Raw genomic sequence first — 101764 nt, 5'->3', positions numbered from 1 at the left:
TAAATGGCCTCGTGTCAGCTCTCTAATCCCATCATAAAGCGTTCCTCCTATCTCAACCAAACACGCCCACTAGTTTTGTTACACGGTATTCAATTCAGCCCGTTGACAGTCAAGAAAATATGATTATCTCCCCTGACTCCGTCAGAATCTTGTTATCAATATACAAAATCCAGTTTCTGCCTCTTTGGGTCCGTTTAAGATTCTTAATGTAAGTAGTCTGCTACTTATTTCGCATACAAGGAGTTTTGTATATCAGCGCCATGTAAAGGGAGACCAACACAACCAGAAGCAATTACCTGGTATTTTTACCTGGGTGTTGACTTTCGCCGCACAGACACTACACAACACGTTTCTCCAGTTCCTCCGTGGCGTTCTTGAAGGGCATTAGAACGTTTCTATCACAAAAGCATAGGTTCAATTTCCCAAACAATCCTGCGACGTAGGTTTTTTTTCTCTTTTCTCGTATCATATACCTAAATAACTTTTAGTTATGTCTTTGAAAGGCATTAAGAAGTGATACACACAAGGAAAGGAATTTATGGATGTCAACTTCTTTATTATGAGGAACACAACGTTTCGGAGTATATACTTACACAATTTCATTCTAGTTTATACCCTATCAGTGCTAATTACCCGTTTGTCCATTATTGGTGATCTGTTGCCTATCAGTGCTAATTACCCGTTTGTCCATTGTTGGTGATTTGTTACCTATCAGTGCTAATTACCTGTTTGTCCATTGTTAGTGATCTGTTGCCTATCAGTGCTAATTACCCGTTTGTCCATATTTAGTGATCTGTTGCCTATCAGTGCTAATTACCCGTTTGCCCATTGTTGGTGATATGCTACCTATCAGTGCTAATTACCTGTTTGTCCATTGTTAGTGATCTGTTGCCTATCAGTGCTAATTACCCGTTTGTCCATTGTTGGTGATCTGTTACCTATCAGTGCTAATTACCCGTTTGTCCATTGTTAGTGATTTGTTACCTATCAGTGCTAATTACCTGTTTGTCCATTGTTAGTGATCTGTTGCCTATCAGTGCTAATTACCCGTTTGTCCATTGTTAGTGATCTGTAGCCTATCAGTGCTAATTACCCGTTTGCCCATTGTTGGTGATATGCTACCTATCAGTGCGAATGACCTGTTTGTCCATATTTAGTGATCTGTTGCCTATCAGTGCTAATTACCCGTTTGCCCATTGTTGGTGATATGCTACCTATCAGTGCTAATTACCTGTTTGTCCATTGTTAGTGATCTGTTGCCTATCAGTAATAATTACCCGTTTGTCCATTGTTGGTGATCTGTTACCTATCAGTGCTAATTACCTGTTTGTCCATTGTTAGTGATCTGTTGCCTATCAGTGCTAATTACCCGTTTGTCCATTGTTGGTGATATGCTACCTATCAGTGCTAATTACCCGTTTGTCAATTGTTGGTGATCTGTTACCTATCAGTGCTAATTACCTGTCTGTCCATTGTTAGGGATCTGTTGCCTATCAGTGCTAATTACCCGTTTGTCCATTGTCTGTGATCTGTTGCCTATCAGTGCTAATTACCCGTTTGCCCATTGTTGGTGATATGCTACCTATCAGTGCTAATTACCCGTTTGTCCATTGTTGGTGATATGCTACCTATCAGTGCTAATTACCCGTTTGTCCATTGTTTGTGATCTGTTGCCTATCAGTGCTAATTACCCGTTTGTCCATTGTTAGTGATCTGTTGCCTATCAGTGCTAATTACCCGTTTGTCCATTGTTGGTGATATGCTACCTATCAGTGATAATTACCCGTTTGTCCATTGTTGGTGATCTGTTGCCTATCAGTGCTAATTACCCGTTTGTCCATTGTTAGTGATCTGTTGCCTATCAGTGCTAATTACCCGTTTGTCCATTGTTGGTGATATGCTACCTATCAGTGCTAATTACCCGTTTGTCCATTGTTGGTGATCTGTTACCTGTCAGTGATAATTCATGCCCTGTCTTCCAAAGTTGTCCATCGCTGTCATCGATCAGCGCTAATTTACTGCTAAGTGTTGGCTGCCATTGTCCATTGCTAATCACCTATCAGCGCCAATTATCTGTAGGCGTCCATTGTCTATTAATAATCATCTATCAGCGCCAATTAACTGTTGGCTTCCCTTGTTAAGTTTCTACATTGTACTTTTGTTGCTCTTGAAGGTACGTATATATGTACGTATATATGTTGAAGGAGTGAGTATATACTCCGAAACGTGTTCCCCATAATAAAGAAGTTGACATCCATAACTTATATAGTTTTTAGTACCTCGTACAGTGAGGTATATATTTCACACTTTACGTGACAAGTTCGCTGTTCGCTATCAATCACGGACAAGCAAACAACTGTCTATCAATCACGGTCAAGCAAACAGCTTTCTATCAATTACAGGTGAAGTACACATCTGTCTATCAATTACGGTGAAGCAAACAGCTTTCTATCAATCACGGATGAAGTACACAGCTGTCTATCAATCACGGGTAAAGCACACAGCTGTCTATCAATCACGGGTAAAGCACACAGCTGTCTCACAATCACGGGTAAAGCACACAGCTGTCTATCAATCACGGGTAAAGCACACAGCTGTCTCACAATCACGGGTAAAGCACACAGCTATCTATCAATCACGGGTAAAGCACACAGCTGTCTCACAATCACGGGTAAAGCACACAGCTGTCTATCAGTCACGGGTAAAGCACACAGCTGTCTCACAATCACGGGTAAAGCACACAGCTGTCTATCAATCACGGGTAAAGCACACAGCTGTCTATCAATCACGGGTAAGGCACACAGCTGTCTATCAGTCTCGGATGAAGTACACATCTGTCCAACATTCAAGGTGAACTACACAGCTGTCTATCAAGGTACAGGTGAAGCACCCAGCTGTCTATCAATCGCGGGTAAAGTTTGCAGCTGTCTACCAATCAAATGTGAAGCAAAACCTGTCTATCAATCACGGTGAAGCACACAGCTGTCTATCAATCACGGGTGAAGCACACAGATGTCTAACAATCACGGTGAAGCAAACAGCTATCAATCACGGTTAAATAAACAGCTTTCAAACACGGTGAAGCAAACACATGTCTATCAATCACGGTGAAGCAAACAGCTGTCTATCAATCACGGGTGAAGCACACAGATGTCTATCAATCACGGTGAAGCAAACAGCTATCAAATACGGTGAACTACACATATGTCTATCAATCACGGTGAAGCAAACAGCTGTCTATCACGGTGAAGCAAAGAGCTGTCTATCAATCATTGTGAAGCAAACAGCTATCAATTACGGTGAACTACACATATGTCTATCAATCAAGATGACGCAAACAGATGTGTATCAATCATGGTGAAGCAAACAGCTATCAATCAGGGTCAAACAAAGAGCTGTCTATCAATCACGGTAAAGCAAAGAGCTGTCTATCAATCACGGTAAAGCAGAGAGCTGTCTATCAATCACGGTGAAGCACAAACCTGTCTATCAATCACGGTGAAGCACACACCTGTCTATCAATCACGGTGAAGCAAAGAGCTGTCTATCAATCACGGTGAAGCACACACCTGTCTCTCAATCACGGTGAAGCAAACAGCTGTCTGTCAATGACGGTGAAGCAAACAGCTGTCTATCAATCACGGTAAAGCAAAGAGCTGTCTATCAATCACGGTGAAGCAAACAGCTGTCTATCAATCACGGCGAGGCAAGGAGCTGTCTATCAATCACGGTAAAGCAAAGAGTGGTCTATCAATCACGGTAAAGCAAAGAGTGGTCTATCAATCACGGTGAAGCAAACAGCTGTCTGTCAAGCACGGTCAAGCAAAGAGCTTTCTATCAATTACAGGTGAAGTACACACCTGTCTATCAATCACGGTCAAACAAACAACTATCAATCACGGTCAAGCAAACAGCTATCAATCACGGTCAAGCAAACAGCTATCAATCACGGTCAAGCAAACAGCTTTCTATCCATCACACTGAAGGACACAGCTGTCTATCAATCACTGTCAAGCAAACAGCTGTCTCTCAATCACGGTGAAGCAAACAGCTGTCTGTCAAGCACGGTAGACAAAGAGCTGTCTATCAATCACGGTAAAGCAAAGAGCTGTCTATCAATCACGGTAAAGCAAAGAGCTGTCTATCAAACACGGTCAAGCAAACAGCTATCAATCACGGTCAAGCAAACAGCTATCAATCACGGTCAAGCAAACAAATGTCTCTCAATCACGGTCAAGCAAACAGCTGTCTGTCAAGCACGGTAGACAAAGAGCTGTCTATCAATCACGGTGAAGCAAAGAGCTGTCTATCAATCACGGTAAAGCAAAGAGCTGTCTATCAATCACGGTAAAGCAAGCAGCTATCAATCACGGTCAAGCAAACAGCTATCAATCACGGTCAAGCAAACAAATGTCTATCAATCACGGTCAAGCAAACAGCTGTCTATCAACCACGGTCAAGCAAACAGCTGTCTATCAACCACGGTCAAGCAAACAGCTATCAATCACGGTAAAGCAAACAGCTGTCTATCAATCACGGTGAAGCACACAGCTGTCTATCAATCACGGTATTTATTTATTGATTTATTGATTTATTGATTTATTGATTGATTTTGCTATTTTGCTATTTTGCTGGCTGATAAGCCTTGTGGTTAAAGTGTTCGCTCGTCCATGTTCGATTCAATATGTGAAGCCTATTTCTGGTGTCCCCCGCCTTGATATTGCGGGAATATTTCTAAAAGCGGCGTAAAACCATACTCATCCACTAAAGTCAAGGGTCTGTCTTGGTCTAAGGGAGGCTACACTTATTTGAAACACAACGGTCAGGGTCGTTCCCTGTGTGACCAGAATGGTGTCTTCCGTTGCGTGGTATGTCAGCGACTCGGCGATACTCCGAAGATCAGATGAACTACCCCGACACTAGCAGTGGCGCAGTTTCACAGCCTCTCAGCTGTGTTTTGGTGGGACTCCATGAAGCTAAACACGGGAGTCAAACTTAGCTGGAACTTTGACCTTTTTTCGGTTACTGTTCGGCACGGCACACGTTCGGACCACGAGAAATTTTCAGGTTGTGTTGTACGGAGGTCAGCTATTGTTTCAACTACATTTGCAACAAAAAAAATTTTTTACCTTAATATATTTGTCAAAAAACCCAGCTTGCAACAATGTATTTAGGGTGGTTGACAATTTCTTTCATTTTAAACAGTCAGAAGCGCAAGCATTTTTTTCAAGCAATATCGGGCACAATTTATTTTGTGGTCGGATCTCCGGGTCACATGTGTCATTGTGAGATCTGGCGAACGTAGGAATTTTAGGGCGCTTCTCAACCTGCCCCCACAACCTCCTTCCCAAACTGTCCCCAAAACCCCCTTCCCAACCTGCCCCTACAACCCCCCTCCCAACCTGCCCCCACAACCCCCTTCCCAACCTGCCCCAACAACCCCCCTCCCAACCTGCCCCCACAACCCCCCTCCCAACCTGCCCCCACAACCCCCTTCCCAACCTGACCCCACAACCCCCCTCCCAACCTGCCCCCACAACCCCCTTCCCAACCTGCCCCCACAACCCCCTTCCCAACCTGACCCCACAACTCCCCCTCCCAACCTGCCCCCACAACCCCCCTCCCAACCTGCCCCCACAACTCTCCCTCCCAACCTGCCCCACAACCCCCTTCCCAACCTGACCCCACAACCCCCCTCCCAACCTGCCCCAACAACCCCCTTCCAAACCTGCCCCCACAACTCTCCCTCCCAACCTGCCCCCACAACCCCCCTCCCAACCTGCCCCCACAACCCCCCTCCCAACCTGACCCCACAACCCCCCTCCCAACCTGCCCCCACAACCCCCTTCCCAACCTGCCCCCACAACTCCCCCTCCCAACCTGCCCCACAACCCCCTTCCCAACCTGACCCCACAACCCCCCTCCCAACCTGACCCCACAACCCCCTTCCCAACCTGCCCCCACAACTCTCCCTCCCAACCTGCCCCCACAACCCCCCTCCCAACCTGCCCCCACAACCCCCTTCCCAACCTGCCCCCACAACTCTCCCTCCCAACCTGCCCCACAACCCCCTTCCCAACCTGCCCCCAAAACCCCCTTCCCAATAGGGGCGGCTGGGTAGCCTTGTGGTTAAATCGTTCGCTCGTCACTCCGAAGACCCGGGTTCGATCCCCGACATGGGTACAATGTGTGAAGCCCATTTCTGGTGTCCCCCGCTGTGATATTGCTGGAATATTGCTAATAGCGGCGTAAAACCATACTCACTCACTCACCCCTTCCCAACCTCCCCCATAACCCCCTTCCCAACCTCCCACCACAACCCCCACCCAAACCTCCCCAACAAGCCCCTTCCCAACCTCCCCCAACAACCCCCTTCCCAACCTCCCCCAACAACCCCCTTCCCAACCTCCCCCAGCAACCCCCTTCCTAACCTTCCCCAACAACAACCTTCCCAACCTATGCGATGAAGTGTGCAGCTGTCACCGTCATCGATTATAGTTTGTTTGTTTGTTTGTTGTTTAATGCCGCACCAAGCAAAATTCCAGCTATTTGACGGCGGTTTGTAAATTATTGAGAACGGGCCAGATAATCCAGTGATTGACATCATGAGCATCGATCTACGCAATTGGGACACGATGACATGTATTAACCAAGTCAGCGAGTCTGACCACCCGATCCTGTTAGTCGCCTCCTACAAGCATGGGTTGCTGGAGACCTGTTATTTACGGGGCTTATCCAATTCACTTTCTCTTCATCTTCACCTTCCACAACGACCCCCGCGTGAGACAGGTGGACATGTCTTCCCCTGTCACATCTGATCAGTACCTAGTCCCCAGATAACCCACTAGCCATGACAACATTTAGATTACCGTAATATTTTATTTTTTTTTAACTTTAAAGATTTTAAAACGAACGTTGAGGTGGGACTGCGGGGTGATTTTGTTAGAATTATATCAAGCGATTGTCATTCGAACTTCTTTTTCCCCCTTATTAAAACATTACCAATCGTTTTGTTCACTTACAACTATTTTCATATAATTGTATATAAATGGAAACACGACTTTGGTGCGACTGTTTTGTTTTCATGACTTTCTTCGAATATTCATGAATTACTAGATTCCCTTTTAAACATCTTCTTGTGTGATTTGAAGGAAGGGAAATAATAATATTTTATAATTAAAATGCCTAAATTTTCACATTTTGTTTCCATACAATTTCTTTCTTTCTGTAATAAGTTCCTTCACGAGACGGACTATGTATATTTAGGGTGAACTGTGTTTGAATGCAGATGTTTCTGACTTGCTTGTGGGCAGACTACAGTCTAAACTGCATCTTATCCGTGTTGTAATCGAGAAGGATGATGCGCGCTGTTACTAGGTTATACCCTGAGTAAACAGGCTGAGTAAATCATCAGCTGCAGATGTCGTATTCATACGCCCCTGTTAATTCAACGCTGAAGTCCGATAATACTTCACGTTTACGTTAGTAGTAAATACATTTCTCCACTGCGTCCCATGATGTAGTTCCATTTCACCTCGGCGCTAAGGTTATGATAATTCCCATACTTTAACGTTGACTTACGACTGTCCTTGCGCTACAATCGCCTGGTGGAAGAGGACACTGGTTTCAATATTGATTATTTATCATACAACGGTAGCCTCGATTATCCAGTATGAAATAACCTCGATTATCCAGTGAAATAGCCTTGATTATCCAGTATGAAATAACCTCGATTATCCAGTGAAATAGCCTCGATTATCCAGTATGAAATAGCCTCGATTATCCAGTGAAATAGTCGTTCTTTTGAGTAGTGAGGGAAAATCTGCGTGACACATTGGAGATAGGAACACGGAGAAGGCGTGACGTCACGTCCAAGACGTAGCTACGGGGGTGCATTAGACATGTGATGATTATTACAATACAATATATATTCCTACTATGATATATATACTGTATACGACAAAACACTCGGATTGTAATCTTACAGCCTACACACTCGTGAACTAAATTATACCAACATTGATTTTCGTGATAAGCGGGACTCACACGGGTCGACACGTCAAATAACGACCTGCCGATTTCCATACATTGTACAACACGTTCGGTGGTTGGAATGAATATCGACTGATCGATTTGCTACCACTCAACACGATTCGATCTGCCGATTGAATGTCGATCTCATAATATCTTGCGGTAATTTGTTTCCATGGTATCGACATGTCAGAAGCAAGGTGGCAGCAGTCATCTGGTGCGCGTTATGGTGTGGAGAAGACGACAACGCCAAAGCCAAGAAAAAGAGAAGCTGTTGGACGAAAGACATTCGTCACCACTCGCCCCTTTCCGTAACCTGCAAGAAGACTCGTCCCCCTATCGATGAATGTTATGTGCGAAAATACGACAAACCAATCAGAATGCGCGTATAATTTCGAGTTCTTTGTCAAAAAATCCCTCAGAAATAATTTTTGATTTTACATATGTCTTGCACCTAAAATATACCCAAGACACAGTTAAATGTGTTCAAGCATACTGTATAATTCCGCACGTCTCGATGTGCTTTAAATTGCATCTGAAATATATATAATATATGGGGAAATATATATGAACCATTACGCAACGAATTGACAATTGTTTTAGGTATGCCCGTTTGCGCTAAGACGGAAACCAGTCGCAAAAATGGCCATGAGAGGTTCACGAGTCGCTATTCGGCTTGTCCCGGAATACCACGAGTTGGTCACGAATGAGGTTCACGAGTCGCTATTCGGCTTGTCCCGGAATAACACGAGTTGGTCACGAATGGGATGAAAGACTGGATTCTCCGCCGCGACATGCTTGGAGCATACAACAATCTAATTGAAGAATTAGAAATTGAGGATGAACAGTCTCATTACAACCTTTTCTCCGTAAATGCAGCATTCCTCTTATGTCTTTTGGAATAATCCCTGCTTGAGACAGTCCACAGTGTTTCGGGACTCAGATAGTGAGCCTCAAAACGCTCGGTATCCTCTCTTGAAAAGTCGATGCGTGGTTTCTTCGCAGCAGACGAAGCCATGTTTCCCGCTTGTGTGTAAACACATATCACGTGACTCCAAAACGCAGTTTGATTGGCCGCGCTACATCCAACTTGCCGATTAGCTAGAACAGAATCTACACAGTCGCGACACAATGGATGCGGGTTCGAGCAGCCGATTTGTCCCTTTTGTCGATTTCGATTAATCACTCAGATGATACGACTCGGTCGAATTCGGCATATCGATTCAACGGGCCGACCCGACCCATATTAGGCCGTAGTTTGTTTGCTTACAGTTTACTTCTATGTTTAGCATTAATAGAGGCGATTTGTTTACCCTTAACAAAACCTCGGACAATAGACTTTTGACGTGTTGACCGTGACGTCATGATTCCCACGATGACGTCAAAATACGCTACCGTGACGTCATGTATCCCACAATGACGTCAAAATACACGACCATGACGTCATAACTTGAAAAGACGTCATACATTCATATTTCGAATTTTCTCCATGGAAAAGATTGGGTCGATTTAGTCAAAACTTCGATAGTTATCCAGAGTATGATGAGCGACAGTGAAACCAGTGACGTGGACGACAGTGACAGCAAGAGTACGGGAAGCAGCAGTGCGTCGTCTCGACCCACAGCGGCACTGAATGAGATAATATACAGTGCAGATTCAGACGTCGACGAAGAGAGACCTTTGATATCCACATCCTCATTTTCGTCAAGCAGAAAAAAAGGTAGGGTTTCGGTGCGATTATAGAATATGTTCGGTACCCAATGTTATTAAAAACTAGATAATTATATCTGGAGTATCGCAAAATACATATTTACGTGTTCCTTTTCGATCCATAAGGTTATTTGCGTTAGGGTTAGTTTAGGTTACCCCCAACTCGACTCCTTCGCCCTCGGATCATTGAATTTAATACATGTAGTGGCGAACATATTCTACAGCTGCTCTAGTTTTACAAAACAACATCCATCAGGGGCGTTATAGTTTCCGTCAGTATTACAAGTTGGCGACTATGTTGTTACACCATAATCAATATAGTAATAATCGATATATAATTCCTAGTTTATAGCTATGCATATTCCCTATACCCTCTTGGTGCCACGGGGCCATATATGGTCCCTCACTTTTCACACACCCAGTGCCCCGGGGCCATATATGGTCCTTCACTTTTCACACACCCAGTGCCACGGAGCCATATATGGTCCCTCACTTTTCACACACCCAGTGCCACGGAGCCATATATGGTCCCTCACTTTTCACACACCCCAGTGCCACGGGGCCATATATGGTCCCTCACTTTACACACACCCCAGTGCCACGGAGCCATATATGGTCCCTCACTTTTCACACACCCGGTGCCACGGGGCCATATATGGTCCTTCACTTTTCACAAACCCAGTGCCACGGAGCCATATATGGTCCCTCACTTTTCACACACCCCAGTGCCACGGGGCCATATATGGTCCCTCACTTTTGACACACCCCAGTGCCACGGAGCCATATATGGTCCCTCACTTTTTCACACACCCAGTGCCTCGGAGCCATATATGGTCCCTCACTTTTCACACACCCAGTGCCTCGGAGCCATATATGGTCTTCACTTTTCACACACCCCAGTGCCACGGAGCCATATATGGTCCCTCACTTTTCACACACCCCAGTGCCACGGAGCCATATATGGTCTTCACTTTTCACACACCCCAGTGCCACGGAGCCATATATGGTCCTTCACTTTTCACACACCCCAGTGCCGCGGGGTCATATATTGTATCGTGAAAATGTCCCTTTACAGCTGTGAATTAAAATGTCAAACACTTAGTACGCACAATCTATATTATCTCAGTTTTAACTCTGTGTAACTCATATTTGGGAGCGCCTATAGAATACAGTACCACAACTTCTCGTGAGGACGCTTTCTGCTGTAGGACACCTGTTTCAAAGACAAGCAACCAGTTTTTGTGAGAATCCGTCCGGCGCGAACTCGCGACCCTCGGATTGTTAGCCCGACAGCTCAACGACTGATCATGCCTACGCCGTTACGGAACTGAGCGAAAAGGGTCGAACGGCTGACGGACAAACCTAGAAACATAATCGGGGCGAACCGGGATTAGAACCAACAATCATAGGTTTCTGGCGTGCCTAAGGGACGCAACTCTGCATACCGAATCGCCGTCACCCGTTTCACCGACACAAGAGTTAGGGAGTGAGTGAGTTGGGTTTAATGCCACTTTTAACAGTATTAGTTATTCCGCAGCGTGCCAGCTTAATTTGGTAGGAAAGCCCTGCGGGTATCGGACGTTTACCACTCGAAACCCACGAGCACGGGTTTGGTGTTGACAACCCTAGACATAATCGGGGATGAACCGGGTTTCGAACCCACAATCATAGGTTTCTGGCGTGCCCAGGGGACGCAATTCTGCATAGCGATTCGGGCGCCTTAGGCTACTGGTCCACCCGTTCCCCCGACACAAGGGTGAGTTCGCTTTTGAAATTAGTACTGTATAAATGTAGCGTGTGAAAGCGGTTTGTGGGAATGTTCCAGGACAGTTTCCAATAGTCAAAATATTCGACACGAACCCATTTCATAATAGTTTGTTTGTTTGTTTGTTTGTTTGTTGTTTACCGCCGCACTCAGCCATATTCCAGCTATATGACGGCGGTCTGTTAATAATTAAGTCTGGATCAGACAATCAAGTGATTGATATCATGAGCATCGATCCGCGCAATTGGGACCGATGACATGCATCAACCAAGCCAGCGAGCCTGACCACCCGATCCCGTTAGTAGCCTTTTACGACAAGCATAGTCGCCTTTTACGGCAAGCATGGGTTGCTGAAGACCTATTCTATCCCGGATCTTAAGGAATCTATAATAGCCGATTAGCGGTACCTAACCCTATAGTGTTCGTAAAGCTAGGATTGTTAGATCGAAAAGGGGATCCAAGGGCTAAGGATAGAGTTCGGGTGACCTACCCTAACACCGGCGACATTTGTATGTGTTCAGCGCCAATATAATATACCTAATGAACTGCATTCCTGTGCTTAAAAATGGAAATTAATGAATCGAAAAAATAATATATGTATATTAGTTCCCATCTATAACCATATCCATTGTAGCCACTTGAATTCCGAAAAAAATTAGAACTAAATGATATATTGAAAATAAAAGTGCTCTCATAAATTAGCGCTTGCTACATAATGCGCCGCCGCAGGCTATATTTAGTAAACAAATATTCAAAACTCTCTACATCGCTTGGCGTATTCAGTGACATTGAGTGTAGAGATGATAGATCACTGGGAGGAGTTATGCACACTCGATGACCCCTGACGTCACAGGGCATTGTTTCACCGGTGTGACTGGCAACAAAATACGACAATTTGCGTAATTGGGTATTGTCACGTGTTTGAAAAGTGTGTGGTACTATATTCCAAAGGTTGGCCTTACAGTGCTACGGATTGCGAAATATGGCGAGATAAGTAACCTGCCATGTTTGTATTTCAAGCGAATGACGGTGAATTTTAACTAGAACGGAGAGGTCACGATCGTCAAGATTTCCACGGCGACCGGCCTTTAAATGAGACCGTATATAGCTTGACACCGTTAAAATTTGGCGCAGTTTTCTTTTAAAATTTTGGCATGTTGACGTATGCTTTTCATATCTGGTTGAAGGCGTGATGTTCCAAGACACTAATGTTCATATCTGGTTGAAGGCCTGATGTTCCAAGACACTAATGTACATATCTGGTTGAAGGCGTGATGTTCCAAGACACTAATGTACATATCTGGTTGAAGGCGTGATGTTCCAAGACACTAATGTACATATCTGGTTGAAGGCCTGATGTTTCAAGACACTAATGTACATATCTGGTTGAAGGCGTGATGTTCCAAGACACTAATGTACATATCTGGTTGAAGGCGTGATGTTCCAAGACACTAATGTACATATCTGGTTGAAGGCGTCATGTTCCAAGACACTAGTGTACATATCTGGTTGAAGGCGTGATGTTCCAAGACACTAATGTACATATCTGGTAGAAGGCGTGATGTTCCAAGACACTAATGTACATATCTGGTTGAAGGCGTGATGTTCCAAGACACTAATGTACATATCTGGTAGAAGGCGTGATGTTCCAAGACACTAATGTACATATCTGGTTGAAGGCGTGATGTTCCAAGACACTAATGTACATATCTGGTTGAAGGCGTGATGTTCCAAGACACTAATGTACATATCTAGTTGAAGGCGTGATGTTCCAAGACACTAATGTACATATCTGGTTGAAGGCGTGATGTTCCAAGACACTAATGTACATATCTGGTTGAAGGCGTGATGTTTCAAGACACTAATGTACATATCTGGTTGAAGGCGTGATGTTCCAAGACACTAATGTACATATCTGGCTGAAGGCGTGATGTTCCAAGACACTAATGTACATATCTGGTTGAAGGCGTGATGTTCCAAGACACTAATGTACATATCTAGTTGAAGGCGTGATGTTCCAAGACACTAATGTACATATCTGGTTGAAGGCGTGATGTTCCAAGACACTAATGTACATATCTGGTTGAAGGCGTGATGTTCCAAGACACTAATGTACATATCTGGTTGAAGGCCTGATGTTCCAAGACACTAATGTACATATCTGGTTGAAGGCGTGATGTTCCAAGACACTAATGTACATATCTGGTTGAAGGCGTGATGTTCCGAGACACTAATGTACATATCTGGTTGAAGGCGTGATGTTCCAAGACACTAATGTACATATCTGGTTGAAGGCGTGATGTTCCAAGACACTAATGTACATATCTGGTTGAAGGCGTGATGTTCCAAGACACTAATGTACATATCTGGTTGAAGGCGTGATGTTCCAAGACACTAATGTACATATCTGGTTGAAGGCGTCATGTTCCAAGACACTAATGTACATATCTGGTTGAAGGCCTGATGTTCCAAGACACTAATGTACATATCTGGTTGAAGGCGTGATGTTCCAAGACACTAATGTACATATCTGGCTGAAGGCGTGATGTTCCAAGACACTAATGTACATATCTGGTTGAAGGCGTGATGTTCCAAGACACTAATGTACATATAGTTGAGAAAGGGAATGGAATGCACTAAGAAAGTTGCCAAACTGTGTTCAAGATTAAACAGCCGTTATAATATTTTAGCCACACATATTAATCTCGATTGATTCAATAAATGACATAGAATTATATAGTAACTACACACAATACCACTAATTGATTTCTGAATGTCAAAATGCTTTCATTGTAAAAGTGCTTTCGTTTTGATGTATTAAACAGTATTCATTATTTGTTTTTGTACCCTGCATTATGTAAATTATCATTCCACAAATGCCGTGTGATTCACATACGTACTTAGTCTTATTTAATAGTATTGGAAATATATAAAAAATCACGGTGAATGCATGTTTTTTGTGTGTTTACTTACATGTTTTATTTCGCAATCTGAGTGAGTGAGTGAGTATGGTTTTACGCCTTTTTTAGCAATATTCCAGCAATATCACGGCGGGGGACACCAGAAATGGGCTTCACACATTGTACCCATGTCGGGAATCGAACCCGGGTCTTCGACGTGACGAGCGAACGCTTTAACCACTAGGCTACCCGACCGCCCCCTTTCGCTATCTTAAGCATATATGTTCCCTCCATGCTCTTGTGTACCGAGGTCAACTATAGTTTAAAAGTATGAAAAAGCATGACATAATTACTGAAAACCATTTTTATCATCTATTTTGCTAGTTTTATCACGTATGTCTTGAAACGCACCTGTACATACAAAGGTGTAAATACGTCTTCAATGTCGGCTTTATGAAACTAATTTCATATTGTAATATATGAATGTTTCTCCGTTAAAATATATTTTGCATTTGGGCATAATGTAATGAAATATAAAATAAAACAAACAATTGTTTTTCCCGAGTATAGATCGAACACGCCACCTTCGTACCTGAAGCCAAGTGCGAGTACTCGTGGGCTACAGACGCGACGATAAATCCCGATGCTTTTAAGAACGTCTTTGTCAAGAACTGTACACAAGTTACAGATATTTTACGTCTGTTTCCTGAGGTTCATGGAAAGTATGTTGGGAAAAACATGCACACGTACAGTAATTGTTGGTAAAACACAGGATCCCGGATACTCTTGACCCATTCTGACCACCGGGTACCCATATATGGATACGGGGCCACCAGCAGATATTCTGAGGGAAGACGGGACTGGCATTACGGAAACACTAGAGCCTACCTTTACGTGGGCTGAATTGTAGTTGAGAATTTGGCATTTTTATTCATATTTACTGCATAATTTTGTACAATCCACTTTGCAGAGCTGATCCATCCGTCCGGTTGCTATTTAGTCAGAGCATTAGTTAGTTAGATCATTCTTTAAAATTAGTTATGTCATTAGTTAGTTAGATCATTAGTTAATATTAGTTATGTCATAAGCTAGTTAAATCATTAGTTAATATTAGTTATGTCAGTAGTTAGTTAGATTATTAGTTATATTAGTTATGCCATTAGTTAGTTAGATTATTAGTTAATGTTAGTTATGTCATTAGTTAGTTAGATCATAAGGGGGCACGGGTGGCCCAGTCGTCTAAGGCGCCGCGATTCGCTGTGCAGAGTTGGGTCCCTTGGACACGCCAGAAACCTATGATTGCTGGTTCGATTCCCGGTTCGCCCCAAATATGTTTCTAGGTTTGTCAGCACCATACCCGTGCTCGTGGGTTTCACCGAAGTGGTAAACGTCTTAGACCTGCATCACTTCGGGCTTTCCTCCCACATTAAGCTGACACGCCGCGATATAACTGGAATACTGTTAAAAGCGGCATTAAACCAAACTCACTCACTCACTCACAAGTAAGATCATTAGTTAATGTTAGTTATGTCCTTAGTTAGTTATGTCATTATTTAGTTAGATCAGTAGTTAATATTAGTAAAGTCATAAGTTAGTTATGTCGTTAGTTAGTTATGCCATAAGTTAGTTAGATTATAAGTTAATGTTAGTGATGTCTTTAGTTGTCATTAGTTGCTTATTTCATTATTTAGTAGATCAGTAGTTAATATTAGTTGTGCCATAAGTTAGTATTGTAGCTAGTTAATGTTATTAGTTTAATACCTATGCTATCAGTACCTTTTATTTTAGTTATGTCATATATATATATATCTGTGTATGTGTGAAAGACGTATGCTTGTATGAGTGAGTGAGTGAGTGAGTGAGTGAGTGAGAGGATGTGTGAGAGAGTTAGTGAGTGAGTGAGTGAGTGAGTGAGCTGGTGAGTGGGCTGTAGAGTGAGTGAGTGCGCTGGTGAGTGATTGGGTGATTGATTGAGTGAGTGAGTGAGTGAGTGAGTTAGTGAGTGAGTGAGTGAGAGGATGAGTGAGAGAGTGAGTGAGTGAGTGAGTGAGTGAGTGTGTGAGTGAGTGAGCTGGTGAGTGGGCTGGTGAGTGAGTGAGTGAGTGAGTGAGTGAGTGAGTGAGTGAGCTGGTGAGTGAATGAGTGAGTGAGTGAGTGAGCTGGTGAGTGAGTGAGTGAGTGAGTGAGTGAGTGAGTGAGTGAGTGAGTAAGTGAGTGAGTGAGTGAGTGAGTGAGTGAGTGAGTGAGTGCGTGCGTGCGTGAGTGAGTGAGTGTGTGAGTGAGTGAGTGGACGTGTAGGGGCTGCCGGTCAGTCGTAGAATCTGGACGAGATAAACAACAGGCTGATGCAGCTTCCGTGTACGTCAGTGTCCAGAGTCTCGTCGATATCCGTAGGTGTCGAGGAAACTACGTCTAAAGCATAAACCTAACTGCGCATGTGCATGTTCCTACCAGTGCACTCAGAACGATGCGGATGCTGCAGAAAGCTGTGTGAACGTCTCCAGGAATTGTTACGGTCGCCGCCTGACCAGCACAGGACACTGAAAACTGTCATCGCCTTTCCCATCGGCGTTGTCGTGGCTTTTGGTAAGTAATGATTCTCCTTGTAGGTAATGACCCTAACCCTCACCCTGACTGACTCAACAGGTAGGAGTCATGTCTCGCCTGTTAAATAATGACTCACTGTCAATAAGTAATGTATCGCCTGTTAAATAATGATTCACTGTCAATAAGTAATGTCCCGCCTGGTGAATAATGACTCACTGTCAATAAGTAATGTCTCGCCTGTTAAATAATGATTCACTGTCAATTAGTAATGTCTCGCATGTTAAATAATGACTCACTGTCAATAAGTAATGTCCCGCCTGGTGAATAATGATTCACTGTCAATTAGTAATGTCTCGCCTGGTACATAATGACTCGCTGAAATGCTCTCGTGGTAAATACAAAGATGAAATGACCAGTGGTTTGTCGGCATCCATCTAGGCACCCCCGTGGTACCCTCCTCAATGTGACTTGTCAAACATACGAGCTGAAGAGATGAATGAGTAAAGATTATAAAAAATTATATTTGGCCTAAATAACATTAGCTGAGGATCGAGCTCGATGAGTGCAAGCTTGTGTTATTCTCGCCGACCGTTTGAACTTACCATAACGGCATTACGTTCACCCGCTTATCTGAAATGTCTTCATCGCTATTGCGAGCGAACCGTTTCACTGTCATTTTGACAGCAAGCGGACGACGTGAACACGTTCAGAGTTATCGTATTTGCATTACAATTAGCAATCCTCGGTAATGTTCGCTAAACTCCGTTTGATAGGGCTCAGTTTCAAGATAACACTATAGAGGCTCGGCAATTCTCGGCGGAGTAACGGCACAATGTACTTTCCCTGTCATTCGGCAACATGCCTTCGGTTCCAAATTCAAAGTTAGCGCGGTAATATCTCCAGATAACCTAGCTCCACAATACAAATACACAATGTTTATCTCCTCCCTACCGTTACTAAATGTGTTGAGTGGGTTGTCGATCAGAATTTACGGAATCACCGACAACAGCCTGTAAACAAAACATGGCGCTCTTTATCCACAAGCAGTTTGTTTACACTGTAATACTTCACACGAACATATGACAGGCACTAAGCATGTAGGTGGGCATCACTACATAAAACGAGACAAGCCTTGCAAAGCCTTACAAAGCGCATCACTTTTATGATGTCATATATTTTCCAAGTTCTCTGTTGTCCTCAAAACTTGAAATATATTCTCTTTCCCGATTTCTTTCGTGTTTTCTGCACGAAATGAATTGCCACACATTATTTGAATGTTGTACTAACGGCAACTTTGCATTTTGTAGCCTATAATTGTACATTAAAATATTTAAATATGCCTACCGACAATGACTGTTAAAGATGTACTATTCTAAAAATATTAGCGGCCGTCAAATCGGCTTTTTCAATCACAGGAGGCTTATTATGATCTTGATACCTCTGATTTTCCAAATTCATGGTAGTATGAAATTTATCATCCAAAACTGGCTCCCACAGGGGGTATCGCTTGGATGAGATCAAGCGATATCTACATCTTATTACTTGCCCGTGAAGAGATCACCTGTTTAATCAACATACAGCTGTATTACACATTGTGTAATACCAAAGCGCGTGCTCATGTACTGCGGGAACCTGTTCCACTAAAAAACATTGAAAGCTCTCAACATCTCTTGGCTTATTCAACGATATGCGTGAGGAGATGATAGACCACTGAGAGGAGCTTATGCACACTCAATGACCCCAGCAACAAACATAGATATCGCTGCAATGAAATTGCATCACATGTACAATGCTTTGCAGACCATTGTGATGTCATTGGTTACTATGACGTCACAATCAAATGACATCACTAATGGCTCTGCTACTGAAGCTGTTTGCAGTACTTTTTACACTGACACTGCTTATTACTGTCTAAAAACTGAAAAAGTTGGAAGAATGTTGGATGGTAAATATAATCTCACCCTTGTGTCTTTTAATATCAAATACATCTACACTCGTTGATAAAAGTGGAAAATCCTCGGCAAGCCTCGGTGTTTTCCACTTTTATCAACTTGTGTTTAAATGTTTGATATCAAAAGACACTCGGGTGAGATTCTCTATATAATAACCACAGGTGTATAAAAAACAGTTTATAATAAGCGTATGTGCACTCGGGCAAATATCACTTCAAGCGCACCAGTGTATTGTTTTCGTCATCCGCACGGCATTGCTGACGCCATTTGAGTTTTATTGTGACGAAAGGTCAGAATGACGTCACTATAGAAACGACGTCATAGCTCATTCGGCAATTGTGGTTTCCTAAGACGGCGATCGTGATTCGTGGATTTTCTAAAGGGGAGCTCAAAGGGATTAAGAAACAATGGGTAATAAAGAGATTATAACACTCTCATGTGTGTCTTATCGATTTTACAAAACTCGTGTAAGAATTCATGTATACTCTTCAAAAATTGAAACGCAAAGGCGTTAGGTAGGAGAATATATTTATGCGAGGAACCGTACAAGGTCCTGAGCCTAAATGTTGTGAAGAGAACACTTGGTGTTTGTCGTCATCTCAGTTATCGGTACATAAGAAAAGTCAAAGGCGAAGGTCAGCTACCATCAATAACGCGTATGTCCCCCGTTGGAATCGACAGCGGTCTGACATCTTCTACCCATGGAAGAGACGAGCATGCGAATCACGTCCTGGGGAATGGTAGCCCACTCGGCAAAAGCCAACTGCTGCCACGTCTGGGGTTGTGGTTGACGTCGGCGTAGCCGTCTGTTCAATTCATCTCGCAGGTGCTCTATCGGGTTCAAATCCGGGTATCTGGCGGGGCAGGGGAACACGTCAACGTTGTTGTTTTGTAGACAGGCTCTTGTGATCCCTGCTGTATGCAGTCGAGCGTTGTCCTGCTGGAATACACCGTTGCCGTTGGGTGCAATTTGGAGGACGTGTCGTCGCTGAACCAGACATCTCTCCATCGCAGTTGAGGCCATACCCTGTTGTTGACAATGTTGTCAACTCAATATTCGGCGTCGAACAGGACGTCTTGCTCGTAGACCTGCTGCTCTTAAACGTCAGATATTCTTTGCAGTACAGGCATTTGGGATGAGGTGGCTGCGGTCGTCCTTTCACGTAGGTGGCGCAGTTGAATGTAACGATCTTGGGCGGCCGTGGTTACTATTGGTCGTCCCGACCTTGGCCGATCATGTGTTGAAACCGATCCCATAGCCTTGGTGCTGGGCGCTACATTGAAAACCCCGGCTACAGCTGATCGGGATTCCCCTATCTGCAAGCGGCATATGACGTTGTTTCTTTGCACGTCTGTAAATCTTGGCATGTTATTGAACTGTCACTATTCGATTGACGCAGATGCCAGGCAATCAAAAACCCTGTACTTTAATGCCGTTCAAAGTTCTGCTGCACGTGCAGTACGTTCAGCTCCATGGCTCTTTTGTTAATGCACTGGGTGCGTTTTGTCGAATCGTCCGTGTTTCCCGACTAATGGTTGGCATCCTTTTGATGTGGGAATGTTTTCACTGATACTATGATACATTAAACCTCTTCATTTTGCATCTCTTGGTCTGCTAATCTTGTTTTTATGACCCAAAATATCCGTACTGCGTTTCCTTGAAGAGTATACACGGAATAACCCTCGCACTCCGTTTGGTAAAATCAGCATAAATGTTATGTGTCTGGTCTTTTGAGTTTGATCTTTTATAGACAAGGAGGACATTAACATCTAGAGGAAAACACGTAGTTAGTCGGTGAGAGGAGTAATCTCTCTCTCTCTCCCTCTCTCTCTCTCTCCCTCTCCCTCTCTCTCTATCTCTCTCTCCCTCTCTCTCTCTCCTCTCTCTCTCCCTCTCTCCCTCTCTCTCTCCCTCTCCCTCTATCTCTCTCTCTCTAACTCTCCCTCTCCCTCTCTCCCTCTCCCTCTCTCTCCTCTCTCTCTCCCTCTCCCTCTCTCTTTCTCTCTCCTCTCTTTCTCCCTCTCCTTCTCTTACTCTCTCTCTCCTCTCTCTCCTCTCTCTCCCCCTCTCTCTCTATCTCTCCCTCTCTCACTCTCCCTCCCTCTCACTCTCTCTCTCACTCTGTCTCTCCTCTCTCTCTCCCTCTCTCCCTCTCTCTCTCCCCCTCTCTCTCTATCTCTCCCTCTCTCTCTCCCTCCCTCTCTCTCTTTCTCATTCTCTTTCTCCCTCTCTCTCTCCTCCTCTCTCTCTCCCTCTCTCTCTCTCTCTCTCCCTCCCTCTCTCTATCTCTCCCTCTCTCTCTCTCTCCCTCTCTCTCTCTCACCATTGTACCATTGTACCTTTCAGCCCTCCACTATACTGTAATTGATTCCATCAAGTTGCCCCTGGCAACGTGCCAGGTTGTAGGCGGGGTTCTTGGCGTGGCCGTTGCCCTGGGGTTTGGCCTCAGTACATCCGTGCGGTGCATCGTGCTACTCGTGGTGCCCACCTTCTTCGGCAAGAGCGGCCGCTCCCACATCGCTACGTTTGCCGTTGTGTATCTGATTGCAGGTGAGACCATTCAGGACATCCTCGGCCCTGCAGGGTACTCTATATACAATCTATGATGATCTATCGTTCCTGTCTCTAACAGTACAGGATTTCTCGCTCGTTAGAGTAATTTGTTTGATCGCAGACTAGGTCCCAAGTCCTTTTCCCAGTGTGTCACATTCGCCAACGGAAATGAGGATCAGATGAACACAATGGTTGGCCTGCCTGATTGTGTGTAATGACGTCACGGGTTTTGTTAAAAAGCGCCCACGTATAGCTGAAGTATTAATGGATGGTTTATGACAAGTTAATGTATCATTAAGGCTTTATACAACCGGGATCTGGAATGTCACGTTCTGCAGCAAAATCCAGAGGTGCCCAACCTCACAAACAGATGTGAAACCGCACCCTGCCTTACCCTCGCCAGTAGATGGGGAACGGCACCCCTCCCCAACCCTTGCTAGGAGATCCCCCAACCCCCTCCACCACCCCTTCTAAAGTAGCAAGCAGTTCATCACACATTCAAAGACAGGATCCGCAAAGCTTAGAATTTGCCGAAGATCTTTTGCCTATATGCTGTGCAGATACAGATTCGTATTTATATACTTGGTTGTAAACACGTTTTTGTTGATGTGCTGATGTTTGATGGGCGTCGACGACATTGTGTTTCAGGGCCTGTCCACAACATTCTGAGCAACGCCGGTGAGATGACCAACTCCTTGACCTGCGTCACTGAACTACTGGCCAACCACACCGCTCAGAAATGGTTGTTCCGGATGAAACCAGTACAAGACGCCATGGCGCAGATACAGGTGAGAACAGGACGCCACGGTTCAGATACAGGTGAGTACAGGACGCCATGGCGCAGATACAGGTAAGTGCAGGACGCCATGGTTCAGATACAGGTGAGAACAGGACGCTATGGTTCAGATACAGGTGAGAACAGGACGCTATGGTTCAGATACAGGTTAGAACAGGACGCTATGGTTCAGATACAGGTGAGAACAGGACGCCATGGTTCAGATACATGTGAGTACAGGACGCTATTGTTCAGATACAGGTTAGAACAGGACGCCATGGTTCAGAAATAGGTGAGAACAGGACGCCATGGTTCAGTTACACGTGGGAACAGGATGCCGTGGTTCAGATACAGGTGAGTACAGGACGCCATGGTTCAGATACAGGTGAGTACAGGACGCTATGGTTCAGATTCAGGTTAGAACAGGACGCTATGGTTCAGATACGGGTGAGAACAGGACGCCATGGTTCAGATACATGTGAGTACAGGACGCTATGGTTCAGATACAGGTTAGAACAGGACGCTATGGTTCAGATACGGGTGAGTACAGGACGCCATGGTTCAGATACAGGTGAGAACTCCTATGATAGACTCAGTTTAGAGAGGTACAGCCACTTGCCTGGGGCAGACAACACAGGTTAGACTTTCTTGATGAACCAAGTACAACAGTCTTGACATGTGGTTCATTAGTTCATCACCATCACATCTACTGATTCTATTGACAAAATTTCAATACTTATCATTTATGATATTAAAAATATATATGAATACTCATCACTGTTTCTAATACTAGCACTGAATACTTATCATTGACTTTGTTATTTCGTGTCAAGAAAGAGGGGTTCCTGATAAAGAAGATCGGAAAGGTTGTGAACAAGGCGTTTGAACCAATCAGGAGAGAGGTAATGCTTGGCATCACTAGCTTCACTCGAGGAGTAGAGGTCGAGGAGGCCTCAATCCAAATTCTATTTCTCAGAAACCTCAGAAGCATAAGCTCTGAATGGGTGATCTCGGGAAGACTGTGGAAGAACCGGGAAGACCCGGGTGGAATAGGTCTTCAGCAACCCATGCTTGCCGTAAGAGGCGACTATGCTTGTCGTAAGAGGCGACTAACGGCATCGGGTGGTCAGTTCGCTGATTTGGATGATGCATGTCATCGTATCCCAATTGCGAGGATCGATGCTCATGATATCAATCACTGGATTGTCTGGTCCAGACTCGATTATTTACAGACCGCCGTCATATAGCTGGAATATTGCTGAGTGCGGCGTTAAACAACAAGCAACCAACCATTGTGGCCATAAGCTTTCTCTTTGTTTCCGCTTGTCCGATAAAACATAAGTAGTGTGACATTGGTCCATTTAGATGTAGTGAGTGAGTGAGTATGGTTTTACGCCGCTTTTAGCAATATTCCAGCAATATCACGGCGGGGGACACCATAAATGGGCTTCACGCATTGTACCCATGTCGGGAATTGAACCCGGGTCTTCGGCGTGACGAGCGAACGCTTTAACCACTAGGCTACCCGACCGCCCCCCATTCAGATGTAACCTGAATGATACGAGTGGTCTCGGATGCTATGAAACCCCATGCTCATAACAGCGTGTCGCTCAGAGGTCTCTCGACGCTCGTCTTGTAATGTCAGCGTCTCTCCCGTAGATGGAAAACAGTGGGTTTGTGGAGAAGATGAAGAAACGCGCCCGTGACATCGACAGAAAGAGAGGTCATAAGGACAGGGCATCCGCCATAGAGCAGCGGCACAAACTGAAGCCGGGCGCGGGGAAGGACAAGGCTGTGGAAAACACCTGGGAGAAGAAGCTGGACTACCGCTGTGAGGGTGAGCCCAGGCATGCTGTCCTTACCAATCTTAGTAGGTTCTTTCCCTAGACTAATTTGAATGATTATGAAACAACAATTATGATACCTGAAATAGTATTTGTATAATCATTATTATCATCATCGTCAACCCGTGAAGATCCGGCTTATAATCATCTTCCCGAGGCAAGAGAGTGAACTGACTTTAAAAGTCCAGTTTCCACCCTTGCCGAACTAGGCTGGAATTACTGGGCTCGATCGTAGCGCCACCAGTGTCTATTACCAGTTATGTCCCTTCTAAGCCTCTCCTATGGACCAATCAGATTCCACCTCTCGTATCACTTGCGTTTGCTTCACACAAAATGGTGGCGCCGAGTCAGGATGATCTGATCGATAATCAAGATCTATAGTGTGATAAAACGGGTCTTACACCGCGAAATGCACCAAATCACGTGAGCACCTTGATTAAAAACATGAAAGGATTTGGAAAATATCTGCTGACAACGAGTTGGCTGTGCACATGCTTTCAAATTCTGCAATCGACCGAAATCTGCACGACAGTTTACGAACCGGATTTCTATTTCGGTGCGCGATTTTGATTGTACTATGCATAGACTCGTTAGTCCAGCTAAAATTTAACTCCACAATACCAACCTTGTTCGGCAAGGGGGGAAACTGGACTTTTATAGTCAGTTAACTCTCTTACCTCGGGAAGATGGCTTATAATAGGTCTCCAGCAACCCATGCTTGCCGTAAAAGGCGACTATGCTTGTCAGGTTCGCTGACTTGGTTGATGCATGTCATCGTATCCCAAATGCGTGGATCGATGCTCGTGATCAGAATCACTGGATTGTCTGGTCCAGACTCGATAGTTTACAGACCGCCGTCATATAGCTGGAATGTTGCTTTACGGCATTAAATAACAAACAAACAAAAACAAAATCATCAAATTCATTAAAGTCTATTGTCACACAGATGTCTTCACACAAGGCGTGGAGAACTGCCGCAACTGGTTCCGGGACTTGGAGAAGCGCTGTATGAAGGCCCTATGGCTGTTAGGCTACATCATGTGCCTTCCGCTCAAACTGACTGTCATCTGTGAAATCGTGAGAGGTGAGGCAGCTGATATACTGTGATTTAACACCATTCCATTGGCAGTTGGTCTCGTTCCTTAAAGTGATCTCACTACTACAACTGTCGTGAGAATATGTTGGGGACCGATCAATTAATATTATGGGAATGTATCGGGGGTGGGTGGAGATGTGTATATGCAGAGGAGTAGGGGATATCCATTTGGTGGGGGATACCATGCCGCAGTTTAACATGGATACCCCCTACACACACAGTAAACAGACTTAGAGGTGACCAGTCCTTGTTTTGTCCTCTTTGTGCCGAACGCCAGGCAGGGTAGCAACAAGTACCATCTAATATATATATATGTAGAAAAAGTACAGTTAAGTTCTCTGGCACATTATAATTTAGTCATAATTAAATTATAAGTGGAGAACGATTAAACACAGTTTTAATTGGCCACTCTTACTCCTCTTAGTTAATTATGACAAAATATATATATATATACTGAACTGCAAAAGAAACGTCACTATGGATAGATATATGAGAAACCGTATTTGTCCAAACACTGTAAACATACCTATGGACATATTACAAAAATGAAACTTGGCAAAATTGATCATCAAGGTTGAAATTAAAGTGTCAAATGTTCTTAAAGTGAAACACAACACTAGTCTCTAGGAAAGCCTGACGTCATTCAGCCGTCTTTGAATCTCGTCACACAGGTGCTCAATGGGATTTAAATCAGGACTGAGGGCAGGTCACTGCATGGCTCTGATGCCTTTCTGCTGGAGGAAGTCTCTTGTTGCTCTCGCAGTGTGGGCACGTGCGTTATTGGCACGGGCGACGTGCCAAATGAGGTATGTCGTGTGGTCTCAAGACTTGATCAATGTACTTGCCTCTCCCTGGACCGATGTTCTGGAAGATCACATGGCCTGCCCTCTATGCAAGACCAAATCCACCACACACCATGATGCTCGGATCACCCCACGAGTCTCTCTAAAGAAACACATGCATCCGAATAATGTTCCCCACGGCGGCTCTCTCTCTGCCATCTGTTGTTGAGATACAGTAACGGCTCTCGTCTGAGAAGAGGACTCTTCTCCACTGCTGGTGGCGCCAATGCTGGTGCTGTGTTGCCCACTGAAGACGGTCCCGGCGATGACGTGGTATCAGAATTGGTCCTCGGTGTGGCCTGTGACAGTGGAGGTGTCTGCTCGTCAATCGTCGACGCACAGTGTCCGCACTAATGTGTCGCTGGTGTGTCCCCATGGTCTGTTGAGCAGTTTCCGCAATAGTAACAACGCGATCTTGAAGATCTGACGATCCTGACGATCCTGACGTCGGGTAGTGACCCTTGGTCTTCCACTACGTGGTCGGTCATCTGTAGTGTTGGTGGTCTGGCACCGTTGCGTTGTAAATGGTCCTTGCGTGGACTTGAAATGCACTGGCTACTTGCCGGGCGGTTTGTCCAGCTCGCAATCGTCCAAGGGCTTGGTGTCGCTGATTTCTTATCAATCCTGGCATGTGGTAGCAATTCAATAACGAATGAATGTTATCCCATCTGGGTGGATTTTTAAAGGGCAAAAAATGGGGGAACGCATGTGCATTTCAATTTGCACCGAACTCACGTGCATCGGTTTACCATGGCCGTTGCTGTGATGTGTTTGGGCGATCGGTTTTATTGTCATCTGCTTTGTTCTTTTATCATCAAATTTATTTTTTTCCGGACGAGGTAATGTTAAATTTTAGAAACTTTGACAAAAATTACCCATATATTTAAATGACAACTTTTTATGCAATGTTACTTAGGGTGACGTTTCCTTTGCGGTTCAGTATATATATATACCGGGCCCTCTGATCTAAACGTCTCTCATCACTGACCATGCAATGACCCTCTGGTCTAAACGTCTCTCATCAGTGACCATGCAATGTCCCTCTGATCGCAACGTCTCGCATCAGTGACCATGCAATGTCCCTCTGATCTTAGCGTCTCTCATCAGTGACCATGCAATGACCCTCTGGTCTAAACGTCTCGCATCAGTGACCATGCAATGTTCCTCAGATCTCAACGTCTCTCATCAGTGACCATGCAATGTTCCTCAGATCTCAACGTCTCTCATCACTGACCATGCAATGTCCCTCTGATCTCAACGTCTCGCATCAGTGACCATGCAATGTTCCTCAGATCTCAACGTCTCTCATCAGTGACCATGCAATGTTCCTCAGATCTCAACGTCTCTCATCACTGACCATGCAATGTCCCTCTGATCTCAACGTCTCGCATCAGTGACCATGCAATGTTCCTCAGATCTCAACGTCTCTAATCAGTGACCATGCAATGACCCTCTGGTCTAAACGTCTCTCATCAGTGACCATGCAATGACCCTCTGGTCTAAACGTCTCTCATCAGTGACCACGCAATGACCCTCTGGTCTAAACGTCTCTAATCAGTGACCATGCAATGGCCCTCTGGTCTAAACGTCTCTCATCAGTGACCATGCAATGTCCCTCTGATCTAAACGTCTCTCATCAGTGACCATGCAATGTTCCTCAGATCTCAACGTCTCTCATCAATGACCATGCAATGTCCCTCTGATCTCAACGTCTCGCATCAGTGACCATGCAATGTTCCTCAGATCTCAACGTCTCTCATCAGTGACCATGCGATGTCTCTCTGGTCTAAACGTCTCTCATCAGTGACCATGCAATGTTCCTCAGATCTCAACATCTCGCATCACTGACCATGCAATGTTCCTCAGATCTCAACGTCTCGCATCACTGACTATGCAATGTCCCTCTGATCTCAGCGTCTCGCATCACTGACCATGCAATGTCCCTCTGGTCTCAACGTCTCGCATCACTGACCATGCAATGTCCCTCTGGTCTCAACGTCTCGCATCACTGACCATGCAATGTCCCTCTGGTCTCAACGTCTCGCATCACTGACCATGCAATGTCCTTCTGATCTAAACGTATCTCATCATTGACCGTGCATACATGTTGTGTCGCGTATGCGAACCTATGATCGTGGGTTCGAAACTTATTATGTTTCTAGGTTTCTCGGCAGCACCATGCCCTTGCTCGTGGGTTTCACCAAAGTGGTAAACGTCTAAGACCTGCGTCACTCCGGGCTTTCCTTCAACGAGTGACATTTAACCAAACTCACTCACTCACTCACAAACCCAAATACACATCCGCTCATTAACTCACTCATTTTCCACGCAGTGATGCCAGGAGCCATCGGCCTCGACTGCAACTCCATGGAGGTCGTCAATCCGGGGGTTGGCGAAACGTACACAGCGTCACGTGACATGATCGACAACATGGACGAGGGATTCAGCGTCAACATGCAATATAAGGTTGGAATGGCGATAAAAACCGACGATCGGGCCCAGAATTTCCAAATTCAAAATTCGGAATAGGGATAATCACTTTTGATTTAACTGGATTGTTTGACCTTTAGTTTCATTCAAGGTGGGCACAGTTGCCTCTAAAACCCTTTTGGGGTCAGTGTTCCGAATGTAAGGGCCCACTATTCCTGACAGATATATTCAGATAATTATGTGTTCATATGAATAATAAGTATAATTGTTGCAGCACGTGCATGTTGTGAACTCAACGGACACATGGAAGTCAGATTGAAACTCATTTCATTTAGTAAGATCTTCATGGTGGTTCGGGTTTTAAGAAACTCCTAACAGCTTTTCTCCTCTCCTAGGTGGTGGCCGACACCGAGGCTCTAGACTACACAAGGGCGGAGGAGGCGCGTAAAGCGACAATGTACGAGTTTTCGAAGAGACGTGATGCTATGGAGTTTGTGATGACACTGTTTCAGCGTGTCCTCGCTTTCATGTTTCTCTTCATATTCTTCAGGTATGTGACGTCACACTATATCTGTTCCGTCAGCGACTTATTTCGTTTGTGGGTTTGTTGTTTAACGCCGCAATCAACAATATTTCAGCTATATGACGGCGGTCTTTAAAAATCGTGTCTGGACCAGACAATTCAGTGATTCACATCATGAGCATCGATCCACGCAATTGGGATACGATGACATACATGTCAGCTACCCTGACCACCCGATTCCGTTAGTCGCCTCTTACGACAAGCATAGTCGCATCAACCAAGCATGGGTTGCTGAAGACCTTTTCTCTACCCGGGTCCTCGCGAGGCCTAGCGAGTAATAGTCTGACACCAGCGATACCGTAACTATATTTGTCTGACCTGTGATGCCAGTAGCAGGGACAGAATGCGGTGTGTTTGTTAACTCCGCAGCAATATCACAGCTATATAGCGGATGCCTGTAAATAATCGAGCCTGGGCCAGACAATCTAGAGATTGAAGTAATGATCCACGTTGAACGATGACAATTACTGAAGCCACAGCCTGCTCCATGTTCCCGCCGTTTACTGCACACAAGGTTTGTGGGGACCAGAGTGGCAGGGGATCCCCAGGGGTTTGCTACAGATTACAACTCTTTGTAGATTGTATATGCACATAAGACAAACAACGGCCGAGAATACCTAACACATTGAATGGGGCAGTATTTATTCACATGTCAAATTCAATCTTGTGGTGTAGATATTTGGCCATTATATGGAAGCTATGATCAGTCACTACACATACCTACATCGCGAACTGCTGGGTTAAGCTGAGAATCAAACGTGATGCTGTATTAATCCTGTGCCACGACAGAGTGAGTGAGTGAGTATGGTTTTACGCCGCTTTTAGCAATATTCCAGCAATATCACGGCGGGGGACAACAGAATGGGCTTCACACATTGTACCGATTTTGGGAATCGAACCCGGGCCTTCGGCGTGACGAGCGAACGCTTTATCCACTAGGCTACCCAACCGCCCTGTACCACGACATACGTTGACAAAGGGTAAAGAATAAGACACTGAGAAACGTAGCGATGAAAAATGTAAATACACCTAGCTGTGGTCAGATCAAACATATTCAAAATTAATATGTAAATACACCCAGCTGTGGTAAGATAAAACGTATTTCAAATTAAAATTTAAATACACCCAGCTCTGGTCAGATAAACGTATTTCAAATTAAAATATAAATACACCTGGCTGTGGTCAGATAAACGTATTATAAATTAAATTTAAAAACACACCCAGCGGTGGTCAAATCAAACGTATTTCAAATTAGAATTTAAATACACCTAGCTGTGGTCAGTTCAAACGTATTCAAAATTAAAACCAAAGTACAACTACCTGTGGTCAGATCAAACGTATTTCAAATTAAAATTTAAATACACCTATCTGTGGTCAGATAAAACGTATTAAAAATTACAATTCAAATACACCTATCCTTGGTCAGATCAAACGTATTTCAAATTACAATCTAAAACACCTAGATGAGGTCAAATCAAACGTATTTCAAATTACAATTTAATACACCTAGATGTGGTCAGATCAAACGTATTTCAAATTAAATTCTACCATGAACTTGGAATTTACTCAATTCTGATTGGTCAATCAGAGTCTATTAAATCACAATAAACCCCCTCTGATTGAAACAGTTGGTTTGACGGCCGCATCACCGCGGAAGCTAACATTCATAGAATAGTACTATTTTCAGTCATTGTCGGTAGGCATATTTAAATAATTATATCTACAATTACAGGTTACAAAATGCACAGATGCAGTAACTACAATATTCAAAGGATGTGTGGCAATACATTTCGCGCAGAGAAAACGATAGAAATCTACAAAGGGAATGTATTTACGTTTTGGAGACAACAGCGAGCTTGGAATTTTTGCGTTTTCTATATACGACTGTGACATATCTTTTGAGTCACAATGAGCGATATGACGTCATAATGGTGACGTGCGATGTAGAGCGAAAGCCTTGCAAAGCTTGCTTTGTTTTCTTTAGGGATGCTCACCTCATGTTAGCTTACAAAGTTGCTGTGCTCACATGCTTTCAATGCCTGTCATATGTTCGAGTCAAGTATTACGGTGTAAACAAACTGCTTGAGTATATATAGCACCATATTTTGTTCGGTGATTCCGTAATTTAGATCGATAACCCACTCAAAACACTGAACTCAACCCATACCGCTTCACTCAAAATATTTGCTAACACCAAAGAGTTCGCGTTTTATTTAGTCATGGTAGAATGGAGATAAACATACTGTGTTTTCAATGTAGAGCCAGGATACCTGTAGATTTAACCGCGCTAAATTTAACATTTCGGTTCCAAATTCAATTAAGCGGGGTTAAATCTACAGGTAACCTAGCTCTACATTGAAAACACAGTATGTTTATCTCCTAAATGTAAAAACACCTAGCTGTGGTCAGATCAAACGTATTTCAAATTAAAATGTAAATACACCTAGCTGTGGTCAAATGAACAAATAAGATGTGAGCAAGATAAGTGCCCTCAATACACACATCGTGACACATCGTCACACTTCGTCACACATTGTGACACATCGCGACACATCGTCACACATCGCGACACATCGTAACACATCGTAACACATCGTCACACTTCGTCACACATCGTCTCTTGCGACTTGCAATCGATGATCCCTAAATATGTCAATAAGTATGAGAGATGAAAGCGATAAAGTGGAGACGGGTTGTAACAACCCATTTGTACTTCACAGATCTTACCGGTACGAGAAGAACTATCTAACAGACTTCAAGTACGACAATATATACATAACGAAGTACTTCCGACATATCGACTTCCGCCGAAAACAGCAGGTACGTGATCAGAATTAAGTAAGAACTAATTGGGTTAGAGTTAGGGTTAGGGTTAGCGACAGCTGGTATATTCTCAGTGATTGGCAACTTGTAATTCGACATGGGTTTGGGTTAGTGTTAGGGTTAGAGACAGCTAGTTAGAGTTATATGTGCTTTAAATGTAGTCCTAGTTATATGTGCTATAAATATAGTCCTAGTCATGTGTGCTCTGAATGTGGTCCTAATTATATGTGCTATAAATGTAGTCCTAGTTATATGTGCTATAAATGAAGTCCTAGTCATATGTGCTGTAAATGTAGTCCTAGTTATATGTGCTCTAAATGTAGTCCCAGTTATATGTGCTATAAATGTAGTCCTAGTTATATGTGCTGTAAATGTAGTCCTAGTTATATGTGCTATAAATGTAGTCCTAGTTATGTGTGCTTTAAATGTAGTCCTAGTTATATGTGCTGTAAATGTAGTCCTAGTTATATGAGCTCTAAATGTAGTCCTAGTTATATGTGCTATAAATGAGATCCCAGTTATATGTGCTATAAATGTAGTCCTAGTTATATGTACTAAAAACGTAGTCCTAGTTATATGTGCTATAAATGAGATCCCAGTTATATGTGCTATAAATGTAGTCCTAGTTATTTGTGCTATAAACTGTAGTCATGGTTATATGTGCTATAAATGTAGTCTCAGTTATATGTACTAAAAACGTAGTCCTAGTTATATGTGCTATAAATGTAGTCCTAGTCATATGTGCTATAAATGAAGTCCCAGTTATATGTGCTATAAATGTAGTCCTAGTTATATGTGCTATGAATGTAGTCATGGTTATATGTGCTACAAATGTAGTCTCAGTTATATATACTTAAAACGTAGTCCTAGTTATATGTGGTATAAATTAAGTCTCGGTTATATGTGCTATAAATTAAGTCTCAGTTATAGGTGCTATAAATGTAGTCCCAGTTATATGTGCTATAAATGTAGTCCTAGTTATATGTGCTTTAAATGTTATCTTAGTTATATGTACTATAAATGTAGTCTCAGTTATGTGTGCTATAAATGTAGTCCTAGTCATATGTGCTATAAATGTATTCCTAGTCATATGTGCTATAAATGTACCCTGTCATATGTGCTATAAATGTAGTCTCAGTTATATGTGCTATAAATGTAGTCATAGTTATATGTGCTATAAACGTAGTCCTAGTTATATGTGCTCTGAATGTGGTCCTAATTATATGTGCTATAAATGTATTCCTAGTCATATGTGCTCTAAATGAACTCCTAGTTATATGTGCTATAAATGAGATCCCAGTTATATGTGCAATAAATGTAGTTCTAGTTATATGTACTAAAAACGTAGTCCTAGTTATATGTGCTATAAATGAGATCCCAGTTATGTGTGCTATAAATGTAGTCCTAGTTATATGTGCTATAAATGTATTCCTAGTCATATGTGCTATAAATGTACCCCTTGTCATATGTGCTATAAATGTAGTCTCAGTTATATGTGCTATAAATGTAGTCCTATTTATATGTCCTATAAACGTAGTCCTAGTTATATGTGCTCTGAATGTAGTCCTAATTATATGTGCTATAAATGTAGTCCTAGTTATATGTGCTATAAATGTAGTCCTAGTTATATGTGCTACAAATGTAGTCCTAGTTATTTGTGCTATAAATGTGGTCTCAGTTATATGTACTAAAAACGTAGTCCTAGTTATATGTGCTATAAATGAAGTCTCAGTTATATGTGCTATAAATGTAGTCCTAGTCACATGTGCTATAAATGAAGTCCCAGTTATATGTGCTATAAATGTAGTCCTAGTTATATGTGCTATGAATGTAGTCATGGTTATATGTGCTATAAGTGTAGTCTCAGTTATATATACTAAAAACGTAGTCCTAGTTATATGTGGCATAAATTAAGTCTCGTTTATATGTGCTATAAATTAAGTCTCACTTATATGTGCTATAAATATAGTCCCATTTATATGTGCTATAAATATAGTCCTAGTTATATGTGCTTTAAATGTTATCTGAGTTATATGTACTATAAATGTAGTCTCAGTTATGTGTGCTATAAATGTAGTCCTAGTCATATGTGCTATAAATGTATTCCTAGTCATATGTGCTATAAATGTACCCCTTGTCATATGTGCTATAAATGTAGTCTCAGTTATATGTGCTATAAATGTAGTCCTAGTTATATGTGCTCTGAATGTGGTCCTAATTATATGTGCTATAAATGTAGTCCTAGTTATATGTGCTATAAATGTAGTCCTAGTTATTTGTGCTATAAATGTATTCCTAGTCATATGTGCTCTAAATAAAGTGGTAGTTATATGTGCTATAAATGAGATCCCAGTTATATGTGCTATAAATGTACTCCTAGTTATCTGTACTAAAAACGTAGTCCTAGTTATATGTGCTATAAATGAGATCCCAGTTATATGTGCTATAAATGTAGTCCTAGTCATATGTGCTATAAATGTAGTCCTAGTCATATGTGCTACAAATGCGGTCCTAGTTATTTGTGCTATAAATGTACTCATGGTTATATGTGCTATAAATGTAGTCTCAGTTATATGTACTAAAAACGTAGTCCTAGTTATATGTGCTATAAATGAAGTCTCAGTTATATGTGCTATAAATGTAGTCCTAGTCATATGTGCTATAAACGAAGTCCCAGTTATATGTGCTATAAATGTAGTCCTAGTTATATGTGCTATAAATGTAGTCTCAGTTATATATACTAAAAACGTAGTCCTAGTTATATGTGGTATAAATTAAGTCTCGGTTATATGTGCTATAAATTAAGTCTCAGTTACAGGTGCTATAAATGTAGTCCCAGTTATATGTGCTATAAATGTAGTCCTAGTTAAATGCGCTTTAAATGTTATCTGAGTTATATGTACTATAAATGTAGTCTCAGTTATATGTGCTATAAATGTAGTCCTAGTCATATGTGCTATAAATGTACCCCATGTCATATGTGTTATAAATGTAGTCTCAGTTATATGTGCTATAAATGTAGTCCTAGTTATATGTGCTATAAATATAGTCCTAGTCATGTGTGCTCTGAATGTGGTCCTAATTATATGTGCTATAAATGTAGTCCTAGTCATAAGTGCTATAAATGAAGTCCTAGTCATATGTGCTGTAAATGTAGTCCTAGTTATATGTGCTTTAAATGTAGTCCCAGTTATATGTGCTATAAATGTAGTCCTAGTTATATGTGCTATAAATGAAGTCCCAGTTATATGTGCTATAAATGTAGTCCTAGTTATATGTGCTATGAATGTAGTCCTAGTTATATGTGCTATAACTGAGATCCCAGTTATATGTGCTATAAATGTAGTCCTAGTTATATGTGCTATAAATGTAGTCCTAGTCATATGTGCTATAAATGTAGTCCTAGTTATTTGTGCTATAAATGTAGTCATGGTTATATGTGCTATAAATGTAGTCTCAGTTATATGTACTAAAAACGTAGTCCTAGTTATATGTGCTATAAATGAAGTCTCAGTTATATGTGCTATAAATGTAGTCCTAGTAATATGTGCTATAAATGAAGTCCCAGTTATATGTGCTATAAATGTAGTTCTAGTTATATGTGCTATAAATGTAGTCTCAATTATATATACTAAAAACATAGTCCTAGTTATATGTGGTATAAATTAAGTCTCGGTTGTATGTGCTATAAATTTAGTCTCAGTTATAGGTGCTATAAATGTAGTCCCATTTATATGTGCTATAAATGTAGTCCTAGTTATATGTGCTTTAAATGTTATCTTAGTTATATGTGCTATAAATGTAGTCTCAGTTATATGTGCTATAAATGTAGTCCTAGTCATATGTGCTATAAATGTAGTCTCAGTTATATGTGCTATAAATGTAGTCCTAGTTATATGTGCTATAAATATAGCCCTAGTCATGTGTGCTCTGAATGTGGTCCTAATTATATGTGCTATAAATGTATTCCTAGTCATATGTGCTATAAATAAAGTCCTAGTCGTATGTGCTGTAAATGAAGTCCTAGTTATATGTGCTTTAAATGTAGTCCCAGTTATATGTGCTATAAATGTAGTCCTAGTTATATGTGCTATGAATGTAGTCATGGTTATATGTGCTACAAATGTAGTCTCAGTTATATATACTTAAAACGTAGTCCTAGTTATATGTGGTATAAATTAAGTCTCGGTTATATGTGCTATAAATTAAGTCTCAGTTATAGGTGCTATAAATGTAGTCCCAGTTATATGTGCTATAAATGTAGTCCTAGTTATATGTGCTTTAAATGTTATCTGAGTTATATGTACTATAAATGTAGTCTCAGTTATGTGTGCTATAAATGTAGTCCTAGTCATATGTGCTATAAATGTATTCCTAGTCATATGTGCTATAAATGTACCCTGTCATATGTGCTATAAATGTAGTCTCAGTTATATGTGCTATAAATGTAGTCATAGTTATATGTGCTATAAACGTAGTCCTAGTTATATGTGCTCTGAATGTGGTCCTAATTATATGTGCTATAAATGTATTCCTAGTCATATGTGCTCTAAATGAACTCCTAGTTATATGTGCTATAAATGAGATCCCAGTTATATGTGCAATAAATGTAGTTCTAGTTATATGTACTAAAAACGTAGTCCTAGTTATATGTGCTATAAATGAGATCCCAGTTATGTGTGCTATAAATGTAGTCCTAGTTATATGTGCTATAAATGTATTCCTAGTCATATGTGCTATAAATGTACCCCTTGTCATATGTGCTATAAATGTAGTCTCAGTTATATGTGCTATAAATGTAGTCCTATTTATATGTCCTATAAACGTAGTCCTAGTTATATGTGCTCTGAATGTAGTCCTAATTATATGTGCTATAAATGTAGTCCTAGTTATATGTGCTATAAATGTAGTCCTAGTTATATGTGCTACAAATGTAGTCCTAGTTATTTGTGCTATAAATGTGGTCTCAGTTATATGTACTAAAAACGTAGTCCTAGTTATATGTGCTATAAATGAAGTCTCAGTTATATGTGCTATAAATGTAGTCCTAGTCACATGTGCTATAAATGAAGTCCCAGTTATATGTGCTATAAATGTAGTCCTAGTTATATGTGCTATGAATGTAGTCATGGTTATATGTGCTATAAGTGTAGTCTCAGTTATATATACTAAAAACGTAGTCCTAGTTATATGTGGCATAAATTAAGTCTCGGTTATATGTGCTATAAATTAAGTCTCACTTATATGTGCTATAAATATAGTCCCATTTATATGTGCTATAAATATAGTCCTAGTTATATGTGCTTTAAATGTTATCTGAGTTATATGTACTATAAATGTAGTCTCAGTTATGTGTGCTATAAATGTAGTCCTAGTCATATGTGCTATAAATGTATTCCTAGTCATATGTGCTATAAATGTACCCCTTGTCATATGTGCTATAAATGTAGTCTCAGTTATATGTGCTATAAATGTAGTCCTAGTTATATGTGCTCTGAATGTGGTCCTAATTATATGTGCTATAAATGTAGTCCTAGTTATATGTGCTATAAATGTAGTCCTAGTTATTTGTGCTATAAATGTATTCCTAGTCATATGTGCTCTAAATAAAGTGGTAGTTATATGTGCTATAAATGAGATCCCAGTTATATGTGCTATAAATGTACTCCTAGTTATCTGTACTAAAAACGTAGTCCTAGTTATATGTGCTATAAATGAGATCCCAGTTATATGTGCTATAAATGTAGTCCTATTCATATGTGCTATAAATGTAGTCCTAGTCATATGTGCTACAAATGCGGTCCTAGTTATTTGTGCTATAAATGTACTCATGGTTATATGTGCTATAAATGTAGTCTCAGTTATATGTACTAAAAACGTAGTCCTAGTTATATGTGCTATAAATGAAGTCTCAGTTATATGTGCTATAAATGTAGTCCTAGTCATATGTGCTATAAACGAAGTCCCAGTTATATGTGCTATAAATGTAGTCCTAGTTATATGTGCTATAAATGTAGTCTCAGTTATATATACTAAAAACGTAGTCCTAGTTATATGTGGTATAAATTAAGTCTCGGTTATATGTGCTATAAATTAAGTCTCAGTTACAGGTGCTATAAATGTAGTCCCAGTTATATGTGCTATAAATGTAGTCCTAGTTAAATGCGCTTTAAATGTTATCTGAGTTATATGTACTATAAATGTAGTCTCAGTTATATGTGCTATAAATGTAGTCCTAGTCATATGTGCTATAAATGTACCCCATGTCATATGTGTTATAAATGTAGTCTCAGTTATATGTGCTATAAATGTAGTCCTAGTTATATGTGCTATAAATATAGTCCTAGTCATGTGTGCTCTGAATGTGGTCCTAATTATATGTGCTATAAATGTAGTCCTAGTCATAAGTGCTATAAATGAAGTCCTAGTCATATGTGCTGTAAATGTAGTCCTAGTTATATGTGCTTTAAATGTAGTCCCAGTTATATGTGCTATAAATGTAGTCCTAGTTATATGTGCTATAAATGAAGTCCCAGTTATATGTGCTATAAATGTAGTCCTAGTTATATGTGCTATGAATGTAGTCCTAGTTATATGTGCTATAACTGAGATCCCAGTTATATGTGCTATAAATGTAGTCCTAGTTATATGTGCTATAAATGTAGTCCTAGTCATATGTGCTATAAATGTAGTCCTAGTTATTTGTGCTATAAATGTAGTCATGGTTATATGTGCTATAAATGTAGTCTCAGTTATATGTACTAAAAACGTAGTCCTAGTTATATGTGCTATAAATGAAGTCTCAGTTATATGTGCTATAAATGTAGTCCTAGTAATATGTGCTATAAATGAAGTCCCAGTTATATGTGCTATAAATGTAGTTCTAGTTATATGTGCTATAAATGTAGTCTCAATTATATATACTAAAAACATAGTCCTAGTTATATGTGGTATAAATTAAGTCTCGGTTGTATGTGCTATAAATTTAGTCTCAGTTATAGGTGCTATAAATGTAGTCCCATTTATATGTGCTATAAATGTAGTCCTAGTTATATGTGCTTTAAATGTTATCTTAGTTATATGTGCTATAAATGTAGTCTCAGTTATATGTGCTATAAATGTAGTCCTAGTCATATGTGCTATAAATGTAGTCTCAGTTATATGTGCTATAAATGTAGTCCTAGTTATATGTGCTATAAATATAGCCCTAGTCATGTGTGCTCTGAATGTGGTCCTAATTATATGTGCTATAAATGTATTCCTAGTCATATGTGCTATAAATGAAGTCCTAGTCATATGTGCTGTAAATGAAGTCCTAGTTATATGTGCTTTAAATGTAGTCCCAGTTATATGTGCTATAAATGTAGTCCTAGTTATATGTGCTGTAAATGTAGTCCTAGTTATATGTGCTCTAAATGTAGTCCTAGTTATATGTGCTATAAGTGTAGTCCTAGTCATATGTGCTCTAAATGAAGTCCCAGTTATATGTGCTGTAAATGTAATCCTAGTTATATGTGTTACAAACGTAGTTCCCCTTGTTTCAGGGGAAGACTGTGTTGTTGCCTTTAAAGAAAATCGAAGAAAATAAAATTGTCTATCCGACTTCCAGGAAACTGATGGCCACAGAAAAGTCCAAACTGGTAGGACACTGGCAGATCTATACCCTATCAGGGTGTATTTACCACAATCAGGGGTATGTACCCACACCAGGATGTATGTACCCCTATCACGGTGTATGTACCCCCATGAGGGTGTATGTACCCCCGTGAGGGTGTATGTACCACCATCAGGGTGTATGTACCACCATCAGGGTGTATGTAGATATGTACCACTATCAGGGTGTATGTACCCCAATCAGGGTGTATGTACCCCTATCAGGGTGTATGTACCACCATCAGGGTGTATGTAGATCTGTATCACCAACAGGGTGTATATACTCCCATCAGGGTGTATGTTCCCTTATCAGGGTGTATGTACCACCATCACGGTGTGTGTACCCCCATTAGGGTGTATGTACCCCCATTAGGGTGTATGTAGATCGGAACCACTATCAGGGTGTATGTACCCCCATCAGGGTGTATGTAGATTTGTATCACCATCAGGGTGTATATACTCCCATCAGGGTGTATGCACCACTATCAGGGTGTAGGTACCCCCATCAGGGTGTATGTACCATCATCAGGGTGTATGTACCCCAATCAGGTTGTATGTAGATCTGTACCACCATCAGGGTGTATGTACCCCCATCAGGGTGTATGTACCACTATCAGGGTGTATGTACCCCCATCAGGGTGTATGCTCCACTATGAGAGTGTACGTACTCCCATCAGGGTGTATGTACCCCTATCAGGGTGTATGTACTCCAATCAGGGTGTATGTAGATCTGTACCACCATCAGGGTGTATGTAACCCCATCAGGGTGTATGCACCACTATCAGGGTGTAGGTACCCCCATCAGGGTGTATGCACCACTATGAGAGTGTAGGTACTCCCATCAGGGTGTATGTAGATCTGTACGACCATCAGGGTGTATGTACCCCCATCAGGGTGTATGTACCCCAATCAGGGTGTATGTACCCCCATTAGGGTGTATGTAGATCTGTACCACTACCAGGGTGTATGTACCCCCATCAGGGTGTATGTACCCCCATCAGGGTGTATGTACCCCCATCAGGGTGTATGTACCACCATCAGGGTGTATGAACCACCATCAGGGTGTATGTAGATCTGTACCACTACCAGGGTGTATGTACCCCCATTAGGGTGTATACACCCCCATCAGGGTGTATGTACCACCATCAGGGTGTATGCAGATCTGTACCACCATCAGGGTGTATGTACCCCAATCAGAATGTATGTACCACCACCAGGGTGTATGTACCACCACCAAGGTGTATGAACCACCATCAGGGTATATTTAGATCTCTACCACTATCAGGGTGTATGTAGATCTCTACCACTCTCAGGGTGTATGTACCACCATCAGGGTGTATGAACCACCATCAGGGTGTGTAGATCTCTACCACCATCAGGGTGTATGAACCACCATCAGGGTGTATGAACCACCATCAAGGTGTTTACACCCCCATCAGGGTGTATGTACCACCATCAGGGTGTATGAACCACCATCAGGGTGTATGTAGATCTGTACCACTACCAGGGTGTATGTACCCCCATCAGGGTGTATACACCCCCATCAGGGTGTATGTACCACCATCAGGGTGTATGAACCACCATCAGGGTGTATGCAGATCTGTACCACTATCAGGGTGTATGTACCCCAATCAGAATGTATGTACCACCACCAGGGTGTATGTACCACCACCAAGGTGTATGAACCACCATCAGGCTGTGTAGATCTCTACCACCATCAGGGTGTATGTACCACCATCAGGGTGTATGTACCACCATCAGGGCTACATCTAGTTGTAAGGTGTAAGCAGATTGGCATGGTGTTGGTAGGTATATGTAGGTGGGTGTAGGGATATCTCTACCATACCATATCAGATCTATACATCACAATAAATTAGCGCATGCGTTGAACGTGGCCATTGGTGTAAAAATATTCACGAGATATGACACTGGCTGTATGAGAACAAGACGTGAACACACTTGTCATTATATGACAGACAATTTTGAAAAACACCAGACAATGTTATTGTCACACATGCTGTCGCGCCATTCCCGCCATTATCGCCATTCCCGCCATTCCCGCCAGTATCGCCTATCTCCCTGTGCAGGTAAAGGGGACGGTGCACCTGTTGTTCCGAGCTCTCGTCACCGGCATCGTCATCATGATGGACTTCCTGCTGTTCTGGGTGCTCGACGTCATCCGCCGCCACAGCAGGGTCGACTACAAGCAGCAGGGTGAGCTGCTGAACATTGACACTCTCACCTGAATACATCTCTCACACTGTCTGCCCCCTCCCCCTTCCACGTTGTCATCAATATGTAGGGTGCGTCCCTCGTACGTCATACTGCTAGATACATGGCATCAATGTGTAGGGTGCGTCCCTGGTACGTCATACTGCTTGATACATGTCATCAATATGTAGGGTGCGTCCCTGGTACGTCATACTGCTAGACACATGACATCAATATTTAGGGTGCGTCCCTGGTACGTCATACTGCTAGATACATGACATCAATGTGTAGGGTGCGTCCCTTGTACGTCATACTGCTTGATACATGTCATCAATATGTAGGGTGCGTCCCTGGTACGTCATACTGCTTGATACATGTCATCAATATGTAGGGTGCGTCCCTGGTACGCCATACTGCTAGATACATGACATCAATATGTAGGGTGCGTCCCTGGTACGTCATACTGCTTGATACATGTCATCAATTTGTAGGGTGCGTCCCTGGTACGCCATACTGCTAGATACATGCAATCAATATGTAGGGTGCGTCCCCGGTACGTCATACTGCTTGATACATGTCATCAATATGTAGGGTGGGTCCCGGGTACGTCATACTGCTTGATACATGTCATCAATATGTAGGGTGCGTCCCTGGTACGTCATACTGCTTGATACATGTCATCAATGTGTAGGGTGCGTCCCTGGTACGTCATACTGCTTGATACATGTCATCAATATTTAGGGTGCGTCCCTGGTACATCATACTGCTTGATACATGTCATCAATATGTAGGGTGCGTCCCTGGTTCGCCATACTGCTTGATACATGCAATCAATATGTAGGGTGCGTCCCTGGTACGTCATACTGCTTGATACATGTCATCAATATGTAGGGTGCGTCCCTGGTACGTCATACTGCTTGATACATGTCATCAATATGTAGGGTGCGTCCCTGGTACGTCATACTGCTTGATACATGTCATCAATATGTAGGGTGCTTCCCTGGTACGTCATACTGCTTGACTCATGTCATCAATATGTAGGGTACGTCCCTGGTACGTCACACTTCTTGTTACATGTCATCATTATTTAGGCGCCACGCTGTTACATTATACTGCTTGATACATGTCATCAATATGTAGGGTGCAATGCTGGTACGTCTTACTGCTTGATTCGTGTCATCAATATGTAGGGTGCGTCCCTTTACGTGATACCGCCTCCTTGGTCTAGTGGTAGAGCGTCCGCCCGGAGAGCGGAAGGTCCGGGGTTCGATCCCCGACCGCGTCATACCAAAAGCCGTTAAAAGATGGTACTTGTTGTAACCCTATCTGGCGCTCGGCTTTAAGGGGCTTAAACAAGGACTGGTCGGCTCGGAGTCAGTATACTGTGTCTGAATGGTGTATTCATGTTAAACTGCGGCATGGTATCTCAGTGGGCTAGCACTATAAATCGGCATCAGTCCGGACTAGTACAAGCAGCCACACAAACAAACACACGTACATGTACGTCGCTATATAAGTGCAATAATCTTTGACGCGACGTTAAACCCAATTTCACCTCACCTCACCTCACCCTTTACTGCTCGATACATATCGTCATTATGTTGGCTCCACCCTGGTACGTCATACTGCTTGATTCATGTCATCAATATGTAGGATGCGTCCCTGGTACGTCATACTGCTTGATAGATGTCATCAATATGTAGGCGCCACCCTGGTACGTCATACTGCTTGATTCATATCATCAATATGTAGGGTGCGTCCCTGGTACGTCATACTGCTTGATACATGTCATTAATATGTAGGGTGCGTCCCTGGTACGTTATACTGCTTGATACATGTCATCAATATGTAGGGTGCGTCCCTGGTACGTCATACTGCTTGATTCATGTCATCAATATGTAGGTTGCGTCCCTGGTACGTCATACTGCTTGATTCATGTCATCAATATGAAGGTTGCCACCAGTGTACGTCATACCGCTTGTTTTCTTTGGCAGGGAAACATCGAGTCAGTATCAATGTGGAGGGACGAGGATTTATCAGCGAGATCGTCCGAATGTTTCTTCTTACTTTCAACTCCGAGCACGAAATTCATCATCTCACCACGAACGCAGGTATGTCACAGTGTAGAAACGCCATATTCCTTGTCTGGATGAAAACTGAGCATTGATTTGGGAAGTAGGTCAACGGGTAAAATATAAAACCGGCATAACCGGACTAGAACAAGCAGCCATATACACACGTGCATTCAAGTTGATATTAAGGCGATGATCTGGAACGTGACTTTTTCTGTCACACGGTTGAAAAGTGATGTAATTGTGGGTTAATGAATGTGTTGAGGCCAGTTGTAGAAACATATTTTTGTAGGTAAATGGATGTGTTAAGACCGGTTATAGAATGACGTCATTGTAGGTCTATGAATGTGGTCACGCCTGTCGTGGCGCTGAGGTGATCGTAACTCCCATACTTTAACATAGACCTAAGACTGTCGTGGCGCTAAGGTGATCGTAACTCCCATACTTTAACATAGACCTAAGACTGTCGTGGCGCTAAGGTGATCGTAACTCCCATTCTTTAACATAGACCTACGACGACTGTCGTGGCGCTAAGGTGATCGTAACTCCCATTCTTTAACATAGACCTACGACTGTCGTGACGCTAAGGTGATTGTAACTCCCATTCTTTAACATAGACCTAAGACTGTCGTGGCGCTAAGGTGATCGTAACTCCCATACTTTAACATAGACCTACGACTGTCGTGGCGCTAAGGTGATCGTAACTCCCATTCTTTAACATAGACCTACGACTGTCATGGCGCTAAGGTGATCGTAGATCCGTTTCTTTAACATAGACCTACGACTGTCGTGGCGCTAAGGTGATCGTAACTCCCATTCTTTAACATAGACCTACGACTGTCGTGGTGCTAAGGTGATCGTAACTCCCATTCTTTAACATAGACCTACGACTGTCGTGGCGCTAAGGTGATCGTAACTCCCATTCTTTAACATAGACCTACGACTGTCGTGGCGCTAAGGTGATCGTAACTCCCATTCTTTAACATAGACCTACGACGACTGTCGTGGCGCTAAGGTGATCGTAACTCCAATTATTTAACTAAGACCTACGACGACTGTCGTGGCGCTAAGGTGATGGTAGATCCGTTTCTTTAACATAGACCTACGACTGTCGTGGCGCTAAGGTGATCGTAACTCCCATTCTTTAACATAGACCTACGACTGTCGTGGCGCTAAGGTGATCGTAACTCCCATTCTTTAACATAGACCTACGACTGTCGTGGCGCTAAGGTGATCGTAACTCCCATTCTTTAACTAAGACCTACGACTGTCGTGGTGCTAAGGTGATCGTAACTCCCATTCTTTAACATAGACCTACGACTGTCGTGGCGCTAAGGTGATCGTAACTCCCATTCTTTAACATAGACCTACGACTGTCGTGGCGCTAAGGTGATCGTAACTCCCATTCTTTAACATAGACTTACGACTGTTGTGGCGCTAAGGTGATCGTAGATCCGTTTCTTTAACATAGACCTACGACTGTCGTGGCGCTAAGGTGATCGTAACTCCCATTCTTTAACATAGACCTACGACGACTGTCGTGGCGCTAAGGTGATCGTAACTCCAATTATTTAACTAAGACCTACAACGACTGTCGTGGCGCTAAGGTGATCGTAGATCCGTTTCTTTAACATAGACCTACGACTGTCGTGGCGCTAAGGTGATCGTAACTCCCATTCTTTAACATAGACCTACGACTGTCGTGGCGCTAAGGTGATTGTAACTCCCATTCTTTAACATAGACCTAAGACTGTCGTGGCGCTAAGGTGATCGTAACTCCCATACCTTAACATAGACCTACGACTGTCGTGGCGCTAAGGTGATCGTAACTCCCATTCTTTAACATAGACCTACGACTGTCGTGGTGCTAAGGTGATCGTAACTCCCATTCTTTAACATAGACCTACGACTGTCGTGGCGCTAAGGTGATCGTAACTCCCATTCTTTAACATAGACCTACGACGACTGTCGTGGCGCTAAGGTGATCGTAACTCCAATTATTTAACTAAGACCTACGACGACTGTCGTGGCGCTAAGGTGATGGTAGATCCGTTTCTTTAACATAGACCTACGACTGTCGTGACGCTAAGGTGATCGTAACTCCCATTCTTTAACATAGACCTACGACTGTCGTGGCGCTAAGGTGATCGTAACTCCCATTCTTTAACATAGACCTACGACTGTCGTGACGCTAAGGTGATTGTAACTCCCATTCTTTAACATAGACCTAAGACTGTCGTGGCGCTAAGGTGATCGTAACTCCCATACTTTAACATAGACCTACGACTGTCGTGGCGCTAAGGTGATCGTAACTCCCATTCTTTAACATAGACTTACGACTGTTGTGGCGCTAAGGTGATCGTAGATCCGTTTCTTTAACATAGACCTACGACTGTCGTGGCGCTAAGGTGATCGTAACTCCCATTCTTTAACATAGACCTACGACGATTGTCGTGGCGCTAAGGTGATCGTAACTCCAATTATTTAACTAAGACCTACGACGACTGTCGTGGCGCTAAGGTGATCGTAGATCCGTTTCTTTAACATAGACTTACGACTGTCGTGGCGCAGGGTACAACTAGCGAGGCTGTTTGTGGACGTCTAATTATACAAGTTACATCCCGTAAAGAAATAGTTTTTTTAAAAACTCGACATGATTGGAATGGGATCACTGAGTGGCGTTACTGCCATGTCGATGTTCCTTCAGACTGCCTGCCTTCTCCGACCAAGGTGGACACCCGTATCATCATCTCAATCTACAGCATCTACGTCAGCGTGTGGGTCTTCATGTACTTCGAGGCCTACGGTCTGCGTCTGAGGAGGCAGATCTGTTGCTTCTTCTACAGGAAGGTAGGTAACTCTTTCAACTTCCGGTAACACATTAGAGGAAGGTGCAGCTGCCTGTAGTGTAATGGTTTCAACGTAAGAACGTGTGAGTTCTGTATGTATGTGTTTGTTTTTTGTTTGTTGTATTGTTTCCTGTTTAACGTCGCAGTCAGCAGTTGTCCAGTCTATTCTAACCGTGTCAGGACCAGAGAAACCAGTGATTGATGTGATGGTACAATGACATGCAACCAAGTGATCCTTTCAGTAGCCTCTCACGACCAGCATAGTTTGTGGGGCCCTGGTCTGACTCTCACTGATGGATGAGCCGGGTTTCACCTCTATCAGCCACAGAGCAAACAACAGTTTGTGGGGCCCTGGTCTGACTCTCACTGATGGATGGGCCGGGTTTCACCTCTATCAGCCACAGAGCAAACAACAGTTTGTGGGGCCCTGATCTGACTCTCACTGATGGATGGGCCGGGTTTCACCTCCCACAGCCACAGAACAAACAACAGTTTGTGGGGCCCTGGTCTGACTCTCACTGCTGGATGGGCCGGGTTTCACCTCTATCAGCCACAGAGCAAACAGCAGTCAAAGCAGTGAAAACATCTGACGTCTCCTCCTCGGAAGAAGGCAAAGTCTCTGCTCAATCAGCTGCCATGGCAGTGACTTCGGATTGTTCGGATCCAAAAAGTGGCCATGGTGGACTAGCTCTCGGAAGGTCAGATCACCAACAATGTAATGTTAATCTGCGTCGGCAACTGCGTGAGAATATCGCGAATTGTACATTGTTCCATCACGACAATGCATCTATGCACAAATCTGTTGTCGCTGTGGCCGAATTTATGACTGTGGATTTAAACTCATTGAACATCGTCCGTATTCACCAGATTTAGAACTGTCAGATTTCCACCTCTTGCGACGCTTAAAGAAATACTGCCTTGCAAGCATTGCGCAAACTTTGATGTCATCATTGCTGCTGTTGAAGACGTTTGACACCACAAAGAGGAAACCTTCTACACCAGTGGGATCCAGGTGATCTGGCGACGTTGGCAGAAATGTGTGGACCTCGGAGGGGAATATGTTGAAAATAATGAGGAACCAATTCAATCAATGTGGTCAATCAAATCAGGCTGCGATCTTTTCAGCTATCCTCCCTGACATAAATTCTTAGTTTCTGGTAGGTTATTAATTGTGTACTTACCATTTGGAAAGAGTAAGTAAAGAAAGACAATGTCTTTTGTTCTGATATTCTTGGCTTTGTGACGTCAAGAAAAACACGAGGCGAATGCTTTATAAATACCATATTTGTGTTGAGAGGGAGAAGAGGCGAGTGTTGTACGTGTATAAATATCCATTTGTTGTGTTGAGAGGGAGAAGAGACGAGTGTTGTACATGTATAAATATCCGTATGTTGTGTTGAGAGAGAGAAGAGACGAGTGTTGTACATGTATAAATATCAATGTGTTGTGTTGAGAAAGAGAAGAGACGAGTGTTGTACATGTATAAATATCCATATGTTGTGTTGAGGGGGAGAAGAGACGAGTGTTGTACATGTATAAATATCCGTATGTTGTGTTGAGAGGGAGAAGAGACGAGTGTTGTACATGTATAAATATCCATATGTTGTGTTGAAAAAGAGAAGAGACGAGTGTTGTACATGTATAAATATCCATATGTTGTGTTGAGGGGGAGCAGAGACGAGTGTTGTACATGTATAAATATCCATATGTTGTGTTGAGAAAGAGAAGAGACGAGTGTTGTACATGTATAAATATCCATATGTTGTGTTGAAAAAGAGAAGAGACGAGTGTTGTACATGTATAAATATCCATATGTTGTGTTGAGGGGGAGCAGAGACGAGTGTTGTACATGAATAAATATCCATATGTTGTGTTGAGAAAGAGAAGAGACGAGTGTTGTACATGTATAAACATCCATATGTTGTGTTGAGAGGGAGAAGAGACGAGTGTTGTACATGTATAAATATCCATATGTTGTGTTGAGAAAGAGAAGAGACGAGTGTTGTAAATGTATAAATATCCATATGTTGTGTTGAAAAAGAGAAGAGACGAGTGTTGTAAATGTATAAATATCCATATGTTGTGTTGAGGGGGAGCAGAGACGAGTGTTGTACGTGTATAAATATCCATATGTTGTGTTGAGAAAGAGAAGAGACGAGTGTTGTACATGTATAAATATCCCTATGTTGTGTTGAGAGGGAGAAGAGACGAGTGTTGTACATGTATAAATATCCATATGTTGTGTTGAGGGGGAGCAGAGACGAGTGTTGTACATGTATAAATATCCCTATGTTGTGTTGAGAGGGAGAAGAGACGAGTGTTGTACGTGTATAAATATCCATATGTTGTGTTGAGAGGGAGAAGAGACGAGTGTTGTACATGTATAAATATCCATATGTTGTGTTCAGAGAGAGAAGAGACGAGTGTTGTACATGTATAAATATCCGTATGTTGTGTTCAGAGAGAGAAGAGACGAGTGTTGTACATGTATAAATATCCATATGTTGTGTTGAGAGGGAGAAGAGACGAGTGTTGTACATGTCGTATTGTTCACTTTGTATGTTCAGAGAGAGAAGAGACGAGTGTTGTACATGTACAACGACATGTTGAAGAAACGCAAAGGTTTCCTCCGCCAGATGAGACACAAGGTCAGAAAGCAGGTCAAGGCGGGGTCCTTATCGGTGAGTATACTCACTCTATATTTACGTATATCCACACTATATGTACGTATATCCACACTATCTGTACGTATACTCACTCTATATGTACATATATCCACACTGTCTGTACATATATCCACTCTATATGTACGTATATCCACACTATCTGTACGTATATCCACACTATCTGTACGTATACTCACTCTATATGTACGTATATCCACACTGTCTGTACATATATCCACACTATATGTACGTATATCCACACTATCTGTAGGTATAATCACACTATCTGTACGTATATCCACACTCTGTACGTATATCCACACTATATGTACGTATATCCACGCTATCTGTACGTATATCCACACTATCTGTACGTATATCCACACTATCTGTACGTATAATCACACTATCTGTACGTATATCCACACTATCTGTACGTATATCCACACTATCTGTACGTATATCCACACTATCTGTACGTATAATCACACTATCTGTACGTATATCCACACTATCTGTACGTATATCCACACTATATGTACGTATATCCACACTATCTGTACGTATATCCACACTATCTGTACGTATATCCACACTATCTGTACGTATAATCACACTATCTGTACGTATGTCCACACTATCTGTACGTATATCCACGATGCCTTTACGTATATCCATACTATTTGTACGTATATCCACATTATCTGTACATATACTCAATCTGTCTGTATGTATACCCAAACTATCGGAACGTATATCCACACTATCTGTACGTATATCCACACTATCTGTACGTATATCCACACTATCTGTACGTATATCCACACTATCTGTACGTATATCCACACTATCTGTACGTATATCCACATTATCTGTACATATACTCAATCTGTCTGTATGTATACCCAAACTATCGAAACGTATACTCGCTCCATCTGTACGTAAATCACACAATTTGTACATGTTCTCATTATATATACATTTACCACTATATATTTAGATTTCCCAACTATGTATCTATCTATACTCACACGCAAAGGAAACACAAGTCGAGTATTCAGTATACATGTTATTCATTTTCAACAGTAAAGACAAGACATACCAATCAGACGATTTGTGAAGGCCCTAGGGATCCTCCTGCACACATCCAGAGTATCTGTGCGTAGTTCATCGGCAGTTGTAGGGACCGGGCGCACATTGTGCAGACGCCTTTGAACCTCATCCCACAAGTGTTCGATAGGGTTCAGATCAGGGCTGAGGGTTGGCCACGGTAGAACACGGATGTTGTGTTGTTGCATAGGCCATGGTAGCTCTGGCAACATGGGGACGAGCATTAACCTGCTGGGAAATGTGTTGTTGATGTTGTGCAAAAAAAGGAACAACGTGGGGTCTGATCACTTGGTCGATATACCGGTGAACAGTGACGCCGTGTCCCCGACCTTGACCAACATTCAGAAAGCACATGGGTTTAAGTCTCGCATTAAGTCCAATCCCTGCCCATATCATGGCGCTAGGTCAACCCCATGGATCCCTTTCCACAACGTTTCTGTCAGCGAAACGATCACATCGACGCCGCCAAATTTTGACTCTTCCGTCTGCATGGGAGACACAAAAGCGACTTTGATCAGAGAAGATGACACGCCTCCACTCACGATGACGCTTATTGTGATGACCCTGTGCCCACTGAAGTCGTGCTTGTCGATGCCGTGGTTGGAGAACAGGACGACGTGCTGGTCGGCGACATCTGAGGTTGTTGGAACGGAGACATCGGATCAGAGTGTCCCGGCTAATGTGTCGATTATGTGTTCCAATGGTCTGTCGAGCACTTTCACTTGCAGTTAGGAACGGATGTCGCTGGTGTTGACGGGTAATCTGCAGATCTTGTGGAGGTGTGGTGACCCTAGGACGACCGCTCCGAGGAAGGTCATCTGTGGTCTGTGTAGCATTGTATCGATGCAGGAGACGGTAAATTGTGGTTATGTTAACGTTGAAATTACGGGCAGCATCTTGGACAGACGCTCCAGCTTCCAAACATCCGATAGCCTGGTTTCTCTGAATTTGAGTTATGCGTGGTATTGTTGACCAAGGAGTGGTAGGTTAAGAATCGGCCACAGTTTTATACCCCCTACAGTTCGTGACAGTTCGTACATTTTCGATTTCGCGGGAAATGGGTGCATGATACCCACATATTGATTGAAATGGTGCGTTTTGGCGATTCATTTTTACTCGGGGCTTTCAAAAATCAGGCTTCACTAAATACTAAAACTCGTATCAAGTTATGGCTCCGTGTTTGTTACCTATTTGCTTAAAACCACTTGCGTTTCTTTGGCTTGTGAGTATATATACCTACACAATCTGCCTGTATACTCGCACTTTTTGAACATCTTCCAACTATATCTGTATGTATACTCTATCTGTAGGTATGCCTACAAAATCTGTATGTGTACTCACTCAAATCGCACATATACTCACTCCATTCTGTACGTATACCACACAATATTTACGTATACCCGCACAAAGTGTATGAATACTCACACCATCTGAAGGTATACTCACTCCATCTGTACGTAAACCCACACAATATTTACGTATACCCACACTATCTGTTCGTATACCCATACAAACTGTATGAATACTCATGCCATCTGAAGGTATACTCACTCCATCTGTACGTAAACCCACACAATATTTACGTATACCCACACTATCTGTTCGTATACCCACACAAACTGTATGAATACTCATGCCATCTGAAGGTATACTCACTCCATCTGTACGTAAACCCACACAATATTTACGTATACCCACACTATCTGTTCGTATACCCATACAAACTGTATGAATACTCATGCCATCTGAAGGTATACTCACTCCATCTGTACGTAAACCCACACAATATTTACGTATACCCACACTATCTGTTCGTATACCCATACAAACTGTATGAATACTCATGCCATCTGAAGGTATACTCACTCCATCTGTACGTAAACCCACACAATATTTACGTATACCCACACTATCTGTTCGTATACCCACACAAACTGTATGAATACTCACACCATCTGAAGGTATACTCACTCCATCTGTACGTAAACCCACACAATATTTACGTATACCCACGCTATCTGTTTGTGTCAGGCCTGCCTGTATGTTTACTTCACACAGCGTCACATAGATGTGCTCAGTGCTTCAGTTGGTTTGTTGACCCGTGAAGACCCGGGGTAGAATAGGTCTTCAGCAACCCATACTTGCGGTAAAAAGCGACTAAGCTTGTCGTAAGAGGCGACCAACGGGATCGGGTGGTCAGGGTCGCTCACTTGGTTGATGCATGTTATCGTATCCCTATTGCGTGGATCGATGCTCATGATGTCAATCACTGGATTGTCTGGTCCAGATTCGATTATTTACAGACCGCCGTCATATAGCTGAAATATTGCTGAGTGCGGCGTTTAACAACAAACAAACAAACAAACAAAGATATGAGGACATCCGATTACGGGTCACGTCAGAACGACCTTTCATCCGACTAATCAAAATGTCGCTTACCAGAAGTGACAGTCGGAATGTGACAGTTGCTTTCTAATTGACTGATGTCGACTTCTTGTTAGTAATTTCGATGGTCGGTTCAAGTTCGCGAAAGGTCGTTGTGACGTAACCCGTAATAGGCTGACCGCAAACCTTTCTTTAGCAGCAGCGATAACTTAGATCTGATTTGAATGAGTTTGATGTTTGACCTACCTGTATGTGTTCTCCACACAGAACCCTACAGGTGTGCTCAGTGCTTCAGTTGTTTGATGTTTGACCTACCTGTATGTGTTCTCCACACAGCACTCTACAGGTGTGCTCAGTGCTTCAGTTGTTTGATTTTTGACCTACCTGTATGTGTTCTCCCCACAGCACCCTACAGGTGTGCTCAGTGCGTCAGTTGTTTGATGTTTGACCTATCTGTATGTGTTCTCCACACAGCACCCTACAGGTGTGCTCAGTGCTTCAGTTGTTTGATGTTTGACCTACCTGTATGTGTTCTCCACACAGCACCCTACAGGTGTGCTCAGTGCTTCAGTTGTTTGATGTTTGACCTACCTGTATGTGTTCTCCACACAGCACCCTACAGGTGTGCTCAGTGCCCTTGTGCAAGAGTTCCCGCGGTGCTGCAAGTGCCTGGAGAGATTCGCTAAAGCCAAGCCCACGTGTCTCATATGTGAGGATCCAAAAAACAACGACTTCCACGACTGCGAAACTGAAGGCTGCAAATTCACCTACTGTAAAGACTGCTGGCTTGATGTCAAGGTGGGACGCAGCGGTGACTTGTCTGGTAGCGCTTATCCATGGATTTATGCACCCACAATATCTAAATATTTCTCATTGACAAATGCAACATTACTTCACGCTATGTTGACACAATTGGCGTATTGCGATTTCTGTATGTTTCAATAACGCCAGTCTTCTCTGTATGTTTTAATAACTTCAGTGTTCTCTATTTGTTTCAATAACATCAGGGTTCTCTATATGTTTTAATAACATCAGTGTTCTCTATATGCTTCAATAACGTTCGTGTTTTCTGTATGTTTCAATAACGTCAGTGTTTTCTGTATGTTTTAATGGCGTCAGTGTTTTCTGTATGTTTTAATAACATCAGTGTTCTCTATATGCTTCAATAACGTTCGTGTTTTCTGTATGTTTCAATGACGTCAGTGTTTTCTGTATGTTTTAATAACGTCAGTGTTTTCTGTATGTTTTAATAACATCAGTGTTCTCTATATGCTTCAATAACGTTCGTGTTTTCTGTATGTTTCAATAACGTCAGTGTTTTCTGTATGTTTCAATAACATCAGTGTTCTCTATATGTTTTAATAACATCAGTGTTCTCTATATGCTTCAATAACGTCAGTCTTCTCTGTATGTTTTAATAACTTCAGTGTTCTCTAAATGCTTCAATAACATCAGTGTTCTCTATATGTTTTAATAACATCAGTGTTCTCTATATGCTTCAAAAACGTTCGTGTTTTCTGTATGTTTCAATAACGTCAGTGTTTTCTGTATGTTTTAATAACTTCAGTGTTCTCTATATGTTTCAATAACATCAGTGTTCTCTATATGTTTTAATAACATCAGTGTTCTCTATATGCTTCAATAACGCCAGTCTTCTCTGTATGTTTTAATAACTTCAGCGTTCTCTAAATGCTTCAATAACATAAGTGTTCTCTATATGTTTTAATAACATCAGTGTTCTCTATATGCTTCAAAAACGTTCTCGTTTTCTGTATGTTTCAATAACTTCAGTGTTCTCTGTATGTTTTAATAACTTCAGTGTTCTCTGTGTGTTGCTTTAACGTAAGTGTGCTGTGCATTTCAATACAGTCTGTGTATTCTGTGCTTTGCAGAAGAAGTGCTACGCATGTCAAAAGACTCATGGTGGCGGTGACGGTGACGACATATCTGCAGCTGAGGATGACAGCGACATCACCGATGACGATATTTTCGATTAATATAAATATACGGTTCAGTTCACCAGTACTGACATTGATGTGTTTTGTTTGCATCACGTAACCCTGACTGTACTGTGAACTGAAGACCGCCTCTGTGGTCTAGTGGATACAGCAACTGCCCAGGTAGTGGAAGATCGGGGTTTGATGCCCGGGGCGTGATACCAAAAGATGTTAAAAAAGGTCATGTGTTCTTTTCCTGTCAGGCTCTCGGCCTAAGGGGAGACTTGAAGGAGAGGTCGGCTCGGAGTCTGCAGACTGTGTCTGAGTCGGTGACTCAAGTTAAAACTGCGGCATGGTATCTCAGAAACGCAGACGCCCGCCCACGCACACGCACTAACACGCGTGCAAATAAGTGCAACAATATTGACGCGACGTTACACTCCATTTCACCTCACTTTTTCCCAGACAGAAACCTTCCAGGAACTACAAGCAAAATGTGTCAAAAACAGGAAACCAAATTTGAATGCCGCCGAAGTGATTCATATTTCATCCAGCCGAATGAACACCTACGATTTCACCAGCACGAAGTGTCTGACAGTATTGTTGGTTACACTGCTTCACTACCTCTCATGCCCAGTGTGTCTCGCCAAACTGTCATAGTTGAAATTTGACTAAAATAAATCTTTGCTTATTATATTAATCAAGGGATTTGTCTGGTCGAGACTCAATTATTTCCAGGCCGCGAGCATATTACTGGAATATTGCTGGAGTTAGACAGTTGAACAAACAAATAAACAAACAAGATTAATGAGACAACGTGAAATAGCTATCTTTGATCTAAACTGGATAAAATATGCGTTACCACCTCAATGTAATGTGTCGAAATATCGCGAAGATGCACCAGGCTGTGATGGGAAGGCGAGAGCAAATTAAGGGAGACAACTCCAGTTGGCCAGTATCCGTCGAAGGGGTTTCACTTGGCACCAACTCACAAAGTGTTTTCATACCGCCGACGTCAAAGATCACTTTGTTAATACAAATAACCCTGTGGATTGTATATGACAAACACATAACTATTTCCAGCTATAAATTATCTTTACCAGTCACATAAGTATACTATTTTCACCAGTCACATAAGTATACTATCTTCACCAGTCACATACATATACTATCTTCACCAGTCACATACATATACTATCTTTACCAGTCACATACGTATACTATCTTTACCAGTCACATACGCATACTATCTTTACCAGTCACATACGTATATTATCTTTACCAGTCACATAAGTATACTTTCTTTACCAGTCACATAGGTATACTATCTTTACCAGCACATAAGTATTCTATCTTCACCAGTCACATAAGTATACTATCTTTACGAGTCACATACGTATACTATCTTTACCAGTCACATACGTATACTATCTTTACCCGGCAAATAAGTATACTATCTTTACCATGCAAATAAGTATTCTTTCTTTACCAGTCACATACGTATACTATCTTTACGAGTCACATACGTATACTATCTTTACCAGTCACATAAGTATACTATCTTTCCCAGTCAAACAAGTATACTATTTTTACCAGCAGATAAGTACACTATCTGCACCAGTCACATAAGTATTCTTTCTTTACCCGGCAAATAAGTAAACTATCTTTACCATGCAAATAAGTATTCTTTCTTTACCAGTCACATACGTATACTATCTTTACGAGTCACATACGTATACTATCTTTACCAGTCACATAAGTATACTATCTTTCCCAGTCAAACAAGTATACTATTTTTACCAGCAGATAAGTACACTATCTGCACCAGTCACATAAGTATTCTTTCTTTACCCGGCAAATAAGTAAACTATCTTTACCATGCAAATAAGTATTCTTTCTTTACCAGTCACATACGTATACTATCTTTACGAGTCACATACGTATACTATCTTTACCAGTCACATAAGTATACTATCTTTCCCAGTCAAACAAGTATACTATTTTTACCAGCAGATAAGTACACTATCTGCACCAGTCACATAAGTATTCTATCTTTACCAGGCAAATAGGTATACTATCTTTACCTGGCTAATAAGTATACTATCTTTACCAGTCACATACGTATACTTTACCACCACCGCCACTGTTTCCATGCAAACATGGTGTCACTCGTGTCTACAAACATACGTTGATATATTTATAGATAGATAGACATACGTGGTGTTTTACTCGTGTCTGCATGCAAACATGGTGTCACTCGTGTCTACAAACATACGTTGATATATTTATAGATAGATAGACATACGTGGTGTTTTACTCGTGTCTGCATGCAAACATGGTGTCACTCGTGTATACAAACATACGTTGATATATTTATAGATAGATAGACATACGTGGTGTTTTACTCGTGTCTGCATGCAAACATGGTGTCACTCGTGTATACAAACATACGTTGATATATTTGTAGATAGATAGACATACGTGGTGTTTTACTCGTGTCTGCATGCAAACATGGTGTCACTCGTATCTACAAACATACGTTGATATATTTATAGATAGATAGACATACGTGGTGTTTTACTCGTGTCTGCATGCAAACATGGTGTCACTCGTATCTACAAACATACGTTGATATATTTATAGATAGATAGACATACGTGGTGTTTTACTCGTGTCTGCACGCAAACATGGTGTCACTCGTATCTACAAACATACGTTGATATATTTATAGATAGATAGACATACGTGGTGTTTTACTCGTGTCTGCATGCAAACATGGTGTCACTCGTATCTACAAACATACGTTGATATATTTATAGATAGATAGACATACGTGGTGTTTTACTCGTGTCTGCATGCAAACATGGTGTCACTCGTGTCTACAAACATACGTTGATATATTTATAGATAGATAGACATACGTGGTGTTTTACTCGTGTCTGCATGCAAACATGGTGTCACTCGTGTCTACAAACATACGTTGATATATTTATAGATAGATAGACATACGTGGTGTTTTACTCGTGTCTGCATGCAAACATGGTGTCAATCGTGTATACAAACATACGTTGATATATTTATAGATAGATAGACATACGTGGTGTTTTACTCGTGTCTGCATGCAAACATGGTGTCACTCGTGTATACAAACATACGTTGATATATTTATAGATAGATAGACATACGTGGTGTTTTACTCGTGTCTGCATGCAAACATGGTGTCACTCGTGTTTACAAACATACGTTGATATATTTATAGATAGATAGACATACGTGGTGTTTTACTCGTATCTGCATGCAAACATGGTGTCACTCGTGTCTACAAACATACGTTGATGTATTTATAGATAGATAGACATACGTGGTGTTTTACTCGTGTCTGCATGCAAACATGGTGTCACTCGTGTATACAAACATACGTTGATATATTTATAGATAGATAGACATACGTGGTGTTTTACTCGTGTCTGCATGCAAACATGGTGTCACTCGTGTATACAAACATACGTTGATATATTTATAGATAGATAGACATACGTGGTGTTTTACTCGTGTCTGCATGCAAACATGGTGTCACTCGTGTATACAAACATACGTTGATATATTTATAGATAGATAGACATACGTGGTGTTTTACTCGTGTCTGCATGCAAACATGGTGTCACTCGTGTATACAAACATACGTTGATATATTTATAGATAGATAGACATACGTGGTGTTTTACTCGTGTCTGCATGCAAACATGGTGTCACTCGTATCTACAAACATACGTTGATATATTTATAGATAGATAGACATACGTGGTGTTTTACTCGTGTCTGCATGCAAACATGGTGTCACTCGTGTATACAAACATACGTTGATATATTTATAGATAGATAGACATACGTGGTGTTTTACTCGTGTCTGCATGCAAACATGGTGTCACTCGTGTCTACAAACATACGTTGATATATTTATAGATAGATAGACATACGTGGTGTTTTACTCGTGTCTGCATGCAAACATGGTGTCACTCGTGTATACAAACATACGTTGATATATTTATAGATAGATAGACATACGTGGTGTTTTACTCGTGTCTGCATGCAAACATGGTGTCACTCGTGTATACAAACATACGTTGATATATTTATAGATAGATAGACATACGTGGTGTTTTACTCGTGTCTGCATGCAAACATGGTGTCAATCGTGTATACAAACATACGTTGATATATTTATAGATAGATAGACATACGTGGTGTTTTACTCGTGTCTGCATGCAAACATGGTGTCACTCGTGTTTACAAACATACGTTGATATATTTATAGATAGATAGACATACGTGGTGTTTTACTCGTATCTGCATGCAAACATGGTGTCACTCGTGTATACAAACATACGTTGATGTATTTATAGATAGATAGACATACGTGGTGTTTTACTCGTGTCTGCATGCAAACATGGTGTCACTCGTGTATACAAACATACGTTGATATATTTATAGATAGATAGACATACGTGGTGTTTTACTCGTATCTGCATGCAAACATGGTGTCACTCGTGTATACAAACATACGTTGATATATTTATAGATAGATAGACATACGTGGTGTTTTACTCGTGTCTGCACGCAAACATGGTGTCACTCGTGTATACAAACATATGTTGATATATTTATAGATAGATAGACATACGTGGTGTTTTACTCGTGTCTGCATGCAAACATGGTGTCACTCGTGTCTACAAACATACGTTGATATATTTATAGATAGATAGACATACGTGGTGTTTTACTCGTGTCTGCATGCAAACGTGATGCCACTCGTGTATACACACATACGTTGATATATTTATAGATAGATAGACATACGTGGTGTTTTACTCGTGTCTGCATGCAAACGTGATGCCACTCGTGTATACACACATACATAAACACACACACATGCACACGCATGCTTGTATACATCATATGTTCGTTGATGACCATGACATCGTTGATGTTATTTCTTTCATCTCTCGAAAGAGCAAAGTACTTTCCAGGAGTGCTGATATATTCTGTCTGACCATAGCCTAAGCGCTGACCGAACATGCCCCAGTCTGAATTAAGACAGGCTTTGCCAAGAGCGTGAAGTCCTGGGTTCTTCTTGATGTTGGCCTTGTTCAGGACGATGCCTTCTTTCTGATAGATGTCTTCGATATAAGCATCAGGATCGGTACGACCCTCGGGGTATTCGCTGGCTTTGGTCTTCAACTTGAAAAAATAGTCGACATAACGGGCAAAGAGTCCCCCTTCCTGGGTCTCGGGGTCATACGTGTCAAAGGTGTCGAATTGCCAAGCTTCATAAATCTGAATCACTTTGTAGCCACACTGCTTCACGGCTTCTTTGACTTCTTGGCCCACCCAGGCCCTCTCTTCGTCCGTGTGCTCAAAGGACGTCTCTGACTGAGTTTCGGCACAAGTGCGGCACAAAAGAAAGAGCAGTTTTACACCCGATCTGAATGGCAGTAGAGGATGGTAGAGATGTGCCGGGGTAGTACACAACATTGGATAAGGCCCTGCAGATCAAACAAGGTCTCCACAGGAGGATGGTCGCGGAGGGTTGGGTGTCCTGTAGGAAAGGTACCGTACTTGCAAATGTAGGGATAAAGCGAACAGACACCGACATACCTGATGGTTTCACCTTCTTGGGCCTCGTAGTATAACTGGGTGGCACTGGTTCGTCCACCATAGAAGGCCTCACGAGGGTCTAGTGGGTCAGGTAAGTCGTCACAGTGTGGTCAGTGCAAGAAAGCACCCAAAGCTGGGTCTGCCCGTTGCTGGGCTTTAAAGTCGCATTCCCACATGGTGACGATACGTTTCACATCAGGGTGTTGGTTCTAGGGGGTCAGGCGAAACTGGGTCTGGCCATAGCGTACGCCCATAGACGTGTCCAGGACGGGATGAGGTGCTCCACGTTCGGTCTTGTAACAGGTGGGGCACCCATACAAGAAACAGCCCATGAATTCAAAGACGGTGCCTGTAGCATGATTGTATCCATCCACACTGTAATGATGTCTACCCTCTGCACACGTGAACGTCACTTCATCCCAATTTCTGGCATGGTGTATGTGCAGATCTGGAGTGGTCTTCACCAGATGCGGGTGTACGGCCTTCATGATCAAGTGTCCATCATACCCCCGCACGTTATGAGCAATCACATAAATGACGTCATCCTCATCAGGTGGTAGGGCGGGTGTGTCCACCTCCTGGTTAATGAGATAGTGTAACCAGTGCAAACAGGCCAGGGAATAGCCTCTCTCGGGTCAGTAGCCTTGAGGTGGGAGAATGGCAATGGTTTTTGGTTTCATAAAGAGTTTTCACGCATGCCGAAGGGAGTGTCCTGCCTCTGCAAAGGGATCCACATCGCATTGCTCCATGAACTGTGGGAAGGCAGCACATCCATGCCTCAAAATATCGACATCACTCTGACAGTGGGCTAAGAGTTCTTCTAGCAAGTCAAACAAGGCTCCTTCTTGAAGTTTCTAGGTATGCCACTGGAGGAAGGTGGTGCGTTCAGAGGGAGACATGCCCTCAGGATCGTACATGGCTGCTGGCGGATAGGGACATCTGTAGGTCTTGATGGCCTGGGCTTTGAACAAGTGAGGAAAATACTCTTTCTTCAGTTAAGTTCAGGATAAGACCAATAGTGTCTACCCCTATCAGTGCTGTATTGTTGCAAACTGTCTTTCTTAATAAGTGGTTCACTGCCACAACAGATGGCTGCCTCGGTGTCATCTGTGTTGCTGAATGCACAACCAAGGGAGCATGCAAACAAAGACATGACGTCGTAAAATCCATATAATATGTTTCACATTGTGTTATTGCATTGCATTTCTTGTATATGGGCCAAAGGCCTACACACAAATAAACATCACACAGCACAGTACATAACACACAGCACTGAACACATCGGCACAGAACACATCACACAGCACAGAACACATCACACAGCACTGAACACATCACACAGCACAGTATATTGCACACGGAAATTGGAACACATCACACAGCACAGAACACCTAAAACAGCACAGTATATTGCACACGGAAATTGGAACACATCACACAGCACAGAACACCTCAAACAGCACAGAACATAGCACACAGCACAGAACACCTCACACATCACAGAACACCTCACACATCACAGAACACCTCACACAGCACAGAACACCTCACATAGCACAGTACATAGCACACGGAACACATCGCACAGCACACGGAACACCTTACACAGCACAGTGCATAGCACATGGAACACGGAACACTTCCCACAGCGCAGAACACATCACACCACACATACATAGCACATGGAACACAGAACATCTCACACAGCACAGTACATAGCACACGGAATACATCATACAGCACTAAACGCACCACACAGCACAGTACATAGCACACAGCACTGAACACCTCACACAGCACAGTACATAGCACATGGAACACAGAACATCTCACACAGCACAGTACATAGCACACAGAACACATCACACAGCACAGAACACATCACAAAAGAACAGTACATAGCACACGGAACACCTCACACAGCACAGAACACCTCACAGCACAGTACATAGCACACAGAACACATCACACAGCACAGAACACATCACACAGCACAGAACACATCACAGAACACAGAACACCTCACACAGCACAGTACATAGCACATGGAACACAGAACATCTAACACAGCACAGTACATAGCACACAGAACACATCACACAGCACAGAACACATCACAAAAGAACAATACATAGCACACGGAACACCTCACACAGCACAGAACACCTCACAGCACAGTACATAGCACACAGAACACATCACACAGCACAGAACACATCACACAGCACAGAACACATCACAGAACACAGAACACCTCACACAGCACAGTACATAACACACAGCACAGAACACATCGCACAGAACACATCACACAGCACAGAACACATCACACAGCACAGAACACATCACACAGCACAGTACATAACACACAGCACAGAACACATCGCACAGAACACATCACACAGCACAGAACACATCACACAGCACAGAACACATCACACAGCACAGTATATTGCACACGGAAATTGGAACACATCACACAGCACAGAACACCTAAAACAGCACAGTATATTGCACACGGAAATTGGAACACATCACACAGCACAGAACACCTCAAACAGCACAGAACATAGCACACAGCACAGATCACCTCACACATCACAGAACACCTCACACATCACAGAACACCTCACACATCACAGAACACCTCACACAGCACAGAACACATCACAGAACACAGAACACCTCACACAGCACAGTACATAGCACATGGAACACAGAACATCTCACACAGCACAGTACATAGCACACAGAACACATCACACAGCACAGAACACATCACAAAAGAACAATACATAGCACACGGAACACCTCACACAGCACAGAACACCTCACAGCACAGTACATAGCACACAGAACACATCACACAGCACAGAACACATCACACAGCACAGAACACATCACAGAACACAGAACACCTCACACAGCACAGTACATAGCACAGAACACATCACACAGCACAGAACACATCACAGAACACAGAACACCTCACACAGCACAGTACATAGCACAGAACACATCATACAGCACAGAACACAGCACAGAACACATTACATAGCACAGAGGACACCAATCAAAAATGGCAAACCCCTAGGTGTCTGCGCCAGGTACAAGTGGTCACACACACACACACACACACACACACACACACACACACACACACACACACACACTGATAACACCGACACAACACAAGACACAACAGAATACATAGAAACTCACAAACAACACAACCCCAATAGACAGACGTCCAAAACATGAAGAAGAAAACACAAAATCACCACAAACAACACAAAGAGTCTCCCTCACATCACAATCAACACACCTTCCTACATCTATGGCCTACATAGTCCACCCTATGAGAAAAAAACAACCAATGAGCACACTTCCGACAACTGGAGCACCCCTTCCATGCATGCCCTAACTATCCTGGATCTAAAAATAGACCGTAGATGTATCAGCGTAACGCCGAGCGACACACAGACAACATTCCTGGAAGTTCTTGGTGGGTTCGACTACTGAGAAGTCTCGTCCGCTGTCGGGACGCGTGTAGTGGAGACAAGGGCCCGACTGTGCCAGGATGACCCAAACCATCTTTGCTGCATTTATTTATTCCCATTTGTCAAATATAAGAGGAAGAATGATAGTGTCACATAGAACAATTAGGATTACATTCAGATGTCGATTATGTAAATTCCATGAGGTGAGGTGAGTTGAAATGGGATTTAACGTCGCGTCTTGCACTTATATAGCATGTGTGTGTGCATGAACTTGAACTTGAACGTGTCCGGACTGATGCCGACTTATAGTGCTTGCACGCTGAGATACCATGACGCAGTTTAACATGAATACCCCACTCAGACACAGTATACTGACTCCAAGCTGACCCCACCTATGTTTTCGCCCCTTAATTCCGAGCGCCAGTCAGGGTAACAACAAGTACCATCTTTTACCGCTTTTTGGTATGACGCGGCCGGGGGTCGAACCCCGGACCTTTCGCTCTCCGGGCGGACGCTCTACCGATAGACCACGGAGGGGGTACGTTTCCTGAAGAATTCAATTTAGGAATCGCAATTTCACTCTTGTAGGTCCTTCTAGCACCTGATAAATGCATATCGTACAAAATGCTCCCGGAAGACAATGTCTGAAGGCACGCAAAAGTTGCAACATGTATGCCAGACAGCTCTTGTCCAGAGGATCAACACGGCGCCAAGATATTTTGTAGATACGTACCTACTGATGCAATGTAATTACCTATACCGTCAGAAAGTGCACACATGTATCCCAGAAAGTAAACCAAATTGTAGATTCAGAATCAGAATATGAGAACATGGCATGTCTTTAAATATTTAGGTAATATAAAAGTAGAAACAGAAAAAAAACAGAAATTGAAAGCAAAACTCGTATCGTAGGCATAATATATAAGTTAAATATATAGAGAAGAATATTCACAGTGCTACCCAGTACAAATTATAACAGCAGCTGAGCTATTATAACTATGGCCGACAGCACGGAGTCACGCCGAAGACCCGGGTTCGATTCTCTTGTGCAGGCCAGTGGCTCCTAATAAACACTATAGAGTATGGCCAGTTGGTCACTGAAGCTTAGGGGCGGTCTGGTAGCCCAGTGGTTAAAGCGTTCGCTCGTCACACCGAAGACCCGGGTTCGATTCTCATGTGCAGGCCAGTGGCTCCTAATTAACACTATAGAGTATGGCCAGTTGGTCACTGAAGCTTAGGGGCGGTCGGGTGGCCGAGGGGTTAAAGCGTTCGCTCGTCACACCGAAGACCCGGGTTCGATTCTCTTGTACAGGCCAGTGGCTCCTAATAGACACTATAGAGTATGGCCAGTTGGTCACTGAAGCTTAGGGGCGGTCTGGTAGCCCAGTGGTTAAAGCGTTCGCTCGTCACACCGAAGACCCGGGTTCGATTCTCATGTGCAGGCCAGTGGCTCCTAATTAACACTACAGAGTATGGCCAGTTGGTCACTGAAGCTAAGGGGCGGTCTGGTGGCCCAGTGGTTAAAGCGTTCGCTCGTCACGCCGAAGACCCAGGTTCGATTCTCATGTGCAGGCCAGTGGTTACTAATTAACACTAAAGAGTATGGCCAGTTGGTCACTAAAACTTTGGGGCGGTCGGGTGGCCCAGTGGTTAAAGCGTTCGCTCGTCACGCCGAAGACCCGGGTTAGATTCTCATGAGCAGGCAAGTGGCTCCTTATTAACACTATAGAGTATGGCCAGTTGGTCACTGAAGCTTAGGGGCGGTCGGGTGGCCCAGTGGTTAAAGCGTTCGCTCGTCAAGCCGAAGATCCGGGTTCGATTCTCTTGTGCAGGCCAGCGGCTCCTAATTAACACTATAGAGTATGGCCAGTTGGTCACTGAAGCTTAGGGGCGGTCGGGTAGCCCAGCGGTTAAAGCGTTCGCTCGTCACGCCGAAGACCCGGGTTCGATTCCCGACATGGGTACAATGTGTGAAGCCCATTTCTGGTGTCCCCCGCCGTGATATTGCTGGAATATTGCTAAAAGCGGCGTAAAACCATACTCACTCACTCACTCACTCACTGAAGCTCAGCATTGTGAATGAGGTGCGAGACTCTGCAGGCTGACCAGAGAGGTATAGTATTCGATACGTGGCAGCTGGTCAATGATTTGACTGGTTCAAGTTAGAATACTATCTGTAAGTCGGGACTTGACCTTCGGACCGCGGCTTGGCAGGTTGGCTCTCTGACGCCTCTGAGATGCTGCCTGGCCATCTCTGTCTCGTTATCATAATCATGATTGTTTAGGTGCTGCATGATTTATTATATGATAAACAAAGTGTTGTGGAACCGCGGATGGACTCCTATATCCGAAACGATCAGCCGGGATACCAGTGATACGTTATCACCACAATGAATTCCTGAAACATTTGTTGTTGTATTCAAGGAACAAGAGGTATTAGGTTGACACAATCACAGTCGTAAACATGATATATGTTTAACGTGTTTTCAAAAGGGAATGGTATAAAAACTGTTTCCTTGGCACATCATAATGTTTGCAACACATGTGTGCGTATTTTTGTGAGTGTGCATGTTTTATGTAACCACGAATCATACTTCTCTAGTTACCTCCCTGACGTTTAGCGCACTGTCAGTCAGTTACTGCTGTAGTCTGACACGTAAGTTAATCAGACTGTCGAAAAAGTTGTTTTCAATCCTACTCGAAACTGGGTCCACGTTTCCCGCATAGCAATAATCTGGAGACCAAATAAGGGAAGGCTGCTCTGTGATGTGTGCGGGGAGCCACTGAGACATGCCGGTAAGCATGAAGAAAGTGTGATCGTGAGAGTTTGGTTACATAGACTGGCGGCAAGTCTCCGACACCAGATTCCAAGGCTGTGGCCCTTATCTCACCAGGTGTGAGGCCCACTTCCTGTGAGAATTAAACTTATTTTGAAATGTTTGTTTCAACTATTAATATCATAGCTATTTACCATTGTTCTGTGTATGTGACGACGGCTACTCCAGTGATTTACCATTGTTCTGTGTATGTGACGACGGCTATGCCAATGTTTTGCCATTGTTCTGGATATATGTCCATGGTTATTCCAGCGTTTTACTATTGTTCTGAGTATTTGACAACGGCTACTCCAGTGATTTACCATTGTTCTGGGTATATGACGGCGGCTACTCCAGTGCTTTACCATTGTTCTGTGTATATGACGACGGCTACTCCAGTGATTTATCATTGCTCTGTATATATGACGGCGGCTACTCCAGTGATTTACCATTGTTCTGTGTATATGACGGCGGCTACTCCAGTGATTTACCATTGTTCTGGGTATATGACGGCGGCTACTTCAGTGATTTACCATTGTTCTGTATATATGACGACAGCTACTCCAGTGATTTACCATTGCTCTGTATATATGACGGCGGCTACTCCAGTGATTTACCATTGTTCTGGGTATATGACGACGGCTACTCCAGTGATTTACCATTGTTCTGTGTATATGACGGCGGCTACTCCAGTGATTTACCATTGTTCTGGGTATATGACGGCGGCTACTTCAGTGATTTACCATTGTTCTGTATATATGACGACAGCTACTCCAGTGATTTACCATTGCTCTGTATATATGACGGCGGCTACTCCAGTGATTTACCATTGTTCTGTGTATATGACGACGGCTACTCCAGTGATTTACCATTGTTCTGTGTATATGACGGCGGCTACTCCAGTGATTTACCATTGTTCTGGGTATATGACGGCGGCTACTTCAGTGATTTACCATTGTTCTGTATATATGACGACAGCTACTCCAGTGATTTACCATTGCTCTGTATATATGACGGCGGCTACTCCAGTGATTTACCATTGCTCTGTGTATATGACGACGGCTACTCCAGTGATTTATCATTGCTCTGTATATATGACGGCGGCTACTCCAGTGATTTACCATTCCTCTGTATATATGACGACAGCTACTCCAGTGATTAACCATTGTTCTGTGTATATGACGGCGGCTACTCCAGTGATTTACCATTGCTCTGTGTATATGACGACGGCTACTCCAGTGATTTACCATTGTTCTGTGTATATGACGACAGCTACTCCAGTGATTTACCATTGTTCTGTGTATATGACGACGGCTACTCCATTGATTTACCATTGTTCTGTGTATATAACGACAGCTATTCCAGTGATTTACCATTGCTCTGTATATATGACGACAGCTACTCCAGTGTTTTACCATTGCTCTGTGTATATGACGACGGCTACTCCAGTGATTTACCATTGTTCTGTGTATATGACGACAGCTACTCCAGTGATTTACCATTGCTCTGTGTATATGACGACGGCTATTCCAGTGATTTACCATTGCTCTGTGTATATGACGACAGCAACTCCAGTGATTTACCATTGCTCTGTGTATATGACGACGGCTACTCCAGTGTTTTACCATTGTTCTGTGTATATGACGACGGCTACTCGAGTGAATTACCAATTTTTCTGTATATATGACGACATCTACTCCAGTGATTTACCATTGCTCTGTGTATATGACGACAGCTACTCCAGTGTTTCCCCATTGTTCTGTGTATATGACGGCGGCTTATTCAGTGATTTACTATTGTTTTGTGTAAAGGACGACGGCTACTCCGGTGATTTACCATTGTTCTGTATATATGACGACAGCTACTCCAGTGATTTACCATTGTTCTTTATATATGACGACAGCTACTCCAGTGATTTACCATTGTTCTGTATATATGACGACAGCTACTCCAGTGATTGACCATTGTTCTGTGTTGACGACGACGTCTAATCCAGTGATTTACCATTGTTCTGTGTATATGACGACGGCTACTCCAGTAATTTACCATTGCTCTGTGTATATGACGACGGCTAATTCAGTGATTTACCATTGTTCTGTGTAAAGGACGGCGGCTACTTCAGTGATTTCCATTGTTTTGTGTATATGACGACGGCTACTCCAGTGATTTACCATTCTTCTGTGTATATGACGACGGCTACTCCATTGATTTACCATTGTTCTGTGTATATGACGACAGCTATTCCAGTGATTTACCATTCTTCTGTGTATATGACAACAGCTACTCCAGTGATTTACCATTCTTCTGTGTATATGACGGCGGCTACTCCAGTGATTTACCATTCTTCTGTGTATATGACGACAGCTACTCCAGTGATTCACCATTGTTCTGTATATATGACGACGGCTACTCCAGTGATTTACCATTGCTCTGTGTATATGACGACAGCTATTCCAGTGATTTACCATTGTTCTGTATATATGACGACAGCTACTCCAGTGATTTACCATTCTTCTGTGCATATGACGACGGCTACTCCAGTGATTTACCATTGTTCTGTGTATATGACGACAGCTATTCCAGTGATTTACCATTGTTCTGTATATATGACGACAGCTACTCCAGTGATTTACCATTCTTCTGTGCATATGACGACGGCTACTCCAGTGATTTACCATTGTTCTGTGTATATGACGACGGCAACTCCATTGATTTACCATTGTTCTGTGTATATGACGACAGCTATTCCAGTGATTTACCATTCTTCTGTGCATATGACGACGGCTACTCCATTGATTTACCATTGTTCTGTGTATATGACGACGGCTACTCCAGTGATTTACCATTGTTCTGTGTATATGACGACAGCTATTCCAGTGATTTACCATTGTTCTGTATATATGACGACAGCTATTCCAGTGATTTACCATTCTTCTGTGCATATGACGACGGCTACTCCAGTGATTTACCATTGTTCTGTGTATATGACGACGGCTACTCCAGCGATTTACCATTGTTCTGTGTATATGACGACAGCTATTCCAGTGATTTACCATTGTTCTGAGTATTTGACAACGGCTACTCCAGTAATTTACCATTGTTCTGTTTATATGACTGCGGCTACTCCAGTAATTTACCATTGTTCTGTGTATATGACGACAGCTACTCCAGTGATTGACCATTGTTCTGTGTATATGACGACGGCTACTCCAGTGATTTACCATTGTTCTGTATATATGACGACAGCTACTCCTGTGATTTACCATTCTTCTGTGTATATGACGACAGCTACTCCAGTGATTTACCATTCTTCTGTGTATATGACGGCGGCTACTCCAGTGATTTACCATTGCTCTGTATATATGACGACGGCTACTCCAGTGATTTACCATTGTTCTGTATATATGACGACGGCTACTCCAGTGATTTACCATTCTTCTGTGTATATGACGGCGGCTACTCCAGTGATTTACCATTGTTCTGTATATATGACGACGGCTACTCCAGTGATTTACCATTGTTCTGTGTATATGACGACGGCTACTCCAGTGATTTACCATTGTTCTGTGTATATGACGACAGCTATTCCAGTGATTTACCATTGCTCTGTATATATGACGACAGCTACTCCAGTGATTTACCATTGCTCTGTGTACATGACGACGGCTACTCCAGTGTTTCCCCATTGTTCTGTGTATATGACGACAGCTACTCCAGTGTTTTACCATTGTTCTGTATATATGACAACAGCTACTCCAGTGTTTTACCATTGTTCTGTATATATGACGACAGGTACTCCGGTGATTTACCATTGTTCTGTATAGATGACGACGGCTACTCCGGTGATTTACCATTGTTCTGTGTATATGACGACAGCTACTCCAGTGATTTACCATTGTTCTGTATATATGACGACGGCTACTCCAGTGATTTACCATTGTTCTGTGTATATGACGACGGCTACTCCATTGATTTACCATTGTTCTGTGTATATGACGACAGCTACTCCAGTGTTTTCCCATTGTTCTGTGTAAAGGACGACGTCTACTCCACTGATTTAACATTCTTCAGTTTATATGACGACAACTACTCCAGTGTTTTACAATTTATCTCTGTATATGACGACGACTACACCAACGTTTTACCATTGTGCTGCTTATTTGAGAACAGTAACTCCAGTTCTTTGCTATTTTCCCTGTGTATATGACGACGGCTACTCCAGTGATTTACCATTGTTCTACGTATATGACGACGGCTACTCCAGTGTTTTACCATTGTACTGTGTATATGACGACGGCTACTCCAGTGTTTTACCATTGTTCTACGTATATGACGATGGCTACTCCAGTGTTTTACCATTGTTCTGTATATATGACGACGGCTACTCCAGTGTTTTACCATTGTATTGTGTATTTGACATCGGCTACTCCAGTGTTTTACAATTGTTCTGTGTATATGACAACGGCAAATCCAGTGTTTTACCATTGTTTTGTGTAAAGGACAACGGCTACTCCGGTTATTTACCATTGTTATGTGTAAAGGACGGCGTCTACTTCAGTGATTGGGGGGGGGGGGGGGGGGGGGGGGGGGGATAGCATGAGGCCGGTACACCCATGATGGGGCCAGATTTATACCCAAATACTGCTACTACAGGAGGTTTATTTTTTTCTCTCTTCCACTAATATGATTATGCTATTCTACGATCGACATGACATTAAACTAAGACGAATGCTCCCAAATAAACTTTTGAGGTACATAGGATTTATAAAAAAATGCCAAGAGCAACTCTACCCAGAGAAGCATACATCGAAATTCGTCAGGCACTTTATCTGTTCGCGCAGCAAAACAGAAGTACCACATTTCACAAGCAAGATATATGCGAATTCGTGGAAACCAAGAGGAGCAAGAGACGAAACAAGAAGAAGTGTTGGAGGCCTATGATTGTCCCGAAAAAAGTTACCCTCTTGAGTATTCAAGAGAGCGCATTTTTCTTCTTTGGCAGACCCGATTTCGGCAACCCCCTACAATATTTTTTCCACTAGAGCAATAGGATGTGTCCAAAGCATACAACTGTGCCCAACGAATACCCATTTGTGCCCAACTATAGTATAGAACAAAAATGGAAGAACTATGGAGAGCAGAAATGTCTGTGTTCCAACATATACTAGTGGAGAATGCATATGAAGACAACTTGCTACCAGATATATCCAAGGTAGACTATTTGGAAGGAAATCAAGGCAGAACACATCTAGATCCTTTGGAGGGCCTACCAACATTTGTAGACGATATGTATATATTTGGCTACCTAGAGGATCTGTGTCTTGTACAACTGGAGAAAATGGATCTGCAAAACGTATACTACTAGAATTACAAATAGCACCGCAAAAAGTATATGGATGTCGCGTGCATGCTACTATTGCAAATACAATTTCCTATATAAGAGGCTCCGGAAGCAAAATATGAGACACAATACAACAAATACAAAAACAAACAGAATACAAAGCGAAGAAAAAAATGGATGGAAAGAATGAAGAACCCAAAGGTACATTTGTATGCAAAATAGATGTCTCCGATTTGACCCAAAGGAAACACAAAAGGGGTTGGATTTCACACACGCAATCATATTCCTTCGGATACGAGATATATTCCATAGACCATACTAGAGGCTTTTCTGGTGTGCTAGATAGGGAAAAACTACAAAAAATACCTACAAAGCCAGGGATACTTTCTACCAGGTATAGAGGGGGAAAAGAAGGGACAATTTTAGACAATACAGCGACTGTAGGAGAAAACGTATGTACTTGGGTATGCAATAGGAAAAATAGAACATTTTCTGCGAAGATATACAACAAAGTTGTTTCCAATTTCGAAGCGGGGACAATTGGGAATCCAATAGGAACACATCTTTGCGAAAACCTAGATTGCCCAAATAGACACCTACGAAAAACATTTTTGCATCCAGACGTACAGAAAAGAGGTTGTTCTCGAATAGAAGTATCTGTGTATGCACCAGACGAAGACATAGGACCTTGGGTTGTAGACGAAATTCTAGAGTTGGTATCCTCCAAAGAAGAACCACTATTTCTCGAACAACCACCAGAAAACCAATGGAGAAACTTGGCAAAGAAATTAAATAGATGTTGCATAGTTGCCTCTAGAACTCTTTGGAAGATATTTGCAGCATGGTATGCACACACACAAACTAGGAGAATAGCAGGGATACATATACATCCGAAAAAAAGCGACAGTAGAAGATCTGGAGAAATGGGAAAAAGCAGTAGAATTTGCAATTGGAGACTTTGGGTTTCGCGCTTGTCCAATATTTCTTATAGACATCCTATCTTCTACAAACGAAGGTGTAGAGTTTGGTCCACTTCGATGCTATACAAAAACAAAGGATTCCAGAACTATTCTTGCACCATCCAAACAACCCACAAAAATATCCAAGGCAGATGCAAACCCTTCCATACTTCTCCCAAGCACAGAACACATAGAATGGATATTCCGGAAATACAAATCCCATAGAATTGGGAACGAAGTCTCCCGATCCAAGCAATAGAAATGGAAAACAAAAGACAAATATCAACTCTTTCCAGATCCAATAGTGAACAAAGATTGCAAGACATAGAAGACTGGTTGGATAGCAATCTATGAAAAGAAAATATTGCAAAAATACACGAACAAAGAATACAACAAAAAAAAGACGGAAAGGAAAAAGAGAGAACAAGAAATACAAAAAACATACAATAATATAGAAGAATTTCGAATTGCATCTACAGAAACCAAAAATATTGTAGAAATAAGTTATAGGGACTGGTGTGGAAAGATGTCCGAATTTTCTGGAAAAACTATTTTTATACTCGAACGTGTTGCAGCTAGATGTATCGAAAATATCGAAAATGTAGATGTATATTGTTTTCTATCTATTTGGCAAACCAAAAGACTGCGAAAGATACTAGAATTACTAGAACCAGTTGCACAACATACAAACCAGACACAAATTGAAGGTTGCGCGTGGAAGAAACAAAAACATTCTACAACAACAAGAAAAAAAAGATAGAATACGTACAATCCACTAGTTGTAGAAAAAACACCAAACGAAGAAGTACTTGCAGCAAAAGTGGATGATTCTTCCATGCAATATATAGAAAAACTGCCAGCATGGAAAGAATGCACAAAAGCATTGGATATGGAAGGAGAATATACATGTAGAAAATTTGCCAAAGGTATACACTGAAAGGCAAAAGAAATGTCACTTCTGAAAATACTGATAAAACTTAACAGACACTGGCAGTTACATGTTCTGTGGTCAATAAACTCATTTAACGTTCTCCTGCTTCTTTTTGTTGCCTTAAAGTCCATTTAACAATTGAGTTAAAAATTGAGTGCTTTCCCAAACGCAGCCTACAAAAGTGCAATGGGACTCAGTTGCGGAAAAGTCTTGTCAAAAACATGATGCACGTGCATATCGTGGTTGGTATGGGTATAAAAGACACCAAAAACTGTTTTCGTTATTTCGATTCATCAGCCATGCAAAGATTATCAGGAAATGAGAGACAACAAGCGATCAGAAGACTGCAAGCAGGCCAGAATGGACGAGTCTTTGCAAATGCATTCAATGTCAACGTCAGAACGATATATCGTTTGCAACATCGCCACAACACCACCAACACCACCGACGACCGACGGCATTGTGGTCGTCCTAGAGTCACTACTCCCAGACAAGATCGGTTCATGATAGACCAACATCTGCAGAACCGATTCCGAATGGCCACTGAAACAGCTCGGCAAACCATTGGCAACCACCAGCGTGCCATCAGTGATCGTACAGTCCAACGTCGCCTAACTGTCAACAACATCTCGTGCCATCGTCCTGCTCGTGTACCCATCCTGAGAGATCGTCACCGACAGGCCCGACTGCAATGAGCCAGACAGCATCAAAATGGGCGTCAACAGCAATGGACAAGATTCATCTTCACTGATGAAAGTCGCTACTGTGTTTCAACGGTGGATGGCAGAGTCAGGGTCTGGCGAAGGAGGGCGAACGTTATGCTGATGCTTGTGTTATGGAACGAGACCCGTGGGGCGGCCCAAGCATCATGGTTTGGGGCGGAATCGGACTGAACCAGAGAGTGGGACCTATGGTCTTTCAGAATATTGGTCCAGGCAGGGGTAATGACATCACAGCTCTCCGCTACATTGACCAAGTCCTCAGACCCCATATCTTGCCTTTTTTTGCCCGTCATGAATCCCATTGAACACTTGTAGGATGAGATCGAACGCCGACTCAACGACGTACACCCAAGACCAACAACTGCCCCAGAACTGCATGTAGCGTTCCTGAGGATATGGGCCCATATCTCAATGGCCTTCATCAACAGGCTAGTCCACTCCATGTACAGGAGATGTGTGGCTGTAGTCAACGCCCGTGGTGGCCACATCAGGTACTGATTTTGAACCCCCCAGCTGTGATGTCTTCTGGTGCCTCCCCAAATTCACAATTCGTAAAAACATTCCCCAGACTGTTAATTTCATGTGGGCCAAACACTGACTTTCTCTGATGTCTTTAATATAAGCATTTGAAAACAAAGATATTTCTATGATACATCCACATGACGTTTCTTTTGCCTTTCAGTGTATTTCAAGGATTGGAAAGCAGATGATCAGAAATTCCAGTATATGGGACATTTTTGCAAAAAGAAGTCGAAAAATTTAATCCCTTGGATACATATGCAGCACCAATACTATTCAAAAAAGGTAGAAAAAAGAGAGTAATACATAGGAAGAAAGATAGATTGGTATCTATACCTGCAAAACACTGATAAAACATTCCATAAGGCAAAACATGTCTTGAGTGCCCTGCTTTAACTGAATCGAAAACAGGTGAAGGTGAACCGGCGAAAGTTGATAAATATGTGGTCGTAGGAACGGTGTGTCATTTACCATCCTTCTGGTAAAACGTTTGACAGACTGAACTTGATTTATATGTTTACCCACAATTTCCTCTTTGGACATTTCTGATCGGGAACACCTCCTGTCACGGCAGAGTTCAGAGTCGGTGTGCAGAGACAGCACCAACCCTCCACAGGAGCAAACAGTGATTGAAAATGAATTGATAGATTGTTGTTTTCTAACACATTCCACCAGAAGAGATCCACTGCGAAAACGTGTCGCATTTCTAACCTCCCCACAATAGTGAGTGAGTGAGTGAGTATGGTTTTACGTCGCTTTTAGCAATATTCCAGCAATATCACGGCGGGGAACACCAGAAATGGGCTTCACACATTGTACCCATGTCGGGAATCGAACCCGGGTCTTCGGCGTGACGAGCGAACGCTTTAACCACTAGGCTACCCGACCGCCCCCTCACCACAATAGCCATTAACAGATATGGATACAGTGAAAGGGTTCAGTTTGATTGGTTCATGGTCTGTAGCTTCGATCAACATGTATATTTTCACCCCGTGTAAATGTTGTGTTACTCAAACCATATTTAAGAGACGCGCACCTTTTCTAGCTTTTATCTGAGTCATGCGCTCTTTTCTATATTGTAATGAATATTGGTGAGAGTATTCATACCGACGTTAACCTTTGTACCCGGGTATATTGCGACGTGCATGCACGTGTGTGTGTGTGTGTGTGTGTGTGTGCGTGCGTGCGTGCGTGCGTGCGTGCGTGCGTGCGTGCGTGCGTGCGTGCTTGTGTGTGGCTGCTTGTACTAGTCCGGACTGATGCCGATTTATAGTGCTAGCACACTGAGATACAATGCCACAGTTTAACATGAATACCCCACTCAGACACAGTGTACCGACTCCGAGCCGACCAGTCCCTGTTTAAGCCACTGAATGCCGAGCGCCAGACAACGCAACAACAAGTACCAACTTTTAACGTCTTTTGGTATGACGCGGCCGGGGATCGAATACCGGACCTTCCGCTCTGTGGGCGGACACTCTACCACTAGACCACGGAGGCGGTCTCGATCACAAAGAATCGAGCCTAAGAATCAACATGTGTATTAGCCCCATCAGACGAATTTGTGTCCACATGTCTTCGTTTAGAACCAGAAGGATTCTTAGCCATGGTGACAGAAAATGATTCAGCAACCCTGCTCCCCACCCCAATGTAGTGTCAACAAGGACAGTGTTAAAATGCAAAAGATATCCAAAATGATACTTGTACACCAAGTTAAATGCCAGATGTGGTATATGTGAGACCACATGTGGCACAGAGACCTGGGTGTCTACTACGGGTGGATCAAGGGTACATGTTGTACAGTGGACATACAGACCTGGGTGTCTACTACGGGTGGATCAAGGGTACATGTTATACAGTGGACATACAGACCTGGATGTCTACTATGGGTGGATCAAGGGTACATGTTGTACAGTGGACATACAGACATGGGTGTCTTCTACGGGTGGATCAAGGGTACATGTTGTACAGTGGACATACAGACCTGGGTGTCTTCTACGGGTGGATCAAGGGTACATGTTGTGCAGTGGACATACAGACCTGGGTGTCTACTATGGGTGGATCAAGGGTACATGTTATACAGTGGACATACAGACCTGGGTGTCTACTATGGGTGGATCAAGGGTACATGTTGTACAGTGGACATACAGACCTGGGTGTCTTCTACGGGTGGATCAAGGGTACATGTTGTACAGTCGACATACAGACCTGGGTGTCTACTATGGGTGGATCAAGGGTACATGTTATACAGTGGACATACAGACCTGGGTGTCTACTATGGGTGGATCAAGGGTACATGTTGTACAGTGGACATAAAGACCTGGGTGTCTACTATGGGTGGATCAAGGGTACATGTTGTACAGTGAACATACAGACCTGGGTGTCTTCTACGGGGGGATCAAGGGTACATGTTGTACAGTGGACATACAGACCTGGGTTTCTACTATGGGTGGATCAAGGGTACATGTTGTACAGTGGACATACAGACCTGGGTGTCTACTATGGGTGGATCAAGGGTACATGTTGTACAGTGGACATACAGACATGGATGTCTACTATGGGTGGATCAAGGGTACATGTTGTACAGTGGACATACAGACGTGGGTGTCTTCTATGGGTGGATCAAGGGTACATGTTGTACAGTGGACATACAGACCTGGGTGTCTACTATGGGTGGATCAAGGGTACATGTTGTACAGTGGACATACAGACGTGGGTGTCTTCTATGGGTGGATCAAGGGTACATGTTGTACAGTGGACATACAGACCTGGGTGTCTACTATGGGTGGATCAAGGGTACATGTTGTACAGTGGACATACAGACCTGGGTGTCTACTATGGGTGGATCAAGGGTACATGTTGTGCAGTGGACACATAGACCTTGGTGTCGGGGATGGGTAATATATAATTTACTTCAATAGTGACAATACTCTCAACACAAGACTATTGTGGCAACATACTTGGTATGTAACACAACACTCTGATTAAGTTCCCTGCCTTATTTGCTGCTGTGGTGCCACATGTGCGCACAGGAATTTTCTGTCAGAGCATTCCTGAGTTGGCTTTTTGTCAAACACTTCTGGCTAAGTTCGATGTTGATCCAGCACCAAGTCAGTCTTCTCGTAACTGCGAAGAGCTGCAAATATCTCTGCATGATGGAAATTACCAGAGTTGTATTCATCAGTCTTGTGTTGCTATGTGGTGTCAGAGACGCACATGCTGATACCAATTTGACCGCCTTGACTGGACAAGTGAGAGTCCTGACCGCAACTATCCAAGCATGGAAAGGAAGAGTTGTTAATATTAAGACTGATATGAAACAGCACTTTAAGAGGTGGGAGTCATCACTGAAAAATCAACTGACTGACACGTTCCTTCCTGCCCTGATAAAGCCTCTAGTGAAGCAAGCGATTACTGGCATCCTGAAAGAGTATAACATTAGGAATATTATCAGTGGACATGTTCTGGATGTAGTAAACAACATGAAAGTCAGTGTACAATACACAAAAACACAACTTCAGGCAGTAAAACAACAGTTGAGACGTGTTGAAAGGGAAAGGGACAATTACAAAGAAAGTCTTGGCAAATTGCGAAGCGAGCTGAACCAAGACATCCACAGCTTACAGCTGCAGCTGAATGAGACGGTAGCTGGTCTTCTTGATGCAAAGATGGTGAACACTGTGCTAAGGAACGATTTAATCACACTGAATACAAGCTGTGTGAAGATAGAAGAGGTTGAAGAGCGAACCAATGATGAACAATCATACAGGGAGGGTTTGAAGGAAATGCAGCAAAAGTTAAAAACTGACATTCAGAGGTTAAACATTCAACTAAATCAGACCATTGATGACCTACATGATTCAAAGCAAGTAATCACCGGTCTTACAGAGGACATGGTGACACTGAATGCAAGCTGTGTGAAGAGAGAAGAGGTTGAAGAGCGCACCAGTGTTGAACAATCATACAGGGAGGGATTGCAGGAAATGCAGCAAAAGTTAAAAACTGACATTCAGAGGTTAAACATTCAACTAAATCAGACCATTGATGACCTACATGATTCAAAGCAAGTAATCACCGGTCTTACAGAGGACATGGTGACACTGAATGCAAGCTGGGTGATGAGAGAAGATATTAAAGAGGTCGATGTTACTGACAGGTCGCTGACTACATCGTCGTTGTCGCAGGTGTCATTCACAACATCGCCCCCTTCGTTTCCTGGTGCTGCAGGAGGTGAGACTTTTAGCAGAGATTTCTCTCTAAACATTCCACGCGAAAGATGCATGATTCCTTTGCAAAAAGCATTGGTGTATTTCTTGAATTTCAAACTATATATATATATTTAAGAATTGACCTTCACTTTGTGTGAATTCATTGGAGTATGAACCTTCATAGAGTGAGGGCCAAACTGTATGAACGTCGGATCTTGCGACGACGTTCATACAATGTTTGGCCCTCACTCTATGGAGGCGGTCACTGCCTAGACACGGATCGAGTCGATACTACGCTAGTTTGGATGTGTATTTCTTCGTTTGCTCATTAGGACGGGCCGTAGCGAAGGTATTCGTGAATAATCATGCAGTCAAGCTCTCTGATTTTTCTCAATGCATACTGAAACGCTGAGACCAAGATTAAAGGTTCTAAAAGATCAGAAAGAACGCTTATGTATGTTTTCGTGCTAGGGAATTCCCAGGGGTTTCCCTGGGAATGTGGAGGTAGTCCCAGGTGTTTACGTCATTTCAAGAGCACAGGCTCTTGAAAAACGCATGAACGTCAAATTGTGTCGTTCCTACACTTATGAACGTCAATTTGGCGGACATGTGACCGACCTCTCGTCCAATGGAAAAGCCGTATATCGTGTAAACTTAAAATTAAAAAATGATATATTGATATATATACATACAAAGGATATGCCTTCTTCTGCCTTTAACTTGACCAAAAGTTACTTTTAGCATGTCAACATGTCAACCCCTTACATTCTTACTATATATATTACAAAAAAATTGTGATGAAACGAAAAATCAAATTGACAAACAAAGACAACATTTTAGCAGGGGTCGCGGCAGTCATCGCTTGTTTGAAGTCAACGGTTTCTCGGCTCTCATTTAAGCCTGCTTGCAGCCACCTATCCCAGTGGGGAGCTTTGACTGGTGGCCGCGACAGTACAGAGAGCTCAACGGACACGATAACCCTGTGAGGAGCATGCACACAAGCATCAAAATATACTAACTTCCTGACGACAGCTTACAGATAAATGGCACTAAATTACGACGACTAACCACTGCCTAAATACAATGCAGTGAGCGTCTACCGAATCTCAACAGAAACATTGTTACACGGTTACACACATTATTAAACAATAAAATACACTGACACATAACAGTGTTATCCTACATAAAACTGTCTCAGAAAGTTGAGATGTCTGAACAGAGTCCAATATCCATACTCACCCTGTAGCAGAACGAACAACAAATAAGTAAAACATACATGGAGTTCTACACACTGCACGTATCACAGTTATTGATATAATAATTAAAATGCATTCTCCACATTAATCATGATGTCCTCCTTATGTAATATTCAGAACTTAGTTTTGATGAATAGACATAAATGTTTTTTACATCCCATCACATGAAGCTATGACAGATATCAAATGATTCATAATACTCATCTCTGTGCTACATATTATTTAAACTGCACCAATGCACTCATATGTACAAGATGTAAATTGTACATATAAACATGCAGTTCACAAATACAGGTATGTAGCTTATACTAGGACTTCACGATATGAAGTATACCACACATTGTTGCATAAACATACATGAAATATAAACAATAAATGTTTAATATGCCTACCGAATGTGTGGCACTCAGGTGACAGTAGGCATAATCTACTGTAACTGCTTGTCACTACAGATCCTTCTATAAGTGATAAAATACACGTCACTTACTTAGTTAAGTAAACATGTCATACAATTATATACACAGTAATCCTGCACATGATTTCGTTCTGAACATTATCTCAAATGGAATGGCACAGATAAACCTACATAAACATGCCCGCATCTCAGCCATCCTAGTACAGCATTACCTGTGCTGTGATATACGCTTAGTTACAAACAACACACATGAATATGAATTATATTGATTAATTTCTCATCGCACAAACATAGCATGTACCATGGCATTGAATATTAAACATGGCCAACAAAATGGCGGACAAGATGGGGACACAAATACTTATATATGTCGCCTTATCATAAAAATATTATAGCATTTTCACATCATATCAGAAAACATGAATGGTGTACTTATAATCATTACTGTACTTATACTAATGACTTAAACTACATTCATACAGTCAAATGACACAATTATAACCTACACTGAACTAATGTTTAACATTATACATGCTATACTAAAACAAATATTATATCCTACATATTGTTTATAACTTAGTATTAAAACTAGCCATTAGAGAGACATGCTGCTGTGAAAAGTCGTGGCTGTCACACTTTCTGTCTCATGCAGTGACTGCCTGGTGCAGCTATACATGGTGGACTGACTTACAAAGTGCTTGTGTTAGTATAAAAGATAAAACTGACTAAGCGGAGAGCAAGAATATCTTGCCCTCAAAAGATTACCCCGGACCCCCACCATAACAATAGAACTGGCCAGAACAAGGGCAGCTTGGGCCAATCAGGCTGGAAACTGTTACCGTACATAATCCACTAAAACACTACAACAACACTGTCAAAAACCAATGCGATATATATACAAATATACTAAGAAGGAAATACACTCACACACACACACACACACACACACATACACGCATACACACACGCGCGCGCGCACACAGACACACGCGCGCGCATACACACATATATGTTTTCATACTGTTTCATACGAGAGAAAGTCATGTTTAATTCGTTGGAAATATTTCATCGCGTCAATGTTGCAAACAAAGTTTGCATGTTCGGATAGCTTCATCTCCCCGTGTCATGATCGTCCACAAGTCCATTTATTAAAGTCTAGTTTCCACCCCGATGTACTTTTGATCTTGACCTAGGGCGCCCTGTGCGGGGTCAATCCTTAACTTTTTGTGTCTGCAGAACACATTAAACATTTGGCTACCCACCCCTCACTTCCGCCAGTTTCAAGAATGACAATAACTCTGAGGCGTTCATTACATTGTAGACTCCGTGGTCTAATGGTAGAGCGTCCGCCCGAAGAGCGGAAGGTCCGGTATTCGATCACCGGCCGCGTCATACCAAAAGACGTTAAAAGATGGTACTTGTTGTTACGTTGTCTGGCGCTCGGCATTAAGGGACTTAAACAAGGACTGGTCGCCTCGGAGTCAGTATACTGTGTCTGAGTGGGGTATTCATGTTAAACTGGAGCATGGTATCTCAGTGGGCTAGCGCTATAGATTGGGATCAGTCCGGTCTAGTATAAGCAGCCACACACAGACACACGGGCATGCACGTCGCTATATAAGCGCAATAATCTTGGACGCGACCTTAAACCCCATTTCACATCACCTCAACCAAGAGAAGAGATATATCTCAGCAGGTAGCACAGAGGCAGTGTGCAGTTTAGGATGATTCAGGAACTTTTTGTTCCTATAGACACGCGGGGTAGATTAAACGATTTCTGAATCTAATAAATTTACGCGATTTCCATGATTTGTTAGTCACCATGCTACGGTATATTAATAATTCCTATGCTACAGCAAATGTATTATAAGTCAAGTTCATCAGTGAAAAAATTTGAAAGTCACACATTTGTTGAAAGGCAAAAACTTCTCTGAGGCCAGCAGCTATATTGTTGAATTGCAATATATAGTTTTCTTAGCAGCATATATTGAGGGGGTGGGGGTAGGGGTGGGGGAGGGGGTGGGGGTGGGGGTGGGGGTAACCTAGTGGTTTACGCATTCGCTCTTCACGCCGAAAACCCGCGATCGATTCCCCCAAATGAGTAGAATGTGTGAAGCCAATATGTGGTGTTCCCCCACCCACATGTTGGTGGAATATTGCTAAGAGCGTGTAAAACCCAACTCACCCAACCCAGCTGAACAGCATATTTTGTGTTTCAGCCTCGAGTGACCCGAGTTGGACCGAGAGGAGACCAGTGACCACCACAAAAAAGCCTGCTACACAGGGTAGATACTTTCACTGTAGAACTTTGTAGGAGATGAGGTCAGATCAACATGTAGCAAATATAAGCCAGAAAGTTCACTCCACAAACCTTCATATGAACAGCATTTGTTTGTGTTGTGTATTAAGATAGTCGTTTGAGTGATTTGTTAGTCGCTAGACTACCTTATATTTTTAGTAATGTTTTACCTCTACTAAGATAAACGTATTTAAAATTGTATTAGGTCTAATCAGTGAAAATTTCAAATGCATAAAATTTGTCAAATGGACATATCGTGTATGTATAATGCTTGTGTGGTTTGTATTGTTTTCTGAACAGCATGTTCTGTGTTTCAGCCTCGAGCGACCCGAGTCGAACCGCTTGGACACCAGTGACGACCACAAAAAAGCCTGCCACACAGGGTAGGTGGGAGAACCCCGCAGGTAGAAAGCCCACACTTTAATCCCTCCAACAATTAACAAGCTGGGGTATAGACAGACCCGTGGGGGCTCTGTCTTGCTTCTTGCATGTTATCGTATCTCAGATCGGTGCTCATGTTGTCAACCACTGGCCTGTCTGTATCAAACTCCGCCATCTTATTGCTGGACTACTACAAACAAATAGGCTGACATACTCCAATATCATGACTTATTAGATCTATCTTATGTTTCCAAGCATCTGTAGTGACAGAATCATCATATAAAGCTCAATTAATCAAACGTTAACACTCTCCAGCCTTACATAGAATAATGTTACAACTACTGGATGTAACAAAGATTTTAAACATTGACTACATAATCCTTGATTACATGAAACAGCTGTCGTTCTCCCCTTGATCGTTGTATTGTCTGCCATGTTGGAAGTGTTTGATGACGTATCGTATCACGCGTCAACACGGTGAGGTGTAAACCATGTGGATGTATGACAAAGATGTCTGGATGTGTACAGATTTTACTTTGTGTTACAGCGACTCCATCACTAGCAGACTGCTACCGCCTTGGTGTCGCAAGCAGGACCGGGAACGTGGAGGAGGTGAAGCGGCTCCTGTCTCGGGGCGTCGACATCAACTGTAGGGGAATGGGGAGCACGACACCGGTGATGGTGGCAGCATACAGCGGACACAGAGACGTGGTGGAGCTCCTGGTGAGTAAAGGAGCCGATGTGTCACTGGTGGACAAGGACGGTGACAGCATCCTCCACCTCGCCTGTTTGAGAGGACACTTGGGGACGGTGGAGTTTGTGCTGTCACTGAACGTGGTGGACATCAACAGTAGAGGACAGGGGAGCATGACACCGGTGATGAGGGCAGCAATGGGGGGACACAGAGACGTGGTGGAGCTCCTGGTGAGTAAAGGAGCCGATGTGTCACTGATGGACAAGGACGGTGACAGCATCCTCCACCTCGCCTGTGGTGGAGGACACATGGAGACGGTGAGGTTTGTGCTGTCACTGAACGTGGTGGACATCAACAGTAGAGGACTGAAGAGCACGACACCGATGATGAGGGCAGCAGTGGGGGGACACAGAGACGTGGTGGAGCTCCTGGTGAGTAAAGGAGCCGATGTGTTACTGGTGGACGGTGTCGGTAACAACGTCCTTCACCTCGCCTGTATGATAGGAGACATGGAGACAGTGGAGTTTGTGCTGTCATTGAACGTGGTGGACATCGACGCCAGGAACTACTTGGGGATGACAGCGGCCGACGCGGCGAGACTCATGGGACGTCAGCCAGTCGTGGATCTGCTCGTGTCCCGCGGCGCTCAGTGACGTCAGTGTCGTGTTTGTGTAGAAGGTGGTGGAGGACGCTGACAGAGATGTGGTGTGCCGTTCACGTCGTCGTGTGTAAATATGTCATGATTTTTGTTGAAACTGCTTGTTGTTTTTGGATATGAATAAAACTTCTTAAAACATTTTCAGATATTTTGTCATTTGTTGTGTTTGAAACTTCGCATGATCAGGTAAGAAAATTGTTAACTGAGTGTAAATAGAGATGATGTGTGATTGGTATGTAAACACCGCACCTCGTGATGTGTTCATGCATGACGTTATATATTTCTGTGTTAGTTTTACGCCATAAGTTTATTATTAATAGTGAAAATTGATAGTGTTTGTTTAATCTCGCTGCACTCGGTGACCTAAGACCGAGCCGAGGTTCGCCCAGCTGATGTGGCGCCAAATGTACAATGACAGTGATGTCACACTGTCGATGACGTCACGGCATTCTGGCTTAGGTCTCAACACTGAAGCTGCCTGCTGTTTTCTCTGCCAAATGCGATATCGCTAATGTCACAGGGCGTCACACTGCCGGCTTCACGACATATGCAAGTACAGCACAGGCCTCATGTGGGCGATATATTCTAACAAAGACAAAAATACATCTTTTTCTTTGGAGATGTGTTGCATATTATTGCTGCTGAAATCTAAAAAGAAATATTTCTGATTAGCGAGATATTTATTTTCTCTTTCCAATTCCTCCATTTCAATCAAGCTACTTCCCACCGCGTGACACCTTCTTTACACTCTCGTCTTACGACTGACCAGATTTCCAAGATGAATTTAGAGATATCAATTATAAGGGAGTATACAGTTTCAATATCGATATTTGAGTTGGAATAGTTTGGTGCCTCTGAACAAAACATGACGAAAATATATTGTCCTTACCCACAGCTATATCTCACCAAGTGACAGGTCAGTTACAAAAAATTAGAACTAAGCATTGAGTTCTGCCCCTTTTTCTTTGTACGGTGTAAACCTCTCTGACGCCTTTTGACGTCATAGAGACAAAATCAGTTTTCGCCATTTACGGCAGGCTATATTTTGCATTGAATGTATGTCGTTATACATAGACATAACACTCCATTTGATATATATTTATGTCGTTCAGATATTCAGCGGTATTTTGTTCGCTCACAGTTTCCGTAGAGCTGCTAAATGAAAGAAATCGTCTCACAGTACTTTCGCCAGTGTACGATAAAAAGCGGAGAAATTTCCTGTTTTTAAACGCAGAATAAATACTCAGACACTTAACAGCATCTTTTTTCTCAAACCGGATTAATATCTGCAGTTAAATTTACACCATCAGATAGGAAATATAATATTCTGCATATCTGCGTAATTTTATAGCCGGAGGGAGTTCCTGTCCCGCATGAGCGCAATTCTCGCACAACCTTCACTTTTCAGATCTTAGGAAAATGTGCGTCAGAAAAAAAACTCGGCATCCAGCGGGTTAATTTTGATTGTGTATCCACAAGTTTTAAGATACAGTATTAGTATTATGTAAACCACCGGGCAAAAAGCAAGTGTTCACCGACTTCACTTGACCAAACACCAAAAACAAAAGCATATGTTAGATTGATGATGATTCATTTATAAACAGAAATCATTTTCCATGAATTAGAATGAAAATGCATTGTAATGCCGATATTGCATTCTTCGCAATACACAAAGAGAGAGTCAAGGGGTCCAAATAAAAAATTCCACAAATCAGAGTTCATTGAAAAAGTGGATGAAGAGTCCATTAATGACACAGTAGTCAGGTAACACGTCATCAATAGCGAGTGTGACCACCCTGGGCATCCATGCACGCCAACACACGCCTCCTCATTGACGTCGTCAGTTGGCGGATAACGTCAACAGGAATCCTGTTCCATGAGTTCAATAGAGTCTGTTCATGTTCCCGTCGGTTCGCTGGAGGCTTTACATGCTGTCTCAGCTGACGATCAAGATGATCCCAGAGATGTTTAACGGCGTTCATGTCTTGGGAACAAGGTGGCCAGGGCAATACGTTGACGTTAACGTTGTTCAGGTAGTCTTGAACACTTTTGGCGGTGTGAGGCCTTGCGTTGTCTCGAACCCTGCCATCGTTCCTGATCAGACAGAACCGACTTTCATCTGTAAAGAACACTCTCGCCCAGTCACGTCTCTGCCACCGACGTACAGTTCGTGCCCATTGCAGTCTGCGTTGACGGTGTAGACGGGTCAAGGCCATTCCACGGAAGGGTCGATAGGCTCGTATATCAGCCGTACAAAGTCGTCGAAGGACTGCTCGTCTGCTGATGGCATGCCCTAGTGCTGTTGCCGCCGTTGACGTCGCCGTCAGACGAGTGTTTCGGAGGTGAATCTGTCGGATGAATCGGTCGTCGGCCGGTGTTGTCACTCTCGATCTTTCCGATCTTGGCCGGTCTTGAGTCTGTCCTGTCTGCTGGTAGCGGATTATCAACTTGCTGATGTTGGTCTGGGAGCATCCACTACTAGTGCATATTCTTGTTATCCCCTGTCAGTCTCAACACCTGATGTATAACAGCTACAGAACATACACATCCACTACTGGTGCACATCCTTGTTATTCCCTGTCAGTCTCCACACCTGATGTATAACAGCTACAGAAGTTACACATCCACTACAGGTGCACATCCTTGTTATTCTCTATCAGTCTCAGCACCTGATGTACAACAGCTACAGAGCATACACATCCACTACTGGTGAACATCCTTGTTATTCCCTGTCAGTCTCAACACCTGATGTATAACAGCTACAGAACATACACATCCACTACTGGTGCACATCCTTGTTATCCCCTGTCAGTCTCAACTCCTAATGTATAACAGTTACAGAACGTACACATCCACTACTGGTGCACATCCTTGTTATCCCCTGTCAGTCTCAACTCCTAATGTATAACAGTTACAGAACGTACACATCCACTACTGGTGCACATCCTTGTTATCCCCTGTCAGTCTCAACTCCTAATGTATAACAGTTACAGAACATACAGATCCACTACTGGTGCACATCCTTGTTATCCCCTGTCAGTCTCAACTCCTAATGTATAACAGTTACAGAACATACACATCCACTACTGGTGCACATCCTTGTTATTCCCTGTCAGTCTCAACACCTGATGTATAACAGCTGCAGAACGTACACATCAACTACTGATGCACATCCTTGTTACCCCCTGTCAGTCTCAGCACCTGATGTATAACAGCTACAGAACATACCCATCCACTACTGATTAATTAACTTTTGTTCATATTTATGACTAAATCCACGTGAGATGACCTTGGCTAAATAAGCCTTGGTCCAGAGTCAAATCTCACCCGGGTAGAGCAGGTGTTGGCCTGATCACCTATATCAGAGAGGACATATACATACTAGTGAGTGAGTGAGTGAGTATGGTTTTACGCCGCTTTTAGCAATATTCCAGCAATATCACGGCGGGGGACACCAGAAATGGGCTTCACACATTGTACCCATGTCGGGAATCGAACCCGGGTCTTCGGCGTGACGAGCGAACGCTTTAACCACTAGGCTACCCGACCGCCCCCATATACATACTAATCCCCGAATCCAACAAATCATAAACGACAACATAAGCCCAAAACTTCAAGCTCTCGCTTGCAAACACCCGATCCTAACCCCAATATCACAACCCAACAAAACTAAACACAACGTAAATAAACTAAAACAAAACCCGTAACTCAGTAATAGCATTACACCTGAATTACAAATCCCGAAAATAGCTCGACTCTAAAATAAATAACCCACTCATCAAACAACTTGATAAAATCCTTATTCTATGTGGGCTGCACGAAATTGAAAACAAATATACCAAAAACCGACCTAAACTAATAAACCAGATACTAAAATGCACACTTCCACTAAATACAAATAGAGTTAGTTTGGATCCCTGCCCACGTCGGAGTGTTTGGAAATGAATACGCCAGCCAAAGCAGCCCTCTCGCTACCAGAATAAGCCTCAATATACCTATATCCAAAAGAGAAATTTCCAAAAGTGGCGAACTAATTCTAATCTAAAGCAGATACTACAAAAGCCACTCAAAAAACAAAAATCTAACTACAAACAGGCCACATAAGACTCCCACCAACATATTATCAAGAAAGAGCAAACGAACAGATGCACACACTGCAACCAAACAGAAACACCAGGACATGACCTACTACACTGCGTGCACTACAAACAACACAGACTGACACTATAGAGCAAACCCCACAGTCTCCAGCTACAACCCCACAGGTGACTCGACAGCCTCCACCTACAATCCTGCAGGTGACCCGACAGCCTCCACCTATAATCCTGCAGGTGACCCGACAGCCTCCACCTATAATCCTGCAGGTGACCCGACAGCCTCCACCTATAATCCTGCAGGTGACCCGACAGCCTCCACCTACAATCCTGCAGGTGACCCGACAGCCTCCACCTATAATCCTGCAGGTGACCCGACAGCCTCCACCTACAATCCTGCAGGTGACCCGACAGCCTCCACCTACAATCCTGCAGGTGACCCGACAGCCTCCACCTATAATCCTGCAGGTGACCCGATTGGGATACGATGACATGCATCAACCAAGTCAGCGAGCCTGACCACCTGATCCAATTAGTCGCCTGTTATGACGAGCAAAGTCACCTTTTACAGCAAGCATGTGTTGCTGATGACCTATTCTGACCCGCATCTTCATGGGTGTTCCCTAATGTACCTTATCCTTAAAGTTAAGTAAAACCTGTATTACTGATCCATAATGTTTCCTATGCATTTATAAACCTCAGAGTGTTCATTTGTATTGATCGTTAGGTTTCTTCAAACTTGAGAAAGACCCACATGAGGTTTTACTTGCGTAGAAAACCCGTGAGTTGATTTTCATGGTTATTTATAAACCTATTCATTGGGATCGCTATTAAGTAAGAGTCCTGGGTATTTTATTAATATAAGTTCCGTTCAGATTGTAACATGTAATGAAATGTAAAATCAAATGACAAATGTTTTTTTATATTCCCGAGGATCGAACTCGCAACCTTCATATCTGTAGCCCAGTGTGTGTACCACGAGGCTACAGAGGTGTTGATAAGCCTCATTGGTTTGTTAGAATGTCCTTTTCAAGATCCGTACGCAAGCAACAGATATTTTACGCGCGTTTCCTAAGGTTCATTGGAAATATGTTCGAAACATAAAAAAATGTTGATAAATGTTGATTTAAGTTTCTTTTTTCGGTTTATAAGTCAGATAAAACACTTATCCTCGGTTTTGGTTGAAAATGTAAACCCGCCTGGTCGGAAAGATCCTGCGGGGCTTCGGCCTTCGGCCCTTAGAATCTCCCCTCCCAGGCGGGTTTACATTTTCAACCAAAACCTCGGGACGTGTTTTATCCTTCACATCAAAACCTATACTCGTTTTATATTGTGATGTTCTTATTGGCTATCATTTTATATGTACCTTTTCATGAATAGAGTATTTATCTATATATTCACAGCTAGCTTGTATAGTTTTCTATGACAATATCAGCAATATATGACATAATGCAAATATATTTGCTTATATTCATATTAAGCCAAATATAATCATGATACTATGTGTACTGTAACAATAATCTAACACATGTTGCTTTGCCTGTACCTGAAAATATGGAAATAAAAAATAAATAAAAAGTAAATAAATGAATAAAATACCTCATTCATGCTTACTTTCACTCACTCATCCATCCATGCTCGCTGGCTAAACCTTACTGTTGATAGTTTTCATAACTGTTGTTGGGAATTGAAACAGTTGTTTTTTTAATTTCAGGGCAGTTTTACCAAGTTTCAATTTCTCGGTTTTGGGTTTGTGCCAGACTTTTCACCAAGTTTCTATTTCTCGGTTTGGGTTTGTGCCAGACTTTTCACCAAGTTTCAATTTCTCGGTTTTGGGTTTGTGCCAGACTTTTCACCAAGTTTCTATTTCTCGGTTTGGGTTTGTGCCATGTGGGAAATTGGCCACTATTTTGGAAACCACGTTTTGTTTGGAAGTTGATAGCTGCCGTTATCGACAAACTTTGACTTTTGTGGGGATTTGAGGCACCAAAATTTTGTGAGTATGAAATATGTTTGTATCCAATACGTATTATTCTGCAGTTTACATGTTGTACAAAGGTAAATTTTGTATAATTTATCGGCGAAAGATTTCGATCGATGTGACTGCTTAAAATTCGGAAAATCCCACAATAATATCTATACTATGTAAACAATGCTGTCTGCATTATGGTGTAACAATATGGTATTTTCATGCTATTTCCACATTCATGTATTATTTCTTTTTTAGATTAATTTAATTTCGTTTGAACTTAATACTGATTAGGCTTTGTTTATTTTATTACAGCTTGTACCAGTCAATGTACCAGTCTCAGTCATTCAGTCAAAGTCAACTTTGTAAACCAGTGAACATTATGACAATCGGTCTGTCAGTCAAGTTTGTACAGTCAAGATAGTCGGTCAACCACAATATGTTGTCAAGGTTGAATTGGTCAGCCAAATTGTTTGAATGATGATTTGGAGTAATGTGAAAATTGTGACATGTGTCCTTCTGTTTGCGGTCAGTTGGAATTGTGACATACTTCGAAAAATGTGTTTAACAGCTGCGGTTGTTGAATAAATGACTGCGTACAGAAATATTGCCTTAAATTTCATTCCCTACAACAAAAAGTACAAGAAAATTTTGAAGATGCCATAAGTGAGAAAAGAGCTGATAAAGACATTGACAATGCTAGTGAAACACAAGTTAGTGAAACACAAGTGAACCCTAAGTTATTGACAATGAAAACTACCCTAAGAAGACAACGGGGTGGTATTGTTTCCTACCTTACAGAACTTGAGAACATTATTAGAGACAAAATGAAGACTGATGTTTCTGTTGAAAGTGAAATTACAGATGTAAAAGACTCATTAGATAAACTGATAGTTAGAACAATGGAAATAAAAGACTTAGCTGGTGAGGAGGTTTTGTAGAAACATGAAGCTGACATTTATTATGAAAAAGTGAGACAAAGTTGTGACCAGTTATTTTGGGACATAAAGGAGTGGAAGAAAACTGTTAATGTTAATGAAGCTGGTGATGTTGACATTAAGCCAGAAGATTCAGCAAGTCAAGTCTACGGAAGTTGTGTGTCGTCGACAAGTTCAAGATCTAAAGTCGCCGCTGCTAAGGTTGCCTCCTTACGTGTCTGTACGTGCGGACGCTTTAAAGAAGCAGCAACAAATTAAACGAGAACTCAGGAGGAAGCACTAAAGATAGAGACTGACATAGCGGCTGCTGAGGCTGAGCAGGAAGTTATGAGTAGTGTCAGCAAAAGATCATCACATCGCGTAGACAATGTGCCTGTACCTCAACATGTTCAGTATGATGATACTTTGTCTGTGCAGTTAGAACTGTTGAACATGATGCACCTGCCAAAGGCAGAAATCATGACCTATGATGGCGATCCACTAAGATATTGGATTTTTGTGAAGTCTTTCGACAACGCCGTTGGTTCAGCATGCATTAGCGACAGTGCAAAGCTAACACGCCTTCTCCAGTACTGTACCGGAAAGGCATTGTCTGTAATTGAATGCTGTGCAGTATTTCCCCCAGAGACAGGGTATAGCGAGGCGAGAAGAATTCTAAATGATCGCTTTGGTAACAACTTTGTAATTTCCAAAGCCTGGATAAAAAAGGTAACTGAAGGACCTCAGTTAAAAGCCGGAGATTATTCAGCATTGAGAATCTATGCAGATTCTGTTAGGAGCTGCATAGTGACCCTCTCAGCAATGAACCGCATAAATGAACTAGACAATCAGGCGAGGATGAGCAGCATTGTTGAAAAATTACCAGGTTATCTCCAAGGAAGATGGCGAAAGCAGACTGTCGACCATCTGCAAAAACCATGGACAGTACCCAAACATTCACCAACTAAATTCAAAAGCTAATGATCCAGTTTTTGGACATTCCGTGCTTGACAATGCGTCTAAACCCTCATCCAAACCAAATGTGAAAAGCCAAAAATGTCTGATTTTCAGACAAGTGTGAAAGGTAATGTTCAGCCTAGTTTTCGATCGAGCTGTCTGTGGTGCAATGGAGACCATGCTGTCAACACATGTTTAAAGTTCAAACAACTGTCAACGGAAGAGCGATTGAAGTTCATGATGGAAAAGAAGTTGTGCTTTAACTGCTTTTCAAAGAACCATACTTCTTATGGTTGTTCAAAGTCAAGCATGTGTCATGCTCATGGATGTGGAAGGAAACATTCCACGTTATTACACGAAGCAGTTCAAACATTCAAGAAGTCTACTGGAAGTTCCTCTGGTGATTCCAGTAAAGATGAAATTGCACGTAAGTCGGCTACTTCCATGATGGAATGTGGAACTCAGACATTGTCTACACATGGGGGCCGGTATAACAAGAACTGCACTTCCTGTTGTAGCAGTCATTGTGAAAGGTCCAGGTCAGATGTGTGTTAGGACTTATGCCTTTCTAGATAGTGGTAGCACTAGTTCCTTCTGCTCGAACGAGTTGATTGAGCAGTTGGGTGTTTCGAGAACAAAGACTTCACTCTCTGTCACTACACTTACGAATGAGAATTCTCGATCAGAGACTACTTGTGTTTCGCTGGTCTTTGCTGATATTGCAGGAAAGAATCATATTACCTTGCCATATATATTTGTGATTCCACAGTTGCCTATTCCAGATAGTAGTATCTCAACGCAAGCTGATGTGAAGAAATGGCCTCACCTGCAGGACATACGTTTGCCCAGTGTGGACGGTTGAAAGATAACAATTCTAATAGGACAAGATAACCCAACCATACTAACTCCACAAGCTGTGAGAAGAGGGAAACCAGATGAACCCTATGGAGTGTGCACAGTACTAGGATGGACACTTAATGGTCCACTGGAATATGACAGACAACAGAAGGCTGTATCAAACTACTTCATTGGATGAAACCAGACCTGCAGTCCAGTATGAAACGTTTCTTCAAGCTGGATCACGGTGATTTACAAAATGACACTGTTCATCAGATGTCTGTGCAGGACAAACATGTGATCTCCCTTTGGGAGAACAGTATCAAAATGGAAAATGGTCATTACTCCCTGCCCATTCCATTCAAGAGAAAAAGACCCAGTATTACCTGACAACTACCTCCTTGCAGAGAGAAGGCTTTCATCTTTAGCCAAAAGGTTATCGAAGGATGAAGAACTTCATGGTGAGTATTCTAGGACGATGAGGGATCTCGTTGAAAGAGGATACGGCGAAAGGGTAGACACAACGAACATGACTAAAGAAGGACTAGTGTGGTATCTACCACACCACCCGGTGATAGGTGAGAAGAAACTATGCATTGTATTTGCTTGCCCGGCTCACCTTGATGGAGTCAGTCCGAACAGCGAGGTGTTACAGGGTCCTGACCTAACAAAAAAACTCATAAGTGTTTTGATCCAGTTCCGACAGGACTGTGTGGCCATAATGGGTGACATCGAGGCGATGTTCCACCAGGTGCGTGTGGATGAGTGTCGTCATGATGCAGAGTGTCATCGTTTCCTGTGGTGGCCGGACAGAGACACGTCACTTGAAACAGAAATCTTCAGGATGACTGTGTAACCGGGGGTGTTGAAGAATAACACAGGTCGTTATTTGTCGTGAGAATTTATTATCAGAACAAACGCCCTGAAACATATTAAACTCAAAGACAAATATACACGTCAATATATATTTATGTTAATATACACAAACTTAGATATATAAGAGCACATCACATTATATTCATTCACATCGTCACACCGACGACATCATAGAAATAGATAGAACTCTTGCTTTCAACAAATACATTGAAGGATGCGTTATAACTTACAATAACTATATATACATTTCTATCCCTATACATTGTAATAATATGATCAATACAATTAATTAATTTAATTAATACTAGTACATAAGAAAGTATAAGCATACCCTGTAGGTGAAACTGGGGCGGGAACTGCGTTCACCAACACAACTGACAGGGCTTGTGATGCCTGCATCTAAATACAAATACAAAGACAAATATACTCACTTAGGCAAAACGGGTTACCTTAGAAAACATGAATTATGTGTTACACATACCATACCAATGAATGCTTTACATTATACATAAATAACATTGTCATTAGCAAACACATACATCAAAAATACATACCCACTCGCTCACTCATTCTCAAATGAAACATTTAGGAAAGGTGAAGATATGCAGTGCTAACCTGGTTAAAACCTTTACATGGCTGCAATTATATGACTATATGTAATGATCTATCTATAAATATGTATTAAGACTGTAACACTACAGCTGATTACACAAATAGATGCAAGTACATTATAACAATACGTACAGAAACATTTCTAACCTATTTGGACGGTCTCAGTTGAAAATACTACACAGAGCAGATATTTGTTGTCCGCGTGGTCAAGGTGTAGTGGCTGGTGTGCTGGTGTGCTGGTTAAATGCTGGGTATTAGTATTTGAAACAAGGCCAATCAGGGGCAAGCTGTACTAAACAAAGGACCGACCCAAGCTACCTACTCTACCCCACAACCATAATAAAATAAATCCTACCAGTCTAGTATCCAGGATTGCATCAGATACTCGATGTGACTGATCAGAAAAACTTGCTGTATAAAGGAGGGTGTTGAGATAATTGGCTCTCGTCAGCCAGTCCAGCTGAGCAGTTGCTGACAGAACATAGTCTCCACTTGTCATCCACTGTGGTTGTGTCCACTGTCGATTTGACTGACGAGGTTTGGGGACTGGTGGCGTAGATGACCTCACACCAGAATGAGAGTTAGGATCTTCAGGATGATTGAGTGATTCAACAGAGGGTAGTTCCTCCTGAGCATCACCTGTGTCCTCCTCCTGATCTCCCTCAGTGACGCAGCCGTCTCATCATTCTGATTCTCCTCTCCTGCTGCTGCTTCAGGTGGCCTATCAGCTGGAGAAACAGCTGACTCTGAAGATTCTGAGGATTCATGGGAGAGATATGAAATCTAATCATCCTCACTTTCTGTTTCACAATCAGATTCTGTTCTGTCTGCATCAGCCTCGTCAGCCGGGGTGGTCACAGTGGGTGCCAAAGTCCTCTGTCGTGGTCTTGGTGTTGGCGTTGGAGTTGCTGGATGTACTTTCCTTGGCCGAGGTATGGGTAGCTCTTGGTTCTGGGGCTGTGGGATGGATCCAATTGGAAGTAACAAGTTCCTGTGTAATGTCCGCTTCCGTCCTTCTCCACACTCCTTACCAACTTGTGAGGGATCTGATGGAGTTGGAAGTCGCGAGAGAGTATCTGCATCACCTATGACCAATCGCATCAAGTCTTGCTGATGTAAGGACGTAAGTTAATGGCTTGTTATCCGTCATAACAACAAAGTCATTGCCATACAGGTAGTCATGGAATTTCCCTGATACTGCCCAATTAAAACACAGTAACTCAAGCTTGTGCGCAGAGTAATTCCTTTCAGATGGCTTCAGTCCTCTGCTGGCACAGGCTGTGATTCGCTGCCGATCGCTCTGGTCTGGAGGCAAGGTCTACAGATGTACCACAAGGTGGGTCCTGAAGAGTTACAGCTTGCAGCTCACACGATAGGGCATGGGGAGGAACAACTATCGTACGGGTGGTCACGTTGAAGGGATGAAGTTCTACAATATCCGGACGACCATCGTAAGAAATGACAGTTGGAGCAATGTATATGTCTTTGCTAATGCTTGACTTTGAAATAGGCTGCAAAGTCTGGGTGATCTAACTCCTTTGGCAACTTGTCCTTTAATTGATACTGTGCTGTTAGACGGTATCAATATATTCTTGTCCTCCACGTTCTTAACCAGACCTAACCTCCAGTCATTGCGTAGTAATTCCCGTACCTGTAGGGTCATGGTCCTGTAGGTAAGGTACCAAGGCGTTTGTAAGGCTGCCTGTTGCAAGTACTTGACTCCATGGGTGTGCTTACAGTTTTCCATTAGACAATTCAGTATATTTGTTCCTAACAGTACTGGTACATGTGCATTATATCTGGTGACGGGTACTATTAGGAAAAAGCATGGTACTGGTTCTGCATTATCTATTCCACCTCCAACAGATTTAATCGCAGCTTCAACGAAGCCTTTGTAAAGTAGGTTTTCTCCTTCAGCACATTCAATATCCAACATGTCGCAAAGTGGCTCCAAGGAAATGTGTTTTAAGTGTTTATCATCAAATGATTCTGATATCACAGAGACAGTAGCTCCGATATCCAGTAAGGCAAGGGCCTGAACATTATCAACTGTGTAGTATGCTTCATTTGCATGTCCAACAATTCCGTCTGGCAGCGTGTCCCCCAGGTATTTTGATGAGCCTAATGGTGACCCCTTCCCATAGGCCCTTGCCAGTTTACAGTTCGACGTAGGTGATCTAGTCTCACTCTACAGCCCGATGCTATGTGGCCAGGATACCCACATCTATAGCATATCGGTTCTTGGTAGTCCTCCTGATCCCAATATGGTGGTGTGGAATAGGCTCCAATAGACTTAGTCCTTCCTTGGCCGACGCGGGGATCCTTGGCATAGCTTGGGTAATCTCTGGATGAACTTCTTCTATCCTCATACCTTGTTTAACTTGCAACTTTGAGAGAGCTGGCGCCAGCCTACAGGATGTCAACAACAACCACACCAAATCAGAATCAGTCGTTCGGCAAGCAGCTTTCATAGAGTAAGATGAAATGTGGATTGAGAGATCTGGCAGCTGTGTTTGGATGATCTTGTGTGAGAATTGACGATTTTTGAACAGGATGATATATCCTATTTACTTTTCACTGATCATATTTCTAAACTTTTACTGTTTCTGGAACTGGTAGGCACAAACTACCAACAGAAACAGGCCGATGGGAAATTATGTCACGAGGACAAAAGATATTGTGTGACTGCCAAGTAATTGGTGACGAGTTCCATTATGTATTCAACTGTAATTCTTCTTTAACCTTACGCGCTGAATGAGTAAATGAATACTACACACACTGGATAAATATGAGTAGATATCGTAAACTGTACACAAGAAATAAAAGTCCCTGGGAAAACATTTGCTTTTCGCGTAACCCCAAACCACGAGTGCGCCTGCGCCAGACGAAGACGGATTTTTGCCGGGGAGCACCCGACGCGGGAGCGGCCGGCGAGGGAGCACCCGACCCGGCTTTGGTCTAATCACTCGGACGAGCGCCCGTCCGACAGCCAGGAACCCCGCCATTTCTGCTTGGGACAAGCTGAAAGCGAATGAGTTAAAATTTGACGGCACGTCGGCATTATAAGACGAAAAGATGACTGTTTAGCTTAAATTCTTCAAAATAATATTTCATACTGGTAGGACACCACCCACCCTACCACTCACTCACCCTCCGACCCAATCATTCACTCACTCACCCTACCACTCACTCACCATCCGATTCACTCATTCACTCACTCATCATACCACTCACTCACCCTCCGACCCAATCATTCACTCACTCACCCTACCACTCACTCACCCACCGACCCACTCATTCACTCACTCACCCTACCACTCACTCACCCACCGACCCACTCATTCACACACTCACCCTATCGCTAGCTTAATCACTCGCTCACTTAACCACTAACCCACTCGCTCCCTCACCCTATCACACAGACTTAATCACTCACTCATCCTCCGACCAACTCATTCACTCACTCACTCTACCACTAACTCACCCACCGACCCACTCATTCACTCACTCACCCTACCACTCACTCAACCACCGACCCACTCATTTACTCACTCACCCTACCACTCACTCACAGCCATACAAGAACTAGCTGTATCGCGGAATAAAAAACAATAGTTCCGCAAAACGAGAGGTGACATGGGCTTGTGTGTGCTCAACTTGCGCTACAGTGAAAACTGTTGTAATTTATGTACAACAAATGTTAATATCCTATTTATATTAGAAAAGCATGTTAGGAAGTACCCCAGTTAGTCAGCCATAATGACAGTGCGTCGTTAAAATTTACATCAAGTACAAGACGTCAAAATGGCAGACACGATAAACGTGACGATTTTTATGAACCTGTGGCTACTACAAGTGTTAGTCATCACTGCTCAATTGGCCGATCACTGCAAGGTGATTGTGAAGATGTGTCAAACAGATACTAAAGTAACTTCATAGATTGCTGTAGACTGTCAGAGACTGTGATTCTAGACATGGATCGAGTGGATAATACGGTAGTTTGTGGGTGCTTTTCTTCGTTTTGTTTCCTAGGATGGGTTGTAGCAAGGATACCCTTGAACGAACATGCAGTCGAAGTCTCTGACTTATCCCAATGAATGCTAAAACGATGAGTTCAAAATAAAAAGGTCTACATGATCAGAAACAACTCTTCTGTATGTATTCGTGCAAGGGAATTCCCAGGGGTTTCCCCAGGAATGTGGAAGTTATCGGTCTCTTGAAAAACGTATGATCGTCAAGTTGTGTCGATTTGATTTTGTGGTCATGTGACCGACCTCTCGTCCAATGGAAAAATCCGTATGTCGTGTAAACTTCAAATTAAAACAAATAAGCGCTTTGAGCAGGCCCCTGTGTGGTGTGGAAATATGGGCAATATAAATGGCATAGTATAATTATTACTGTGGTCTGATTTTAAGTTGGTGAAGAACTTGACCTGCTGGGAGTTCGGGGATCCCATCCGGGCCATGATATACGACAACATGTCACCCCACACAGTACTACGGCCCAACATACTACACCCCGCCAACATGACCCACCCAACACAGTACTACGGCCCAACATACTACACCCCGCCAACATGCCCCGCCCCACACAGTACTACGGCCCAACATACTACACCCCGCCAACATGACCCACCCAACACAGTACTACGGCCCAACATACTACACCCCGCCAACATGCCCCGCCCCACACAGTACTACGGCCCAACATACTACACCCCGCCAACATGCCCCGCCCCACACAGTACTACGGCCCAACATACTACACCCCGCCAACATGACCCACCCAACACAGTACTACGGCCCAACATACTACACCCCGCCAACATGACCCACCCAACACAGTACTACGGCCCAACATACTACACCCCGCCAACATGACCCGCCCCACACAGTACTACGGCCCAACATACTACACCCCGCCAACATGCCCCGCCCCACACAGTACTACGGCCCAACATACTACACCCCGCCAACATGCCCCGCCCCACACAGTACTACGGCCCAACATACTACACCCCGCCAGATCAAGGAACAGTTCAAATATCTGTTGTCGATGCTCTGGGTAACGCCGTGGCTCTCACTTCAAATATTAACTTCCCGTAAGTGCAGTTTTTTTACACTGATTTCAATTCATGATTTAAACCTGGGTAAGAACTTACGGCCATGGACACCACACACACACACACCACACACACCACACCACACCACACCACACCACACACACACACATCACACACACCACATACATACACACACACACACCACACACAGACACACACACATACCACATACACACGCACACATACCACACACTCACACACCACACCACACACACGCATTACACACACAGACACACACACCACACACATACACACACACATACCACATACACACAAACATCACATCACGCCACACCACACACACACACACACCATACAACACAACACCACACACACCCACACACCAAACACACACACCACACACACACACCAAACACACACACCACACAGACACACACACACACCACACAGACACACCACAGACACACATACAGACACACACACTGACCACACAAACACACACCACACACACAGACACACACACACATACCACATACACAAACACCACACCACACCACACAGACACAGACACACACCACACCACACCACACCACACCACACCACACCACACCACACCACACCACACCACACCACACACACACACACCACACACACAGATACACACACACCACACAACACCACACACACCACACACACACACCACACCACAGACACACACACCACACAGACACACCACATACACACACACACGATAAAGTCGAGATCCATATTGTTTTGTTCAGGTTTGGGTCTAAAGTCCTCGGCAACACAACCGGGATTATCTACAACGAAATGGACGACTTCTCAACGGCCGGCGTCTCTCATTGGCGGAAGTCTGGAGCACCAGATGGATATTAACCAATCACAAAGAGTTTACGTATGCACCTCCCTCATAATATACAGACGTACAATAATCTTAGGTTAGCCACTGGAAAAGAAGTCAATATTCATAAGAATCTATCATGAAAAACGAGTACAGGTAGGATCACTTGCAGAAGTCTCTGAGGCAGTGCTTTTTAGTGTCAGTCGTATTTCCTAGATTACACATTAAAACAAGTTCGGGATCGTGAATTATTTCGGGATATTTATTTATAGTGGAATCCGTAGTGAATAACACACGATGCCACAAAACTATCTCCCAACATGAATCCTAACTTGTTTTGTACAGCATAGAAATAATTAGAACAAGTTGTCCAGATATAATAACAAGTTGTCCGTTCAAAAGACAGACATTACTGTCCGCGTGTCTAGACTAGCCTATTATAAGGCTAGAGTTACCATACGTCATTGG

At 42.7% G+C, this 101764-nt stretch overlaps 3 protein-coding genes across 7 annotated transcripts; all 3 read left to right on the top strand.

Moving 5' to 3' along the window:
• The first annotated feature begins 4848 nt into the window (after nt 1-4848).
• On the top strand, nt 4849-5933 carry LOC125379233 (proteoglycan 4-like). The gene is made up of 2 exons (XM_048395481.1): nt 4849-4868; nt 5315-5933. The coding sequence occupies exons 1-2, from the start codon at nt 4849-4851 to the stop codon at nt 5931-5933; spliced, it is 639 nt and encodes a 212-aa protein (XP_048251438.1).
• A 3553-nt stretch (nt 5934-9486) lies between these two features.
• On the top strand, nt 9487-55435 carry LOC124122554 (E3 ubiquitin-protein ligase DCST1-like). 4 transcript variants are annotated; one of them, XM_048395313.1, is made up of 17 exons: nt 9487-9751; nt 16861-16992; nt 21253-21456; nt 22108-22247; nt 23068-23136; nt 23894-24071; nt 25025-25162; nt 28349-28482; nt 28842-28996; nt 31750-31849; nt 39397-39492; nt 41593-41719; nt 43711-43827; nt 46496-46638; nt 49205-49318; nt 53411-53596; nt 54691-55435. In XM_048395313.1, the coding sequence occupies exons 1-17, from the start codon at nt 9571-9573 to the stop codon at nt 54793-54795; spliced, it is 2319 nt and encodes a 772-aa protein (XP_048251270.1). In that variant the 5' UTR covers nt 9487-9570; the 3' UTR covers nt 54796-55435. The 4 variants fall into 4 exon arrangements, with proteins under 4 accessions (XP_048251270.1, XP_048251271.1, XP_048251272.1 ...); XM_048395314.1 differs by lacking the exon at nt 21253-21456; XM_048395315.1 differs by lacking the exons at nt 53411-53596; nt 54691-55435 and adding an exon at nt 53204-53399.
• A 22877-nt stretch (nt 55436-78312) lies between these two features.
• Nucleotides 78313-85184, top strand: LOC124122556 (ankyrin repeat and KH domain-containing protein mask-like). 2 transcript variants are annotated; one of them, XM_046485612.2, is made up of 4 exons: nt 78313-79408; nt 83277-83342; nt 83674-83739; nt 84285-85184. In XM_046485612.2, exons 1-4 carry the CDS (start codon nt 78331-78333, stop codon nt 85082-85084), a joined length of 2010 nt encoding a protein of 669 aa, XP_046341568.2. In that variant the 5' UTR covers nt 78313-78330; the 3' UTR covers nt 85085-85184. The 2 variants fall into 2 exon arrangements, with proteins under 2 accessions (XP_046341568.2, XP_046341569.2); XM_046485613.2 differs by lacking the exon at nt 83277-83342.
• The last annotated feature ends 16580 nt before the right edge of the window (nt 85185-101764 follow it).

Source organism: Haliotis rufescens, unplaced genomic scaffold, assembly GCF_023055435.1.
Source record: "Haliotis rufescens isolate VD_foot unplaced genomic scaffold, xgHalRufe1.0.p SCAF_14, whole genome shotgun sequence".
NCBI classification, from domain to species: domain Eukaryota; kingdom Metazoa; phylum Mollusca; class Gastropoda; order Lepetellida; family Haliotidae; genus Haliotis; species Haliotis rufescens.
The sequence above is the reverse complement of the archived record's forward strand: the minus strand, read 5'-3'. Positions and strand labels throughout refer to the sequence as shown.

Bases quoted from the DNA above. Each gene is read 5' to 3' on its own strand.
- LOC125379233 (XM_048395481.1), top strand. From the start codon at position 4,849: ATGGTGTCTTCCGTTGCGTG. The intron at 4,869-5,314 runs GTATGTCAGCGA...TAGGAATTTTAG, and splicing joins ATGGTGTCTTCCGTTGCGTG to GGCGCTTCTCAACCTGCCCC.
- LOC124122554 (XM_048395313.1), top strand. From the start codon at position 9,571: ATGATGAGCGACAGTGAAACCAGTGACGTGGACGACAGTGACAGCAAG. The intron at 9,752-16,860 runs GTAGGGTTTCGG...TGTTCCTACCAG, and splicing joins TTCGTCAAGCAGAAAAAAAG to TGCACTCAGAACGATGCGGA. The intron at 21,457-22,107 runs GTGAGACCATTC...ATTGTGTTTCAG, and splicing joins CGTTGTGTATCTGATTGCAG to GGCCTGTCCACAACATTCTG.
- LOC124122556 (XM_046485612.2), top strand. From the start codon at position 78,331: ATGATGGAAATTACCAGAGTTGTATTCATCAGTCTTGTGTTGCTATGT. The intron at 83,343-83,673 runs GTAGATACTTTC...TCTGTGTTTCAG, and splicing joins AAAAAAGCCTGCTACACAGG to CCTCGAGCGACCCGAGTCGA. The intron at 83,740-84,284 runs GTAGGTGGGAGA...TTTGTGTTACAG, and splicing joins AAAAAAGCCTGCCACACAGG to CGACTCCATCACTAGCAGAC.